General features: G+C 47.0%; 1 protein-coding gene across 1 annotated transcript; it reads right to left on the reverse strand.

The window, feature by feature from the left end:
• Positions 1-50,840: 50,840 nt before the first annotated feature.
• LOC147691810 (maestro heat-like repeat-containing protein family member 2A) lies at positions 50,841-121,668 on the reverse strand. Its single transcript, XM_086936686.1, has 8 exons — positions 121,642-121,668; positions 121,196-121,337; positions 119,435-119,487; positions 101,399-101,506; positions 81,456-81,575; positions 80,332-80,430; positions 52,842-52,925; positions 50,841-50,906 (listed from the first exon to the last, which is right to left on the reverse strand). The coding sequence occupies exons 1-8, from the start codon at positions 121,666-121,668 to the stop codon at positions 50,841-50,843; spliced, it is 699 nt and encodes a 232-aa protein (XP_086792812.1).
• Between the last annotated feature and the right edge of the window lie 228 nt (positions 121,669-121,896).

A 121,896-nucleotide genomic window follows, 5' to 3' on the forward strand; every position in this document is an offset into this window, starting at 1 on the left:
TGGGAATAGTCCAGCCCCGAACTGCCAAGCCATGTCTTCCCTGGACGGAATCAAGCATCCTAGGACCGTTTTTGGCTATCAGCCGTCTTCAGCCAGGATAGCTTGATTCCAGTGGCGCAGTGAGCACGGGACCCACGTCTGGGCATACCCTTCCCAAATAGAGTGAACAACAAAACAAACAAGATGATGGACGGATGGTTGCACAATGGCAAAACATTCACCCCCAGTCACAGATCTGGGTTCAATCCATTGGTATTTTGCTCACCAAGCCACCCCAGTTCAGACATGGCCATATGCAAATCAGTCTTGACCCTGTGCTTCATGGGAACAGTCCAGCCGGAACTGCCAAGCCATGTCTTCCCTGGACCGGAATCAAGCATCCTAGGACCGGTTTCTGAATATCAGCCGTCTTCAGCCAGGATAGCTTGACTCCTGTGGCGCAGTGAGCACGGGACCCACGTTTGGGCATACCCTTCCCACATAGGGTGAACAACAAAACAAACAAGATGATGGATGGAAAGTTGCACAATGGCAAAACATTCACCCCCAGTCACAGATCTGGGTTCAATCCATTGTTATTTTGCTCACCAAGCCACCCCAGTTCAGACATGGCCATATGCAAATCAGTCTTGACCCTGTGCTTCATGGGAACAGTCCAGCCGGAACTGCCAAGTCATGTCTTCCCTGGACCGGAATCAAGCATCCTAGGACCGGTTTCTGGCTATCAGCCCTCTTCAGCCAGGATAGCTTGACTCCAGTGGCGCAGTAAGCACGGGACCCACGTCTGGGCATACCCTACCGACATAGGGTGAACAACAAAACAAACAAAATGATGGACGGAATGTTGCAAAATGGCAAAACATTCACCCCAAGTCACAGATCTGGGTTTAATCTATTGTTATTTTGCTCACCAAGCCACTCCAGTTTAGACATGGCCATATGCAAATCAGTCTTGACCCTGTGCCTCATGGGAACAGTCCAGCCCGAACTGCCAAGCCATGTCTACCCTGGACCGGAATAAAGCATCCTAGGACGGGTTTCTGGCTATCAGCCGTCTTCAGCCAGGATAGCTTGACTCCTGTGGCGCAGTGAGCACGGGACCCACGTCAGGGCATACCCTTCCCACATAGGGTGAACAACAAAACAAACAAGATGATGGATGGAAAGTTGCACAATGGCAAAACATTCACCCCCAGTCACAGATCTGGGTTTAATCCATTGGTATTTTGCTCACCAAGTGTAGGAAGGTGGATATCTGACTATGGTTACCCCCAAACTTTTTGCCTGGTGTTTAGCTGGTTTTTGACTTAGTTGGCCTGGGATCCTGCTATTCAGGGCCCCAGGCTGATTGCTCTCTCCTTAAAATGGACTCCATGTACCCTAGGTGCATAACATAATTGGAACTGGTTCACCTTATAGGCCCCTGTAACAGTGTACCCTAGGTACCCAGGGCATAGGTGCATCCAAGGCCTACCAGGGGCTGCAGCACGTCTTGTGCCACCCCTGGCCTGGCCTCCAGATTTGACACAACTGGCTGATCACTCAGCTGGGGTAAGTTGGTGTAATCACCTCTTACTTAGATATAGTATCCCTATATCTAACCTTAAACTGGACACATGTTAACCTGTAAGCCATTCCTATGGAAGGCCCCTGCAATCCTGGGGGCAGAGTGCATGGTTACATGTGAGATGGTGCTCTAGCATGAGCTGAGCCTGTCTGCAGCTGTCGGGAACCAATCCCTAAGCTGTTCTGGGATATTGCCATACCATATACTCTTAAGTGCATTATAATCCTCGCGGTTATATGCTATCTTTGGTTTGGCTTTATCAAAACATGTCGAGTAAGGTGTCATACGAATTGGAATACTATCCCCTCGCCAGTTCTGGCGATGGGGATAGCATTCCACCCTTCTAGAGGGACACGACATGTGTGTAGCCTTAACCCCGGTTAAAGTTAACCAGAGCCTCAGCATCACAAAATGGATGCTGCCACCACAGACACATGTCTGACCTCCTGCTGCTGGGAGTCCTTCCAGCGAGGAGGGCCTGGACAAAGGGTTTCCTGCCTGGGGAGGTGCGAGCACCACCCCAGACAGGGTTTTGTGTATTGGGTAGGACAGGGCTGAATAGATTGAGACATGCCTGGGGCACACAAGGTGTCCCTGTGCATAAGCCAGCCCAAACCGGTTCTGGGGCTTTCCAGCCCCAGTCCTGGCAAGGAGCTGGACAAAGGAGAGGGGGTGTAACCACCCCCCTTCCTGGTCCCACCCATAGGGGAGGGACCTAGCAGGAGATCCACCCCTCAGATGGGAATAAGAGAGGGAGCAGTGCCATTGCACAGCAGATCATCCTGAAATCAACTTTAAACAAGAAGAAGACTGGACTTCGACATTCTGCTGCACAGAAGACTGAAGAGAATCTCCCTTGTGGCCTAGGAGGGGCCACCCTGTGAACACAGGCATCACCCAGCACCTCGACGTCTGCTTTGCCGCCGCCTCCCGCCGGAGCCCGAGTGCAGAGCCTGACAAGACACAGCTTCCCAGACTTCTCCCAGCCCGATCCACAGTCCCTGCAAAGAAGGAACCCGTGGAGGCATCGAGAGACGTGGGAGCGGCCATCTTGAAAGACCCCCGAGACGCTGACTGCGCAGCACCCGAGGCACCCTCGACTCTGTGCTTTGGGGTTTGAGAAGCCCCACAACCGAGCAGCATATGCACCAAAGATCAGCCCTCCAGCATCTCCACGATCTGCGTGGGGCCCTTTTGCTTTTTGCCACTCGACTCGCCATCCCGGCCGCTTGTCACGTGGTCAGCGGCCATCTTGGCGACGAAACCTACAATTTACACTGTGGGTCTGGTTGCTCCAGACCTGCCCTCGCTCCTGTAGAAAGGAGTACCCGCTCTGACCTTGCTGGTCCGAGTAATAAGCCTTTTTCACTTTCCCCGTGGCTTGCGTTAGCCAAGGCTTGTTTGCTTCAATCGAGTTGCCGACACCGCCATCAGCTAGAGCCTTCGAGGGACAGCTCGTGATCGACTCCTGGACGTCCTTGACCTCTTCGTGTCCACGTGGCTGCAGAGAGAAGCAACCCCTGATCACCTGTTTGCACCCGACTTTGCCTGGTTCCAATCTGGTTCCACGGTGGTCACTGGTCAGTGACTTTGAACATTGTACCCTCTGCTTTCAGGTCTTCACCACTTCAGATCCACCCTTGGATCCACCGGACACTTCTCCTTCACATCGCCTGCAGCATCTTCAGCTTCAAGCGCCAAGAACCTGCGTGTCAGAACCCGACGCCACTTCGACCCTGTGCACCCACTTCCTGTGGGTGAGGTAACATTGCAAAGCCGGTGTCCCTACACTGGTACACACCTCTAGGGTCTGTGTCTTAAGTTTTGTTCCTCTAGGTTCAGCGGAAGTGCCCTTAAACTAACTTTGTGTACTTTTTACGCACCATAGACTTTACATTGGAAAGTGCGTGCACTTTGAACACTGCACCCGAGTCCCGTGGGCCTTTCCCGACTTAATCACTGCTAGTCTCGAATAGCTCCAGCGATTCCCAAGGCCCTAGGCCTCTTCACTTTCCCATTGGTATCTCTTATACCACTTTCTTAGTATATGGTTTAGGTGGCCCCTAGGGCTCATCCATATTGTGCAACTTTTGTGTATTTTAAACTGTCTTGTGATTTAACGCTTGTGCTTCTGTGCTCATAAAGAGTCCAGGGGATTTTAATAGTTAATAAATCAATATATATTTTCAATATATATCTGTGTGGTGTCCCTTTCATTTGGTATTCAAGGGGGTTGTGTATGGTATAACAGCTGGCTTCACATGCCTTTCAGAGTTTAGCCTAAGACTGCTTTGTCCACGTTACCACTAGGATAACTGGTCTACAAGGTTGAATTACAACCATCATCATAAGGGTTGCTTGGCATGGTACAAAGTGATCACTAGAACTAGTGAGCATTATATACCAGGCCAACTTCTCACATTGGTGAGCAGCGGATTGGGATCTGAGCTTGCTGTTGTTTTACCATTACAATCTTTGAGATTATCATTTGAAAGATCATACAGGTACCTGCTAGGTACATATAAAACAAGACTAGTATACTTAAGTTCTACTGAACTTAGTTGTTGTAGAGCAAAGGGAGTAGCACACCCTAGCTACAACTACTAGATAGGTTTAGTAGGTAAACACCAGTGTAGGTAGATTGCAACACATCCACCCACACTAGAGCAATGTCTGGAACAGAGGGGTCCAGTGGACTTACTCCTGTTGAGAGTGACCCTCCAAGGGCACCATCCAAATTTGCTATTTTTTCCTTTAAGGAATTAAGACAGCTTTGTGTCTTAAGGGGTCTGAAGACAGGGCCTTCCCCTACTACAGACCACCTAAGAGAGCTCTTAGACCAGTCTGAGACTCTAAAGCCCTCTAAGGCAAACCCCACAGGGGAAGCTGAAGGAGGCCATCCTTCAGAGGATGACACTGTAGACACCCCTGCCCCTATCATCCTGGTAGATGAGGAGGCCTCCACCACTGGAGCTCCTCAGGTAGATGTAGAGGAAGAAGAAGAGGAGGAGGAGGTGGAAAGCAGTGAGTCAGATGATGACAGAGATAGTCAGGTGCTGGTCAGTAGACTGAACCAGGCTAACTTAAGCTTGCTTGGGAATGAATCAGGTAACAACCCATTCAGACCCCCAGGTGGACTTAACCAGAAGCCTAGGAGGAGAAGGACTCACTCAGGTGACTCTGACAACTCCCATGCTTCTAGAGGTTCTCATGGTCACTCCAGAAAGGAGATGACTAGCCCTCAGAGAAGGGAACATGAGGCCAAGATGAGAGAGGCTGAGCTTAGGATCCAGAGGCAAGAGTTAGAGGTTGCCCTGGCCAAGGAGAAACTTGCTAGAGCAAGACAGCCTAGAGAGAGTGGATTAGGATCCACTGGTGGCAGCAATATCCAGAAGGATAAAGACAGGTCCTTTGATACAAGAAACCTGAGTAAGATTGTGCCCCCCTACAAAGCTGGGGATGATATCCATAAATGGATTACTGCAATGGAGAGAGCCTGCAGAGTACAGCAGATCCCTCAGGAGCAGTGGGCAGCAATCCTGTGGCTCTCCTTTGAAGGTAGAGGCAGAGACAGACTCCTCACAGTTAGTGATGGGGATTCTAGAAACTACATGGTCCTGAAGAGTGCTCTGATTGATGGGTTAGGCTTAACCACTGAACAGTACAGGTTAATGTTCAGAGATACCCAGAAGACACAGACTCAGGACTGGTCTGAATTTGTTGAATGTGCCACTAAGGCTCTAGAGGGCTGGTTGCTGGGAAGTAAGGTTACTGACTATACAGGATTGTATAATTTAATTATGAGAGAGCAAATCTTAAGTAATTGTCAAAATCAGCTTCTACATCAGCATCTGGTTGACTCTGATCTGACCTCCCCACAAGAATTGGGTAGGAGGGCAGACAAATGGGTCAGAACCAGGATCAGGCCTAAGAACCAGGGTGGTGACCAAAAGAAAGAGACTACCAAGCCTCAAGAGAAGGGTGGGGATAAAAGTAAGGAAAAGACTTCCCCAGGGCCCCAAAACTCCAAGAATGGGGGTGGGTCCCAAGACACTTCTACATCCCAGAAAAAGCCGTATTGTCATACCTGTAAACAGGTGGGGCATTACAAAACAGATAGCTGTTGTCCCAAGAATGGCAATAAGGAGAACATACCTCCAGGTAAGGCTCCAACACCTCCTGTCACTGTTAGCAGTGGTCCCCCAGGTGGTGGGAGCACCCCCAAGAATTTGGGTGGGTTTACTTTTGGAGGACAGGTGGACTCTGGCCTATCCAGGTCCCCTAACTCAGATACTCTTGTCTATGAGACTGGCATGGGGTTTGCCAATTTCACAGCTTGCCCAAACACTTTGAGCAAGTATAGACAGGAGCCCCTCATCAATGGCTTGAAAGTTGAGGCCTTCAGAGACACAGGGGCTAGCATCACCATGGTGGCTGAATGTCTAGTCCCCTCAAGGCAACTTTTACCTGATGCCAAGTATCAGGTGACAAACATTGATGGCATAGAAACCAATCATCCCATGGCAGTAGTCAATCTTAGCTGGGGAGGTGTCACTGGCCCAAAGAGAGTGGCAGTGTCAGCAAACTTGCCTGTAGATTGCCTACTGGGTAATGATTTGGAAATCTCAGCCTGGGCTGAGGTTGAACAGCAAACCCATTCTAGAATGGTAAATCTCCATGGAAAGGTTAGTGGGGCTGTGGTGGCCACAGCCCCAATCCAAGATGTCCTTCCTGAAAAGGTTGGGAGGGCTGAGCAAACCTCAGCCCCATATTTAGATAACTTCCCTCCTGAAGAGAGTAGCAGGGCTGTACTGGTAACAGCCCATACCCAAACTGAGTCTCCTCCTGAAAAGGTTGGAGGGGCTGTGATGGCCACAGCCCAAACTCAAACAGATACATGGGTAGTGAAGCCTGAAATGATGGATCACTCAACCCAAACAGAGAGCATTGAGGAGGAAGAGAAATCTCCCTCCCCCCAGACATTAGGAAAGGATCAGCCTCCTCAGGGAACTGATCTTACCCCTGATGAAGGAACTGCCCCAGAGGTTGTTAGGCCTGGCCTGACAGAGCCTCTGATGGCAGTGGACCCTTCTCAGGTGGGACCCAGTCTGGAGCAGGTAACCTGCCCCTCTCTACCTTGCCTTACTCAGCCCAAGGCTGCAGAGGACAAGAAGGACAGTGAACCCCAAAGGGCCCCCTGTCAAATAAAGCACCCCCATCAACAGATTAGGGGCACCGAAACTAGTAGCCCTAGTGAGGTGAAAACTTTAAAAACTCCTGAGGGATCCCCCTTAAAAGTAGTTAGGGACCTCCCCCAGATGGATATTGTTGGGCACAGCCAAACCTGGGACCAAAAGGCCCCAAACCTGACCTGTCCCTCCAGTAAGCCAAACAGAGGGACCCAGCCTCCAGCTTTAGGTAGCCAGAGGTTGACCCTGAGAGCACAGTGCAACTCAGTCAGAGAAAGAAAGGCACACATGGTGGAGAGTGATTGGAGGAAGCTGAGCCCTACAGAGGAAACTCACTTCAGTACTCCATCTCAACACCAGCCTTTGACTTTGCAAAGACACACCACAGGTAGAGATTCCCTATGGTGGAGACCCTCAGATACCCTTAGGGTGAGGGATTGCTTAGTGGACCATGAAACAGGGGGTTACCAAGCCAGAGCTGGTACTTCCTTATATGGCCACTTAGGCAATATAGGCTTACCTGGTCAAGGATAGCCTTATCTCCTTTCGTTTGGGGGGGGGTTATGTAGGAAGGTGGATATCTGACTATGGTTACCCCCAAACTTTTTGCCTGGTGTTTAGCTGGTTTTTGACTTAGTTGGCCTGGGATCCTGCTATTCAGGGCCCCAGGCTGATTGCTCTCTCCTTAAAATGGACTCCATGTACCCTAGGTGCATAACATAATTGGAACTGGTTCACCTTATAGGCCCCTGTAACAGTGTACCCTAGGTACCCAGGGCATAGGTGCATCCAAGGCCTACCAGGGGCTGCAGCACGTCTTGTGCCACCCCTGGCCTGGCCTCCAGATTTGACACAACTGGCTGATCACTCAGCTGGGGTAAGTTGGTGTAATCACCTCTTACTTAGATATAGTATCCCTATATCTAACCTTAAACTGGACACATGTTAACCTGTAAGCCATTCCTATGGAAGGCCCCTGCAATCCTGGGGGCAGAGTGCATGGTTACATGTGAGATGGTGCTCTAGCATGAGCTGAGCCTGTCTGCAGCTGTCGGGAACCAATCCCTAAGCTGTTCTGGGATATTGCCATACCATATACTCTTAAGTGCATTATAATCCTCGCGGTTATATGCTATCTTTGGTTTGGCTTTATCAAAACATGTCGAGTAAGGTGTCATACGAATTGGAATACTATCCCCTCGCCAGTTCTGGCGATGGGGATAGCATTCCACCCTTCTAGAGGGACACGACATGTGTGTAGCCTTAACCCCGGTTAAAGTTAACCAGAGCCTCAGCATCACAAAATGGATGCTGCCACCACAGACACATGTCTGACCTCCTGCTGCTGGGAGTCCTTCCAGCGAGGAGGGCCTGGACAAAGGGTTTCCTGCCTGGGGAGGTGCGAGCACCACCCCAGACAGGGTTTTGTGTATTGGGTAGGACAGGGCTGAATAGATTGAGACATGCCTGGGGCACACAAGGTGTCCCTGTGCATAAGCCAGCCCAAACCGGTTCTGGGGCTTTCCAGCCCCAGTCCTGGCAAGGAGCTGGACAAAGGAGAGGGGGTGTAACCACCCCCCTTCCTGGTCCCACCCATAGGGGAGGGACCTAGCAGGAGATCCACCCCTCAGATGGGAATAAGAGAGGGAGCAGTGCCATTGCACAGCAGATCATCCTGAAATCAACTTTAAACAAGAAGAAGACTGGACTTCGACATTCTGCTGCACAGAAGACTGAAGAGAATCTCCCTTGTGGCCTAGGAGGGGCCACCCTGTGAACACAGGCATCACCCAGCACCTCGACGTCTGCTTTGCCGCCGCCTCCCGCCGGAGCCCGAGTGCAGAGCCTGACAAGACACAGCTTCCCAGACTTCTCCCAGCCCGATCCACAGTCCCTGCAAAGAAGGAACCCGTGGAGGCATCGAGAGACGTGGGAGCGGCCATCTTGAAAGACCCCCGAGACGCTGACTGCGCAGCACCCGAGGCACCCTCGACTCTGTGCTTTGGGGTTTGAGAAGCCCCACAACCGAGCAGCATATGCACCAAAGATCAGCCCTCCAGCATCTCCACGATCTGCGTGGGGCCCTTTTGCTTTTTGCCACTCGACTCGCCATCCCGGCCGCTTGTCACGTGGTCAGCGGCCATCTTGGCGACGAAACCTACAATTTACACTGTGGGTCTGGTTGCTCCAGACCTGCCCTCGCTCCTGTAGAAAGGAGTACCCGCTCTGACCTTGCTGGTCCGAGTAATAAGCCTTTTTCACTTTCCCCGTGGCTTGCGTTAGCCAAGGCTTGTTTGCTTCAATCGAGTTGCCGACACCGCCATCAGCTAGAGCCTTCGAGGGACAGCTCGTGATCGACTCCTGGACGTCCTTGACCTCTTCGTGTCCACGTGGCTGCAGAGAGAAGCAACCCCTGATCACCTGTTTGCACCCGACTTTGCCTGGTTCCAATCTGGTTCCACGGTGGTCACTGGTCAGTGACTTTGAACATTGTACCCTCTGCTTTCAGGTCTTCACCACTTCAGATCCACCCTTGGATCCACCGGACACTTCTCCTTCACATCGCCTGCAGCATCTTCAGCTTCAAGCGCCAAGAACCTGCGTGTCAGAACCCGACGCCACTTCGACCCTGTGCACCCACTTCCTGTGGGTGAGGTAACATTGCAAAGCCGGTGTCCCTACACTGGTACACACCTCTAGGGTCTGTGTCTTAAGTTTTGTTCCTCTAGGTTCAGCGGAAGTGCCCTTAAACTAACTTTGTGTACTTTTTACGCACCATAGACTTTACATTGGAAAGTGCGTGCACTTTGAACACTGCACCCGAGTCCCGTGGGCCTTTCCCGACTTAATCACTGCTAGTCTCGAATAGCTCCAGCGATTCCCAAGGCCCTAGGCCTCTTCACTTTCCCATTGGTATCTCTTATACCACTTTCTTAGTATATGGTTTAGGTGGCCCCTAGGGCTCATCCATATTGTGCAACTTTTGTGTATTTTAAACTGTCTTGTGATTTAACGCTTGTGCTTCTGTGCTCATAAAGAGTCCAGGGGATTTTAATAGTTAATAAATCAATATATATTTTCAATATATATCTGTGTGGTGTCCCTTTCATTTGGTATTCAAGGGGGTTGTGTATGGTATAACAGCTGGCTTCACATGCCTTTCAGAGTTTAGCCTAAGACTGCTTTGTCCACGTTACCACTAGGATAACTGGTCTACAAGGTTGAATTACAACCATCATCATAAGGGTTGCTTGGCATGGTACAAAGTGATCACTAGAACTAGTGAGCATTATATACCAGGCCAACTTCTCACACCAAGCCACCCCAGTTCAGACATGGCCATATGCAAATCTGTCTTGACCCTGTGCCTAATGGGAATAGTCCAGCCCCGAACTGCCAAGCCATGTCTTCCCTGGACGGAATCAAGCATCCTAGGACCGTTTTTTGGCTATCAGCCGTCTTCAGCCAGGATAGCTTGATTCCAGTGGCGCAGTGAGCACGGGACCCACGTCTGGGCATACCCTTCCCAAATAGAGTGAACAACAAAACAAACAAGATGATGGACGGAATGTTGCACAATGGCAAAACATTCACCCCCAGTCACAGATTTGGGTTCAATCCATTGTTATTTTGCTCACCAAGCCACCCCAGTTCAGACATGGCCATATGCAAATCAGTCTTGACCCTGTGCTTCATGGGAACAGTCCAGCCGGAACTGCCAAGCCATGTCTTCCCTGGACCGGAATCAAGCATCCTAGGACCGGTTTCTGAATATCAGCCGTCTTCAGCCAGGATAGCTTGACTCCTGTGGCGCAGTGAGCACGGGACCCACGTCTGGGCATACCCTTCCCACATAGGGTGAACAACAAAACAAACAAGATGATGGATGGAAAGTTGCACAATGGCAAAACATTCACCCCCAGTCACAGATCTGGGTTCAATCCATTGTTATTTTGCTCACCAAGCCACCCCAGTTCAGACATGGCCATATGCAAATCAGTCTTGACCCTGTGCTTCATGGGAACAGTCCAGCCGGAACTGCCAAGTCATGTCTTCCCTGGACCGGAATCAAGCATCCTAGGACCGGTTTCTGGCTATCAGCCCTCTTCAGCCAGGATAGCTTGACTCCTCTGGCGCAGTGAGCACGGGACCCACGTCTGGGCATACCCTTCCAACATAGGGTGAACAACAAAACAAACAAGATGATGGACGGAATGTTGCAGAATGGCAAAACATTTACCCCCAGTCACAGATCTGGGTTTAATCCATCGTTATTTTGCTCACCAAGCCACCTCAGTTCAGACATGGCCATATGCAAATCAGTCTTGACCCTGTGCCTCATGGGAACAGTCCAGCCTGAACTGCCAAGCCATGTCTACCCTGGACCGGAATAAAGCATCCTTGGACCGGTTTCTGTCTATCAGCCGTCTTCAGCCAGGATAGCTTGACTGCTCTGGCTCAGTGAGCACGGGACCCACGTCTGGGCATACCCTTCCCAAATAGGGTGAACAACAAAAGAAACAAGATGATGGACGGAATGTTGCACAATGGCAAAACATTCACCCCCAGTCACAGATCTGGGTTCAATCCATCGTTATTTTGCTCACCAAGCCACCCCAGTTCAGACATGGCCATATGCAAATCAGTCTTGACCCTGTGCTTCATGGGAACAGTCCAGCCGGAACTGCCAAGCCATTTCTTCCCTGGACCGGAATCAAGCATCCAAGGATCAGTTTCTGGCTATCAGCCGTCTTCAGCCAGGATAGCTTGACTCCAGTGGCGCAGTGAGCACGGGACCCACGTCTGGGCATACACTTCCCACATAGGGTGAACAACAAAACAAACAAGATGATGGAGGGAATGTTGCACAATGGCAAAACATTCACCCCCAGTCACAAATCTGGGTTTACTCCATCGTTATTTTGCTCACCAAGGCACCCCAGTTCAGACATGGCCATATGAAAATCAGTCTTGACCCTGTGCCTCAGGGGAACAGTCCAACCCGAACTGGCAAGCCATGTCTTCCCTGGACCAGAATCAAGCATCCTAGGACCAGTTTCTGGCTATCAGCCGTCTTCAGTCAGGATAGATTGACTCCTGTGGCGCAGTGAGCACGGGATCCATGTCTGGGCATACCGTTCCCACATAGGGTGAACAACAAAACAAACAAGATGATGGACGGAATGTTGCACAAATGCAAAACATTCACCCCCAGTCACTGATCTGGGTTTAATCTATTGTTATTTTGCTCACCAAGCCACCCCAGTTCAGACATGGCCATATGCAAATCAGTCTTGACTCTGTGCCTCATGGGAACAGTCCAGCCCGAACTGCCAAGCCATGTCTTCCCTGGACCAGAATCAAGCATCCTAGGACTGGTTTCTGGCTATCAGCCGTCTTCAGCCGGGATAGCTTGACTCCAGTGGCGCAGTGAGCATGGGACCCACGTCTGGGGATACCCTTCCCACATAGGGTGAACAACAAAACAAACAAGATGATGTACGGAATGTTGCAGAATGGCAAAACATTTACCCCCAGTCACAGATCTGGGTTTAATCCATCGTTATTTTGCTCACCAAGCCACCTCAGTTCAGACATGCCCATATGCAAATCAGTCTTGACCCTGTGCCACATGGGAACAGTCCAGCCCAAACTGCCAAGCCATGTCTTCCCTGGACCGGAATCAAGCATCCTAGGACCAGTTTCTGGCTATCAGCTGTCTTCAGCCAGGATAGCTTGACTCCAGTGGTGCAGTGAGCATGGGACCCACGTATGGGCATACCCTTACCACATAGGGTGAAGAACAAAACAAACAAGATGATGGACGGAATGTTGCACAATGGCAAAACATTCACCCCCAGGCACAGATCTGGGTTTAATCCATCGTTATTTTGCTCACTAAGCCACCCCAGTTCAGACATGGCCATATGCAAATCAGTCTTGCCCCTGTGCCTCATGGGAACTGTCCTGCCCGAACTGCCAAGCCATGTCTTCCCTGGACCAGAATCAAGAATCCTAGGACCGGTTTCTATCTATCAGCCGTCTTCAGCCAGGATAGCTTGATTCCAGTGGCGCAGTGAGCACACGACCCACGTCTGGGCATACACTTCCCACATAGGGTGAACAACAAAACAAACAAGATGATGGAGGGAATGTTGCACAATGGCAAAACATTCACCCCCAGTCACAAATCTGGGTTTACTCCATCGTTATTTTGCTCACCAAGCCACCCCAGTTCAGACATGGCCATATGCAAATCAGTCTTGACCCTGTGCCTCCTGGGAACAGTCCAGCCGGTACTGCCGAGCCATGTCTTCCCTGGACGGGAATCAAGCATCCTAGAACCAGTTTCTGGCTATCAGCCGTCTTCAGCCAGGATAGCTTGACTCCAGTGGCGCAGTAAGCACGGGACCCACGTCTGGGCATACCCCACCGACATAGGGTGAACAACAAAACAAACAAAATGATGGACGGAATGTTGCAAAATGGCAAAACATTCACCCCAAGTCACAGATCTGGGTTTAATCTATTGTTATTTTGCTCACCAAGCCTCTCCAGTTTAGACATGGCCATATGCAAATCAGTCTTGACCCTGTGCCTCATGGGAACAGTCCAGCCCGAACTGCCAAGCCATGTCTACCCTGGACCGGAATAAAGCATCCTAGGACGGGTTTCTGGCTATCAGCCGTCTTCAGCCAGGATAGCTTGACTCCTGTGGCGCAGTGAGCACGGGACCCACGTCTGGGCATACCCTTCCCACATAGGGTGAACAACAAAACAAACAAGATGATGGATGGAATGTTGCACAATGGCAAAACATTCACCCCCAGTCACAGATCTGGGTTTAATCCATTGTTATTTTGCTCACCAAGCCACCCCAGTTCAGACATGGCCATATGCAAATCTGTCTTGACCCTGTGCCTAATGGGAATAGTCCAGCCCCGAACTGCCAAGCCATGTCTTCCCTGGACCGGAATCAAGCATCCTAGGACCTGTTTCTGGCTATCAGCCATCTTCAGTCAGGATAGCTTGACTCCTGTGGCGCAGTGAGCACGGGACCCACGTCTGGGCATACCCTTCCCACATAGGGTGAACAACAAAACAAACAAGATGATGGACGGAATGTTGCACAAATGCAAAACATTCACCCCCAGTCACTGATCTGGGTTTAATCTATCGTTATTTTGCTCACCAAGCCACCCCAGTTCAGACATGGCCATATGCAAATCAGTCTTGACTCTGTGCCTCATGGGAACAGTCCATCCCGAACTGCCAAGCCATGTCTTCCCTGGACCGGAATCAAGCATCCTAGGACGGGTTTCTGGCTATCAGCCGTCTTAAGCCAGTATAGCTTGGCTCCAGTGGCGCAGTGAGCACGGGACCCACGTCTGGGGATACCCTTCCCACATAGGGTGAACAACAAAACAAACAAGATGATGGACGGAATGTTGCACAATGGCAAAACATTCACCTCCAGTCACAGATCTGGGTTTAATCCATTGTTATTTTGCTCACCAAGCCACCTCAGTTCAGACATGGCCATATGCAAATCAGTCTTGACCCTGTGCCTCAGGGGAACAGTCCAACCCGAAGTGGCAAGCCATGTCTTCCCTGGACAAGAATCAAGCATCCTAGGACCGGTTTCTGGCTATCAGCCGTCTTCAGTCAGGATAGATTGACTCCTGTGGCGCAGTGAGCACGGGACCCCCGTCTGGGCATACCCTTCCCACATAGGGTGAACAACAAAACAAACAAGATGATGGACGGAATGTTGCACAAATGCAAAACATTCACCCATAGTCACTGATCTGGGTTTAATCCATCGTTATTTTGCTCACCAAGCCACTCCAGTTAAGACACAGCCATATGCAAATCAGTCTTGACCCTGTGCCTCATGGGAATAGTCCAGCCCGAACTGCCAAGCCATGTCTTCCCTGGAATGGAATCAAGCATCCTAGTATCGGTTTCTGGCTATCAGCAGTCTTCAGCCAGTATAGCTTGACTCCAGTGGTGCAGTGAGCACGGGACCCATGTCTGGGCATACCCTTCCCACATAGGGTGAACAACAAAACAAACAAGATGATGGACGGAATGTTGCACAATGGCAAAGCATTCACCCCCAGTCACAGATCTGGGTTTAATCCATCATTATTTTGCTCACCAAGCCACCCCAGTTCAGACATGGCCATATGCAAATCAGTCTTCACCCTGTACCTCATGGAAACAGTCCAGCCCGAACTCCCAAGCCATGTCTTCCCTGGACCGAAATCAAGCATCCTAGGACCGGTTTCTGGATATCAGGCGTCTTCAGCCAGGATAGCTTGACTCCTGTGGCGCAGGGAGCACGGGACCCACGTCTGGGCATACCTTTCCCACATAGGGTGAACAATAAAACAAACAAAATGCTGGACGGAATGTTGCAAAATGGCAAAACATTCACCCCCTGTCACAGATCTGGGTTTAATCCATTGTTATTTTGCTCACCAAGCCACTCCAGTTCAGACATGGCCATATGCAAATCAGTCTTGACCCTGTGCCTCATGGGAACAGTCCAGCCCGAACTGCCAAGCCATGTCTACCCTGGTCCGGAATAAAGCATCCTAGGACCAGTTTCTGGCTATCAGCAGTCTTCAGCCAGGATAGCTTGACTCCAGTGGCGCAGTGAGCACGGGATCCACGTCTGGGCATACCGTTCCCACATAGGGTGAACAACAAAACAAACAAGATGATGGACGGAATGTTGCACAAATGCAAAACATTCACCCCCAGTCACTGATCTGGGTTGAATCTATCGTTATTTTGCTCACCAAGCCACCCCAGTTCAGACATGGCCATATGCAAATCAGTCTTGACTCTGTGCCTCATGGGAACAGTCCAGCCCGAACTGCCAAGCCATGTCTTCCCTGGACCAGAATCAAGCATCCTAGGACTGGTTTCTGGCTATCAGCCGTCTTCAGCCAGGATAGCTTGACTCCAGTGGCACAGTGAGCATGGGACCCACGTCTGGGGATACCCTTCCCACATAGGGTGAACAACAAAACAAACAAGATGATGTACGGAATGTTGCAGAATGGCAAAACATTTACCCCCAGTCACAGATCTGGGTTTAATCCATCGTTATTTTGCTCACCAGGCCACCTCAGTTCAGACATGCCCATTTGCAAATCAGTCTTGACCCTGTGCCACATGGGAACAGTCCAGCCCAAACTGCCAAGCCATGTCTTCCCTGGACTGGAATCAAGCATCCTAGGACCAGTTTCTGGCTATCAGCTGTCTTCAGCCAGGATAGCTTGACTCCAGTGGTGCAGTGAGCACGGGACCCACGTATGGGCATACCCTTACCACATAGGGTGAAGAACAAAACAAACAAGATGATGGACGGAATGTTGCACAATGGCAAAACATTCACCCCAGGCACAGATCTGGGTTTAATCCATCGTTATTTTGCTCACCAAGCCACCCCAGTTCAGACATGCCCATATGCAAATCAGTCTTGCCCCTGTGCCTCATGGGAACTGTCCTGCCCGAACAGCCAAGCCATGTCTTCCCTGGACCAGAATCAAGAATCCTAGGACCGGTTTCTATCTATCAGCCGTCTTCAGCCAGGATAGCTTGATTCCAGTGGCGCAGTGAGCACACGACCCACGTCTGGGCATACACTTCCCACATAGGGTGAACAACAAAACAAACAAGATGATGGAGGGAATGTTGCACAATGGCAAAACATTCACCCCCAGTTACAAATCTGGGTTTACTCCATCGTTATTTTGCTCACCAAGCCACCCCAGTTCAGACATGGCCATATGCAAATCAGTCTTGCCCCTGTGCCTCATGGGAACTGTCCTGCCCGAACTGCCAAGCCATGTCTTCCCTGGACCAGAATCAAGAATCCTAGGACCGGTTTCTATCTATCAGCCGTCTTCAGCCAGGATAGCTTGACTCCAGTGGCGCAGTGAGCACGGGATCCACGTCTGGGCATACCGTTCCCACATAGGGTGAACAACAAAACAAACAAGATGATGGACGGAATGTTGCACAAATGCAAAACATTCACCCCCAGTCACTGATCTGGGTTTAATCTATCGTTATTTTGCTCACCAAGCCACCCCAGTTCAGACATGGCCATATGCAAATCAGTCTTGACTCTGTGCCTCATGGGAACAGTCCAGCCCGAACTGCCAAGCCATGTCTTCCCTGGACCAGAATCAAGCATCCTAGGACTGGTTTCTGGCTATCAGCCGTCTTCAGCCAGGATAGCTTGACTCCAGTGGCGCAGTGAGCATGGGACCCACGTCTGGGGATACCCTTCCCACATAGGGTGAACAACAAAACAAACAAGATGATGTACGGAATGTTGCAGAATGGCAAAACATTTACCCCCAGTCACAGATCTGGGTTTAATCCATCGTTATTTTGCTCACCAGGCCACCTCAGTTCAGACATGCCCATATGCAAATCAGTCTTGACCCTGTGCCACATGGGAACAGTCCAGCCCAAACTGCCAAGCCATGTCTTCCCTGGACCGGAATCAAGCATCCTAGGACCAGTTTCTGGCTATCAGCTGTCTTCAGCCAGGATAGCTTGACTCCAGTGGTGCAGTGAGCACGGGACCCACGTATGGGCATACCCTTACCACATAGGGTGAAGAACAAAACAAACAAGATGATGGACGGAATGTTGCACAATGGCAAAACATTCACCCCAGGCACAGATCTGGGTTTAATCCATCGTTATTTTGCTCACCAAGCCACCCCAGTTCAGACATGGCCATATGCAAATCAGTCTTGCCCCTGTGCCTCATGGGAACTGTCCTGCCCGAACTGCCAAGCCATGTCTTCCCTGGACCAGAATCAAGAATCCTAGGACCGGTTTCTATCTATCAGCCGTCTTCAGCCAGGATAGCTTGATTCCAGTGGCGCAGTGAGCACACGACCCACGTCTGGGCATACACTTCCCACATAGGGTGAACAACAAAACAAACAAGATGATGGAGGGAATGTTGCACAATGGCAAAACATTCACCCCCAGTTACAAATCTGGGTTTACTCCATCGTTATTTTGCTCACCAAGCCACTCCAGTTTAGACATGGCCATATGCAAATCAGTTTTGACCCTGTGCCTCATGGGAACAGTCTAGCCCGAACTGCCAAGCCATGTCTACCCTGGACCGGAATAAAGCATCCTAGGACCGGTTTCTGAATATCAGCCGTCTTCAGCCAGGATAGCTTGACTCCTGTGGCGCAGTGAGCACGGGACCCACGTCTGGGCATACCCTTCCCACATAGGGTGAACAACAAAACAAACAAGATGATGGATGGAACGTTGCACAATGGCAAAACATTCACCCCCAGTCACAGATCTGGGTTTAATCCATTGGTATTTTGCTCACCAAGCCACCCCAGTTCAGACATGGCCAAATGCAAATCTATCTTGACCCTGTGCCTAATGGGAATAGTCCAGCCCCGAACTGCCAAGCCATGTCTTCCCTGGACGGAATCAAGCATCCTAGGACCGTTTTTTGGCTATCAGCCGTCTTCAGCCAGGATAGCTTGATTCCAGTGGCGCAGTGAGCACGGGACCCACGTCTGGGCATACCCTTCCCACATAGGGTGAACAACAAAACAAACAAGATGATGGACGGAATGTTGCACAATGGCAAAACATTCACCCCCAGTCACAGATCTGGGTTTAATCCATCGTTATTTTGCTCACCAATCCACCTCAGTTCAGACATGGCCATATGCAAATCAGTCTTGACCCTGTGCCTCATGGGAACAGTCCAACCCGAACTGGCAAGCCATGTCTTCCCTTGACCAGAATCAAGCATCCTAGGACCGGTTTCTATCTATCAGCCGTCTTCAGCCAGGATAGCTTGATTCCAGTGGCGCAGTGAGCACACGACCCACGTCTGGGCATACACTTCCCACATAGGGTGAACAACAAAACAAACAAGATGATGGAGGGAATGTTGCACAATGGCAAAACATTCACCCCCAGTCACAAATCTGGGTTTACTCCATCGTTATTTTGCTCACCAAGCCACCCCAGTTCAGACATGGCCATATGCAAATCAGTCTTGACCCTGTGCCTCCTGGGAACAGTCCAGCCGGAACTGCCAAGCCATGTCTTCCCTGGACTTGAATCAAGCATCCTAGAACCAGTTTCTGGCTATCAGCCGTCTTCAGCCAGGATAGCTTGACTCCAGTGGCGCAGTGAGCACGGGACCCACGTCTGGGCATACCCTACCGACATAGGGTGAACAACAAAACAAACAAGATGATGGACGGAATGTTGCAGAATGGCAAAACATCTACCCCCAGTCACAGATCTGGGTTTAATCCATCGTTATTTTGCTCACCAAGCCACCTCAGTTCAGACATGGCCACATGCAAATCAGTCTTGACCCTGTGCCACATGGAAATAGTCCAGCCCGAACTGCCAAGCCATATCTTCCCTGGACCGGAATCAAGCATCCTAGGACCAGTTTCTGGCTATCAGCTGTCTTCAGCCAGGATAGCTTGACTCCAGTGGTGCAGTGAGCACGGGACCCACGTCTGGGCATACCCTTCCGACATAGGGTGAACATAAAAAACAAACAAGATGATGGACGGAATGTTGCACAATGCAAAGCATTCACCCCCAGTCACAGATCTGGGTTCAATCCATCGTTATTTTGCTCACCAAGCCACCCCAGTTCAGACATGGCCATATGCAAATCAGTCTTGACCCTGTGCCTCATGGGAACAGTCCAGCCCGAACTTCCAAGCCATGTCTTCCCTGGACCGGAATCAAGTATCCTAGGACCGGTTTCTGGCTGTCAGCCGTCTTCAGCCAGGATAGCTTGATTCCAGTGGCGCAGTGAGCACGGGACGCACGTATGGGCATACCCTTCCAACATAGGGTGAAGAACAAAACAAACAAGATGATGGACAGAATGTTGCACAATGGCAAAACATTCACCCCCAGGCACAGATCTGGGTTTAATCCATCGTTATTTTGCTCACCAAGCCACCCCAGTTCAGACATGGCCATATGCAAATCAGTCTTGACCCTGTGCCTCATGGGAACAGTCCAGCCCGAACTGCCAAGCCATGTCTACCCTGGACCGGAATAAAGCATCCTAGGACGGGTTTCTGGCTATCAGCCGTCTTCAGCCAGGATAGCTTGACTCCTGTGGCGCAGTGAGCACGGGACCCACGTCTGGGCATACCCTTCCCACATAGGGTGAACAACAAAACAAACAAGATGATGGATGGAATGTTGCACAATGGCAAAACATTCACCCCCAGTCACAGATCTGGGTTTAATCCATTGTTATTTTGCTCACCAAGCCACCCCAGTTCAGACATGGCCATATGCAAATCTGTCTTGACCCTGTGCCTAATGGGAATAGTCCAGCCCTGAACTGCCAAGCCATGTCTTCCCTGGACCGGAATCAAGCATCCTAGGACCTGTTTCTGGCTATCAGCCATCTTCAGTCAGGATAGCTTGACTCCTGTGGCGCAGTGAGCACGGGACCCACGTCTGGGCATACCCTTCCCACATAGGGTGAACAACAAAACAAACAAGATGATGGACGGAATGTTGCACAAATGCAAAACATTCACCCCCAGTCACTGATCTGGGTTTAATCTATCGTTATTTTGCTCACCAAGCCACCCCAGTTCAGACATGGCCATATGCAAATCAGTCTTGACTCTGTGCCTCATGGGAACAGTCCATCCCGAACTGCCAAGCCATGTCTTCCCTGGACCGGAATCAAGCATCCTAGGACGGGTTTCTGGCTATCAGCCGTCTTAAGCCAGTATAGCTTGGCTCCAGTGGCGCAGTGAGCACGGGACCCACGTCTGGGGATACCCTTCCCACATAGGGTGAACAACAAAACAAACAAGATGATGGACGGAATGTTGCACAATGGCAAAACATTCACCCCCAGTCACAGATCTGGGTTTAATCCATAGTTATTTTGCTCACCAAGCCACCTCAGTTCAGACATGGCCATATGCAAATCAGTCTTGACCCTGTGCCTCAGGGGAACAGTCCAACCCGAAGTGGCAAGCCATGTCTTCCCTGGACAAGAATCAAGCATCCTAGGACCGGTTTCTGGCTATCAGCCGTCTTCAGTCAGGATAGATTGACTCCTGTGGCGCAGTGAGCACGGGACCCCCGTCTGGGCATACCCTTCCCACATAGGGTGAACAACAAAACAAACAAGATGATGGACGGAATGTTGCACAAATGCAAAACATTCACCCATAGTCACTGATCTGGGTTTAATCCATCGTTATTTTGCTCACCAAGCCACTCCAGTTAAGACACAGCCATATGCAAATCAGTCTTGACCCTGTGCCTCATGGGAATAGTCCAGCCCGAACTGCCAAGCCATGTCTTCCCTGGAATGGAATCAAGCATCCTAGTATCGGTTTCTGGCTATCAGCAGTCTTCAGCCAGTATAGCTTGACTCCAGTGGTGCAGTGAGCACGGGACCCATGTCTGGGCATACCCTTCCCACATAGGGTGAACAACAAAACAAACAAGATGATGGACGGAATGTTGCACAATGGCAAAGCATTCACCCCCAGTCACAGATCTGGGTTTAATCCATCATTATTTTGCTCACCAAGCCACCCCAGTTCAGACATGGCCATATGCAAATCAGTCTTCACCCTGTACCTCATGGAAACAGTCCAGCCCGAACTCCCAAGCCATGTCTTCCCTGGACCGAAATCAAGCATCCTAGGACCGGTTTCTGGATATCAGGCGTCTTCAGCCAGGATAGCTTGACTCCTGTGGCGCAGGGAGCACGGGACCCACGTCTGGGCATACCTTTCCCACATAGGGTGAACAATAAAACAAACAAAATGCTGGACGGAATGTTGCAAAATGGCAAAACATTCACCCCCTGTCACAGATCTGGGTTTAATCCATTGTTATTTTGCTCACCAAGCCACTCCAGTTCAGACATGGCCATATGCAAATCAGTCTTGACCCTGTGCCTCATGGGAACAGTCCAGCCCGAACTGCCAAGCCATGTCTTCCCTGGACCAGAATCAAGCATCCTAGGACTGGTTTCTGGCTATCAGCCGTCTTCAGCCAGGATAGCTTGACTCCAGTGGCGCAGTGAGCATGGGACCCACGTCTGGGGATACCCTTCCCACATAGGGTGAACAACAAAACAAACAAGATGATGTACGGAATGTTGCAGAATGGCAAAACATTTACCCCCAGTCACAGATCTGGGTTTAATCCATCGTTATTTTGCTCACCAGGCCACCTCAGTTCAGACATGCCCATTTGCAAATCAGTCTTGACCCTGTGCCACATGGGAACAGTCCAGCCCAAACTGCCAAGCCATGTCTTCCCTGGACTGGAATCAAGCATCCTAGGACCAGTTTCTGGCTATCAGCTGTCTTCAGCCAGGATAGCTTGACTCCAGTGGTGCAGTGAGCACGGGACCCACGTATGGGCATACCCTTACCACATAGGGTGAAGAACAAAACAAACAAGATGATGGACGGAATGTTGCACAATGGCAAAACATTCACCCCAGGCACAGATCTGGGTTTAATCCATCGTTATTTTGCTCACCAAGCCACCCCAGTTCAGACATGCCCATATGCAAATCAGTCTTGCCCCTGTGCCTCATGGGAACTGTCCTGCCCGAACAGCCAAGCCATGTCTTCCCTGGACCAGAATCAAGAATCCTAGGACCGGTTTCTATCTATCAGCCGTCTTCAGCCAGGATAGCTTGATTCCAGTGGCGCAGTGAGCACACGACCCACGTCTGGGCATACACTTCCCACATAGGGTGAACAACAAAACAAACAAGATGATGGAGGGAATGTTGCACAATGGCAAAACATTCACCCCCAGTTACAAATCTGGGTTTACTCCATCGTTATTTTGCTCACCAAGCCACCCCAGTTCAGACATGGCCATATGCAAATCAGTCTTGCCCCTGTGCCTCATGGGAACTGTCCTGCCCGAACTGCCAAGCCATGTCTTCCCTGGACCAGAATCAAGAATCCTAGGACCGGTTTCTATCTATCAGCCGTCTTCAGCCAGGATAGCTTGACTCCAGTGGCGCAGTGAGCACGGGATCCACGTCTGGGCATACCTTTCCCACATAGGGTGAACAACAAAACAAACAAGATGATGGACGGAATGTTGCACAAATGCAAAACATTCACCCCCAGTCACTGATCTGGGTTTAATCTATCGTTATTTTGCTCACCAAGCCACCCCAGTTCAGACATGGCCATATGCAAATCAGTCTTGACTCTGTGCCTCATGGGAACAGTCCAGCCCGAACTGCCAAGCCATGTCTTCCCTGGACCAGAATCAAGCATCCTAGGACTGGTTTCTGGCTATCAGCCGTCTTCAGCCAGGATAGCTTGACTCCAGTGGCGCAGTGAGCATGGGACCCACGTCTGGGGATACCCTTCCCACATAGGGTGAACAACAAAACAAACAAGATGATGTACGGAATGTTGCAGAATGGCAAAACATTTACCCCCAGTCACAGATCTGGGTTTAATCCATCGTTATTTTGCTCACCAGGCCACCTCAGTTCAGACATGCCCATATGCAAATCAGTCTTGACCCTGTGCCACATGGGAACAGTCCAGCCCAAACTGCCAAGCCATGTCTTCCCTGGACCGGAATCAAGCATCCTAGGACCAGTTTCTGGCTATCAGCTGTCTTCAGCCAGGATAGCTTGACTCCAGTGGTGCAGTGAGCACGGGACCCACGTATGGGCATACCCTTACCACATAGGGTGAAGAACAAAACAAACAAGATGATGGACGGAATGTTGCACAATGGCAAAACATTCACCCCAGGCACAGATCTGGGTTTAATCCATCGTTATTTTGCTCACCAAGCCAACCCAGTTCAGACATGGCCATATGCAAATCAGTCTTGCCCCTGTGCCTCATGGGAACTGTCCTGCCCGAACTGCCAAGCCATGTCTTCCCTGGACCAGAATCAAGAATCCTAGGACCGGTTTCTATCTATCAGCCGTCTTCAGCCAGGATAGCTTGATTCCAGTGGCGCAGTGAGCACACGACCCACGTCTGGGCATACACTTCCCACATAGGGTGAACAACAAAACAAACAAGATGATGGAGGGAATGTTGCACAATGGCAAAACATTCACCCCCAGTTACAAATCTGGGTTTACTCCATCGTTATTTTGCTCACCAAGCCACTCCAGTTTAGACATGGCCATATGCAAATCAGTTTTGACCCTGTGCCTCATGGGAACAGTCTAGCCCGAACTGCCAAGCCATGTCTACCCTGGACCGGAATAAAGCATCCTAGGACCGGTTTCTGAATATCAGCCGTCTTCAGCCAGGATAGCTTGACTCCTGTGGCGCAGTGAGCACGGGACCCACGTCTGGGCATACCCTTCCCACATAGGGTGAACAACAAAACAAACAAGATGATGGATGGAACGTTGCACAATGGCAAAACATTCACCCCCAGTCACAGATCTGGGTTTAATCCATTGGTATTTTGCTCACCAAGCCACCCCAGTTCAGACATGGCCATATGCAAATCTATCTTGACCCTGTGCCTAATGGGAATAGTCCAGCCCCGAACTGCCAAGCCATGTCTTCCCTGGACGGAATCAAGCATCCTAGGACCGTTTTCTGGCTATCAGCCGTCTTCAGCCAGGATAGCTTGATTCCAGTGGCGCAGTGAGCACGGGACCCACGTCTGGGCATACCCTTCCCACATAGGGTGAACAACAAAACAAACAAGATGATGGACGGAATGTTGCACAATGGCAAAACATTCACCCCCAGTCACAGATCTGGGTTTAATCCATCGTTATTTTGCTCACCAATCCACCTCAGTTCAGACATGGCCATATGCAAATCAGTCTTGACCCTGTGCCTCATGGGAACAGTCCAACCCGAACTGGCAAGCCATGTCTTCCCTTGACCAGAATCAAGCATCCTAGGACCGGTTTCTATCTATCAGCCGTCTTCAGCCAGGATAGCTTGATTCCAGTGGCGCAGTGAGCACACGACCCACGTCTGGGCATACACTTCCCACATAGGGTGAACAACAAAACAAACAAGATGATGGAGGGAATGTTGCACAATGGCAAAACATTCACCCCCAGTCACAAATCTGGGTTTACTCCATCGTTATTTTGCTCACCAAGCCACCCCAGTTCAGACATGGCCATATGCAAATCAGTCTTGACCCTGTGCCTCCTGGGAACAGTCCAGCCGGAACTGCCAAGCCATGTCTTCCCTGGACTTGAATCAAGCATCCTAGAACCAGTTTCTGGCTATCAGCCGTCTTCAGCCAGGATAGCTTGACTCCAGTGGCGCAGTGAGCACGGGACCCACGTCTGGGCATACCCTACCGACATAGGGTGAACAACTAAACAAACAAGATGATGGACGGAATGTTGCAGAATGGCAAAACATCTACCCCCAGTCACAGATCTGGGTTTAATCCATCGTTATTTTGCTCACCAAGCCACCTCAGTTCAGACATGGCCACATGCAAATCAGTCTTGACCCTGTGCCACATGGAAATAGTCCAGCCCGAACTGCCAAGCCATATCTTCCCTGGACCGGAATCAAGCATCCTAGGACCAGTTTCTGGCTATCAGCTGTCTTCAGCCAGGATAGCTTGACTCCAGTGGTGCAGTGAGCACGGGACCCACGTCTGGGCATACCCTTCCGACATAGGGTGAACATAAAAAACAAACAAGATGATGGACGGAATGTTGCACAATGCAAAGCATTCACCCCCAGTCACAGATCTAGGTTCAATCCATCGTTATTTTGCTCACCAAGCCACCCCAGTTCAGACATGGCCATATGCAAATCAGTCTTGACCCTGTGCCTCATGGGAACAGTCCAGCCCGAACTTCCAAGCCATGTCTTCCCTGGACCGGAATCAAGTATCCTAGGACCGGTTTCTGGCTGTCAGCCGTCTTCAGCCAGGATAGCTTGATTCCAGTGGCGCAGTGAGCACGGGACGCACGTATGGGCATACCCTTCCAACATAGGGTGAAGAACAAAACAAACAAGATGATGGACGGAATGTTGCACAATGGCAAAACATTCACCCCCAGGCACAGATCTGGGTTTAATCCATCGTTATTTTGCTCACCAAGCCACCCCAGTTCAGACATGGCCATATGCAAATCAGTCTTGACCCTGTGCCTCATGGGAACAGTCCTGCCCGAACTGCCAAGACATGTCTTCCCTGGACCAGAATCAAGAATCCTAGGACCGGTTTCTATCTATCAGCCATCTTCAGCCAGGATAGCTTGATTCCAGTGGCGCAGTGAGCACATGACCCACGTCTGGGCATACCCTTCCCACATAGGGTGAACAACAAAACAAACAAGATGATGGACGGAATGTTGCAAAATAGCAAAACATTCACACCCAGTAACAAATCTGGGTTCAATCCATCGTTATTTTGTTCACCAAGCACCCCAGTTCAGACATGGCCATATGCAAATCAGTCTTGACCCTCTGCCTCATGGGAACAGTCCAGCCCAAACTGATAAGCCATGTCTTCCCTGGACCAGAATCAAGCATCCCAGGACCGGTTTCTGGCTATCAGCCGAATTCAGCTAGGATAGCTTGACTCCTCTGGCGCAGTGAGCACGGGACCCACGTCTGGGCATACCCTTCCAACATAGGGTGAGCAACAAAACAAACAAAATGATGGACGGAATGTTGCAAATTGGCAAAACATTCACCCCCAGTCACAGATCTGGGTTTAATCCATTGTTATTTTGCTCACCAAGCCACTCCAGCTCAGACATGGCCATATGCAAATCAGTCTTGACCCTGTGCCTCATGGGAACAGTCCAGCTCGAACTGCCAAGCAATGTCTTCCCTGGACCGGAATCAAGCATCCTAGGACCGGTTTCTGGCTATCAGCCGTCTTCAGCCAGTATAGCTTGACTCCAGTGGCGCAGTGAGCACGGGACCCACGTCTGGGCATACCCTACCCACATAGGGTGAACAACAAAACAAACAAGAAGATGGACGGAATGTTGCAGAATGGCAAAACATTTACCCCCAGTCACAGATCTGGGTTTAGTCCATCGTTACTTTGCTCACCAAGCCACCTCAGTTCAGACATGGCCATATGCAAATCAGTCTTGACCCTGTGCCTCATGGGAACAGTCCAGCGGAACTGCCAAGCCATGTCTTCCCTGGACCGGAATCAAGCATCCTAGGACCAGTTTCTGGCTATCAGCCGTCTTCAGCCAGGATAGCTTGACTCCAGTGGCGTAGTGAGCACGGGACCCACGTCTGGGCATAACCTTCCGACATAGGGTGAACAACAAAACAAACAAAATGATGGATGGAATGTTGCAAAATGGCAAAACATTCACCCCCAGTCACAGATCTGGGTTTAATCCATTGTTATTTTGCTCACCAAGCCACTCCAGTTCAGACATGGCCATATGCAAATCAATCTTGACCCTGTGCCTCATGGGAACAGTCCAGCCCGAACTGCCAAGCCATGTCTACCCTGGACCGGAATAAAGCATCCTAGGACCGGTTTCTGGCTATCAGCCGTCTTCGGCCAGGATAGCTTGACTCCTGTCGCGCAGTGAGCACGGGACCCACGTCTGGGCATACCCTTCCCACATAGAGTGAACAAAAAAACAAACAAGATGATGGATGGAATGTTGCACAATAGCAAAACATTCACCCTCAGTCACAGATCTGGGTTTAATCCATTGTTATTTTGCTCACCAAGCTACCCCAGTTCAGACATGTCCATAGGCAAATCTGTCTTGACCCTGTGCCTAATGGGAATAGTCAAGCCCTGAACTGCCAAGCCATGTCTTCCCTGGACCGGAATCAAGCATCCTAGGACCGGTTATTGGCTATCAGCCGTCTTCAGCCAGGATAGCTTGATTCCAGTTGCGCAGTGAGCACAGGACCCACGTCTGGGCATACCCTTCCCACATAGGGTAAACAACAAAACAATCAAGATGATGGACGGAATGTTGCAAAATGGCAAAACATTCACCCCCAGTCACAGATCTGGGTTTAATCCATCGTTATTTTGCTCACCAAGCCACTCCAGTTAAGACATGGCCATATGCAAATCAGTCTTGACCCTGTGACTCATGGGAACAGTCCAGCCCGAACTGCCAAGCCATGTCTTCCCTGGACTGGAATCACGCATCCTAGGACCGGTTTCTGGCCATCAGCCGTCTTCAGCCAGTATAGCTTGCCTCCAGTGGTGCAGTGAGCACGGGACCCACGTCTGGGCATACCCTTCCGACATAGGGTGAACATAAAAAACAAACAAGATGATGGACGGAATGTTGCACAATGGCAAAACATTCACCCCCAGTCACAGATCTGGGTTTAATCCATCGTTATTTTGCTCACCAAGCCACTCCAGTTAAGACACGGCCATATGCAAATCAGTCGTGACCCTGTGCCTCATGGGAATAGTCCAGCCCGAACTGCCAAGCCATGTCTTCCCTGGAATGGAATCAAGCATCCTAGTATCGGTTTCTGGCTATCAGCAGTCTTCAGCCAGTATAGCTTGACTCCAGTGGTGCAGTGAGCACGGGACCCATGTCTGGGCATACCCTTCCCACATAGGGTGAACAACAAAACAAACAAGATGATGGACGGAATGTTGCACAATGGCAAAGCATTCACCCCCAGTCACAGATCTGAGTTTAATCCATCATTATTTTGCTCACCAAGCCACCCCAGTTCAGACATGGCCATATGCAAATCAGTCTTGACCCTGTACCTCATGGGAACAGTCCAGCCCGAACTCCCAAGCCATGTCTTCCCTGGACCGAAATCAAGCATCCTAGGACCGGTTTCTGGATATCAGCCGTCTTCAGCCAGGATAGCTTGACTCCTGTGGCGCAGTGAGCACGGGACCCACGTCTGGGCATACCCTTCCCACATAGGGTGAACAATAAAACAAACAAAATGATGGACGGAATGTTGCAAAATGGCAAAACATTCACCCCCAGTCACAGATCTGGGTTTAATCCATTGTTATTTTGCTCACCAAGCCACTCCAGTTCAGACATGGCCATATGCAAATCAGTCTTGACCCTGTGCCTCATGGGAACAGTTCAGCCCGAACTGCCAAGCCATGTCTACCCTGGTCCGGAATAAAGCATCCTAGGACCGGTTTCTGGCTATCAGCCATCTTCAGCCAGGATAGCTTGACTCCTCTGGCGCAGTGAGCACGGGACCCACGTCTGGGCATACCCTTCCCACATAGGGTGAACACCAAAACAAACAAGATGATGGACAGAATGTTGCACAATGGCAAAACATTCACCACCAGTCACAGATCTGCGTTCAATCCATCGTTATTTTGCTCACCAAGCCACCCCAGTTCAGACATGGCCATATGCAAATCAGTCTTGAACCTGTGCTCCATGGGAACAGTCCAGCCCGAACTGCCAAGCCATGTCTTACCTGGACCGGAATCAAGCATCCTAGGACCAGTTTCTGGCTATCAGCCGTCTTCAGCCAGGATAGCTTGACTCCTGTGGCGCAGTGAGCACGGGACCCACGTCTGGGCATACCCTTCCGACATGGGGTGAACAACAAAACAAAAAAAATGATGGACGGAATGTTGCAAAATGGCAAAACATTCACCCCCAGTCACAGATCTGGGTTTAATCCATTGTTATTTTGCTCACCAAGCCACTCCAGTTCAGACATGGCCATATGCAAATCAGTCTTGACCCTGTGCCTCATGGGAACAGTCCAGCCCGAACTGCCAAGCCATGTCTTCTCTGGACTGGAATCAAGCATCCTAGGACGGGTTTCTGGCTATCAGCCATCTTAAGCCAGTATAGCTTGGCTCCAGTGGCGCAGTGAGCACGGGACTCATGTCTGGGCATAACCTTCCCACTTAGGGTGAACAACAAAACAAACAAGATGATGGACGGAATGTTGCACAATGGCAAAACATTCACCCCCAGTCACAGTTCAGGGTTTAATCCATCGTTATTTTGCTCACCAAGCCACCCCAGTTCAGACATTGCCATATGCAAATCAGTCTTGACCCTGTGCCTCAGGGGAACAGTCCAACCCGAAGTGGCAAGCCATGTCTTCCCTGGACAAGAATCAAGCATCCTAGGACCGGTTTCTGGCTATCAGCCGTCTTCAGTCTGGATAGATTGACTCCTGTGGCGCAGTGAGCACGGGACCCACGTCTGGGCATACCCTTCCCAAATAGGGTGAACAACAAAACAAACAAGATGATGGACGGAATGTTGCACAAATGCAAAACATTCACCCACAGTCACTGATCTGGGTTTAATCCATCGTTATTTTGCTCACCAAGCCACTCCAGTTAAGACACGGCCATATGCAAATCAGTCTTGACCCTGTGCCTCATGGGAAAAGTCCAGCCCGAACTGCCAAGCCATGTCTTCCCTGGAATGGAATCAAGCATCCTAGTATCGGTTTCTGGCTATCAGCAGTCTTCAGCCAGTATAGCTTGACTCCAGTGGTTCAGTGAGCACGGGACCCATGTCTGGGCATACCCTTCCCACATAGGGTGAACAACAAAACAAACAAGATGATGGACGGAATGTTGCACAATGGCAAAGCATTCACCCCCAGTCACAGATCTGGGTTTAATCCATCATTATTTTGCTCAGCAAGCCACCCCAGTTCAGACATGGCCATATGCAAATCAGTCTTGACCCTGTACCTCATGGAAACAGTCCAGCCCGAACTCCCAAGCCATGTCTTCCCTGGACCGAAATCAAGCATCCTAGGACCGGTTTCTGGATATCAGGCGTCTTCAGCCAGGATAGCTTGACTCCTGTGGCGCAGGGAGCACGGGGCCCACGTCTGGGCATACCCTTCCCACATAGGGTGAACAATATAACAAACAAAATGCTGGACGAAATGTTGCAAAATGGCAAAACATTCACCCCCTGTCACAGATCTGGGTTTAATCCATTGTTATTTTGCTCACCAAGCCACTCCAGTTCAGACATGGCCATATGCAAATCAGTCTTGACCCTGTGCCTCATGGGAACAGTCCAGCCCGAACTGCCAAGCCATGTCTACCCTGGTCCGGAATAAAGCATCCTAGGACCAGTTTGTGGCTATCAGCCGTCTTCAGCCAGGATAGCTTGACTCCAGTGGCGCAGTGAGCACGGGACCCACGTCTGGGCATACCCTTCCGACATAGGGTGAACAACAAAACAAACAAAATGATGGACGGAATGTTGCAAAATGGCAAAACATTCACCCCCAGTCACAGATCTGGGTTTAATCCATTGTTATTTTGCTCACCAAGCCACTCCAGTTCAGACATGGCCATATGCAAATCAGTCTTGACCCTGTGCCTCAGGGGAACAGTCCAACCCGAACTGGCAAGCCATGTCTTCCCTGGACCAGAATCAAGCATCCTAGGACCAGTTTCTGGCTATCAGCCGTCTTCAGTCAGGATAGATTGACTCCTGTGGCGCAGTGAGCACGGGATCCACTTCTGGGCATACCGTTCCCACATAGGGTGAACAGCAAAACAAACAAGATGATGGACGGAATGTTGCACAAATGCAAAACATTCACCCCCAGTCACTGATCTGGGTTTAATCTATTGTTATTTTGCTCACCAAGCCACCCCAGTTCAGACATGGCCATATGCAAATCAGTCTTGACTCTGTGCCTCATGGGAACAGTCCAGCCCGAACTGCCAAGCCATGTCTTCCCTGGACCAGAATCAAGCATCCTAGGACTGGTTTCTGGCTATCAGCCGTCTTCAGCCAGGATAGCTTGACTCCAGTGGCGCAGTGAGCATGGGACCCAAGTCTGGGGATACCCTTCCCACATAGGGTGAACAACAAAACAAACAAGATGATGTACGGAATGTTGCAGAATGGCAAAACATTTACCCCCAGTCACAGATCTGGGTTTAATCCATCGTTATTTTGCTCACCAAGTCACCTCAGTTCAGACATGCCCATATGCAAATCAGTCTTGACCCTGTGCCACATGGGAACAGTCCAGCCCAAACTGCCAAGCCATGTCTTCCCTGGACCGGAATCAAGCATCCTAGGACCAGTTTCTGGCTATCAGCTGTCTTCAGCCAGGATAGCTTGACTCCAGTGGTGCAGTGAGCACGGGACCCACGTATGGGCATACCCTTACCACATAGGGTGAAGAACAAAACAAACAAGATGATGGACGGAATGTTGCACAATGGCAAAACATTCACACCCAGGCACAGATCTGGGTTTATTCCATCGTTATTTTGCTCACCAAGCCACCCCAGTTCAGACATGGCCATATGCAAATCCGTCTTGCCCCTGTGCCTCATGGGAACTGTCCTGCCCGAACTGCCAAGCCATGTCTTCCCTGGACCAGAATCAAGAATCCTAGGACCGGTTTCTATCTATCAGCCGTCTTCAGCCAGGATAGCTTGATTCCAGTGGCACAGTGAGCACACGACCCACGTCTGGGCATACACTTCCCACATAGGGTGAACAACAAAACAAACAAGATGATGGAGGGAATGTTGCACAATGGCAAAACATTCACCCCCAGTTACAAATCTGGGTTTACTCCATCGTTATTTTGCTCACCAAGCCACCCCAGTTCAGACATGGCCATATGCAAATCAGTCTTGACCCTGTGCCTCATGGGAACAGTCCAGCCGGAACTGCCAAGCCATGTCTTCCCTGGACGGGAATCAAGCATCCTAGAACCAGTTTCTGGCTATCAGCCGTCTTCAGCCAGGATAGCTTGACTTCGGTGGCGCAGTGAGCACGGGTTCCATGTCTGGGCATACCCTTCCGACATAGGGTGAACAACAAAACAAACAAAATGATGGACGGAATGTTGCAAAATGGCAAAACATTCACCCCCGGTCACACATCTGGTTTTAATCCATTGTTATTTTGCTCACGAAGCCACTCCAGTTTAGACATGGCCATATGCAAATCAGTTTTGACCCTGTGCCTCATGGGAACAGTCTAGCCCGAACTGCCAAGCCATGTCTACCCTGGACCGGAATAAAGCATCCTAGGACCGGTTTCTGAATATCAGCCGTCTTCAGCCAGGATAGCTTGACTCCTGTGGCGCAGTGAGCACGGGACCCACGTCTGGGCATACCCTTCCCACATAGGGTGAACAACAAAACAAACAAGATGATGGATGGAACGTTGCACAATGGCAAAACATTCACCCCCAGTCACAGATCTGGGTTTAATCCATTGGTATTTTGCTCACCAAGCCACCCCAGTTCAGACATGGCCATATGCAAATCTGTCTTGACCCTGTGCCTAATGGGAATAGTCCAGCCCCGAACTGCCAAGCCATGTCTTCCCTGGACGGAATCAAGCATCCTAGGACCGTTTTTTGGCTATCAGCCGTCTTCAGCCAGGATAGCTTGATTCCAGTGGCGCAGTGAGCACGGGACCCACGTCTGGGCATACCCTTCCCTTATAGGGTGAAGAACAAAACAAACAAGATGATGGACGGAATGTTGCACAATGGCAAAACATTCACCCCCAGTCACAGATCTGGGTTTAATCCATCGTAATTTTGCTCACCAATCCACCTCAGTTCAGACATGGCCATATGCAAATCAGTCTTGACCCTGTGCCTCATGGGAACAGTCCAACCCGAACTGGCAAGCCATGTCTTCCCTTGACCAGAATCAAGCATCCTAGGACGGGTTTCTATCTATCAGCCGTCTTCAGCCAGGATAGCTTGATTCCAGTGGCGCAGTGAGCACACGACCCACGTCTGGGCATACACTTCCCACATAGGGTGAACATAAAAAACAAACAAGATGATGGACGGAATGTTGCACAATGCAAAGCATTCACCCCCAGTCACAGATCTGGGTTCAATCCATCGTTATTTTGCTCACCAAGCCACCCCAGTTCAGACATGGCCATATGCAAATCAGTCTTGACCCTGTGCCTCATGGGAACAGTCCAGCCCGAACTTCCAAGCCATGTCTTCCCTGGACCGGAATCAAGTATCCTAGGACCGGTTTCTGGCTGTCAGCCGTCTTCAGCCAGGATAGCTTGATTCCAGTGGCGCAGTGAGCACGGGACGCACGTATGGGCATACCCTTCCCACATAGGGTGAAGAACAAAACAAACAAGATGATGGACGGAATGTTGCACAATGGCAAAACATTCACCCCCAGGCACAGATCTGGGTTTAATCCATCGTTATTTTGCTCACCAAGCCACCCCAGTTCAGACATGGCCATATGCAAATCAGTCTTGACCCTGTGCCTCATGGGAACAGTCCTGCCCGAACTGCCAAGACATGTCTTCCCTGGACCAGAATCAAGAATCCTAGGACCGGTTTCTATCTATCAGCCATCTTCAGCCAGGATAGCTTGATTCCAGTGGCGCAGTGAGCACATGACCCACGTCTGGGCATACCCTTCCCACATAGGGTGAACAACAAAACAAACAAGATGATGGACGGAATGTTGCACAATAGCAAAACATTCACACCCAGTAACAAATCTGGGTTCAATCCATCGTTATTTTGTTCACCAAGCACCCCAGTTCAGACATGGCCATATGCAAATCAGTCTTGACCCTCTGCCTCATGGGAACAGTCCAGCCCAAACTGATAAGCCATGTCTTCCCTGGACCAGAATCAAGCATCCCAGGACCGGTTTCTGGCTATCAGCCGTATTCAGCTAGGATAGCTTGACTCCTCTGGCGCAGTGAGCACGGGACCCACGTCTGGGCATACCCTTCCAACATAGGGTGAGCAACAAAACAAACAAAATGATGGACGGAATGTTGCAAATTGGCAAAACATTCACCCCCAGTCACAGATCTGGGTTTAATCCATTGTTATTTTGCTCACCAAGCCACTCCAGCTCAGACATGGCCATATGCAAATCAGTCTTGACCCTGTGCCTCATGGGAACAGTCCAGCTCGAACTGCCAAGCAATGTCTTCCCTGGACCGGAATCAAGCATCCTAGGACAGGTTTTTGGCTATCAGCCGTCTTCAGCCAGTATAGCTTGACTCCAGTGGCGCAGTGAGCACGGGACCCACGTCTGGGCATACCCTACCCACATAGGGTGAACAACAAAACAAACAAGAAGATGGACGGAATGTTGCAGAATGGCAAAACATTTACCCCCAGTCACAGATCTGGGTTTAGTCCATCGTTACTTTGCTCACCAAGCCACCTCAGTTCAGACATGGCCATATGCAAATCAGTCTTGACCCTGTGCCTCATGGGAACAGTCCAGCGGAACTGCCAAGCCATGTCTTCCCTGGACCGGAATTAAGCATCCTAGGACCAGTTTCTGGCTATCAGCCGTCTTCAGCCAGGATAGCTTGACTCCAGTGGCGCAGTGAGCACGGGACCCACGTCTGGGCATAACCTTCCGACATAGGGTGAACAACAAAACAAACAAAATGATGGATGGAATGTTGCAAAATGGCAAAACATTCACCCCCAGTCACAGATCTGGGTTTAATCCATTGTTATTTTGCTCACCAAGCCACTCCAGTTCAGACATGGCCATATGCAAATCAATCTTGACCCTGTGCCTCATGGGAACAGTCAAGCCCGAACTGCCAAGCCATGTCTACCCTGGACCGGAATAAAGCATCCTAGTACCGGTTTCTGGCTATCAACCGTCTTCGGCCAGGATAGCTTGACTCCTGTCGCGCAGTGAGCACGGGACCCACGTCTGGGCATACCCTTCCCACATAGAGTGAACAACAAAACAAACAAGATGATGGATGGAATGTTGCACAATAGCAAAAACATTCACCCTCAGTCACAGATCTGGGTTTAATCCATTGTTATTTTGCTCACCAAGCCACCGCAGTTCAGACATGTCCATAGGCAAATCTGTCTTGACCCTGTGCCTAATGGGAACAGTCAAGCCCTGAACTGCCAAGCCATGTCTTCCCTGGACCGGAATCAAGCATTCTAGGACCGGTTTTTGGCTATCAGCCGTCTTCAGCCAGGATAGCTTGATTCCAGTTGCGCAGTGAGCACGGGACCCACGTCTGGGCATACCCTTCCCACATAGGGTAAACAACAAAACAATCAAGATGATGGACGGAATGTTGCAAAATGGCAAAACATTCACCCCATGTCACAGATCTGGGTTTAATCCATCGTTATTTTGCTCACCAAGCCACTCCAGTTAAGACATGGCCATATGCAAATCAGTCTTGACCCTGTGCCTTATGGGAACAGTCCAGCCCGAACTGCCAAGCCATGTCTTCCCTGGACTGGAATCACGCATCCTAGGACCGGTTTCTGGCCATCAGCCGTCTTCAGCCAGTATAGCTTGCCTCCAGTGGTGCAGTGAGCACGGGACCCACGTCTGGGCATACCCTTCTGACATAGGGTGAACATAAAAAAGAAACAAGATGATGGACGGAATGTTGCACAATGGCAAAGCATTCACCCCCAGTCAAAGATCTGGGTTTAATCCATCATTATTTTGCTCACCAAGCCACCCCAGTTCAGACATGGCCATATGCAAATCAGTCTTGACCCTGTACCTCATGGGAACAGTCCAGCCCGAACTCCCAAGCCATGTCTTCCCTGGACCGAAATCAAGCATCCTAGGACCGGTTTCTGGATATCAGCCGTCTTCAGCCAGGATAGCTTGACTCCTGTGGCGCAGTGAGCACGGGACCCACGTCTGGGCATACCCTTCCCACATAGGGTGAACAATAAAACAAACAAAATGATGGACGGAATGTTGCAAAATGGCAAAACATTCACCCCCAGTCACAGATCTGGGTTTAATCCATTGTTATTTTGCTCACCAAGCCACTCCAGTTCAGACATGGCCATATGCAAATCAGTCTTGACCCTGTGCCTCATGGGAACAGTTCAGCCCGAACTGCCAAGCCATGTCTACCCTGGTCCGGAATAAAGCATCCTAGGACCGGTTTCTGGCTATCAGCCATCTTCAGCCAGGATAGCTTGACTCCTCTGGCGCAGTGAGCACGGGACCCACGTCTGGGCATACCCTTCCCACATAGGGTGAACACCAAAACAAACAAGATGATGGACGGAATGTTGCACAATGGCAAAACATTCACCACCAGTCACAGATCTGCGTTCAATCCATCGTTATTTTGCTCACCAAGCCCCCCCAGTTCAGACATGGCCATATGCAAACCAGTCTTGAACCTGTGCTCCATGGGAACAGTCCAGCCGGAACTGCCAAGCCATGTCTTACCTGGACCGGAATCAAGCATCCTAGGACCAGTTTCTGGCTATCAGCCGTCTTCAGCCAGGATAGCTTGACTCCAGTGGCGCAGTGAGCACGGGACCCACGTCTGGGCATACCCTTCCGACATGGGGTGAACAACAAAACAAACAAAATGATGGACGGAATGTTGCAAAATGGCAAAACATTCACCCCCAGTCACAGATCTGGGTTTAATCCATTGTTATTTTGCTCACCAAGCCACTCCAGTTCAGACATGGCCATATGCAAATCAGTCTTGACCCTGTGCCTCATGGGAACAGTCCAGCCCGAACTGCCAAGCCATGTCTTCTCTGGACTGGAATCAAGCATCCTAGGATGGGTTTCTGGCTATCAGCCGTCTTAAGCCAGTATAGCTTGGCTCCAGTGGCGCAGTGAGCACGGGACTCACGTCTGGGCATACCCTTCCCACTTAGGGTGAACAACAAAACAAACAAGATGATGGACGGAATGTTGCACAATGGCAAAACATTCACCCCCAGTCACAGTTCTGGGTTTAATCCATCGTTATTTTGCTCACCAAGCCACTCCAGTTCAGACATGGCCATCTGCAAATCAGTCTTGACCCTGTGCCTCAGGGGAACAGTCCAACCCGAAGTGGCAAGCCATGTCTTCCCTGGACAAGAATCAAGCATCCTAGGACCGGTTTCTGGCTATCAGCCGTCTTCAGTCAGGATAGATTGACTCCTGTGGCGCAGTGAGCACGGGACCCACGTCTGGGCATACCCTTCCCACATAGGGTGAACAACAAAACAAACAAGATGATGGACGGAATGTTGCACAAATGCAAAACATTCACCCACAGTCACTGATCTGGGTTTAATCCATCGTTATTTTGCTCACCAAGCCACTCCAGTTAAGTCACGGCCATATGCAAATCAGTCTTGACCCTGTGCCTCATGGGAATAGTCCAGCCCGAACTGCCAAGCCATGTCTTCCCTGGAATGGAATCAAGCATCCTAGTATCGGTTTCTGGCTATCAGCAGTCTTCAGCCAGTATAGCTTGACTCCAGTGGTGCAGTGAGCACGGGACCCATGTCTGGGCATACCCTTCCCACATAGGGTGAACAACAAAACAAACAAGATGATGGACGGAATGTTGCACAATGGCAAAGCATTCACCCCCAGTCACAGATCTGGGTTTAATCCATCATTATTTTGCTCACCAAGCCACCCCAGTTCAGACATGGCCATATGCAAATCAGTCTTGACCCTGTACCTCATGGGAACAGTCCAGCCCGAATTCCCAAGCCATGTCTTCCCTGGACCGAAATCAAGCATCCTAGGACCGGTTTCTGGATATCAGCCGTCTTCAGCCAGGATAGCTTGACTCCTGTGGCGCAGTGAGCACGGGACCCACGTCTGGGCATACCCTTCCCACATAGGGTGAACAATAAAACAAACAAAATGATGGACGGAATGTTGCAAAATGGCAAAACATTCACCCCCAGTCACAGATCTGGGTTTAATCCATTGTTATTTTGCTCACCAACCCACTCCAGTTCAGACATGGCCATATGCAAATCAGTCTTGACCCTGTGCCTCATGGGAACAGTCCAGCCCGAACTGCCAAGCCATGTCTACCCTGGTCCGGAATAAAGCATCCTAGGACCAGTTTCTGGCTATCAGCCGTCTTCAGCCAGGATAGCTTGACTCCAGTGGCGCAGTGAGCACGGGACCCACGTCTGGGCATACTCTTCCGACATAGGGTGAACAACAAAACAAACAAAATGATGGACCGAATGTTGCAAAATGGCAAAACATTCACCCCCAGTCACAGATCTGGGTTTAATCCATTGTTATTTTGCTCACCAAGCCACTCCAGTTCAGACATGGCCATATGCAAATCAGTCTTGACCCTGTGCCTCATGGGAACAGTCCAGCCCGAACTGCCAAGCCATGTCTTCCCTGGACTGGAATCAAGCATCCTAGGACGGGTTTCTGGCTATCAGCCGTCTTAAGCCAGTATAGCTTGGCTCCAGTGGCGCAGTGAGCACGGGACTCACGTCTGGGCATACCCTACCACTTAGGGTGAACAACAAAACAAACAAAATGATGGACGGAATGTTGCACAATGGCAAAACATTCACCCCCAGTCACAGTTCTGGGTTTAATCCATCGTTATTTTGCTCACCAAGCCACCCCAGTTCAGACATGGCCAAATGCAAATCAGTCTTGACCCTGTGCCTCAGGGGAACAGTCCAACCCGAAGTGGCAAGCCATGTCTTCCCTGGACAAGAATCAAGCATCCTAGGACCGGTTTCTGGCTATCAGCCGTCTTCAGTCAGGATAGATTGACTCCTGTGGCGCAGTGAGCACGGGACCCACGTCTGGGCATACCCTTCCCACATAGGGTGAACAACAAAACAAACAAGATGATGGACGGAATGTTGCACAAATGCAAAACATTCACCCACAGTCACTGATCTGGGTTTAATCTATCGTTATTTTGCTCACCAAGCCACCCCAGTTCAGACATGGCCATATGCAAATCAGTCTTGACTCTGTGCCTCATGGGAACAGTCCAGCCCGAACTGCCAATCCATGCCTTCCCTGGACCGGAATCAAGCATCCTAGGACCGGTTTCTGGCTATCAGCCGTCTTCAGCCAGGATAGCTTGACTCCAGTGGCGCAATGAGCACGGGACCCACGTCTTGGGATACCCTTCCCACATAGGGTGAACAACAAAACAAACAAGATGATGGACGGAATGTTGCAGAATGGCAAAACATTTACCCCCAGTCAGAGATCTGGGTTTAATCGATCGTTATTTTGCTCACCAAGCCACCTCAGTTCAGACATGGCCATATGCAAATCAGTCTTGACCCTGTGCCACATGGGAACAGTCCAGCCCGAACTGCCAAGCCATGTCTTCCCTGGACCGGAATCAAGCATCCTAGGACCAGTTTCCGGCTATCAGCCGTCTTCAGCCAGGATAGCTTGACTCCAGTGGTGCAGTGAGCACGGGACCCACGTCTGGGCATACCCTTCCGACATAGGGTGAACATAAAAAACAAACAAGATGATGGACGGAATGTTGCAAAATGGCAAAACATTCACCCCCAGTCACAGATCTGGGTTTAATCCATCGTTATTTTGCTCACCAAGCCACTCCAGCTAAGACATGGCCATATGCAAATCAGTCTTGACCCTGTGCCTCATGGGAACAGTCCAGCCCGAACTGCCAAGCCATGTCTTCCCTGGACTGGAATCAAGCATCCTAGTACCGGTTTCTGGCTATCAGCCGTCTTCAGCCAGGATAGCTTGACTCCAGTGGCGCAGTGAGCACGGGACCCACGTCTGGGCATACCCTTCCGACATGGGGTGAACAACAAAACAAACAAAATGATGGACGGAATGTTGCAAAATGGCAAAACATTCACCCCCAGTCACAGATCTGGGTTTAATCCATTGTTATTTTGCTCACCAAGCCACTCCAGTTCAGACATGGCCATATGCAAATCAGTCTTGACCCTGTGCCTCATGGGAACAGTCCAGCCCGAACTGCCAAGCCATGTCTTCTCTGGACTGGAATCAAGCATCCTAGGATGGGTTTCTGGCTATACCCTTCCCACTTAGGGTGAACAACAAAACAAACAAGATGATGGACGGAATGTTGCACAATGGCAAAACATTCACCCCCAGTCACAGTTCTGGGTTTAATCCATCGTTATTTTGCTCACCAAGCCACTCCAGTTCAGACATGGCCATCTGCAAATCAGTCTTGACCCTGTGCCTCAGGGGAACAGTCCAACCCGAAGTGGCAAGCCATGTCTTCCCTGGACAAGAATCAAGCATCCTAGGACCGGTTTCTGGCTATCAGCCGTCTTCAGTCAGGATAGATTGACTCCTGTGGCGCAGTGAGCACGGGACCCACGTCTGGGCATACCCTTCCCACATAGGGTGAACAACAAAACAAACAAGATGATGGACGGAATGTTGCACAAATGCAAAACATTCACCCACAGTCACTGATCTGGGTTTAATCCATCGTTATTTTGCTCACCAAGCCACTCCAGTTAAGTCACGGCCATATGCAAATCAGTCTTGACCCTGTGCCTCATGGGAATAGTCCAGCCCGAACTGCCAAGCCATGTCTTCCCTGGAATGGAATCAAGCATCCTAGTATCGGTTTCTGGCTATCAGCAGTCTTCAGCCAGTATAGCTTGACTCCAGTGGTGCAGTGAGCACGGGACCCATGTCTGGGCATACCCTTCCCACATAGGGTGAACAACAAAACAAACAAGATGATGGACGGAATGTTGCACAATGGCAAAGCATTCACCCCCAGTCACAGATCTGGGTTTAATCCATCATTATTTTGCTCACCAAGCCACCCCAGTTCAGACATGGCCATATGCAAATCAGTCTTGACCCTGTACCTCATGGGAACAGTCCAGCCCGAATTCCCAAGCCATGTCTTCCCTGGACCGAAATCAAGCATCCTAGGACCGGTTTCTGGATATCAGCCGTCTTCAGCCAGGATAGCTTGACTCCTGTGGCGCAGTGAGCACGGGACCCACGTCTGGGCATACCCTTCCCACATAGGGTGAACAATAAAACAAACAAAATGATGGACGGAATGTTGCAAAATGGCAAAACATTCACCCCCAGTCACAGATCTGGGTTTAATCCATTGTTATTTTGCTCACCAACCCACTCCAGTTCAGACATGGCCATATGCAAATCAGTCTTGACCCTGTGCCTCATGGGAACAGTCCAGCCCGAACTGCCAAGCCATGTCTACCCTGGTCCGGAATAAAGCATCCTAGGACCAGTTTCTGCTATCAGCCGTCTTCAGCCAGGATAGCTTGACTCCAGTGGCGCAGTGAGCACGGGACCCACGTCTGGGCATACTCTTCCGACATAGGGTGAACAACAAAACAAACAAAATGATGGACCGAATGTTGCAAAATGGCAAAACATTCACCCCCAGTCACAGATCTGGGTTTAATCCATTGTTATTTTGCTCACCAAGCCACTCCAGTTCAGACATGGCCATATGCAAATCAGTCTTGACCCTGTGCCTCATGGGAACAGTCCAGCCCGAACTGCCAAGCCATGTCTTCCCTGGACTGGAATCAAGCATCCTAGGACGGGTTTCTGGCTATCAGCCGTCTTAAGCCAGTATAGCTTGGCTCCAGTGGCGCAGTGAGCACGGGACTCACGTCTGGGCATACCCTACCACTTAGGGTGAACAACAAAACAAACAAAATGATGGACGGAATGTTGCACAATGGCAAAACATTCACCCCCAGTCACAGTTCTGGGTTTAATCCATCGTTATTTTGCTCACCAAGCCACCCCAGTTCAGACATGGCCAAATGCAAATCAGTCTTGACCCTGTGCCTCAGGGGAACAGTCCAACCCGAAGTGGCAAGCCATGTCTTCCCTGGACAAGAATCAAGCATCCTAGGACCGGTTTCTGGCTATCAGCCGTCTTCAGTCAGGATAGATTGACTCCTGTGGCGCAGTGAGCACGGGACCCACGTCTGGGCATACCCTTCCCACATAGGGTGAACAACAAAACAAACAAGATGATGGACGGAATGTTGCACAAATGCAAAACATTCACCCACAGTCACTGATCTGGGTTTAATCTATCGTTATTTTGCTCACCAAGCCACCCCAGTTCAGACATGGCCATATGCAAATCAGTCTTGACTCTGTGCCTCATGGGAACAGTCCAGCCCGAACTGCCAATCCATGCCTTCCCTGGACCGGAATCAAGCATCCTAGGACCGGTTTCTGGCTATCAGCCGTCTTCAGCCAGGATAGCTTGACTCCAGTGGCGCAATGAGCACGGGACCCACGTCTTGGGATACCCTTCCCACATAGGGTGAACAACAAAACAAACAAGATGATGGACGGAATGTTGCAGAATGGCAAAACATTTACCCCCAGTCAGAGATCTGGGTTTAATCCATCGTTATTTTGCTCACCAAGCCACTCCAGCTAAGACATGGCCATATGCAAATCAGTCTTGACCCTGTGCCTCATGGGAACAGTCCAGCCCGAACTGCCAAGCCATGTCTTCCCTGGACTGGAATCAAGCATCCTAGTACCGGTTTCTGGCTATCAGCCTTCTTCAGCCAGTATAGCTTGACTCCAGTGGCGCAGTGAGCACGGGACCCACGTCTGGGCTTACCCTTCCCACATAGGGTGAACAACAAAATAAATAAGATGATGGACGGAATGTTGCACAATGGTAAAGCATTCACCCCCAGTCACAGATCTGGGTTTAATCCATCGTTATTTTGCTCACCAAGCCACCCCAGTACAGACATGGCTATATGCAAATCAGTCTTGACCCTCTGCCTTATGGGAACAGTCCAGCCCGAACTGCCAAGCCATGTCTTCCCTGGACTAGAATCAAGCATCCTAGGACCGGTTTCTGGCTATCAGCCGTCTTCAGCCACGATAGCTTGACTCCTGTGGCTAGTGAGCACTGGACCCACGTCTGGGCATACCCTTCCCACATAGGGTGAACAACTAAACAAACATGATGATGGATGGAATGTTGCACAATGTCAAAACATTCACCCCTAGTCACAGATCTGGGTTCAATCCATCGTTATTTTGCTCACCAAGCCACCCCAGTTCAGACATGGCCATATGAAAATCAGTCTTGACCCTGTGCCTCATGGGAACAGTCCAGTCCGAACTTCCAAGCCATGTCTTCCCTGGACCGGAATCAAGTATCCTAGGATCGGTTTCTGGCTTTCAGCCGTCTTCAGCCAGGATAGCTTGACTCCTGTGGCGCAGTGAGCACGGGACCCACATCTGGGCATACCCTCCCCACATAGGGTGAACAATAAAACAAACAAGATGATGGACGGAATCTTGCACAATGGCAAAACATTCACCCCCAGTCACAGATCTGGGTTTATCCCACAAACCTATGCCCGCACAACATCTTCAACCTTGAAAACCAAAGGTTATGCCAGGAACTCGCCACCCTACTCACTACCTCTATCACCTCTGCAACATTTCCTGATACCTGGAAAAATGCTGAGTCAACTCATGACAAACCTGGAGTAGAACTAGCTACTCAAAGCCTCCCAATCTGGCTTCCATAGCAATCACAACACCGAAACTGCTCTGATCTCAGCCGCCGATGACATACAAATCCTCCGCAACTGAGGAGAAACAGCAGCTTTGATCCTCCTTGACCTCTCGGCAGCCTGTACCCCACACACTGATTGAAAGACTCCACTATATCGGCATCCAAGGGGACACACTCAGATGAATCAGCTCCTTCCTCACAGGAAGAACCCAGAGGTTCGATCTCCCACCTTCACCTCTGAACGCAAGGAGGTCGACTGCAGTGTCCCCCAGGGCGTAACCCTCAACCCCACACTCTTCAACACATATATGACCTCAGTGGCGAACATTGTCAGATCAATCGTTCTCAACATAATTTTCTATGCAGAGGACACCCAACTCATCCTCTCACTCACCAACAACCCCACCACCACCAGAACCAATTTCCACAGATGCATGCCAAATGTTACCGACTGGATGAAAAACAGCTGCTTGCAGCTGAATACATACAAAATGGAAGTACTGATTTTGGCAACAGCAGCAACACATGGAATTATTCCTGGTGGCCATCAGACCTCACTCGCTCTAACCATGCCTGAAACCTCATCATAATATTAAATGACAACAAGTTCACCATCAGATCAACGCCTTCTCCTCTGCCTGCTTTCGTCACTCTGCTCATGCCATGTAAGATCCTCAAGTTGATCCCCTCACACAAGAGGTGTACCGTGACACAATCCATACTCACCAGCAGACTGGACTATAGCAATGCCCTCTATGTAGGAATCGCCACACATTTCCTACAGACACTTCAGAAAATACAGAACGCTACAGCCAGACTCATCATTGGCCTTCACCGATGAACCTATATCACACCCCACCCCAGGAAACTCCACTGGCTCCCCGTACAGAAAACATGCCAATTTAAGCTGCTGATCCATGCACACAAGGCTCTACACAACCAAGGACCTGCCTACATTAACCACCGCCTGAACTTCCACCAACCGTCAAGAAGACTACGTTCTGCCCCCTTTTCACTTGCCCGTACTCCCTGCATCTACAGAAGTAGAGGACTCTACTTCTCCCACAGCACAGCAGGGACCTGGAATAGCGTCTCCACGTACCTCCGGACAATCACCTCACTTTCAGAATTTCAAATGGCTCTCAAGACCTGGCTGTTCGAATAAGCCTGTGGGGCCTGCAGGCTAGGGATGAGCGGAAAATCCGTTCCGCTCGCGGATTTTGCGGATTTTTGGTAAATCCGCGATCCGCGACCCCTGCGAATTTACTGAAAATCCGCGAGATCCGCGAGCAGTGGATTTGGAGGGGAAAAGTTCAAGCCTGTTGAACTTTTAACTATTTTAGGATGGCGCCGGCAAGCTGCCAGCGCCATCCTAAAATAGTTACTAAGTTAGCTTCAACAGGAAGCACTAATAGATAAAATAAAGCAGGTGCTCAAGCACCTGCTTTATTTTATCTATTAGTGCCCTGATGAAGCTAATTTAGTAACTATTTTAGGATGGCGCTGGCAGCTTGCCGGCACCATCCTAAAATAGTATGTGTGAGTGTTTACGGTTTTGTCGAGGCTGGGTATGTGGGCGTTCTCCCCATATCTATCGTTGCAAATTAGCTTTGATGCTTGATGGAGGCCTTTGCATAATTGACTTTCACGAGCTCAATCCCTGTGCAGTTCCTGTGACCACGAGCTTCTCGGATCCGTGCCTGTCCTTTTATACACACAAGAGGCATGTGAACTCGCATATAAGCCCCGTCCTAACCCACACTAGTGGTGTGTGCACCGTCTTCGCGCCCTTTACCCACTTGATGGACAGGTCACTCGAGGGACCCCGGCGCTCTTTGGTGTGATGGCAAAGTTAATCAGCACCCCCAAAAATGTGTGTTTTGTCGAGGCTGGGTAGGTGTGCGCTCTCCCCATATCTATCCTCGCAAATTAGCTTTCATGCTTGATGGAGGCCTTTGCATAATTGACTTTCACGAGCTCAATCCCTGTGCAGTTCCTGTGACCACGAGCTTCTCTGATCCGTGCCTGTCTTTTTATACACCCAAGAGGCATGTGAACTCGCATATAAGCCCTGTCCGTTTGGCCCCTCCCCACACACTAGTGGTGTGTGCACCGTCTTCGCGCCCTTTACCCACTTGATGGACAGGTCACTCGAGGGACCCCGGCGCTCTTTGGTGTGATGGCAAAGTTAATCAGCACCCCCAAAAATGTGTGTTTTGTCGAGGCTGGGTAGGTGTGCGCTCTCCCCATATCTATCGTCGCAAATTAGCTTTGATGCTTGATGGAGGCCTTTGCATAATTGACTTTCACAAGCTCAATCCCTGTGCAGTTCCTGTGACCACGAGCTTCTCTGATCCGTGCCTGTCCTTTTATACACCCAAGAGGCATGTGAACTCGCATATAAGCCCCGTCCGTTTGGCCCCTCCCCACACACTAGTGGTGTGTGCACCGTCTTCGCGCCCTTTACCCACTTGATGGACAGGTCACTCGAGGGACCCCGGCGCTCTTTGGTGTGATGGCAAAGTTAATCAGCACCCCCAAAAATGTGTGTTTTGTCGAGACTGGGTAGGTGTGCGCTCTCCCCATATCTATCGTCGCAAATTAGCTTTGATGCTTGATGGAGGCCTTTGCATAATTGACTTTCACAAGCTCAATCCCTGTGCAGTTCCTGTGACCACGAGCTTATCTGATCCGTGCCTGTCCTTTTATACACCCAAGAGGCATGTGAACTCGCATTTAAGCCCCGTCCGTTTGGCCCCTCCCCACACACTAGTGGTGTGTGCACCGTCTTCGCGCCCTTTACCCACTTGATGGACAGGTCACTCGAGGGACCCCGGCGCTCTTTGGTGTGATGGCAAAGTTAATCAGCACCCCCAAAAGTGTGTGTTTTGTCGAGGCTGGGTAGGTGTGCGCTCTCCCCATATCTATTGTCGCAAATTAGCTTTGATGCTTGATGGAGGCCTTTGCATAATTGACTTTCACGAGCTCAATCCCTGTGCAGTTCCTGTGACCTCGAGCTTCTCTGATCCGTGCCTGTCCTTTTATACACCCAAGAGGCATGTGAACTCACATATAAGCCCCGTCCGTTTGGCCCCTCCCCACACACTAGTGGTGTGTGCACCGTCTTCGCGCCCTTTACCCACTTGATGGACAGATCACTCGAGGGACCCCGGCGCTCTTTGGTGTGATGGCAAAGTTAATCAGCACCCCCAAAAATGTGTGTTTTGTCGAGGCTGGGTAGGTGTGCGCTCTCCCCATATCTATCGTCGCAAATTAGCTTTGATGCTTGATGGAGGCCTAGGCATAATTGACTTTCACAAGCTCAATCCCTGTGCAGTTCCTGTGACCACAAGCTTCTCTGATCCGTGCCTGTCCTTTTATACACCCAAGAGGCATGTGAACTTGCATATAAGCCCCGTCCATTTGGCCCCTCCCCACACACTAGTGATGTGTGCACCGTCTTCGCGCCCTTTACCCACTTGGACAGGTCACTCGAGGGACCCCGGCGCTCTTTGGTGTGATGGCAAAGTTAATCAGCACCCCCAAAAATGTGTGTTTTGTCGAGGCTGGGTAGGTGTGCGCTCTCCTCATATCTATCGTCGCAAATTAGCTTTGGTGCTTGATGCACGCCTTTGCATAATTGACTTTCACTAGCTCAATCCCTGTGCAGTTCCTGTGACCACGAGCTTCTCTGATCCGTGCCTGTCCTTTTATGCACACAAGAGGCATGTGAACTCGCATATAAGCCTCGCCCGTTTGGCCCTGCCCCTCACGCTAGCGATTTGCACTGTTTTCCCGCCCGGCCATTACCCACTAAATCCGCAAAATCTGCGAATCTGCAAATTCGCGGATTTTGCGGATTGCGAATTCGCAAATTCGCAAAATTCGCGAATTGCGAATTCGCAAAATTCGCCCATGCCCCCATGAATACCCTATCAGGTGATTAGCCATGCTTTTTAAATCCTGATTGATTGTTCGATTTACCTTTTCCCTGACAAGCCTTGGTCTGCTCAACTTTTCTACCCTGAGGGCCTAGTGTTAAAAGGGTATACTTGTTGCTCAATTTTTGGTTCATCTGTAAGCTTAGCCACAGGACGCCATTGGTAAAAGGCTCTCACTGTTATAAATTAAGATTAGTAACCATTTTCTGTCTTGGGCCACCTAAAACTGATACAACATGTCTTAATGGCTACCTAAGAGACATCTCATTTTGCCCTGTAACAGTTATAGTCAGTGGATTAATCGGGATAGGAGTAACAAGTAAAGTGGGCCTGCTGCAGTCTCAGTTCATGTAATACATATTGTCTCAGCTGTCAGTAAACGTGTATAACCTCTTGTAGTATGTTTTTGCCGACCACTAATTACTGTTGGTCTCTTGGAAGGTGAGAGGTGTATTCTACTAATACTGGCCACTGCTGACAGGTAACATTAATGGACTCGCCCACCCTGGCTCTTTGACATGTGGTAACCCTCCTTGATATCACGTAATGTGTTCTGAATGTGTTAAGAGAAGCTCTTTGCATTGGTAATGAGGATTTTGGGCAGGTATAATAGCAAGTCATTTTTTTTCATCATGTGTTATCTTCGGTTGCAGCTACAGCTACCCATTAAAAATAGATTTAACAAGTGATCATGTCCCTGGAATGAATGTGACTTCTTCTGTCAGCAGGAACTCTATTCCCTGCCAAGTAGGCTGTAACCACAGGATGCACTTTCTGTGGAATATTTACTTCATCAGCCACGATTTAGTAACATTGAGGTTTCTTTTGTATCTGTTACACTTAACAAGCCCTGATGGATAAGGGCGACAAATGCAAAAACAACAGTTGACCGAGAGAATGCAGAACAATGTCATACATTCACCCCAGTACAGAGACTGGGCCTAAATCCATCGTTTTCCGCTCACCATGCCATTCCAGTTTGAACCCAGCTATATGCAAATCAGTTTTGACCCTGTGCCCCATGGGAACAGTCCAGCCCAAACTGCCAAGCCAGGTACTCCCTGGACTGGAAACACTGAGCTACTCTACAAAATTCAAGACTCTGTGAAGTCCCTAAACAGGCAGTAGGTGTTTTGTAATCAGATGGATTATTTTTAACAATGTGATCCCAACCTGATAAATGCCAGTCTTAAACTCAAGAGGGCAGATACCAATGCTTACTCATGTCCTCCCTTGCATCTGAACCAGATTTTCAGAATTATTATGCTCCTCTTTTGAAATCACAAAGCATCCATACTGGGATTACAGCCATGCTCTTGGTGGCTGTACTTTCAGATGATACATCTATGAATTCATAAAAACAAAGGGCCTGATTCACAAAAGTAAAGGTCCACTGTCTTTCTTTTCTAAAAGGTTTTGCACCCAATATTTCCCAACATAGATGTATTTCTTTGATGACAACTGCTTTAGACAACCCTACCCCAGAATCACTCCTCCTCCAGCACCAATGGGATGTGATCCCTCAGTCTCTCCATGTTCATTGTTGGTTACATATTTCTCTAGACTTGAAAACCTATGAAATGAAATGAAATTTGATTTGTAGAGCGCATGGCTGCCCGAAAGCGTCCCAGCGCTTGCTTAGGGAACCCGTCCTGGTATTCCCCTGCGAGATAACCCATTACTGGGCATCCCCAAGGTGAAAGCCAGGCATCCCGCTGCAAGGGGCCGTTGTGGAGATTAAGCAAGCTATTGCCCAGAGTTACAGAGTGGGACTCCATGATTGAAATAGGCACCGAGGCGAGAATTGTCAGGTCCGGGGAAATTTGAGCCCAAGACCCGCTGAGGCGGGGAATTGAACCCTGGTCCGGGCCAGACCTCTGCATCATGGTCTGCCGCTCCAACCACTTGAGCCACACTTCTCCACTCCACTTGAGCCACACTTCTCCACTTCTCACTTCTATGTATTTCATTCCTTTTCAACACACCCAATTGTAATGTAATTTAAAACATTAATCAAAGGCCTTCTGCCAGAAGTGCCTCTGGAATTATGAGACTATGAAGGGCCAATTGTACTCTTGAACGTCTCGTACAAGAATATTGTTGCACACTAATGCCATGGACAAAATATCGAAGGACAAAATATTGAATGGTATATGCAAAGAGGGGCAGATATATTTACCATACTTAACTCCACATAAATGGAGATATATGTATATATATTTTTGGTACACATATGTGGAATTCGGTACAGAAAATCTGTTAATTTTTACTTTTTGATATTTTGGCTCGCTTTTGTGGCAGTTATATTAGTGTATGGCAATATCAATGTTCAGGAGGCACATTTGGAAGGCTATATCATGGGACACAGTGAAAATTATGCAGCATAATTTATTACATTCTGGGAGAACACTATTCTGCTATTTTATCACCCATTAATGCTGTTCTCCCAAAAAGCTTTGCCTCTCTTATACCAGTATAGCACGTGGGTGAGGTAATCTGGTGAGTAGTTAATGTTTGCCGTGGCGCAGCACCATGTGTTATTTTTGATTATTCTAAACTATCAATACATTTATTTGTGGAAATCTGTACTCTATGTAGCATAGGGTGGAATATTTGGTAAGTACAGCAAACCCAAAATTGTATAGTAGAAGCGCCTGGCTAAACTCATGGGTGACAAGCAGCACTGTACAAATCCACCTTGCATTTACATTACATTTCAGTGACCCCATTGATTAGTGATGGTTTGTTGTGTTATCCTTTCAATCCGATAGTACTCACACTGTCACTGACATTGACAGAAAACAAAAGCATCAAAATATTACCTCACCCTACTTAGAAAGTATGTAGTCGCACAACTTGAGAGTGTTTTTCATAACTTTGATCATGTTCTCGAGCTGGTAGATAGAGAGAATGGAAATGATAAGGCTATTTAGATATGACAACATGCATAACAGATGACTTATTTTTCTAAAAAATGGTAAACTGTGGGCATTTTCAGTAACAGGTTGATCCCAGGGAATAGGAGATTGTTTTCTCTGTTGCTCATTGTCAATGCAGCCGAATCCTTTGCCTGGTTTAGAAGTGAGATAGAAAAAGCTAAATTTGCTCCTAAGGTGAAAGGGAATTTTTGATTCCATAGTTCCTTGCTCGTCCACAAATACGATCAAACTCTGTGTACTTTGTTCTCTTCTCTCACAGAAGAGTTTAGTCTTGTAGTTAGAAGGGTAATTGTTTTAATTAATTCCTGTTTCCAGCAAGAGATAGCTTCCACCTCTGTCCATTTACACTGTGCACTAAAAACAAGCGTTGAAGTTACGAAATCGGTTCTAGCTCTCTAAGGGTACCACTGGATGAGAGACTGAGGGCCAGATGTAGGACGGCTATTACCGGTCGGCAACGGCTGGCCAATTTACAGATTCGGTAAATACCGAATCGGTATTTACGGATTCGGTATTTACCAAATCATCATTTACCGATTCGGTATTTACCGAATCAGTAAATTACATGTAGGAAGCACTTTGAAGAGTGCTTCTGTGCTTTAAGGATTCGTTATTTACCACCAACTATTAGTTGGTGGTAAATAACGTATACCTCTGTAAATGCAAATCTGTGCATTTACACCAGTGCCATGTGGCAGACATACATGCCCTTAGGGCATGTATGTGTGCCACATGTGCACGCAAGCACTATTCAGGGGTTCAACAGGGTGTCAATGTGACACCCTGCCACCCTTGACTCTTTCTCTATTTTACCGAATCGGTAATTACAGATGCGGTAATTGACATTCATTCCTATGAGCCTCCAGGCCCATAGGAATGAATGGCAATTACTGAATTGGTAAATACCGATTCCGTAAATACCAAGGGCCCGATGTAGGTAATCCCAGATTACCGATTCTTAAATACCGAATCATACCGATTTGGTATTTAAGAACTGGCAATAGGGATGTAGGTAATTTTACCGAATTAATTACCGAATCGGTATGATTCGGTAATTAATGAATCGGTATTTACTGGCTCTGTAATTGCCATTGATTCCTATAGGCCTTGAGGCCCATAGGAATCAATGTCAATTACTTAATCGGTAAATACTGATTCGGTAAAATTACCGAATTTGCAAGGGGGACAGGGTGTCACTTTGACACCCTGTTGCACCCCTGATTCTGGCTTGTGTGCCATGTGGCACACATACATGCCCTTAGGGCATGTATGTGTGCCACATGGTGCACAGGTGTACATGCACAAATGTGCATGTACACAGGAATTTGTTATTTACCATGACATAGTATGTCATGGTAAATAACGAATTCTTAAGGGCCGGTGGCGCTGTTTTCAGTGCCACCTACATCACAAATTTGAGATTCGGTAAATTTACCGATTCTGTAAATATACCGAATTGGTAAATTTAAGGCCCCCTACATCTCAATCACCAAATACCGGTCGGTAACGGCCGAAATCGGCTGTTACCGACTGGTATTTGGTGACCTACATCTGGCCCCAAATCTTAACGATTCGGTAATTTTTACCAAATTTTTAGCTACATAGCATTTTCCGATTCGAAAATACCGAATCGGTAAAAATTCGGTATTTTCGAATCGGTAAATACTATTTACCTACATTTAGTCCCGAGTGAGTTACTACACTATTCGCTCCTTGGTAATATTGTAATGAATTCCTTTTGTTTCTGAGAATAGAGTACAGTTTCCATGGGCAGTTATTCCTCTGGTATCTTTTGGATTTACTTTGTTTTGTGTAGATGGAATGGAAGCGACAGAGTTTGAGAGAGAGGGCACATGAACTTGATGGTATAGAACTTTAAAAAAGACTCACATATTTCTCAGCTGCAATGGTGGGCATGTCGAAGGCATCCCTGTGTTCCGGTGGTGTTACTTCTTCAAGCAGAATAGATGGATCCTGAAAATATAATTAAAATATCAGCATTACCAAGACCGTTGTCAACACATCTAGACTCTCATGAGTCTCACAGAGACGGAAGTCACAAAAGGCTGCACACCTCAAGAAACTAAAAAACTGTGAAAAACATTTGTACAAGAAATAGCATACTATGTTCACTTCCTAATTGGGCATTTAACGGCCTTAGCACCTTGTGTTCATCCCCTTTAAAAGCAGAACTATTACTTTTGCGAGTAATGGATCAAAGATGCAGAAACAGTGAATAATGGTAAGCTGACAGTGTACAAGTGTGCTGTTACCAGAAGTGGTCACTCTGCTCTTGACCCAAGAAATTGTGTATTTCTCTTTCTAAACAATACAGTATCTACTTTATCTGATGAATACCATCCTGGCTCCCAAAGTTCTCGCCTACTATTGACAAATCACTCACCTCCACTACATTGTAAAGAGCATCAAGAAAGAAATTACTGGGAGGAGTTGCCAAGTAGTGTAAGATGGAGGCTACATTTTACTTGAGCTCCGAGCCAGTTCCGAGAATCCTGCTGAATCCGACCCTTAGGCTACCTTTTTTTTAGCCGTAAGCACCGGTGTGGTAGCCTGTATATTAACCTCCTTTGGCCCACAGAAGCCCATCCAGGGAGCCCGGGATGAGAGACAATTTTGGCGATCGACAGCCTGGGTGTTAGTACGACCTGCCTGGAGACGTGCCTGCCGGTGACAAACATCACCTGAAGCTGTGAACTCACAATGGTGAACCCCCCTGTGCATCGACTCCTGGGTCGCGCAAGGGAGAGAAGACAGCCAAGTGGCCAGGGTGTGGCACAAAGCCGCTTTCACTTCCAAGCGGTGGCTGGAAACAGAAGAACAGGGACCTTAGAGTGGAGGAGCGTGACTGGGTGCCACACGTGGGCAGGGCTGCTACTGCAAACTGGGCGAGCCGACTATGGGGAAACCTTTTCTCCGATGCAAACATCCATGTTGCGGCCCCTACTCTTGTAACCTTTGTCCTACCCAAGCCCATGCAGGGAGCCAGGGATGAGAGAAAAGCATTAGGCAAAAAACGCCTGCTGCCAACGTACCCATCCTGGAGCTTCAATCCCACAGCGGTGATCCATCTTTACCTCCGTATTGACTCTTGGGGCACAGAGGAAACAGCCACATCGGAGGGGACTGGTAGGGACCGCTTTTCACGTTTAGGCAGCCACATCAGACTGTGACTGCCGAGCCGAATTGGTGGGCCACATTAGAGGAGATTGGATAGGCAGCATGAGCATCCACGACTAAGATTACAGCCCAGGTGGGCCGGGACCCACACAAGATGTCTCGCCCCAAAGGTAGGAGACTGGGTACATGGCTTCAACCTCAGGAGGTGACCCCCCTCTGGGAGCCCAGAAGTCCTGGGAGACTGCCAAGGCCAATGGGGGGGCAGTGACGGTCGCACACGCCCAGCCTTACTCCACCCCTGATCACCATGGTGTCTCAGGAGGACATCTGGAGAGAGGAGGGGAGAGAGGGGGGCCCCAGCATTGGGCCAGTAAGACATGGTCTCACAGAGACAAGTGTGGGCAGATGTCCCTTGCATTGTGTGTAGGGAGGGCTATTCTGTTCCCTCCCAGCTGGTAGACCTGCCAGACGGCGTGGGGGACCAGCACCCAGAGAAATTCCTCACAGAATAGTTCAGAACCAGGGTCCCGGATTGTGAGCTATCCCCCTACTTTGTTCTGGAAAGGGCACACAGAGCGCTGGCCCCATGCCCTCCGCCGGTGACACAGCCTAGAGCCATTATCATTAGGGTACTGAACTTTGTAGGCAGAGACTCTATCCTGCGGCAGGCACACCAACATCCAGACGTCCTTTGCACTGACTCCAAGTTGATACTCTTCCTCAATTACACAGTTAAGTGCAGCTCCTTCGTAAATGTTAGAGGTTAAGTGGAAAGTCAGGGCTATGTACATTGAATGTGCTGATGTACCCTGCCAAACTAAAAGTTATGTATCAGTAGGGAAACATTTTTATTTTAAAGCCCGGAAGAGACCTGGATCTGAGCGGCAGAGATGAAACAACTGCCTATATCAACAAAGGAGCCAATGACATCTCGGGAGACTGAAGGCTGAAATGCAGCAGACTGATAGGAGGCCAAATCTTGTTATAACAGGAGGATGAACATAGGGCATCTTCCTCATAGAGCTCTGGTGAGTACCAGGAAGGGGACCCTACTAGTGGATGATGAGATATTATTCAGCGGTATAGAGGAGGGGTTTAGTCCCCTTCCTTTATTTCCTCCATGTAGAGCTACAAGTGTTTTCTCATTCATGGAGGGAGAAGAGACACATTGCCTCTTGGGAGAGGGGCTGGCCCAAGGCAAAGCACTCCCCACTACACAAGATTATTGTGGTTACTTTATTTTGATTAAGTATTACATTGTATTGTATTTTGTTTCTATTGGGGTTGCTTGTTTTAGAGGCGAAAAATGCTTCCACTTTAGAGGCATTGAGTAGAGGGTTGTTGGAGGGACAGTTGGGTACTTTAGGGTTGATTTTGGTCACAACACTAAGTCTCATGCAAGACAGATTGCGGACCCCAGTAAAATGGGTGGAATGACAAGCCATGACCTCTGACAACAACACCATCCATTACAAGCAATTGTCTTGGAATTTCAGTGGGTTGTTGGATAAAATAAAATGCACAACAATCCTTCGACAGGCCCACAGGCCCACAGGTCCTAGTGGTTCCATTATTGCAAGAGACACATTTTCTTGGGAATAGGGGTGCTTTTTTGAACACTAGGTCTTTAATCATGCAGGGTTCACTAGTGGTTCCAGAGGAGTTACTTTTCCCCTGATGGTCGTGGACACTATCTGATATGCCATAGATAGATATGTGATGGTTACGGGCTTCCTGTTTGGCATTCCATTGGCAGTAGTGTCTGTGTATATTCCACCGACCCTGCAGGCGACTACGATGAAAAATCTGATGACAGTTATCACCTTGGGCCTGGATGAGGAGCTTATCGTAGGGGGGATTTCAATGATGTCATGTACCTACAACTTGATGTGAAAAGAGGGGCTAAACCATTGCATCATGGGCAGAGTCCCTGCGACTCTGCAATCCATGGAGAGCAAAGAACAAGTCGGCATGCAAGTTCACATATTATTCCCACTCCCATAGGTCACATTCAAGACTAGACTACTTCTTCCTCCCAGCTGCTGGACTCTGATAGTTGTCAGGAGCTACAATTCATGCAGGGGTACTGCTGGGCTAACCACCAATGTAATTAACTATGGGGCTGGGGAGTTGTAGGTCTAACATGCACTGGAACCTTTAGGTGGGATGGCTGAAGGATGTTAGGTTTTAAGAACACATGAAGAAAAAGATAGAACTCTACTTAAGAGCAAGCTCCACAACAGAAGTCTCCCTAATCACATTGTGGGAGGCAATGAAAGCAGTTCTTTGGGGGTTAATAATAGCATACCCTGTGGTAGGAGAAAGAAAAGTACCGCCTTAACCAAATGAGAGATCGTGACACATTTTGTAATCTAGAGGCTACTAAGGAGGCCCTTAAACAGAAACTGATGACTCATGCCAGGGCACCAGTGTCTGATTTTTAAAAACCGAGAGTACAAATTTGAGGCAAGACAGAAAAATTGCTAAACAGGCTTGCAGCCAACTGTGGAAGACAGGTTTGTCCCATAGACATGGGGCCCGACAGTGAGGTGACCCATTACAAATCACACATTACTATGAGGCACTTTACCAATCGAAGCCGCCGGGCGGGTTGGACCAACAAAACCTCTCACCTGCAAACCTGGTCATGCCGAGGCTCTCCAGCAGTGGGAGGGTGAATTTGGATGCTCACCTGTCAAAGGAGGAGTTATTAGCAGCCTTGTAGAAGATGCAATCTGAGAAGGTGCCTGGTTCAAATGGATTCCATATGCAATTCTTGGAAAGCTTTGCATCAACACTACTCTCTCACTTCCTCACGAAGGTTGAAGCTGCAGAGACAGCTTTGCTAGTTCCCTATGATATCTGGAGTGCCTTAGTGGTAGCCCTCCCCAAACCATATAGCCACCTACAGACTGCGCGTCTTACAGACGGATCTCCCTAATAAATATTTAAGTCAAAATAGTTGCAAAGGCCTCAGCAACCAGGCTACTGAAACAGGTGAGACCACCTAGTGCATTGCAATCAAAATGGCTTCATGCCAGTCAGAAGCACAAGGCCTTGTCTTAGGAGGCTAAATATGTGCTTGGACCATACACACCCTGTATCTGACCACACAGCCATGATGCAACTTGACTTTGAGAAGGCCTTTGGCCCATTTGAATGGTTTTTCCTCCACAATATATTGAAAAATATTAATTTTGGTCCTAGATTCCTTTAGTATGTGAGGCTGTTATATATGATGCTATGACTAGTGTCAGAGTGAACAGGATTTACTTAGAGCTGTTCCAGATAGGCAGAGGCCTGCTGTCTATTCTCCTGCTCACTCTCGCAACTGAACCACATGCCAAATAGATTGGCAGGACGTGCAGGTGTAGAGCTTGAGGTATGGTGGAAAATTAGAGGGCTGCATCTCTTTGTATGCAGACAATGTCCTCCTTTATATCCAGTGCTTAAACCAATCCATCATAAAGCTAATTAATATTCTAAAAATCTGCAAAGAAGTGTCAGGCCTGAGGGTGAACTGGGGGGAATCAGTCATAAACCCTATAGTGGGTTCTCCTCCAGATTTACTTCCAGACTCCCCGGTGAGTGGGAGTATTTAAATACTTGGTGTTAGACTCATCAGTCTTATGGTAATCTTAGCTCAATCTTTTTGGCTGCACATTTTGCTGAATCTTTTGTTGTCCTTAGGACTTTGAGCACTTTACCACTGCTAATTAGTGCTAAAGGGCATGTGCTTCTTCCCTAAACATGTGTGCAGTTGGTGCATACTTAATTGACCTATTAAATGTACTTGTAAGTCCCTTGTAAGGTGGTATACCATATACCCAGCCTCTGTAAATTTACTGCCACTAGTGTGCTGCAGCCATGATTGTTCCACCAACAGAAGAAGACTGTCTAACCCATCTCGGCCTGCCACTGCAGTGCCTTTGTGGGCAGTTTACTGCCACTTCGACTTGGCATTTAAAACTACTTTCCAAGCCTTAAACTTCCATTTTATTGCATATAAGTCACCCCTAAGGTCGGCTTAGGGCAGGGTGGTAAGTAAGCAAAAGGTAGAGCATTTATGTTATAGTTTGCATGTCCTAGTAGTGACAAACAGCATATTTCATTTTTCACTACTGTGAGGCCTACTCCTTTCATAGATTAGCTTCAGGAATTCCTTAATACACTTTTTAAGCTATAATTCCTGATCAGAGAGGAGTAGCTGTTTCCTGTTTCATATGTTTGGAATGGTAGTGATAAACCCTACTTACTGGTAACGTTGAATTTAACATTACTATTTTAGAAATGCCACTTTTAGAAAGTGGACATTTCTCTGCACTTACTGCTTTGTGTGCCTAACAGCCCGTCTCCAATGCATGTCTGGGGTGGCGGACAGCTATTCTTTGTGCATTCCCTCTAGACAGCCACAACACAGGAAGGATAGGTGGGTTTGAGTACCCATCTACATACATCTGCATTCTTATGGCCTTGCCTGGGCTGGATGGAATGGAGAGATTAACACTTCACTTGAATAGGTAGTATCCTGTCCCCACACAAAGGACCGATTACCCCCCACAGATAGCCTGGCAGACAGGTCTGGCCTGTAAGGGGAACATGTGCATTTAAGAGAGCCATGTCTGAACTGGGGTGGCTGAGTGAGCTAAAGAATGGTGATGGATTAAACCCAGATCAGTTGACTGGGGGTGAGTGTTTGATTTGCTCAAACGCTCCGTCCATCATCCCCTTTTGTATCGCTTTGTTCGCCCTGGGTTGGCAGATTATGCTCAGACGTGAGTCCATTGCTCACTTGGCCACTGGATTCAAGATAGCCTGGCTGATGACGATTATGAATCCGAAACCGGTCCCAGGATGCTTGTTTCCGGACCAGGGAAGACATGGCTTGGCAGTTCGGGCTGGACTGTTCCCATGAGGCACAGGGTCAGACTGATTTGCATATGGCCAATTTCTGAACTGGGGTGGCTGAGTGAGCTAAAGAATGGTGATGGATTAAACCCAGATCAGTTGAATAGGGGTGAGTGTTTGATTTGCTCAAATGCTCTGTCCATCATCCCCTTTTGTATCGCTTTGTTCGCCCTAAGTTGGCAGGGTATGCTCAGACGTTAGTCCCATTGTCACTTGGCACTGGATTCAAGATAGCCTGGCTGATGAGGATTATGAATCCGAAACCGGTCTCAGGATGCTTGTTTCCGGTCCAGGGAAGACATGGCTTGGCAGTTTGGGCTGGACTGTTCCCATGAGGCACAGGGTCAGACTGATTTGCATATGGCCATGTCTGAACTGGGGTGGCTGAGTGAGCTAAAGAATGGTGATGGAATAAACCCAGTTCAGTTGACTGGGGGCGAGTGTTTGATTTGCTCAAACGCTCCGTCCATCATCCCCTTTTGAATTGCTCCATTTAAGAGAGCTGCCTTGAAGTCACCCCTGTCCACAACAAAGGCACTTTTGGGTATAAGTACTGGGTTTCTGACCATCCCCCCCAAAAACAAATTAGGCACTTCTGGATCTTGAACTTGAATTTTTGTTACAAGGACTGTTGTGCTGCTTAAATAACTAATCTTTGGACTGCAGGCTTGGAAGGTTTGCTTTTCTCTTGTGTTCCCTGCTGTCTGCTGCTCTTTGACTGCTGGAGGAGAGCTGGACTCTACCTTCCCTCCAAGTGATCTCCAAGGGCTTGTTGGCTTGCCTCCTCTTGCTTGAGACTCAGGGATATCAAAGTTTCTACCCCTACTCCTACTCCTGAACTCACTGGATGTAGCCCAGATACTTGCTGTGCGGAATTTGACGCATCTTCTGTCTGTGTATATCACAACGGGTGCATCGATCCGGTTGCGCAAGTAAAATGAGCACATCACATTGGAACCAGCACTTTGCCTTCAGAGATCGATGCATCAGACAGAGTACACCGCCACTGTTGCTTGGTGAGATTGATGCATCCCCATGACTGCGTGGTAGAATTCAATGCGACAAATTGTTCGACACCTCTTGACTCCAGTACCCATTTTCGGAGCTGACCCATCACCTTCACTAGATGGCGCAGATCGACTCATCTCACTGTTTGCGATCAGGAAAGGTGCTTTGTTCACTAGGTTTTGCGTGGATTCTTAGCTGGCCTGCACTTCCATGAGGTCAGCCTGATATTTGACTTTGACCTGGTCCAGCATGACTTAAAGTAACCTTTTTAACACTGCTTGTTTCTAAGCACTTTACTGCATTTATGGTTTTAAAATTCAATATCTCAAAGTGTGTATATTGGATTTTTGTCATTTTTTCTTATTTTGTTAATAATATGATAAACTGCTTTTTTCTCAACCTGTTTGGAGTCTTTTTATGGTGTATTCATTGTGTTACTGTGTGTGTGTGTTGCACAAATATTTTACACATTGCCTCTTTAGATAAGCCTCACCAGAGGGTGAGCACAGGTTATCTTTAAGTGTGGATCTAGCTTACCCTGACCAAGATTATAGCTTCTGCTTGAACAGGGTGCATACTTTTGCCAATCAGAAACCAATTGTCTAACATTAGAGCATGTGCATATCAAGAGACCCACAGGAACTCTGGGACAGGAAAATTATCCCTTTGACTTGCAAAGTTAAGGGATATATGGCAAGATGGAGTTCCCTCCCCGATCATTATGTAGCGTATAGCCCTCTTCAAAATAGTGGCCTTGCCAAAGCTGTTATAAGTTTTGCAACACTAGCCCCACAAAATCTGTACCCATTAATTTACAACCCTACTGGCCAACATCAATAGCTACAAGTAGGGAGGATCTGCACTGTGAATCTCCCATAAGAAGTGCATACAATCCCCTTATGATGGCAGACTAGGGGCAGTAGACATCAGACTGTATTACTAGTCGGTCCACCTGCTTGCAGTTAATGACTGGATCTATGGGGATCGGGGGGATCCAGCTACGAGATTCGAGCGGACTCTCTTAACCGGGCAGGGCCCAGGGTTTTGGCTGTATGGGGAGTCCCCCTTGCCCTCTCTCCCGGCTATTTCAGCCATTCCCGTGATTATCTGGCAAGAGGCACTGCAGTAGGTTGGATAGTAGAGGGTGCCCACTAGGAATAAGCCACTGTGGATTAGGTCATGGCTATCGGAAACGGTAGGGGTCCAGGGCACTGAGATAAGTTGGGGATCCCTAAATTGGGAGATGTCTGGCAGACACACCATATGATGTTCTATGATCCACTCAAAGCTGAATACCATTTACACATATCCCAGTTCTTTCTTTATCTTACAGCGCTGACATGCACCAGTTAGGCTTCTAGACACACACCAACTAGAATCAGCAAAGGAATACAAATACTTGGGTGTTCTACTAGATAACAAAGGCTCCTTCAACCCTCATATGGAAACACTGAAACAAAAAGGTAATACAATATTCTTTGCCAAGAAAACGTTTAAAAAAGTGATTTCCGGGCCCTCTCTGAGCCCTCTAATAGAGGTTATCCAAGTCAAACTCCTGTCAACGTTAACATACGGGAGCGAGGCAATGAGAGAAAGAGACACCACTACTGTGGAAAAATAATCACCAGGTCATTAAGAACAATCTTCAGCCTCCCAAAATACACCTCCCCTGCCCAAATAAGGATAGAGTTTGGGTTACAGAAGTATTTACTGGCCAGAAGGGGTGCATTTATAAAGAAATGCTGGCAAAATATCACAGGGGCAGAGCAAGATACACTGAACTGGCAACTTTGGGTTGAACTATCACTAAGAAAGAACTTACTGGTAGGAATGTATCTTAGAGATTCCCTTGGTCTGGAAAACCTATGGGCAATATCAGTGTCCCACACCAGCTTCAAGAAAGTGGTTAACAAGACCATCAAAGCACTGTCATTGGAAGAAGCTAAGCCTGCACTTGCGAAGAGAGTACATGCCTGGTATGTACTAAACAACTATGTAGCAGCCAAACTACCAAAATATTTTAGTTATGGATTCAATATCCATCTGAAAGAGAAAAGTTTACAATAGAGGATAGGTATAATGCCGATCTTACCACACCTTCCACCATTGAAGAGGAAACCCAGAGACAACATATGTCAACTATGTAGCCTTGGAACAGAAGATCTCGCGCACATAATTTGCAACTGAAAAAGCCTAGTACAAGAATAACATCTACTCTTGCTACCTCTTTTTAATCTATACGGGATCCGTTCCTGCAGACAGGCAGTGCTGATTTGTTTCATATCTGTCAACATGCAATTGACCTGTCGATTTACAAAATTTCTCAATATTGCAGAGAAGAGACTGAAGTTAGAACCATTCTAGCCCAGCACATTACACAACTCCAATAAGCATTGCAATACAGCCAACACACAACAAAGGATTGCTTAGCGGAAAGACCATCATAGGAGACACTTGGTCCCACGAATCTCATAAGACTAGTCTGCATTGCGGCACTTCGCACAAGACTTATTTATATGCAAATCTATGCAAGATTCCCTTTCAGGCAAAACAACATCGGCACATGAAAGGACAAATGGAGTACAGAGCAGCTTTCTTTCGATTTTAACCCAAAGAATCACTAAATGGACATAATTGGTCAAATAAGGCCCTTTTAACTTTCATATTAACCTTGCTATTTAACACTGTCAATCCTATTTAATCACTTATGCTATGTGTATGTAAAAGTTTTAATTAATGATGCATAATCAAAATTACCAATTGGCAGTCAGGCACAATGTACACAGCTCTCACAGAGTACAACCCATAAGAAATCTGACTCATGATGTCAGCTATTGGTAGGAAGGACAGATCTTGCTTATAAAGAACTCTGGTGATAAACATTCCAGACCTGCTAAACAAATTGCAGGAAAGAAAGGACTCAGACCTGAGGCCCTTGGATGATAACAAATGGATTGAGGCAAACAATGGTGTTAGACCTGTCTGGCTTCTTGACGTAGTCCCTCCTATTTTTTTTATTTATTTTGTCCCCTTTTTGCCCCTCATACCCTTGATAATTTTTGTCCACTGACTGTTTATAGGTGTTGGTTAAGGGGATAGGTGTTCTTTTTCCCCTCATAATCTTTTACCTCAGGCCCAGAGGCCTGTTCTGACAGGGAAAGTTGGAGCCACAAAATGGTGGCTACCAACTGCCCTAACTGCCAAGTCCAGAACTTACCCATAGACCAGCATAGGGTATTCCAGAACCTTCTGGTCCATTCTGGACCACTGAGAGGGCAGCCTATATAAGGCGGAATGCTGGACAGCCATTTTGTCTGTCAGTGAGGAGCAGCTAGAGTGAAGGTTGAGGTCTGGCAGGGGTAGGATCCTGAAGGGTGGTTTCCTCTACAAGAGTAGCCCTCTGTCTAGGTTTCTTTCCCTCCCATTTCCTGTTGTCCTAGCCAAGCTAGCCCATCCTGCTGATCCTGGGCGGATAGGTGAAGGGGTTAATTCTGATGGTTTTGGAAGCTAAGAAGAACCCTGCCCTGGGAGCTGAATTAAGAGTTCCCCTGAGCCCTAGTCTGTCCAGTAAGGAGGAATAGGGGGTTAGCGCTAAGAAAGTAGATTCTGGCTTTATCCTGAAGGAGCCCCCCTTCCTCTTCGTTTTAGTGTAGAAAGGAAATATCTTCTCTGAACAACTGTAGTATTTCCTCACCATTGACTGGTCCTGTGGCGTGTGGTAAGCCCCTCTGCCTGTGGGGTGGAAAGCGTGAAGTGATCTGGGAGTGGGACCTCTGAAACACCGGTCGCGCTCCGTGCCAGCACCCCTCCGGGATCCACTGAGCCTGAGAAGCCTAGCGAGGCTTCCCTTTGAGAGCGGGACCCCGGGGGCGCCATCCGCGCTTTAGTCGCAGTGTCTGAAGTGTCCCCAGTTGAAGGGAGAGTGTGAGCGCCTTCGCGCATGCCCCGTCAGTTGCGGATGTCCTCGGAAGGAGGGGCAACGAGGTGAGCAGGCCCGGAGCAGTGGCCGTCTTTGGAGAGAGCCGGGAGAGGCGGAAACGGCAGGAGCGCTACTGCGCATGCCCGCCGGAGGAGTGTCTCCCAAGCGCAGCGCTGAGGAGAGGCGCCGGAGGCTTCTGCAGCTGGCCGGGTAATCAGGTCGCTTCCTCCTGCTCGAGCACCGCGCTGAGGAGCCGGCCTGAGCAGGGAGGGAGAGTTGAAGAGGCCCGGCAGAGGTGAGGGGGTTTTGTGTCTGCCCTGAGTAATTTTTAGCGCGAGAGCAGCGCGGAAGAGCAGGCTCGAGCCGAGGAGTCTGGTGAGGCGTGGGAGCCTCTTTAGCCTTGTTTCCCCAGCCCCTCACGCCGGATAATCCTTGTCCTCTGGCGCAGAACTATCTAAACATCAGCCACAAGTAAGGAGGTAGCTACGTGGGGGATTGTCTTCCACAGGTTTAATTGGTTGTGAATTGAGACTCTGACTCTGGGAGTACAGCGTCTATGAGGAATCCCTGACAGGGTTTCATTTAAAGCTGACTTAAGTGGTGTTTAAACAATTCCTTCCTGAACAGGATTAGAAAGAGGACTGTAATGTTATCCCTGTAAAGGAAAATGTTGTTCTAATCTGTTTTGAGTGCTGATCTTGCCAAAATATAAAGTAATACTGTGATAAGAAATGATATACAGTAAACAGAGTACAGTAGATGCCTAACTGAGATAAAACAAGTGTCAGAGTTACCTACCAGTTTTGGTTAAGTGATCTATCTATTCTATAAATGCTGGTGGTTAATATTATTTAGAATTGAGAAGTATTCCTGCTATATTTCACACAAACTGAAGTGTAATTTAATTGTGAATCCTAAAAGTAAAAATACAAAGAAATTATTTTTATAAACCAGTACGTATTTTTACAACAATTTGGTGTAGCGTTTTCTTTTTGAGTGCTATTGCGTGGTTTTACTGTTGGGTGGTTTGCAACCTTTACACAGTGCCTCTGTTATGTTAGTCTTGCCCTAGGCCAGGCTACCCCAGTTCCAACAGATTGGTGCCTAGCGGTGGGATACTGACTTGGTTGCAGCTACTCAATAGTAATTCAACGTAATACACTAAACCTACACCAGGAGTTTTCTCCTTGCGGCCCTCCCAATTTGTCTTTTTGATTTTTCCAAATTTGTTCCTGGTGGTGGGTGGAGTTGGCTTTAGGTTGCCCTTGCAACTCTGAAATTTCTGGTGTGTATCTAGGTTTGCCTGACTCACAATGGAGTTTGCCGTGGAAAACCTAGAGGTCTATTCTGTGTCACAGTTGAAAATGTTCTGCCAGCAAATGGGGGTATTTTTCAAACATGGGGCCAGGAAGGGGGAGCTCCAGACCAGTCTTAGGGCTTGGGTGGAGGCACACCAAGAAAAGAAGGAGGAGGATGAAGAGGCCGACCAGGACATGGTGGGGGAGGTAGAAGGTTTATTCCGCACTGAAGGGGAAAACTTACTCCCAGGACCAGTGTCCTACTCCAGAAGGGGCAGTAGCATCTCTGGGGGAAGCTTAACGGAAGCCGAGCTCACCGATAGGAGGGAGAAAAGACAGTTGAGGTGGGAGTTGGCTAAGTTGGAGCAGGAGAAAGAGGAGAGGAGGATGGCCCACGAGTTCAGATTGAAGGAGCTGGAGCTCCAAAGTCTGCGACGGGGGTCCTCTCCTGATAGGAATGGTGGCAGCGAACCAAAGGAGACAGCCAGGGAGACCAAACCCTACTTACCAAAAGACCTGATAGCGAGCTTCAGTCAGGGGGACGATATAGCTAAGTGGCTGGCTGCTTATGAGGTTTCTCTGAGGGTTCATGGGGTGCAGGAGAAGCACTGGGGGGGTAGTTTGTATAAGTACATGCCTCCTGCTGGTCGGGACACCTTGCTGGCCCTGGAACCAGAGCAACAAACAAACTACCCCACCATGAAGCTGGCGTTGTTAAGGAAGTTCGGGCTTACCCCAGAAAGGTACCGACAGAAGTTCAGGGGGAGCCACAAATTGAGCACTCAGAACTGGGTGGACTTCCTTGACTACGCCAGAAAGGCCTTAGAGGGTTGGGTCAAGGGCAGTGAGGTAAAAGATTATGAGGGGCTGTACAATCTATTTTTGAGAGAACACCTCCTCGAGAAATGTTTTCCCGAGCTGCGCCGACACCTGGTGGACAGCAAGCTGACCAATCCCCGGAAGCTTGCAGAGGAGGCGGACATCTGGGCAAGTACCCGGGTGTCCTCCAAGGGGACTGGAGGGGAATCTCAAAAAGCCGGACAGGGCGCCCCCCAGAAGAAGGAGGGGGGAGAGAAAAAGAAAGAGTTCTCTAAAGGTCCCCAAAATAACTTCCAAGGGAAGGGAGCAGGTTTCATCCCTAGGGCCAACCCGCCCAGAAACCCTAATCCTGGCCAAAGCCAGCAGCCAAGGGTTCTCCACTGTTTTGAATGTGGTGGTGTTGGACATTATAAGGGGGATGTCAGATGCCCAAAGAGACCACCCCCTCCCACCGGAGGAAAGTCACCGGGAGTAGCTAGTAGTGTAGCGCTCGGGGAGGAGTTGCCCTTAGATAAGGGGGGTGAGTGGGCGGGTGTCACCTTAGTGTCCCTGGGAGAGCGGGAGATGGTGCCAAAGATCTAGGTGCCCCCAAATACTACAAAGTATGGGCAATGGGTTACCATCAATGGCCAGAGAGGGGAGGCTCTGAGGGATACAGGAGCCAGTATGACTATGGTGAGAAGTCAGCTGGTGTCTCCAGAGCAGGTGGTTCCTAATGTACTCCACCCCGCCGCGATGGCTGACGGCAGAATGGGTCACTATCCAGTGGCTGAGGTTCCCTTTGAGTGGGAGGGGGTTGCAGGTTCACTTCGAGTTGCCGTAAGCCCTGCCGTGCCAGTCGATTGTCTGTTGGGGAATGACATGGAACACAACACTTGGGAGAGGTGGAATACCGGACGCATTCTGCGATGCTGGGTACACCTGACTGGGCCTGTGTCAGCACACGGTCTGCGACTGCCCGGAGAGGGAGTTTGCCTGGGTTGGAGCCTGGAACAATGGCCCAACCCGCTGCTAAGAAGGGACAGACCCGGAGACAGGAAGAGCCTGCTCCGGCTTCCACACCCCATGAGACAGATCGGCCACCTGCGGTGGTGGACCAGGAGTCCGTGGAGGGGGAAGTAGACTCTCTGGAGGATTTACCCATCCCTGCTGAGTGGCATGTGGAGGGAGGTCCTACCAGAGAGGAATTCTGTAAGGGGCAGAGGGAGTGCCCCACCCTTGAGGGACTGAGGCGACAGGCTGAAGCCCAAGCAGCAGGTGATGTTGCAGGACACTACCATATTTACTGGGAGGATGGACTCCTCTACAGTGAACCCAAGGTACCCTTACCTGGTTCGTCAAGGGCCTTGGTAGTCCCGCAACAATTCCGAGCCTTTCTGCTGGAATTGGCTCATGCGATACCCCTGGCAGGACACTTAGGCCAGGACAAGACCTTTGCACGGCTTGTCCTCCACTTTTACTGGCCTCAGATGAAAGTGGCGTCCAACACTTACTGTCGGACATGTGTAACCTGCCAGGCCAGTGGGAAAACAGGGGTGAAGCTAAAGGCTCCCCTGGAACCACTTCCAGTCCTTAGCACACCCTTTGAAAGGGTAGGCATCGACATTGTAGGGCCTTTGGATCCACCAACAACAGCTGGTCACAGGTTTATCCTGGTTCTGGTGGATCATGCCACACGGTACCCAGAGGCAATACCTCTGAGGACAGTCACTGCACCTGTAGTGGCAAGAGCCCTAATGGGAATCTTTACCCGAGTGGGATTTCCCAAGGAAGTTGTGTCTGACAGGGGGACCAACTTCATGTCAGCTTACATGCGGGCAATGTGGAAGGAGTGTGGAGTGACCTACCGGTTCACCACTCCTTATCACCCCCAGTCGAATGGACTGGTTGAGAGGTTTAATAAGACCTTGAAGGGCATGATCAGAAGTCTGCCCGAAAGCCTGCGGAGGAAATGGGACGTCCTCCTACCCTGTTTACTCTTTTCCTACAGGGAAGTGCCCCAGAAGGGAGTGGGCTTCAGCCCCTTTGAACTTCTGTATGGGCACCCTGTACGCGGTCCTCTCGGCCTGGTGAAGGATGGTTGGGAGAAGTCTCCCAGGAAACCCCCCCAGGATGTGGTGAGCTACATGCTGGCCTTCAGGAGCCAAATGGCGAAGTTGTGGAAGCAAGCTTCTGACAACTTGGAGGCCAGCCAGGCAGTCATGAAGGAGTGGTATGACCACAATGCTCACCAGGTGGAATTGGAGCCTGGCCAGAAAGTGTGGGTGATGGAGCCCGGAGAGCTTAGTGCCCTCCAGGATCGCTGGACAGGCCCCTTTGAAGTGTTGGAGAAGAAGGGTAAGGCCACATACCTGGTGGACCTTAAGACCCCTCGACAGCCCCTAAGGGTGCTGCATGCCAACCGTCTCAAGCCCCACCATGAGAGGCCCGAAGTCATGTTGATGATGGTGACTGACGGGGAAGAGGAAGCGGAAGCGAACCTCTCCCAGATCTCTTTTCGTCTCAAGAGAAGGATGGGTCAGTGGAGGGAGTGATTCTCTCTCCTACTCTAACTCCTGAGCAACGGGAGGACTGCCGCCAGATCCTGGAGCAGTACTCTTCGTTGTTCTCCCTTGTCCCGGGAAGGACTCACCTGTGTACCCATGATGTGGACACAGGAGACAGCCCACCAGTGAAGTCGAAGACCTACCGGCTGTCTGACAGGGTGAAGGCTAGCATCCATGGAGAGGTTGCCAAGATGCTAGAGCTGGGAGTAATTGAACCTTCCAACAGCCCTTGGTCCAGTCCGGTGGTGCTCGTGCCAAAAGCCGCACCACCAGGCACCACACCTGAACTGAGGTTCTGTGTGGATTACCGAGGACTGAATTCAGTGACAAGGACTGATGCTCATCCGATCCCTAGGGCGGATGAATTGATTGACCGGCTAGGAGCTGCCCAATATCTGAGTACCTTTGACCTCACTTCAGGTTACTGGCAGATCTCCTTGACAGATGGAGCAAGGGAAAGGTCAGCCTTCTCCACGCCTGAGGGACACTACCAGTTCTGTGTGCTCCCCTCTGGGCTCAAGAACGCCCCTGCCACATTTCAGCGGCTGGTGAACCAGGTCCTCTCTGGAATGGAGAGTTTCTCTGCTGCTTACTTGGATGACATTGCTGTCTTCAGTAGCAGTTGGGAGGACCATCTGCAGCATTTGCAAGCAGTTCTCCAGGCCCTGAGACAAGCTGGATTGACCATCAAAGCCAGCAAATGCCAGATTGGGCAGGGGTCGGTTGTGTACCTTGGACACTTGGTGGGTAGGGGGACTGTGCAGCCCCTGCAGGCGAAGATTGAGGCAATCGTGGCCTGGGAACCCCCCAAGACACAGACTGAGGTCCGAGCTTTCCTGGGCCTCACAGGCTACTACCGTCGCTTTGTGAAGGGGTATGGCACTATTGTAGCGCCCCTCACAGAGCTCACCTCCAAGAAACAACCTCGACGGGTAGTTTGGACGGGAGCTTGTCAGCAAGCTTTCGAGAAATTGAAGAAGGCGATGTGTGCGGCACCGGTCCTGAAGGCCCCAGACTTCTCCAAGGAGTTCATTGTCCAAACAGATGCATCAGAACATGGCATTGGGGCAGTGTTATCGCAACTAAATGAAGAGGGCCTGGATCAACCTGTAGTCTTCTTATCCAGGAGACTGCCTCCCCGGGAACAGAAGTGGAGTGCCATTGAGAGGGAAGCTTTTGCGGTGGTGTGGGCTCTGAAGAAGCTGCGGCCATACCTCTTTGGCTCGCACTTCCTGGTTCAGACTGACCACCGACCACTTCGTTGGCTGATGCAAATGAAGGGGGAAAATCCCAAGTTGTTGAGGTGGTCCATCTCCCTACAGGGAATGGACTTCCGGGTGGAACATCGGCCTGGAGTGGACCACGACAATGCAGACGGTCTCTCCAGGTATTTCCGCCTTAGTGATGAGGACTCCCAAGGGGTTGGGTAGTTCTCCCCACTTTCAGCTGGGGGGGACGCGTGTTAGACCTGTCTGGCTTCTTGACGTAGTCCCTCCTATTTTTTTATTTATTTTGTCCCCTTTTTGCCCCTCATACCCTTGATAATTTTTGTCCACTGACTGTTTATAGGTGTTGGTTAAGGGGATAGGTGTTCTTTTTCCCCTCATAATCTTTTACCTCAGGCCCAGAGGCCTGTTCTGACAGGGAAAGTTGGAGCCACAAAATGGTGGCTACCAACTGCCCTAACTGCCAAGTCCAGAACTTACCCATAGACCAGCATAGGGTATTCCAGAACCTTCTGGTCCATTCTGGACCACTGAGAGGGCAGCCTATATAAGGCGGAATGCTGGACAGCCATTTTGTCTGTCAGTGAGGAGCAGCTAGAGTGAAGGTTGAGGTCTGGCAGGGGTAGGATCCTGAAGGGTGGTTTCCTCTACAAGAGTAGCCCTCTGTCTAGGTTTCTTTCCCTCCCATTTCCTGTTGTCCTAGCCAAGCTAGCCCATCCTGCTGATCCTGGGCGGATAGGTGAAGGGGTTAATTCTAATGGTTTTGGAAGCTAAGAAGAACCCTGCCCTGGGAGCTGAATTAAGAGTTCCCCTGAGCCCTAGTCTGTCCAGTAAGGAGGAATAGGGGGTTAGCGCTAAGAAAGTAGATTCTGGCTTTATCCTGAAGGAGCCCCCTTCCTCTTCGTTTTAGTGAAGAAAGGAAATATCTTCTCTGAACAACTGTAGTATTTCCTCACCATTGACTGGTCCTGTGGCGTGTGGTAAGCCCCTCTGCCTGTGGGTGGAAAGCGTGAAGTGATCTGGGAGTGGGACCTCTGAAACACCGGTCGCGCTCCGTGCCAGCACCCCTCCGGGATCCACTGAGCCTGAGAAGCCGAGCGAGGCTTCCCTTTGAGAGCGGGACCCCGGGGGCGCCATCCGCGCTTTAGTCGCGGTGTCTGAAGTGTCCCCAGTTGAAGGGAGAGTGTGAGCGCCTTCGCGCATGCCCCGTCAGTTGCGGATGTCCCCGGAAGGAGGGGCAACGAGGTGAGCAGGCCCGGAGCAGTGGCCGTCTTTGGAGAGAGCCGGGAGAGGCGGAAACGGCAGGAGCGCTACTGCGCATGCCCGCCGGAGGAGTGTCTCCCAAGCGCAGCGCTGAGGAGAGGCGCCGGAGGCTTCTGCAGCTGGCCGGGTAATCAGGTCGCTTCCTCCTGCTCGAGCGCCGCGCTGAGGAGCCGGCCTGAGCAGGGAGGGAGAGTTGAAGAGGCCCGGCAGAGGTGAGGGGGTTTTGTGTCTGCCCTGAGTAATTTTTAGCGCGAGAGCAGCGCGGAAGAGCAGGCTCGAGCCGAGGAGTCTGGTGAGGCGTGGGAGCCTCTTTAGCCTTGTTTCCCCAGCCCCTCACGCCGGATAATCCTTGTCCTCTGGCGCAGAACTATCTAAACATCAGCCACAAGTAAGGAGGTAGCTACGTGGGGGATTGTCTTCCACAGGTTTAATTAGTTGTGAATTGACACTCTGACTCTGGGAGTACAGCGTCTATGAGGAATCCCTGACAGGGTTTCATTTAAAGCTGACTTAAGTGGTGTTTAAACAATTCCTTCCTGAACAGGATTAGAAAGAGGACTGTAATGTTATCCCTGTAAAGGAAAATGTTGTTCTAATCTGTTTTGAGTGCTGATCTTGCCAAAATATAAAGTAATACTGTGATAAGAAATGATATACAGTAAACAGAGTACAGTAGATGCCTAACTGAGCTAAAACAAGTGTCAGAGTTACCTACCAGTTTTGGTTAAGTGATCTATCTATTCTATAAATGCTGGTGGTTAATATTATTTAGAATTGAGAAGTATTCCTGCTATATTTCACACAAACTGAAGTGTAATTTAATTGTGAATCCTAAAAGTAAAAATACAAAGAAATTATTTTTATAAACCAGTACGTATTTTTACAACAATTTGGTGTAGCGTTTTCTTTTTGAGTGCTATTGCGTGGTTTTACTGTTGGGTGGTTTGCAACCTTTACACAGTGCCTCTGTTATGTTAGTCTTGCCCTAGGCCAGGCTACCCCAGTTCCAACAAATGGCAACTGCAGAATTGGAAATATTGCCTTGCTTTAGATTAGACCAGGTTAAATACTTTCCTAGAATGTATTACACCCCTGACAGGCTGTGGAGGATGGGGAGTGACAGCAGCCCTGAATGTCTCAGTTGGGGACAGGCCAGAGGTTCTCTTATGCATGTGGTATAGGAATGCCGGTTGATTAAGGTGTATTTGAACCTGCTTTTCTCCAACCTAGAAATGGTATGTCGATTTCTGATAGCACGCAACCCCATATTGGGAATCATGGAATTATTCCACGGATGGGATGGGTAAGAGGGTAAAACATGATGGCTGGCATAGGTTGTGTTTTGGCTAAACGTCACATAGCGGGCCATTGGGGATCCATGGGGCCTCCCCAATCTCAAACCGGCTAAGAGGGATGGATTACTGTTCGTTTTGAGAGAGTTAGAGCTATTGACATTGTAAATGACAATCTCTTATACCTATGTGTCTTGGTTTGGAGTGTATTGGATGTATGTGGTGTTAAGATGTATTATGTGGTTTGTATTGGAATTGTTAGTTGTGGAATTGTGTGGGATGGAATTGTATGGTGTATTTATGTGCTGGAATTAAGTGGCATGGTGAATAGAAAGGGGTGAAAGCTGCACAGAATAGATAGAACGGGGGATACACAGGAATATGTAGTATGTGCACGAAGTGATGATTGAATTTGAGATGGAGGAGCAGAAAGAGTGTGTGAGAAAGAAGGGGAGAGCAAGCCACAGATGCATAAAGAGGGAGCACATGTGTACACAGAGTACACCCGAAGAAGAGGAGCAGAGCGTGGGTTTGAGGGATGGAAATTGTTTGAAAAGACCAGGAAAGAAACTGTGCTGGAAGACATGAATTGAACCATATGAGAGAGGCAAGAACAGAGTGTGAGAAAGCGAGAGAGAAGGGTGAGAGAAAGTAAGAGACAGAGCGAGATGGAGGTACGAGTAAAAAGGACCCATATGGGGGAGGCGAGAGTTGGACCAGTACAGAGAGTGAGGTGGTACAGGAAAATAGCCCCTTCACAACTGGGCAAGTTCCCCTGCTATGCTGGGGGGTGGGGGGGGGGGGGGGGGTAGGCGCACACAGCACCCTCGTGCTTATGATGAGCTCAGCTCGTCATGAGCCACGGTGGTCCTGTGCTCACCCGTTTCTTTAGAACGCTCGCACAGCAGGGGAATTTGCCCAGCATGCGAGCGTTCTAACGGTCATGACGAGTTCAGCTCATCATGAGCACACGAGCACCGTGGCTCATGACGAGCTGAGCTCGTCATGAGACTCGAAGTGATAGAGTGGGAGGGAGTACCGGGAGTGTGAGGGAGAGATTAGGGGGCAGTGGGTGTGTAGGGGAGAGGTGACAGGGCTGGTGATAGTGCAAGTGAGAGATGTGGTAGATTGGAATTCTTTGTTGCAGAATTGTGTGGCGTGGTGTGAAGTTGTGTAGTGGAGATATGTGGCATGGTATGCAGTGGAATTATGTGGACAAAATTGAAGAGCGACGATGGTGGCAGCAAATGGGAAGCTTATGGGCAGGCGTAAGCCCATATACTAGATGCAGTACATCTCAATTTGAGACAGCCAGAGACTTAAAAAACATGACTTCATCTAGCTGTGTAGTTTATCATCAGAGAGATGCTTGAATAGCGCTACAATGCTTTGCCTGTGCCAGCGCACATGTGTTCTCTTCCGTGTTCTCAGAGTGAGGCAGAGAGCAAGCTAGAGCGACCAAGGAGATATTGTCGTTTATGAATCGGTGGTAGCAGTATGCCCGACAAAGGGATGTATGATGTTACAACGTATACTTTTACAACGCCTACCTTTACAACGCAATTTTTACACCGCAACATCCATTACAACGCATACCATTACAACGCATGCCATTACAACGAATTCTTTGAAACTACCTTTACAACGCATTCCACTACAACGCATACTACATTTACAACGCATACCATTACAACGCATAACATTACATTGCATGTAAGGTAAGTATTGGATAGTGTAGGGGTAAAAATTACTATTCTAACTCCAGGGGGTGCAACAGTAGGCTAAGTGTTGGATAGTGTAGGGGTTAAAATTACTATTCTAACTCCAGGGGGTGCAACAGTAGGGTAAGTGTTGGATAGTGTAAGGGTAAAAATTACTATTCTAACTCCAGGGGGTCCAACAGTAGGGTAAGTGTTGGATAGTGTAAGGGTACTATGTGTTGTAATGCTATGCGTTGTAATAGTATGCGTTGTAATGACTGCGTTGTAATGGCATGCGTTGTAGTGGTGTGCGTTGTAGTGTCATGCATTGTAATGGTTGCGTTGTAAATGCATGCATTGTAATGGATGTTGCGTTGTAAAAGTTTCGTTGTAATGGTAGTGCGGTGTAAAAGTTGCGTTGTAAAGGTTGTTTGCCCTGACAAAGAAAATGGCTGCGTGTGCTTTGGCCACGATATAGGGGCAGTGAACAAAATTGTAAATGCAGAAATTATGAGTGCTAATACATGTGCAACATTTCATTATGCCCTTGGGACAATGCCCACAAAAGCAGCACACGTGTACAAAGGTAATCCTAGGAAAATCACCTGTACATGCAATTACAGTATAATCCCATTTAAGAAAAGAAACATATGTATTAGGTTTCTTCAGATCAGATAACGATTGTAAAATGACTTCCACTGTTGCCAGAATGCTTATAGTGTGGTTACATAGGGTTTGCCACTCATTTCCATACACATGCCAACCTTTTCACCCACATTTACTTTCTAAGAAAAATTGCTGATGTTCACATTTTATTGAACAGGCGGCACACGGAGTGAGAAGCTGCTTCAGTGTGTGCCACGATATGCACTGAAAGGCCCTACCTGCAGATTGCCCAGGTGGGCGGTGGTCAGGGACAATTGCTTGCACTTTCAGTTCCACTGCAGTGTGGGGGGTGCAAGGTCACAGGAGTTAGAATCAGAGAACAATTAACAAGATTAGCCACAAAATAATTGAAACAAAGCCCCCAGCAATTTGCAACAACCCCAGCTGCCAGGGTGCATTATGCAAATATCCAACACGATATCACTATGCTTCTCCCATCTTTGAATAATGCTGAATTACCACATGCAACAACATTTACCACAGTTGCCAGTTCATCATGCTCAGAAAGAAAAAAATGGAATGTAGCAAGTTACTGTTCAGAGCATGCTTTGTGAAATACACCCTGGCCTGCGACGAAGGGCCTATGTGGGATGAAACACTGGTGGGTCTCTCAAAGGAGCGTGGCAGATATAAATAAGCACGTGGCTTAAAACACATGAGCTAAAAATATGTGCTTTTGCATAGTGTGCCGCCCCAGTGAAATTTTGGTACTTCTGTCATTGCATCCATATATATACTACAGCAAGTAACATTGCATATACATCAAGCCAGGGCTGTCTGCTTTGTCAATGGTATGTATTTCTGTTGGTCTTTTCTCTCTCAAAGGGTGGATTTGCAAAGATTAGTTTAAATAGGCCCTCTCCTGTTTTTTCCTGTGTTTAAAGAGGGATATTCAAGTAAATTCCTTGCCTTTCCCTCATAACTATTTTTTCAGCGCAACTTCTTTTTAACAACATTGGCGTTTAACAAAATGCATGTTCCAATACCTCGATTATTATTATTAATATTTTGAATTTGTAAGGTGCACAGTGTGAGAAGTTGGCCTGGTATTTAATGCTCACTAATTCTTAGTGATCACTTTGTACCATGCCAAGCATCCCTTATGATGATGGTTGTAATTCAACCTTGTAGACCAGTTATCCTAGTGGTAACGTGGACAAAGCAGTCTTAGGCTAAACTCTGAAAGGCATGTGAAGCCAGCTGTTATACCATACACAACCCCCTTGAATACCAAATGAAAGGGACACCACACAGATATATATTGAAAATATATATTGATTTATTAACTATAAAATCCCCTGGACTCTTTATGAGCACAGAAGCACAAGCGTTAAATCACAAGACAGTTTAAAATACACAAAAGTTGCACAATATGGATGAGCCCTAGGGGCCACCTAAACCATATACTAAGAAAGTGGTATAAGAGATACCAATAGGAAAGTGAACAGGCCTAGGGCCTTGGGAATCGCTGGAGCTATTCGAGACTAGCAGTGACTAAGTCGGGAGAGGCCCACGGGACTCGGGTGCAGTGTTCAAAGTGCACGCACTTTCCAATGTAAAGTCTATGGTGCGTAAAAAGTACAAAGTTAGAAAGTTAGGAACCTTCCGAGTGACCTACGGAGCTGAAACTTAAGACACAGGCCCTTGAGATGTGTACCAGTGCAGGAGCACTGGCGGAGCTGAGTTACCTCACCCACAGGAAGCGGGTGCACAGGGTCGAAGTAGTGTCGGGTTTCGTCATGCCGGTCGATGGTGCTTGGAGCTGAAGATGCTGCAGGCGGCTCGATATGAAGAGTTCCGGTGGATCCAAGGGTGGATCTGAAGATGTGAAGACCTGAAAGCAGAGGGGACAGTGTTCAAAGTCACTAGCCAGTGACTACCGTGGAACCAGATTGGAACCAGGCGATGTTGGGTGCAAACAGGCGTTGTCGGGTAGCTTCTTTCTGCAGCCACGTGGATACCCGGGGTCGAGGACGTCCAGGAGTCGGTCACGAGCTGTCCCACGCAGGCTTCTCGCTGTTGGCAGTATCGGCAACTTGATCGGAGCAAACAGGCCTTGGCAAAGGCAAGCCAGGCAGAAATTGAAAGATGCTTAACACTCGGACCAGCAAGGTCAGAGCGGGTGCTCCTTTTTACAGGAGCTTGGGTAGGTCTGGAGCAACCAGACCTGCTGTGTAAATCGTCTGTTTCGTTGCCAAGATGGCCGCTGACCACGTGGCTAGTGGCGGGGATGGCGCGTCGAGTGGCACAATGCAAAAGGGCCCCACGCAGATCGTGGAGATGCTGGAGGGCTGATCTTCGGTGCAAGGGCTGCTCGGTGGTGGGGGTTCTCAGTCCCCACAGCACAATGTCGAGGATGCCTCAGAAGCTGCGCAGTCAGCTTTTCAAGTGTCTTCCAAGAGGTCCGGTCCCACGTCACTCGGTGCCTCCACGGGTCCCTTCTTTGCAGGGGCTGTGGATCGGGCTCTGAGAGGTCTGGGAGTCTGGTTCTTGTCGGGCTCTGGGCTCGGGCTCCGGCGGGAGGCGGCGGCAAAGCAGACGTCGAGTTGCTGGTTGGTACCTGTTTTCACAGGGTGGCTACTCCTAGGCCACAAGGGAGATTCTTCTTCAGTCTTCTGTGCAGCAGAATGTCGAAGTCCAGTCTTCTTCTTCGTGTAAAGTTGATTCAGGATGATCTGCTGTGCAATGGCACTGCTCCCACTCTTATTCCCAATCTGAGGGGTGGATCACCTACTAGGTCCCTCCTCTGGGAGGAACCAGGAAGGGGAGTGGTTACACCCCCTCTCCTTTGTCCAGCTCCTCGCCAGGACTGGGGCTGGAAAGCCCCAGAACCGGTTTGGACTGGCCTATGCACGGGGACACCTTGTGTGCCCCAGCATGTCTGATTCTTTTCAGTCCTGTCCTACCCAATACACAAAACCCTGTCTGGGGTGGTGCTCGCACCTCCCAAGGCAGGAAACCCTTTGTCCAGGCCACCATCTGCCGAGTTTCGGTCAGCAGGAGGAGGCCAGACTCGTGTCTGTGGTGGCAGCATCCATTTTGTGATGCTGAGGCTCTGTTTAACTTTAACCGGGGTTAAGGCTACACACATGTCGTGTCCCTCTAGAAGGGTGGAATGCTATCCCCGTCGCCAGAATTGGCGAGGGGATAGTATTCCAATTCGTATGACACCTTACTCGACATGTTTTGATAAGGCCAAACCAAAGATAGCAAATAACCGCAAGGATTATAATGCACTTAAGAGTATATGGTATGGCAATATCCCGGAACAGCTTAGGGAGTGGTTCCCGACAGCTGCAGACAGGCTCAGCTCATGCTAGAGCACCATCTCACATATTTCCAAGCACTCTGCCTCCAGGATTGATGAGGCCTTCCATAGGAGTGGCTGATAGGAACATGTGTGTCCAGTTTAGGGTTAGGCACAGACATACTGTACCTAAGTAAGAGGTGATTACACCAACTTACCCCAGCTGAGTGATCAGCCAGTTGTGTCAAATATGGAGGCCAGGCCAGGGGTGGCACAATACATGCTGCAGCCCCTGGTAGGCCTTGGATACACCTATGCCCTGGGCACCTATGGTGCACTACTACAGGGGCTCATAAGGTGAACCAGTTCCAATTCGTAATGCACCTAAAGTGCATTGGCAGTAATTTAGAGAGAGAACAGCAGGCTGTGGGTCTGATTAGCAGGCTCACAGCCACATTAAGTCAGAAACCAGTGAAGCAAAAAGCAAAAATTTGGGGTGACCATAGGATAGCAGACCCTACTCTCCTACACACAGCTACTCCAAGAGGTTTCCCGGTGTGATTACGCACTGAAAGAATTTCTTCTAGCAAAACAGTTGTTACGTAAAAACGTATTGTTTACATGTAAAGTGCTTAAGTGCCCCCGGACAAAGTTTGCTCTATATAAACTGACAGATTAAAAATCAGAGAACAGCATAACGTGGCCTTGGAGTGCCCTGGCTGGGGAATATGTCCTTTTGTGCAGCAACAGCATGTAAGAAGTTGCCTTGACTGTAAAAGTATACAAGCGTATGAAGGGTAGAAACCTTCTCTAGTAGAGGACAATGAAAGGTAATTGTATTTGTGGTGAACACTGTAATGATGTACTCTGCATTATATTAGAAAGTGCCTTTCTGATCTGCACAGTGTGCTGCACTGGGAAAAGAGCCACACTCCCCATCAGCAATGAACATTAGTTCTTCAAGCAGAGGGATCAGAGCAGGCATTCCAGGGAAAACAGGAGTCAGACAAAACTGAGGTTTCTGCCCGGAGGGTGTCAGCAAATAAAGAGCCCGATAGGGAGCCGTCCCCCCACATGCTTTTTAGAACAGCTGGTGCACCGGCAAGACCCAGCCCACTTAAAGCCCTGGGCCTACATGATATTTATTTGTGCCTGGGTTATTAATTTATTAAAAATAGTGTCTTCAAGACATGTGGCAACGCTATGAAACGACAAAAATACAGCTACAAGACCTATAAATGAAAACGTAATTTATTATTATTACGGTGTTCACGCTGTTAAACATGAACATGTGCACAAAGTCAAAGGAGGAGACCAGAAAGAAAGTACACAAGTAAACCGAGTGTTTCTGCGGGTGAGGAAAAAACCTGCAGAGAAGAATGCAGCCCTCTGCAGCTTATACCCCAACTTTTCCTGTCTTGCTTGCAGCCACTCTCAGTCCCATCTAAGATCTCATTGCCGGGTCTTATAGGCAGGCTTGCTTCCAATGAGATCTGACTGAGCGCTCCGATTTGATTTTAATAACTTGGAAGCAGTATTTTAGCCAACATAGCATTTGTATGCTATCAGAACTATGCTCTCAGCCCCTATAATGCAATCACACTGCAATACACTGCCATTTGTCAGGGTGGGTTGTTCATGTTGACCTTATGAAGGCCCCTCCACCTTGCCAAAAGAGAGGATTGGTAAACCTGTATCAAAACACACCAGGGTCAGTACCAGTTGCCTCCTGGCCAGGACCAGTCACTATATCAGCAGCAGTTTTGAACACAGTAAGCTGTGTGCTATGGAATATATCCTCATCCCTGTCCCATCCCTCAATGTTGCTGTATTCTGTATTCTGGGGATTCAGAGCCCAGCCTGACGTTTGCTCCTGAGCACCTCGCCACCCTTGAGTCCAGGGCCTGGACTAAGACCCGGTCTTGTATTGTACACCCACATTCCTAAATATGAGTTGTCTTGGAGAGCGGTCTTTCAGTCTGTGCTCAATCACTTCTGAAGTCATGAGTAATCCAAAGGAGGAAGTGAAGGTTGAATTACTTGTCATTAATGGTGAATTTAAGAGTTTGTTGCATTTGGTATCATAAGTGCCATCAAAATAAATTTTTTGAACAAATTTCAATATTTTTTCAACAAATGTTATGTACACATCAGGCACGGGAGGCTGCACTGGCCATCTATTTGATACATTTTTGTTTTCAGTATTGTAGACCACATAAGTCTTTAGACATATTTTTGTTTTTTTCCTTGTAAACTTTTATCTAATTTTAAAATACACTTATGCAAATGTGAACCGCTGCTGCTAGGAAAAGTTCAAAATATGACACAGAAAGAGATGCATGGTTCTTACCTGCTCAGTAGCTAAAAGGGAACCCTTGAACTCTTCAAGTACTTGACGGCATTCAAATTCATGAACTCTGGCACATGTTTGAAAGCCAATTACTATATCCTGCAAAGAATGAAAGACAACTCACAGCCTCAGGGACACATTAACCAAACACAAATATTTAGGACAAGAGATTCCATATTAGAAAGAATAGCTAAAGATGAGGTTCTTGATTGGACCTTCAGTGTTTACAATTGGCATTGGCGAATGATTCTCCACTACTAAAGCAAATATATTCAGTGCCCAGAAAGCATGATTTAAGGATACTCTTATACAACTATGCTGGAGTGTCCTTACCATGGGACTGAAGAAGCATCTTTGGACAAGAAGATAAGAGTTCAGTCATTATCTTTGCTCCGTCACTAGGTTCTTTCTTTAGTGTTTCACATAAAGGCACTGCAAGGAAAGTTCAGTTCACAAGCCTATTTTGTGACGAAGGAGTGAGATTTCTTTAGCATGAGGGCTTATCCTTTCTTCCTCAAGTCTACTGTGCAAGGATTACACCAGATTCGGCTTTGCCCTTCAATCCTTGAGAACTCCCCCCTGACAACAGGTAGAAACAGACAGCTCTGTTGTCTTTTTAGTAGGTCTCTCTGAGAGAATCATTTCAAAGCTTTTACATAGCTTTAGACCTTCCTCCGCTTTATCTGCTATATTGATTAAACTTGGCTAATCTTATTCAATCACTTGCATCTATCAGAAGAGATCACCTAAAGAGGCGCCTAACTATTCCTGATTAAATGCAGCAGTGACCACTGAACAAAGGAACTATTAGTCTAGTTTCTGCTAGTTTAGTCCTCATCTACTCTGTGGAGGGTTTTCAGTCTGATATGATTTGGCTATCCATGGAGTAGATATCACACTTATGGATGAGAGTAAGTGCTGAGTGAGGAAGGTTTCACCGGTCATCATTAATTTACCGTTAAGCTCCTGTAATGAAGTTACAAACCTGAACAATGTACACCCAGATGCTCCTCAGTCCCTTATGACTTCCTTCTCAACATGTGTCTGTTCTGGTCGTACAGGGGGACATTTTATCTCAGGGGAATAGATCTATGATTATTGTAAGAAATACACTTGGTACTTACTGAATGGTTAGGAGTTAAGATGAAGCGGGCAGATAAGAACATGCGTCGAAGGTTGTGTAAGATCAGCGCTGTATCATCACAGACGGCGAGGCACTTACCGATGCACCGGAAAATAAAACCCTAATATGGGAGTGAATTAAAGACAGTCCGAGTTCAGAATAAGCAGCAACTCTTGCCCACTCTATGAGAGTCTAACTTATAGAGGAGCATTCATCTTTGATTAAACTCTACACACGTTGTCTCTCACTTTGAAATTGCTTTTAATGAGTTGAGAGAAATGTTTATTATGTAATGTTATGTTATATCTTATGGACGTTGTAAAAATTTGTACATGGCCATGAATATGACTCAAAACAACAAAAAGGGGGAGGGGGTGGGAGCCAATAAAGGTCCTGTACCTAGGCTCAGAAAATGCTAATGCAAAAAGCAGTGGATGTACTTTTCTTCTAGAAAGTGAAGAAGAAAAAAATGTGGGCAAAGAAGCAGGAATCCTAAAAATTATTTCTTGGTACCCTCACACATCCATGAGGATGTAATGTATCTTCATTGAACTTGCTCCTCGTAGGGCTCCACAAAGGGTCGCTTTAGCAGAGAACTTTTACTTTTTTTGCCGTTGGATGAGAAGCGCTAGTGTGAGGGCGTTTTGAATGTATGGGGTGGAGAGAATGTGTATATTGAAATAAAGGGACACTAAAGCTGTTTAAGACACAACAAACTTAACTTTAATGTGATGGTTCTCCTGGCAGGATTAAAAAATCATAATTTGGTAGGGGCTACTACAGGGACATGATGTATCCTGTGAGTGTGGTCAGGTTGACATGTTAAACGACTGATGGCCCAAAATAGATCTCCGCTACTTCTTCAGGATCTAAAAGAAAAAGGGGATAAACCTACCCCTCACTTAAGACGTAAATTGCAGTGAAGGCATTCCCCTGGAGGAAAATACCTTGTTCAAAAAGTTTAAAATTGATCTTCCGACCTAGAAAATGAATGAGAAAATAGAGAAAACACACAGTAAACAAATGTTTTGAATATATGGTCCAATGCGTCAACAGACCAGGATCCCTTTTTCAGCACAGTGTCTCCTAAGGTAGATATGTTCATGCTATTGTTGGTGCTGATCCGTTACCACAACGTGAAAGAAGTGAAGCACACGCTGATGGTAAACAGTGTTTACCACAAATCTTTTTCCCAGCAGGGAATCATAATGCGGTTATTACAACAACCGCGTTGTGATTCCGCATACCATTACTCCGCAAGTTGGAACAACGACTTGCGGGGGGAAGGTGTTGGATTTAATATCCAACACCTTCCCTATTGTCCGCACAGACTGGAGTTGGAATAGAAAGTTATACTATTCAAACATCCAGCGCCCTTCCTCCGCAAGTCGCCATTCCAACTTGCTGAGTAATGGTATGCAGAATTACAACGCAGTTGTTGTGACAACTGCGTTGTGATTTCCGTGAAAAAGACAGCGGGATAATAACATACATTCCACACTGATACATCAAATATAACAGAACAGGCAAGTAGACATTGGTCTAACAGACAAAATAAAATCAATCTGTGTTGGTGTTACACAGTGTATCATAAGTGATTAGTTGTCCTCAGGTGTGAATGACGTGTCTTATCCTTTGGATCAATCTATAATGCCCCATAGGTCAAAAGCAGAGGGTAGAGCTTAGCTGCTAACTGTGGTAAGAGCAATGATACCCAACATAAAGAAACAGTAAATCAAGGGGACCCAATGTCCTTAGGGTGAAAAGAAAAGGAAAAGCTGATCGTTTTCTAGAGAAGCAACCATACGTATGTGATTTCTGCACAGAGAGTGCCAGAGACCTACCTTCCTCCGGTCACCTGGATAGAGACTCAGCAGAGGAGAAGACCTGCCTTTTAAGGTGCGGGTATTGAAGTGATTGATCTCAGGTGGGGTGCGTGCAGCTACAGGAAGGAGGGATAACAAAATGGCCAATGAGGACAGGAGAGGAGGGGCGATGTTGATCCAATAGGAGCAAGCCCCTCACATGCTGGTGTAACATAGGTATCATCCCTCAGTGGTGGCCATCTCGGAATGTGTAGTGGTCAAATGCAGCTTTCAAAAAAGAGAGTTTCCCAGAGAACCAGAAAGGATTGGGTATACACAGTATCAAAAAAGAATTTCCTTTCTGTGTTATTGACTTTTTGAGTGGCCTATGCGCCTACGCACAACTATCAACTTTTTGTGCTATATAGTGACACGGGTAATTATTTTTGCACGACACTGAGTATAAGTATAAAGTATTTTATTGTGATGATTATTTAAAATCTTACAACATTACACATCTAAAAGAAACTTTTAAAATAAATGTTACAGCATAAAATCACATAAAATTGTCATTGCGGGACCTTTACAGACAATTACGTTTTTGCAGTGATTACGTCTCAGAGTTTCCTTTCAACCAGCAGTAGGAACTTTACAAAGGATGCGTTTAGAGCAATATCGTTTGAGTCCATACACTTAATCACTGCCTGCCTGCATGTCCATATGCCGCGTGATTTTAGAGGAATCTTGAGCAATGATTTTCTCTCTTGCAGGAGTACAGGGCAGGTACACAGAAGATGTTGAATGTCTTCTTCACCCCTGTTACATAGTCTACATTTCGTTTGGGTTTCTTGAAATTCCCATAGGGGAAGATGACATAGCCCTGGCAAGGATCCAAGGGCCATATGTATCATCAAACTATTTTGCGTTTCCTAAATAGAGAATTTTAAGGAATCGCTATTTAGGAAATGCAAAATGGTATGTATGAACAAAATTGCTTTTTATTTGCGATTCCTTAAGCTTCCTTATTTGCGAATTCGCATTTTGCGAATTCGCAATTAAGGAATAATTTCCAATGCATTCCTATGGGCCAGGAGGCACATAGGAATGAATGCAAAATAATTCTCAAATTGCGAATTCGCAATTTGCTTATCGCAATTTGAGAATTATTGCAAGGGTGCAGGGGTGTCTCAAAGACACCCTGCTGCACCCCTGAAAAGAACATGTGTGTGCATATGGCGCACATACATGCCCTATGGGCATGTGTGTGCATCATATGCCACCTTTAAAAATGCCACTTTGTGCATTTCTGGAAGAATTCGCAAGTTACCATCAACTGAAAGTTGGTGGTAATTTGCGAATTCTTAAACAAAATTCGCAAGCTAAAATTGCTACATACATAGCATTTAAGGAATCGCAAATTTGCGATTCCCTAAATTCTATGGAAAATTAAGGAATAGCACAAGTTTGCAATTCCTTATTTTGGGAATGCTTCATACATTCCAAAACGTGCAAAACGGCCGTTTGTGAGTCGCAAAGGCCGACATTCTGCAAATTTCGGCCTTTGCGATTCAAAAACGGCTTGATACATATGGCCCCAAATCTTACTTTAATGAGCACCTGCTTATTTTTTTCCGTCCACAGGGTTTTCAGATATTGTTGTATCTCCTTCTTTTTATAGCCATTTAGCACCTTCCAGGGTAGCCTTATCCTTTAAAATGGATAGGTGGTCTGCAGTTTTATTAATGATTTTCTTAAATGAAGACCTGGTTATCTTAATTTCCCATATAGACATAACCCCAAATTCATTAATCGCATCTCTAAGGTAAAGAGCCGCACTAGAGTTAGTGTCCTTCTTTATTTCTCTCCATAGGAGCAATGATATCTCATTTTGATGGTCACTTTTTATTTGGTTCCAGACTTTAATAAAGTGGCCTTGCCTTGCAAAGTGTTGATTTGTTAGGCCAAACTCCATCCTTACTTGCGCCGGGGAAGCGTTCACTGGGAGATGGAAAAGCGCTCGGTATACTCTGGTTATAATTTTATTCAGAGTATCACTATCTTTACCCATTAAAGCTTCACTCCCACATGTAATAGTGGGTAAGAGTTTTGCACCAACAATGCTCAGGAGAGGACCATAGGTCAGGCTGGGAAGAGACTTCTGCATAGTTCTAAATGCAGCAGTTAATGTGTTTGCTTTCCTTTTAGCGTCAACTTTTTGTAGATGGTAATTGCCCTTTGCATCGAATAATACGCCTAGGTATTTATAGACCTCAACTTGTTCAAGCTCAATTTTATCCATGAACCATTTGCTTTTTTGTTTTATCTTTGCGTTTTTGGCAACTACCATAATCTTAGTTTTGGTCTCGTTTATAACCATTCCATTCTCTTTTGAGTAGGTATAGGTCCTTCTCATTAAGCGCTGAAGGCCCACTTTTGTGTGGCTCATAAGTATGACGTCGTCCGCATACATCAAACTTGTGAGCCATCTGTTTCCGCGGATGTGCGTTTTCTTTGTCCAATATTCCTGGTAGGTCAGCAAGAAACAAATTAAAAAGAAGGGGGACTAAAATGCAGCCCTGCTTCAAACCTTCATTTGCTGGTATCTCAGTAGATAGTGTGTGCCCGTCACCCATCCTCACCCTCACCCATGTCTCTGAGTATAGTAGGCGAATTAGCTTAAGAAGTGGAACCGGAATTCTCATTTTTTCTAGTTTTTTCCAGAGTAATTTTCGGTTGACGCAGTCGAATGCCGCATGGGCCATTACGGTAACTTGGACCCTGACACTTGATTGCTTTCCCCTTTGAGGCACCTCCGAGGCCTTTGCTGCCACGTGGCTCCCTCTTGACCATACCAACAGTAACACCACTCCGCAGTTTAGGCCTGCTTCACTAGCTACCGCGCCTACCGTATTCTGCCGGCCCTCCTGAGGTGGACTGAACCGACAAAGCTTCCCCCCCCCTATGTGGGGGGGGGCATACGATTTATCAGCCTCTTCCCGTCGGCCTAACGTGGAGTGAAGACGAGGATGCAGCTCAGCACGAGGCCTGAACCACATGCGGTCATTGCGTGGGACGTCGGTCCGCAATACAGTCGCTTCCCAAGTGCTGCACCTTACGCTGCTTACTTTTCCTTACGGGTCCTGGTAGCCTGGAACCCCCATTCATCCGGAGCCTATTGCGACAGCTGCTCTCTACCTATATCCAATCCTCCGGCCCAGCCTGAGACGGTCCCCCCCTCTTCTGTCTGAACCCTCCTACGATCTGGCGTCCACTTCTCCTATAGCACTTTCAATGGCGGGGCGCATCTTCCTGATCAAGATGGTGGTCCTTCCCAAGCTGCTATATCTCTTTACTAACATACCGTACAGCTCTGGATCCTACTTCATCCGTGCCCTCAATTCCCATTTATCTCGACTCATATGGGGTGGCAAACAGGCCAGAATTAGCCTGAAGACACTCATGTTACCTTATCATCAAGGCGGGTTTGATGTTCCAAACTTTCAACGCTATTACTTCGTTGTGTACTGGTTTCACCCTCCTCGCTTCATGGCCCACCTAGCGGTGGAGGACGGATATATGAGGCCCGTACAACCGTCGGGATATTTATACACTGCGTCGCGTGTCACAGACCGAGACCTGACCACGGTTGACTGCACAGTTCAGGCTTGGAAGCGCCTAGCAGACCACATGGAGGTCGAGTTTCTATATTCACTGTGTATGCCCCTGGCGCATGACCCAAGACTGCGCGTCTCCTGTGAAGAGATCGGCCGTAAACTTCTCACGAAATTGGCGATTCATACGTGGGGCGATCTATACCTCCAGGGACAATTTCGTACATCGGCCCAATTCTTTGGGGAGAACACCCCCTCAGTAATGGATACGTTCCTTTATGTTCGGCTTCATCAGAACGTTAAAGCGGTCACTCTCAACTTCCCTGATGAGCCTGACACCTTGGCGCCCCTACACACCCTCTTACAAACGGACACCCCAAGACATGTTGTGTCTATGCTATACAAACATGCACAGCCTGCCCTATCGCCCCCACCACTAAAAACACGCAGCGACTGGGACGGCGACCTTGACGCCCCGCTGTCGGGCGAACAATGGGAGGAAAGCTGCTCGCACACCAATGCTGTGACCTGTAATGCTCGTCTCAGACTGATTCATTTCAAATTCTTGCACCGACTTTACTACACCCCTTCCAAACTGTTCCGTTTCGGTCTTCGAGACAACGACAAATGCCTCAGATGCAAGGGCGAGGGTGCTGACTTCTTCCACCTGGCATGGACATGCCCTGCTGTAGCGGAATATTCGCACGAGATATTTAGGGCATTGTCCGACATGGTCAGGGTGGATATCGCTCCTTGTCCTAAGGTTTCCCTGCAGGGCCACATGGCCCCAGCGCTGAAATCACATAGGAAATTTTTCGCACTGGGCCTCCTATTAGCTAAACGCCATGTGGCATGTAGATGGGGTAGGGGCCGGGCGCCTAAATTTAAGAAGTGGTTGAACACTGTGTCTACTTGGCAAGATCACCTTCACAATTATGCCGAACTCTTACCACACAAGTCACATCCCAAGGACCTCTGGGGCCCCCTCATATCTCCTTCGAGAGCAGGGAAAGGATTCTTCGGAAACGTGAACTCACAGAGGAATACACTAAACTAACTCCTCTCCCTTACTCAAACCTGGCCCTGATACCCAGCCAGCCGTGTCTCTGTCCTCCCCCCCCCCCAGGTATCATCCTACATATAGGCTAGACTACATACTATGCCCTATGGCGAATCACCCAAGACATTGTCCTACCCTCTGAACTAGTTGAAGACTTGTCCATATATCTTACCAGCGTAAGTTACCCGGCGGTTGGCTAATGTGCAGCGCGTCCTCAATACCAGGCTGCTTACCCAATTCACTTGCATGTTATAAGTATCACTGCATCCAAGGCCTTTGCACGCTATTACCCTCACAGATTTGATTATGGAAGACCCCCTCCCTCCCCCCTCCCACTTCCCTCCCATGTCAGCCAGAAGTATTTAGCGGGTGCGGAGCAACACTAACCCCGACGAAGGTCGATTTTCTATCTAATAGGTACCACTCTATGGCTCCTCACCTCAAGGTCCTATAATCCACATACTGTGTATGGTGAGATATCATGGGAGGGAACAGTTTCTGTTGGTTTTTTGCAGTCTGTTATAAAATGATAAAAGAAACCTCAGATGTATACTGCTTGCATATACTATGCTTCCTTACTGCAGTTATAATGCACACAGGTTATGCCAACTTTACATCGCGGCCGGCCCAGCAGGGTTGTAGGCGGCATGCTGTGTCAAATTTCTATTGCTTAGCCTTTCTGAATATAATCTTACCCAGGACTCTTTCATTGTAGCTGCCGGCCTGCAGCCGCAGGTTGTAGGCGTGAAGCTGTGTACTCCCTTTTTTCTTGTCATCAATAAAGGTTTTTAAAAAAAAAAAAAAGAGCGCAAATGGAATTCCATTTGGTCCCGGAGCACCATTCTTCTGATGTTTTATAAGTTTAATTAGCTCTTCTTTTTCTATGGGGAATTGCAAATCCGTATCACTATCTCGGTAAGTAAAGTCATTCTCATTGTCAGATTTACGCCCCTGTTGCATATCCAGTGAAGAAGCGTGTATAGAGTCTTGATTCAAATGTCTCCTCAGGAACTTGACCCATTCCTGCTCAGTTAAGGGTGAGGAGACTGCTTGCTTGTTGGGTCTAGCAAGGCCATTGATAATGTACCAAAAGTCTCTTGAGTTCTTCTGTTTACTGGCATGGAATATTTTTGCCCAAATAGCTTGTTTCGCTTTGTTTTTCTCGCCCCATAATAATTTCTTCAAATTCTGGTTTAATAACTTTAGATTTCCTAGATTTTCTGTTTTTACATCCGGTTTTTTCCTTAGTCTGATAATCCTATTTCGTTCTTTCTTCAGTGATCTTATTGTATGCGGGAGGTTTAAATTTGCCTCATTTCCTTCTTCGGGTCATTCCCATATTTAAACTTTTTTGTTATTGTTTGTCCTTGTGTTGTAGTCTGATTTTCCCATTGTTCAATTGCTGTTTTTGTTGCAGTGTCTTTCAAGCATTTTTCCAAGATCTTTCCCACTCGCTCATTCATTACATCTTTATTACCTATGTTCCAGATCAGTTTTTTATAGTTAATAGTACCAGAATGCCCTTGGACCGTCTGGTAGGTCTTTTTCATAGTTATTCCAATATCCATTAGTATTGACTCTTGGGCATGATCACTCTCATTTACTTTCGTTAGTTGGTATGAGGTGATGTTATGGAACATATTCAGGGTTGTCATGGTGTAGTCAATCCTGGATTTTGTCTTGTGCCCAAAATAACTGTATCTTGGTGGAACATCCGTTTTTACTCTGCCATTAAGTGTTCGAAGACCCATAGCTTCCATATCCTTTACAAATTTCTGACCCATTTTATTTTTATTGGAGTTATTATCAATCCCTAGATCCTGCTCAGGTATTAGCCATTGATGATTTTGAAGTTGCCAGGCTTCATCTCTTAAGTGTGATGAAATTAAATTGAGGTTGAAATCCCCGGTAATCAGAAAATCTGCTATCGGGTCCTCCAGCATTCTATCAATAAGTACATTATTCAGCGTTCCACAGGTTTTCTCCCTACTCTTGTTAGTGGGCAGTATATGAACAGTAATCAAATATAGTGTTCTAGGGTTTTGATTGTTTATTTTGTAGGTAAGTTTAACCATCAGAATGTTCGAATCATCTATCTCCACTTGCTCATGGTCATTAGAAATGAATATTGCCTGCCCCCCACTGGCTCACCCGAACCTTTGCTCTTTTTTTTTGCGTTTTCATAGTAGCCAGCATAACCGTGTAGCATAAATGGGTTAGATTCCCATGTTTCCTGCAGCACTACGATGTCTGGGTTTCCCACTATTGAGTCTATATATGCGTTGTGAATTTTCCCCCTCAAACCATTAATGTTCCATGAACATAGACTTATTGTTTCTTTGTCTTTGCTATTAGCTCCTATGTGTAATGGACTACTGTATCATTGTGTCTGATTACTATGGAGTGCCAAGTTGATCCATTTTTCATTTATTTCTGTGTTTCTTTCTACCTCCTTTTGCAAGGTGGGACATTCATTTTTTTCTAGTGATCTGCCAAGGGCATTTTTTAAGACTGATTCAGTCTTTGTCCCTACCTTTTTTTGTTTCAGTGAAGTATCAACTCCTATAAAAGGGGTAGGGTAAACCTCTGGGATTTGTTTGGTGAGTATTATGCCCCAGGTTTTAAATATCTTTTGCTCCTTCATTATCTGTTCAGCTATGGATATTGTTGATAGTGAGATTTAGGTTGTGGTCTAACTACTCTGCTCATCCTCCATAAATTGAACAGATATAATGTCATTACTTACAATGTTATTAAGTGAAGGTATGAATTTAAAAAGTCGCAGTAAATTCCCTCGATTAAGAATGTCGTGTCTACCTCTAGAGCGGAATTCTGGTGTAACTTTTAGTTTCTCACTAATTTTATTACTGTGTCGATTTGCGGCCTCATTTTTCTCAATTTGTTTAGTTGTATAGCTTACTGTTTTATTCCCTTCCCTGCTTTTAATCTGCAAATAGTCTCGTTCGGGTGTTATATCAAGGCTACTTTCTGCCCTTCTCACTATCAGGACGCTGTCTTTTTTGTATCTTCCTTCATACCGTCCTTGAGATGGGGAATCATTGTTTCCGTCGCTTTGATAGAGATGATTCCATTCATTTTATCAGAGTTATAAGTAATTTGCTTTCTTTCTTCTTTATTTTGGTTTTCATCTTGGTTAGGTTCCATTTGCAGACTCTCTGGCGTACTGTTTATTACTTGTACTTCCACTACTCTATTTTCTTCCCATACCGGGATTTGTGATTCATTTATGTTGTCAGATTTTATTGAGCTTCGATCGTTTAGTGTTTTTTTTCCGAAAATAGGGAAGAAGTTGTTAGATCCTGAGCTAGGTAATTTGAGATCCTCGGCTGGGTTACTTGCAATATTCAGCTTCGCTTTCTCATTTTTTCTTGCTTTGCAGAGTTTTTTCTTTTGGCGTTTTGTCATCGTAGAGAAACCATCTGACTCAGAGTCATTAAGATTTTGGTCATTTTTGGAGACTTTACACATAGCTTCACACATGATTTCATTTTCCAAAGGATCTTTAGCCTGGGAAATTCGTAGGTTAGCTATATCATCAGGTTGTCTTATTAGTTGTTGTGGTTCTGTGGGATTAGAGTTGTCCACACCAACCCCAGGTGTAATTTTTTCCATTCCCATCATACTGGCGATGTTCGTTTTAGAATTATCCTTACTGTGATGGATGGTTCTTTTAGCGTCATCTATTATGCTTGTTAATACTGCAGGTAGGGCTGATAGCTTATCCATGATAGGCACATAAATGCAGTCAGAGGTTATTTTTTCATTATCTCTTTGTGCTCTGATTATCAGATCATTTAATTGGGCCAGTTTGTTGCCATTCCCAGCCACATTGTTTGCCATCATTTTTAGAAGGTCAATTAGTATGTCCATTTTATTTGATTGGTAGTGAAGAGCTTCTAACGTAAGGGTTGATGTTTGGTAGAAGATATCCCAGGGTTTGACTACATCCTGTTCTTTAACTCCTATTTCTATTGTTTCATACTTGGATTGCTCAGCTCCCCCATAGTCTATAGTTTGCTCCCTGGTATCGACAGTGTTGCCAGCGTTGTCAGCCGTTTCCTTGAGTGTGTTGTTCGTCTGAGTGCTCATTTGGGAGTCTATAGTTTGCTCCCTGGTATCGACAGTGTTGCCAGCTTTGCCAGTCGTTTCCTTGAGTGTGTTGTTCGTCTGAGTGCTCCTTTGGGGCTCCTGATGATGATCGGGGTGTATTTCAGTTCCCTCAGAGCTTGTGCCCAATATTTTAATTATCTCAACTTTGACTTCAAAAGGGATCCTTTGTGTTGTTTGCCCTGCTTGCTCAGTCCTACCTTGGCAGTCTTGTTGATTAGATTCCATAGATTGCGACAACAATTTGTTTGTGGTAGTGACATCCAGGTTAGTCGTTACAGACATATTAGTTTCTTTCGTCGTTGCTATATAGCAAATCCTCATATCTTTTGAGGGTTCTTCCTGAGTTATCCATGGCTGTTGGGCTCCAGTTTGTATTTCTAAGTCCACAGATTCGTTTTCCCTCCAGTTATATTCTATTTGGTCCAATTCTTTCATTTGTTTGTTGTTTTGTGACAGATTTAGGGCTTCAGTATTAGTATTAATAGGTTTCATGGGAGTTTGTAGTTTATCCTTATTTGTTTCCATTGTCATTGACATCATACCACCCGCGGGATCCTTCAAAAATTGAAATTTGTCTGGTATTTTACCAGATTTCTCGAACATCCACGCAATCGGGAATATAAGAGATTGGTTCTGACCTGGTGCGTTTATTTTTAATTTTTTTGCTACACTTGATTGCTGCATTTTTTTGTGTGCGTTTAGTTGCTGTTCCCACAGTCCTTACTTTTCCTGATCTCATGTCTCGGACTGTGCTTTTGGTTATAGTTTTGATTTGTTCCTTGTGAGTGCTATTTGGTACGTTAGAGCACTCCAGCACAGTCCTGCTACTCCCCTCTTATACACACGAGTCTCGAGCCTGAAATTGTCCGCACAACACCATGTGCGCTCCCAAGCCTGTCTACTCCCTTTAAGGCTCTGGTGCCCTACCGCGTGCTAATCCACACGACAGGTTAAGCAGAGCAAGGAGCAGCTGCCATCAGGGGGCAGCACTTCAATGAGGGCGGAGTAAGGGCGGATTAAAGTATATACGAACCCACAGAACCTGAGGGGTGTGTTGTCCAAAGCCCCAAAGTTCAAGTCTAATCCCAATTTAATCGTGAACTTTCCTGAGCTCTCCTGCCGGCTATGGGCTATGGGCTATGGGCTATGGGCTATGGGTGTGTAGTTTTCCGCCTTGCCCCACCGACCATCGACCCATTAACCCAATAACCCAGAAAGTACGAACTATATATGAACAAAACGAGCCCCCTACCTCTTTAGGTGTGGTTTGGTTGCTTGACTTTAAGTTTAGCGCGTCCTTTACCGGATTAGGATGTTTTGCTCGCATTTCCCCTTTTTAGAACGCGGGGAAATGGTGCCGCTGTTATAAACTTAGTAACCGGCACTTTATTTTAACGATATGATTAACAAAGACGCGATCTCATATTAAGAGGTTGCCGCGCCCTATAAGTTTGAATAAGCGTAAACAAACACGGGAACAATATTACGTCAATTTTCATCATGATGATGCCCAGTTTCCTAAGTTCATAAAATGTTGTGCATTGTCACAGATTTTAGAATAAAATTTTAGAAAAATATGAATTATGTTAAAAAGGGATTAATGATGAATATATACTAGAAAACAAACATCATTTAACTGCTGGACATAGGTGGGGCAGCGCGAAGGGGCAGGAATTATAGTTGAAAATGCCTCTGATGCTGAATAGCTGAAGTTTCTCCAAGGGTGGGGTTAATGAACAACTCGCCCAATATTTTAGCTAAAATATTAAATAGGATGAGACACCTAATAAGATTGCTTCATATTTTAGGTGACAACAGAAATATTTAGAGGCAGAAATCGATCCAATGAAGGGGAAATTAGAAAATACCTGTGGAGGATACTGAGATGCGAGGAACTCTAAGAACAACTTATTTCTTATCCGGAATCGCGAAAAAAAACCTTAACGGTACATATGTGCATGGAGTCTAGCTTAGACACAATAGGCGCACCACGAGACATAGATAAAAATAAATAATATGACCCCTTAAATTTTACAGGCATTAATTGAGCCCGTATTGACACAAGATTCTGGGCAGATTGAAAGTCGCAGTAAAGAAAATAGAAACAGAAAATATTAGTCTCCCCATTCAAGTAAGTGTTACTAAATGGAATTAATATTCTACTCTCTATAACTGATAAGATGGAGGGTTATTATTAAAAAATCTACCCTCATCATTATAGAAGACGTGGTGCATATAGATCAGTAGTGCCCACGAAGAGGACTACGAATATATAAATCGGAGAGGTCCAGAACCCCAAGTGAAAGATCTATGGCAAGATAACCTAAGTAAGAATGCTGTTTACATAAATATAAATGAACAAACTTGTGACACGGTATAAAAAATGTACATGACAAAGATAGAATGACATTTTTCTCTCAATCAGATAAATGATACTAATTGTATGTATTCATTTTTTTAAAATGAAGGAATATTGTTTTTAAGTAAAGCTTTGTCCTGAAGAAGGTGTTATAAGATTTAGAACAAAGCACCGAAACGCGTCGACAAAGGACTCTTTTTCTGATGGTTTTAATATTGTTTACTAGAATGTTATTTATAAAATTGTGATTTATGTTTATGCTGTATGAACTATTTACTCTGAGTTTGGAATTGTAAAAGGAATTGTCACAGGAAGTGTGAACTTGTACCAGAGTATATCATTGTAAAAATGTTATATGTGGATTAAAAAATGGTTTTCACATAAAAAAAATGTTAACAATAAAAACTGAGAGACAAAAGAAATTTCAGTGTCGTGCAAAAATAATTACCCGTGTCACTATATAGCACAAAAAGTTGATAGTTGTCTGTAGGCGCATAGGCCACTCAAAAAGTCAATAACACAGAAAGGAAAATCTTTTTTGATACTGTGGTCAAATGCAGGCCAGCCAAAAGTCAACAATGGTTTTTGAAAGGCAGCATCTTAGCAGTAAACTGAGACTGTTAAATGTTTTCTTAATGGAAAGTGACAGTAGTAGAAAACTATGGGGCACCTAATTGCTCTCAGATATATAGTGACAGAGAGAAAGCCCGATGCAGATAACCGCTAGCCATCCCTCATGGTGAAATCTAGGTATATTGACATCTACGTACATGTTGGATATATGGGCCTATTCATTAAAAAGTAACATGGGGCGGAGAAGTGGTCTATTCCCAATATATTAGGATGCTTGGATCGCACTATTGGGCCAATGGCTAATGAGGAGAAGAGAAGGGGTATTCTCAACCCAATAGGAGCGAACCCTTGCATGCTGGTGTAGTGAAATTATCATCCTTCAGTGGCAGCTATCTTGGAGTGTGTGGCAGTCAAATGCCCAAAGTCATCAATGTTATTAATACAGCAGTGTCTAAAACAGTAGACTAAGACAGTTTAACCCCTTTAGTGCTCCTGTCGGCCAACGGCCATCGCGAGCACTACCTCCGTAGTGCTGTGCAAGTCCGTTGGCTGACGCGGCCCCGCCCACTGATTAAAACCGCTGCACCGCGGCAGAATTCACACCGCGGTTAAGCAGTTAATGTTTTGATGGGGGGTACTGCCTCATTGGTATCAACAGAAACATTTGTGTTAATGATGAAGAGGCCCATGGCCATTCACAAAATGCTTACCATAAGCACGTCTTAGTGTGGTATGTGAGACTCCATAGCAGGCCGTCCCATATGTGACATGGTGTTAGTGGTGATATGTTAAATCAGATCCCATGTATGAAGCAAATATTAATGCTTCCATGGTAAGGGAGTATCTGATGTCGCAGGGGGCTGACTGGGGAATTACACCTCACCTCACACCAAAGGATTTCATCGTTGGTACCTTTGCTGTTGGAGTAGAGGCAGAAAATCCACCATTGCTCAAGGTTAACAGAGCTTCATGAGCTAGTTGCTTCTAAAAGCATCCACAGGAGGTCATCTGGAGAGTGGTTTGAGTCACAAAAGTTATTGCACATTCTTGTAGTGCTGTGCCTGCAGCAGATATTGCCCAGGTGCTCTAATATTCTTGCTTTGATAGCCCTCATGGTCATTCCTACGTAAAGAAGGCCCCACGCGCAGGTGATCAGGTCAACACAGTTTTTGTTGTATTGCAGTTATTGTGACCTTCCTGTATCCAGGTGAATTGGGGGCTCAATTTGACCTCTTTGGAATGTTTAGTGAGTGGGCATACCCAGCAGGTTCCACAGGGATATTGTCTTGTGACAGGTGGTAAGGCCCACACGGTTTTCTGCATGTGGGACTGTTGAACGTGGGTGGGGTCTCATGTATACCAGGTGGTCCTTCAGGTTGCTCTGGGTAAACTTAAAAGTGAATTGTGGCTGTGGAATCTAAAGGGACCCAGTGCATAAAATACCCCAATGTTACATAATGGTGCATTTGATCTGATCGGAGTTGGAGGTGAAGGTGGTCACACAAGTAAGGACAACTTCAGTGTACCTTGGAGCAAATATAGCACCTAACGGGCTCTTAGTTACTGCAGCACCACGCCTGTTTCTTGATGATATGGTGTTCAGGATGAGAATGGTCACAAATTGCATGGAATACACACATTACTGCCTCATTCTTATCATCAACTTGGCCAAATTCCTGTCTGATGCACTCATCCTCAAAATCAACATTACACGGAGTGCACTGAAAGCTGGGTTCAGTATCTCAGCATTCAATTCACAGCTCTCAGAGATCAATGCCCAGATGAATGAGCACAAGGATTACCCCCTGCAGCATAAGCTCTCTTCAGACTAAGGTTCTATCACATCTCCCAGGACACATCATTCTTCAAACAGCATTTTGAGTAAAGACAGTTGGGGCAGCAATGAGAATGACGGGTAAAGGGTTCCCCACCACCCATGTATGGATATCCAATACCCCCATTTTCAGCACACCGACAAATGTGGTACCCTGGATTCCAGATGTCCCCTCCAAACCACTGCAGCCCTTCTTCCAATACCCCTTTCCCCAACCTTTTTTGGGTGGGAGCAGAGTAAGAAGAAGAGGAACAAAACACAAGTGCACTGGAAACAGCAAGAAACAAAGATGCAGACCAGGAGTCAGTCAGCCAAGGAAGACTAGTCATTAACCTCTCAAAGAGGGCTCTGACCGAAGACGAGATTGCAGTACTACGCAAAGGTCTTGTATTCGTGCCCGCCTCTTTGGAAGATCAATTCTGTCTCATAAGCCAAAGTCAGCAGTTCTTCCGCAAGTTTGCCTTCAGGATTTTTTTTCAGGACAGGAAAACCCCTGACAGTTAGGACTCAGGACTACGGATTCTATCTGAGTTGACACCTACTTCAGCCATGACACCCAGTGAGGTCCTCATCTTTGAAAAAGCCATACTGAAGAAGACTGCACAGATAAGAGCTCCTAGGTTCTTCAACAATTTGTCATCCAGAACAACACCGATGAGTTAAAGCCTTGACTGAGGATCCTTTGATCGTGATCAAATCAGCAGAAAAGGGTAGAGCGATTGTTGTGATGGACATCACCGATTACAACCAAGAAGGCCCACACCAGCTAGCGAATGGGAGATACTACCGCTCAATAAGCTCAGATCCAACTGAGACCTTGATAAAACAAATTCAATCCATGGTCAATGTGGCGGAGGCACAAGATTGAATAGCTAAATATGAAGCAGTGTTCCTGGTGAATACATTACCAAGGACCCGGTACTTTTACGTATTGCCCACAAGATACAAGGAAAACAGCCCCCCTACAGGAAGGCCAATCGTCTACGGCATTGGATCTCTATTGGAACCTTTGAGAAAGTTCTGCGACCACTACCTTATACCACTGTTCTCTAGGACAAGGGACATGCTAAACCTGATTGATGACACCAATGATCAACAGGAAATCAACTTGCTTTTGACCTTAGATTTAGAGGCCTTGTACACCAACATCCCTCAAGACGCCACCATAGAGGTCATTGAGGCCTGCCGCAGAGCACAAATTTGGACAACAGCAGCGCTGATCGACTTTATTATCGAATGTGCCACGATAGCGTAGAATAATTACTTTTTTAATTCAATACCTGGATTTATCATCAGATACAAGGAACATCAATGGGCAGCACACTTGCCCCGAGCCTGGTCTGTCTATACATGGCCCATTTTGAAGAACATTGCATCTTTACTGACATGAATCCCTTCAATGCCAACATTCTAACGTGGCGAAGATACATAGATATTATTCTGGTCTTCTGGAAAGGTGATAACACCACATGCCAGGAATTTGGATGCTGGATCAGTACTCTTAACTCGTACCTGAGATTCACACAGTCTGCCTCAACAAGGCAGATACCATTCCTGGATTTACTAATCTCAATTAAGGTGGAGAAACTATGCACTAAGACATATAAAATATCACTGATAGCAACAGTCTTCTGTTATTTAAGAGTCACCATCCAAAAGCCTTATAGGAGAACTTGCCATATGGGCAGTTTCTCTGTGTCCGGAGAAATTGCAGCTTTTTGAAAGATTATAGCCCTCAAGCCAAAACACTTAGTAGGAATCTGTCCTCCTGGTACTACACATCCAGAGTTATCAAACGAGCTGAGAAAAGTACACGAAACAATTAATGGGAATCTCTTTTAAAGACCAACACAAGACCCACTGAAAATTTCCTTACTAGTGTCCTTATCTTCACCCACAACTCCAATCGGCTCAAACGCACCACAATGAAACATTGGAGAATTTTATGCACTGGGTCACTTGAGATTCCACGGCCATGATTTACTTTTAAGTGTACCCAGAAACTGAAGGACCTCTTGGTACACACCAGGCCCCGCATTCAACAGTCTTTCATATAGAACACCTTGTGGGTCTTACCACCTGTCACAAGACACTATCCCGGTGAGTCCTACGGGGAATGTTCCCTCTTATAAACATTCCAAAGAGGTCAAGCTGGGTCCCCAGTTCACCTGGATACAGAAAAATTACACTAATTGCAATACAAAAAACGGCATCTACCTGATCACTTGCCCGTGTGGCCTTCATTACGTGGGAATGACCCCAAGCACCATCAAACCAAGAATAATGGAGCACTGGCGCAATATCCACTGCAGACACAGCACTACAAAAGTGTCCAATTACTTTTGCAACTTTAATTACTCTCCAGATGACCTCCGGTGGACAATTTTGAAGCAACTAACTCATGGGGCCTAGTTAACCTTTTCAGAAGAGAGCAACAGTGGATTTTCTGCCTCTCCACCAACAGTAAATGTCTGAAAAATTAAAACCTCTGGCTGGTGTGAGGTGTAATTCCCCAGTCAGTCCCCTGCAAAATCAGATACTCCCTTACCATGGATATACTGACATTCTCTTCATACATGCAATCTGATCTACCATATCACCACCGACACCATGTCACATATGAAATGCCCTGTTATAGAGTCTCTCACACCACACTAAGCAGTGCTTATGAAAAATATTTTACGACTTGGCATGGGTCTCTTCTTCATTAACATGAATGTTTCTGTTGATACCAATTAGGCAGTACCCTCCAATAAGAAAACATTTTACTGTGTGTCAACTTGTTTCGACGGCCCCTTACTAATACCATTGATGACTTTGGGCAATCTTCCATCTGACCGCTATATACTCCAGGATGGCTGCCACTGAGGGATGATACTTCTGTTACACCAGCACACGAGGGGCTTGCTCCTATTGGCTCTAGCGTACCAGCGTACCCCTTCTCTTCTCTCTTCTCCTCATTAGCCTTTTGCCAAATAGCGCTCTCCAAGCACTCTAATCTATTGGAAATAGACCACTTGTTCACCCATGTTACTTATTACATGAGGAGGACCATATTTCCAATATGAACACAGACACCAATAGGCCTAGATTCCACCATGAGGGATGGCTAGCAGTTATGTGCACCTGACTTGCTCTCTGTCACTATATATGCCAGTGCACCATGCTTTTCTCCTACCATCACTCTCCATTGAGAAAACATTCAACTGTCCTATTTTACTGCTTAGACGCCCCATTTAAAAAACCATGGTGTCTTTGGGCTGGCCAGCATTTGACCACTACACACTCTGAGACGGCCGTCACTGAGGGATGATACGTCTGTTGCACTAGCATACGAGGGGGCTCGCTCCTATTGGCTCAGGCTTGCCCCTCTTCTCCTCATTGGCCATTTGGTCATCCCTCCTTCCAGGGGCCGTACACACCACACCTGAGAACAATCACTCCAATTACACATTCCACGTATGTCCACTTGCCTGTTCTGCTATATTGTATGCACTAGCTTGTTTTTTTCACATCTTTCAGGTTGTGGCGACTGATCAGCGCCAACAATAGCATGTACATGTTTACCTTTGGAGACACTATGATACAGTGAGCTGGAAAAGACATTCTGGTGGCGTATTGGACCATACATATAAAACATTTGTTTACTGTGTGTTTCCTTTATTTTCATCATTTATTGTCTAGGTTGGAAAATCAATTTTAAACATTTTAATACAGGTATTTTCTTCTGAGGGAATACCTACATTGCATTTCACGTCTTAGGGGTAGGGAAGGGGTTTCCCTGTTTATTTGGGTCCTGAAGAAGTGTTGTGGATCTTTTTAGGCTGTTTGGGGCCAAAGATGTCAACCTGGCCACACTCACAGATTTAGGCTACTTGGGTACATCACACCACTGTAGTAGCCCCTATCAAATTATATTTTTTAAATCCTTCCAAGGGAACCATTACATTAAAGTCAAGTTTGGTATCTCTGAGACAGTTTTAGTCTCCCTTCACATCACTGCACACATTCACTCCACACTCACATTCAAAACGCCCACACATGCACTTTGTGGGGCCCATGGGGCATTGCATGCGCACTATGATTCATGACATCCTCATGGATGTGTGAGGGCACCAGGAAATAATCCTTAGGATTCCCCCTTCTTTGTTTGCCTGTCTTTCTTCTTTGCTTTTTGATAGGAACAATACCTAAACTGCTTTTTGCATGAATATGACCTCAGATCCACTGAATGGAGAGTGGCTCTAACATGAAGAGTACCTTTTAACTGAAGGAGATCCATTGGGGCAATGAGTATAACCCTGACATGTGGTGGCTCCTAATGAGCCAGGTGGAGAGTAACTACCTTATGGAGTTCATCTCCATCTGATTCTTAGTAGGTCGGCTTTTACAGGGAGTGGGAGAACCATACCTTATTTTTCCGGCTGGTCTATTCCAGTCCTGTGTACCCATAGTATAAAAATGAACTTTACCAATCACAGTGCAATTGGAATACACAGTTCTATCCTTCTCTGCTTTTGTGTTAAATTGACTATCCCAGTGGTTTAATGCTGACCCTTGACAGCACTAACCTCCTCATTCTCATGATGGACGAAACTGGGAATCTGAAAGTTGAACTCCTCCATTAATGAGACGTGCCATTCTCTGTATGGGACTTTTTTCAGGATAGTCCCCAGGAACTGCAAAGAAAACAGAAAGAAACTTTAAAGCAGTAATATATACTTAAATGCAGTGTCTACAGCTGACGTCTGGGTGCATTGACTTTGAGAAGATGAGCGAACAAACTACGGCTAACAACAACCTCAGTAATGATGAAATATTATGATGGCAGAAGAACCAGAGAACACATACAGCAACGCTTAACTAGTATGGGGTGAAATCAGGGGTCAGAAGAAACAAGGAGACCTTTCCAGTGTTCATGATTTATAAAGAAACACACGAAACAAAAGCATGCTTCCAGCAAAATACTGTGAAAAGAGCAACAGTGCAGCAATCCAGACAGAAAGCAGACGGGGACTGTGCAACAATATCACATACATAGGAGCAGAATGCAAACATATAGACTCTTCGATCACCAGCGTGGGGGCCAAATGTAAATTTAATGTTAACAAGGGTGAAGACTGAACACAAGGAAAATAAATTTGCATCTCTGGAGAGTGAGAAGTTGTCCTGACATATGTTGTCCACTAGTTATAGTGGGCACCTTGCACCAGTTCAAACACCCCTTATTGATGATAGGTTAACACAACCTTTATTGAAAGCTATCCTAATGGTAGCTATGGAGAGCAGCCTTTAGGCTAAGTCTTTAAGGAGTTTAAAGCAGCTTGGTTTACCAGCTCATAACCTCTTGAATGTCTAAATGAAAGGAGAACCACACAAGGTATGTATATATATATAATTTATGAGATTACAGAGCCAGGTACACAACATAAACACGATAGAACTCAAGTAAATAGCACAATATACAATGGGCCCCACGGGGAGACCAAACCATATATTAAGAAAGTGGTATAAGAACCACGACACAAGGTCTAGAGCCTGTAGAATCGCCGGGACCCTCCTATGGGGAAAGTCATGGTTGAAATGTTAAAGTTTAAGGACACTTAGGAGAGGACTTTGAGCAAACCCCTTTAGACTTAAGGGGTTATAGGGCCAACACTCATAGGAGCACCGGAGAACTCAAGTTACCTCACCTAGGGAAGCCGGGTGCAGAGGTGTCAAATGGTGTTGGGAATTGTAATTTTCAATGGCGACCTGCTGCAAAGTGCTGCTGTCGTGAAGAAGGAAAGTGTCTGGTGTGATCCTAGCCTGGATCAAAGATGTGAAGGACCTGAATGCAGAGGGGACAGAGTCTGGGTCACTTGCCAGTGAACAGGGGCATGATAGACGAGGCCCACCTATGTCAGGTGATTCAGGTGCGAAGAGGTGAAGCTTGACTCTGCAGCAACGAGGACCAGGAGGCATCGATAATGACCAAGAGCTAGATTTGAGCTGTCCTACAAAGGATGTCGAGTGCTGCGGCATCGGTGCTCAGATTGAACACAAGTCTTAGCAACAGCAACCCATGCAGAAGGAGAAAAGATGCTTCGGTGTGGACCAGCAGGGTCCCGGGGACTCACCAAGTGATGTAGAGTCAGGGCACGTCTGAAGCAACTAGGGAAGCCCAAGGAAAGTTAAAGTTGCCTTCTCAGGGACCCACAGGTTGACGAACCAGGGAATGCAAAGGTACCTCGAGAGAAAACACAAAGGGTCGGCTCACGGAACACTCATGGATTGTAGGCCAACAATCTTTGGTGGAAATGCTGCACGGGGTCTGGGCTACAAGTAACCCAGAGCACAGCCTCAAGGATAACCAAGAAGCATATGCACTTGCAAATGTGCACGGTGTCCAGGGGTTCCTGTTCCACAGTCCCCACAAGGTCTACGGGTCTCAGCCTTGCTGAGACCTCGGGTTCACTTCTGGAAAGTCTGGGAACACACCTCCTGTGTTGAAAATTCTTTGGAGTACGGTGGGAGCTTCAGACATGCAAACCGGTCAGATGCGTCTTTGGTGCCTGCCACGCAGGGGAGTAACTCCCTTACTCCAAGGGAGATTCTTCAGTCATCTAGCGTTGTGTAGATTGTCGACCTTTCAGGATTCAGTATCGGAGTTTCATCCAGGTAAATCTAAAGTCCTGTAGTCAGGAGTTCCTACTTTATACCCAAGGAAGGGGTGGGACAAACTCAGGAGACCCACCTATGGGAGAGTTTGGAAAGAGGGGTGGCTACACCCATTTCCTTTGTCCAGTTTCATGCCAGAGCAGGGGCTGGTATCCTCTGCAACTGGTTTGAACTGGGCTATGAACAGGGACACCTGCCTCAGTACACTAAAGCCTGTCTAGGAGGTAGTTACACCTCCCTGTGACTGGAAACCTATTGCCCATGCCTCCCCTACCGGAGTTTCGTCCAGCAGCAGAAGGCCAGACTCATGTCTGTGGCTGCAGCATCCATTTTGTGATGCCAGAGTTAAGAAAAGCTGGTAAAGGGTAGCCTGGTGCCCCACACTAGTGGTTCTGCCATGGAGGAATCATACCTCCCACACCAGTTAATGGTGTGGAGGTATGATTCCAAGGTGTTTGACATCAAGCACAACATGGTTCTGTGCAGCCCTTTTAAAGTTAGCATTTACCACAAGTTTATACTGCACTTAAGAGTATATGGTCTAGGCTGCATCACTAACAACCCCGGAAGATAGATTCTGAAGGCTGCAGAGGGGCTCTGCTCATGCATGGGCACCCTCTCACACAAAACCCAGCACCCTGCCTTCAGGATTGATAATGCCTGCCATAGGGGTGACTGATAGGTTTATATGTGTAGCGATTAGGTAGATATAGGAAACCTATATCTGAGTAAGGGGTGAATACACCACCTTACACATGCTGCTGTAGCAGACCTGTTGTGTCATTTTGGAAGGCTTCCCAGGGGTAACATAATACATGCTGCAGCCCCTGGGAGGCCTCTGGGGTATCTATGGCCTGGGTACATAGTATACCATATACAAGGGACTTATAAGGGTACCCCAAAATCCAATTTGGAGTGTATCTAAAGTACATGGAACCATTTTATAAGAGAACGCAGATAGGCTGGAGACCTGATTAGCAGGTTCCCAGCCAAACAAAGTCAAAAACCATCAAAAGACCAGGTAAAAAGTGGGGGCAACGATGTAGTCAGATTCCACCTTCTTACATACCCCCCCAAATGAAAGAAGATAAGCTAACCTTACCCAGTTGAGCCTTTATTTACTAAGTGGCGTTATTAGGAAGTACCTGCACTAGCATGGTTACCCCCTGTCTTATGGTCCACTAAGCAATCCCTCACCCTAAGGGTATGAGAGGGTCTCCACCATGGGGAATTACTACCTGTGGTGTGTTTTGGTAAAGTAAAAGGCTGGTGAGGTATCTGAGTATGGAAGTGAGGCCCTAATAAAGTTGGTCTCAGCTTCCTCAGATCACTGGTCACCATGGATGCCTTTCTTTCCACACCTGAGTTGCACTTCACTCTAGGGGTTAACTTTTGGCTGCCTATAGCTGGGGGTTGAGTCCCTTTGGGTGGAACACTGGAGGGACAAGGCAGGTTTGGAACCTTTTGGTCCCAGGTTTACCCTTGCCCAACAGAGTATATATGGGGGTGGTCCCTATTCACTGTCAAAAGGTATCCCTCAGGGGGTTGAGGAATTTTCACCTGGCTAGGGCTACTAGACTGGGTGCCACTAATCTGCTGATGGGGGGTTCCTCTGGACAGTGGGCCCTGTGGGATCCACTGACCTTTCTGATCTCTGCAGCCCTCGGCTAACTGAGGGAGGGTAGAGAGGGGCAGATTACCTGCTCTGGGCCGGGTTGGAAGGGTCCCCTGCCATCAGGGGTGCTGCCAGGCCAGGCCTGACTACCTCTGTGGCAGTTCCTTCATAAAGGCTAGGCTCAGTTCCCTGAGGAAGCTGACCCTTACCTATAGTCTGATTATCCATTATCTATGGGAACTATACCCAGAAGATCTTTGAAAAAACTGAGTTTGGATTACCTCATGGATAAAAAAAGAAGAGCAGAGGCCAGTAAAAAGACAGTTGCTTGGCATAATCAGATACTGACTGGAGTAAAACTACAGCCCTATTTGACCCTGTTGATGTCAAACTCTGATCAATTTATTTTAACCCGCTTTAGATTGAATCTTGTTTTTAGACTTTTGTCCTTCCCAAAGATGAATTTATGGTCACAGACTTTACCTACCTGCCCCTGTGATGATTCCTCGTCCCAATCCGACATCCACATTTTATTTATCTGTAAATTTTATTCTATTCCCCGTCGAAAATTTTTAATTCCCCTTCTCAAAGATATGAATTTAAAAAGATGTCGCTTAGCATTCCTTGAATGTCAGAGAATGGATACTGTTTCTCCTGTTGTGGTTCTTTTAAACTACTTTAAACATGTCTTGAAATTAAGGAAAACTATTAGTATAAGTGAAATATAATTAGTATGTCTACTTTTAAGTCAGTTTTTTTATGTAGTATGTTGTTTATGTTGTTGTTACTTTCATGGTTAATGATTTTAGCCGAATAAAGTACTTTCTGATTCTGAGTAGGAGGAAATATATTTGTAAGGCCCTTTAAAAACCGTAAAACAATAGGAGATTTAAATAAGGACGGCTGATCCGGCAGACAGAGAAATGCCGACAAGGCCGAAAGATAACCTTTGACCATAGCTACAGCAAACCCTTGCTGAGCCAAAGAAAGAGCAAACTGAAGTATGTCAGACAATCGAGCCTTCAAAGGGTCAATGGACTTCTCCCCACACCAAGAGACAAACTTAGACCATCTATAAGAGTAGGTAGACTTGGTGGAATCACGCCTGGCCGATAAAATGACATCCGCCACGTCATGTGGGAGAGAAGAAGAATCCAGGTTGCCCCGTTCAATCTTCAGGCATGAAGGTGTAAGGTCTGGAGGTGGGAGTGTAGAACCTGCCCCTCCATCTGAGAGAGGAAATCTGCCCTCAGAGGGAGACGGAGTGGCGGGCACGAGGAGAGGTGGAGAAGATCTGTGTACCACATCCTTCTTGGCCAATCCGGGGCGATCAATATGACTTGGGCCCGGTCTTGAAGTATCTTCCTCAGAGCCCGAGGAATCAAGGGTATGGGAGGAAACGCGTAAAGGAGTCTTCAGTCCCAACTCAACTGAAACGCGTCCCCCAAAGCTCCCTGCATCGGATACTGGAGGCTGCAAAATGACGGGCGGTGAGCATTCTCGGGAGTGGCAAACAGGTCCACCCGAGGAGTTCCCCACGTCCGTCGAAAGAACTACCTCCGGATGAAGCCTCCACTCGTGATCGGCCGTGAACTACCGACTGAGACTGTCTGCAGGTACGTTCAGAACTCCGGCCAGATGATTTGCCATCAGACAAATCTGATGGTCCTGAACCCAGGACCAAAGACGCAGAGCCTCTCTGCAGAGACACTGCGATCCCACTCCTCCCTGCTTGTTAACATACCACATCGCGGTCGTGTTGTCCGTCAGGACCTGAACCGACTGACCGCAAAGGAAGGGAGGAAGGCCTTGAGCGCCAAACGAATTGTCCGCAATTCCAGAAGACTGATGTAGAGTAACCTTTCCTCTCGAGACCAAAGACCCTTGATCTCCAGATCCCCCAGATGAGCACCCCACCCTAGGGTGGATGCATCCATTATCACTGTGGCCACCAACGGAGGCAGTTGAAAAGGCTTTCCTTGAGACAGATTGCCTTCCATGCCCCACCAAGTCAGATCCGCTGCAGCTTCTCTTGAGATCCTCACAGACTTCCTGAGATCTCTGTTGTGTTGATACCACTGCCTGCGGAGGCACCACTGGAGTGCCCTCATGTGCCAGCGTGCATGGTTGACCAGCAGAATGCAGGAAGCCATCAGACCGAGCAGACAAAGAACCTTCAGGACTGGAGCGACCGCTCCACTGCAAAATAAAGGAATCATTTCCTGTATGTCATGAATCCTTTGAGGAGGAGGGAATGCCCGACACACAGTTGTAAACAGTACAGCAACTATGAACAGGTTGCGCTGGGAGGGCACCAGGTGAGATTTGGGTACATTTATCGAAAATCCCAATCTGTACAACAACTGAGTTGTGACTTGCAGATGATGGAGCACTTTCTATGGAGATTCTGCTTTGATCAGCCAATCGTCCAGATAAGGGAATACTAGTATCCCTGACCTTCTGAGATGTGCTGCCACCACAGCCATCAGCTTGGTGAAGACTCGAGGTGCAGTAGTAAGACCGCAAACTGGTAATGCTGTGAACCCACCGTGAAACGGAGATACTTCCTGTGTGACTTTAGGATGGGGATGTGAAAATATGCATCCTGCAAGTCGATCAACACCATCCAGTCTTCTTCCAGCAGCGCTTGAAGAACCTGAGCATCTTGAACTTCTCCTGCTTCAGAAAGAGGTTCAAGATCCTGAGGTCCAGGATCGAACGAAGTCTGCCATCCTTCTTGGGTATCAGGAAATACCGGGAGTAGCATCCCTGACCCCTTTCCTGCTCCGGAACCACCTCTATCACACCTTTTCTTGGTACCGCCAGGACTTCCTCCTGCAGAAGTAGCAGGTGGTCCTCTGAGCAAAACTCCTAACAAGGAGGGTAACTTGGAGGGAATTCCCGAAAGGGAAGAGCATACCCATTCTCCACAAGATTGAGAACCCAAAGGTCCAATGCGACCGATTCCCAATCTTGTAGAAAATAGGTAAGCCGACCCCCCACAGGACCCGCATGATCCGGAATGGCGGATATAGGGCTGCTTTGCTGAGGTTGGAGGGGGGTGGGAAGAGAAGAGGAGGAGGAGGAGGAGGAAGCTTGACGTCCTCGAGGACGAGTTCTTTGTCTGCCCCTGTACGATTTGTACAGCAGATTTTGCTGTTGCTGCTGCTGTTGCGGCTGGTTGTAGGCTCGAAAGGAGGACCTTCCAAATCCCCTATACCTTCTACTCACAGTTCCTCTGGACTGTAGACCCAAAGACCTGGCTGTTGCTCTGCTATCTTTGAATCTTTCCAACGCAGCATCAGCCTTTTTCCCAGAAAGGCCCTAGCCATCAAATGGCAGATCCACTAAGGCAGCCTGGACATCAGCAGAGAATTCGGAAGTCTTCAGCCAAGCTGCTCTTCTGGTGGCAATAGAAGACCCCATGTCTCTCGCCACAGAGTCAGCTGTGTCCAAACCACTCTGGATGACTTGTCGAGCAGAAGCTTATGTATCAACAAGCACCTCATTAAAGTTCTGCCTGTCCTCCTCTGGAATTTTAGGGGCCAACTGTTTAACAGAATCCATCAGAGCATGGATGTAAACCCTAAGAGGCATGTGGCGTTTGTTGCTTTGAGAGCCATGCTCACTGAAGAAAAAACTTTCTTTGTGGATTGGTCTAGTTTTTTAGAGTCTTTGTCTCCAGGCACCTGAGGGAAAACACCTGAAGATTTTTTGGAGCAGGCTGCCTGTACCACCAAGCTCTCTGGTAAAGGATGAGAAGATAAAAAGTCTGGGTCTCCAGGAGCCACCCTATATCTTCTTGCGACAGCTTTCGAAACTGCTGGAGCCATAAGAGGCCTACCCCACACTTCCAAGATTGGCTCTGTCAATGCTTTATTAAAAGGAAGCATAGGCTCTACCACTGAAGATGGAGAGAGGAGTACTTCTGTTAATATATTTGACTTGTACTCCGCAGTAGGCAGATTTAAATTCAACAGTTCTGCTTTTTTCTTGATGACCACATGATATGGCGCCACATCTTTTGAAGGGGCATCTGGGACAGAGGATAACTACCAATATGGAGACAGTTCCAATCCACTAGCATACCTTAGGTCATCAAAGAAATCTTCCGATTCCTGCAGCTCACCTTCTTCTATCTCCACTTCTCTGTACCTCTGTTCCTCTAGAAGTCGCTGACCCTCAAGTCTCGACCTCTCCTTCGGGAACGGCGTCGGCGGATCTGCAATCGACTCAGATGGAGCCGGAGCCGGGGTCGGGTTCGGAGCCGAAGGACCAAGTCGCTGTGCTCGAGGTCGAACAGGAACTGGCGCCGGTGACGATGGAATCGGTGTCGAAGACGTCGGCGGCGCCGAGAGATGCAAAGGTGGTGCCGGCGCCAACATAAATAGCATGAACGGCGCCAGAGCATACGTCTGGGGGACTCCCAGATTAAAGGCCATCAGACCGATGGGACCAACCGGTGCTCCAGAGGGGTACATGGCTCTCGTGAAGACACCATACATAGCATTTAAATACTGTGTAGGGTTTTGTCCCAGGCCTGGAAATTGAGGGTATGAACCCACAGGCTGCTCCCGAGGAGGCACGGGATTCTTGTCGACTTGCTCCTCGGGTTGGTGAGCCAGAGTCATCCAAACCTCAGGCAAGGGAGCCTCTTCCTCCTCTCGAGTTGGTGTTCGAGACGGCGCCGGAGAGGGATTCGACTCAGGAGCCTGTGATTGCTCCGGCGACTCCATGGGCGAAGCCTTACCTTCCGGATCCAGAACAACCGGAGAAGGAGATACATCATCCTTACGATGTCTTCTAACTGGCGACTTCGGCCTCGAATCCGAATCCTTCCCAGAATGGTGTCAAGATCCTTGCTTCCTCTTCTTATGCTTCTTTTTTGTCAACCTGGAAGCATGCCCAGATGACGAACTCGAAGGCGACCTCGAACGGGACCTTGACCGCCTCGAACACAACTGCGAGCTCTTCCTGTCCTTTTTACCCTTCATCTTGGCAATCAGAAGCTTCGCCTTTCTTTCACGAAGGGCCTTGGGGTTCATCTTTGTGCAGTATGGACACCCTTGGACATCATGGTCTGAGGACAGGCACCATACGGAATCTCCCTGCGGGTCCATGATCGACATCATTCTCCCGCATTCTCCGCATGGCTTGAATCCGGTCTTCTTCGAGGACATCTCGACAGGAGACAAAGAAACAAGAAAACACTGAAAGTAACAAACAGTAACAGAGTTACTCAATAGCTACAGAGGATCCCTCTAAAACCGTTAGTGTCAACGACGTGGAAAAAAGGGAACTGATGTCATCACACCGACAGAGTCCTATTATGGAGTCAGTGACGTCAGCGGAGCCGAGCTCGCGAAGCCGTACGTTCTGTGCTTAATAACGGTGATGGATCAAGCCCTGATATTTTGACTGGGTAAGAGTGGTCTGCTTAATTCAGACACTCTGTTCATCACTACCCCCTTTTCTGAATCGTTTTTGGCCACTATAGGTGTGGCAGGGCATACTCAGACATGAGTCCCTTGCTCACTGCACCATCAGGATTCAAGCAAGCCGGGCCGACGACGGCTGAAATGCCAGAAACCGGTCCCCGGAAGCCTGTCTCCTTTCTGGTGAAGAATTGGCTTGGTAGTTTAGGCTGCCCTGTTCCCATGATGCACTGGGCCAGGGACAGACTGATTTGCATATAGCCAGGTTCTGAGCTGGGATGGTGCAGTGAGCTAAATAACGGTGATGGATCAAGCCCTGATCTTTTGACTGGGTAAGAGTGGTCTGCTTAATTCAGACACTCTGTTCATCACCACCCCCTTTTCTGAATCGTTTTTGGCCACTATAGTTGTGGCAGGGCATACTCAGACATGAGTCCCTTGCTCACTGTACCATCTGGATTCAAGCAAGCCGGGCCGACGACGGCTGAAATGCCAGAAACCGGTCCCCGGAAGCTTGTCTCCTTTCTGGTGAAGAATTGGCTTGGTAGTTTAGTCTGCCCTGTTCCCGTGATGCACTGGGCCAGGGACAGACTGATTTGCATATAGCCAGGTTCTGACTTCTGAGCTGGGATGGTGCACTGAGCTAAATAACGGTGATGGATCAAGCCCTGATCTTTTGACTGGGTAAGAGTGGTCTGCTTGATTCATACACTCTGTTCATCACCACCCCCTTTTCTGAATCGTTTTTGGCCACTATAGGTGTGGCAGGGCATACTCAGACATGAGTCCCTTGCTCACTGCACCATCAGGATTCAAGCAAGCCGGGCCGACGACGGCTGAAATGCCAGAAACCGGTCCCCGGAAGCTTGTCTCCTTTCTGGTGAAGAATTGGCTTGGTAGTTTAGTCTGCCCTGTTCCCATGATGCACTGGGCGAGGGACAGACTGATTTGCATATAGCCAGGTTCTGAGCTGGGATGGTGCAGTGAGCTAAATAACGGTGATGGATCAAGCCCTGATCTTTTGACTGGGTAAGAGTGGTCTGCTTAATTCAGACACTCTGTTCATCACCACCCCCTTTTCTGAATCGTACGTTCTGTGACGACGTCCACGTCGGCGTGAAGAGATACAAGAGAATTTCTGAATGTTGCTGTCACAAGGGGATATTCACAAGGTGAGGAATCTACTGGCAGATGTATCCATCAGAATTATATGTACCTATGTACCTATAGTGGTTTTCAGTTAGTCACTCAATTAGATTATCTGGTAAAGCAATAGCAAGCTTGAATCCAACCACTGCACACCAATGTGAGAAGTTGGTCTGGCATATGCTGGCCACTAGTTATAGTGGGCACCTTGCACCAGTCCAAACAACCCATCTTGATGATAGCTTAAGACAACCTTTATTGAAAGCTATCCTAGTGGTAGCTATGGAGAGCAGCCTTAAGGCTAAGTCTTGAAGGAGTGTAAAGCAGCTCGGCTTACCAGATCATAACCTCCTGAATGTCTAAATGAAAGGAGAACCACACAAGATAGGTATATATATATATATATATATATATATATATATATATATATATATATATATATATATATATACATATATGTATATATATATATATATATATACATATATATATATATATACATATATATATATATATATATATATATATATATATATATATATATATTTATTTATTTTTTTTTGGGCTCATACTCCATTTCTTTCGCTGTGAAACAAAGTTCAGCACTCCCAGGGTACAGGCAAATATTTCTTTATTTCGCCATTAGCCGTAGACAGATGCGTTTCGGACGTGAGTCCTTCATCAGTGTTTAGTCAGAATGCCGTCAAGCGGCTACTTAAATACATCATTGCGACACGCCTCTCAGCACTGCAAAATCGGTATCGAAATCGCATGTGCGCCTATGCGAATGGTGCGGCCATCTTAGAAAGCATAAATCATGCAATTCCACTGCAGTATATTACTACTGTAATATATATATATATATATATATTCACTGAAAAAACCATAGGTTATAGACCATATATAGTTAGGAATTCGCATTTACAAAACCTTATTTTACTCACACAAAACCATTGAAATTCCATATATAGTTAGTTGCACTAACTATATATCGCGCACCCGCAATCCACTGCTGATGATGTCACATATTACATCATTCATGACATGGTCAGTGACATCACTGATGACATCACTGATGACATCTCAAATGACATCACTGATGACATCTCAAATGACATCACTGATGACATCACTGATGACATCTCATTTGACATTACTGATCACATCACTGATGATATCATTCATGTGATAATACGATGAACCTCTTCAGACTCTAATATAACCTTAGATACAATCAGTGTAAACAGACACTCACAGACTGTCACTCATCCATGGAGTTACTCACACACCTAGTCAGTCATGCAAAGAATCAATCACACCTCCATTTCCTCAACTATACAGTTATACAAACTTTACTTATTCAAACATATACTAACACATATTTACTCTCTTATACAATCCCTGATACAAGTTCACAATGATCCATACAGCCACTCACACATTCACTGGCTCTTATGCACAGTTATTTATATATGTCAACTCTCACATGTACTGTGTTTTACATATGTACTTACTTTGACATGTAGCACTGAGATATCCATTCACTCACCAATACACTCATGCACACAGTCAACCGCCCATACAGCTGTTTCCACATGCACTTTTGAAACCATACATCTAGTGAATCAACTGCTCACACATCTATGCACAGAGTCATACACCTCCCAGCCACCCACACACACACTCAGTCTCCCATACAAATACTTGGGCAACCAATCAATAACCCATATAGTTACTCATATAGCTACTTATCAACACATGCAACAGTTTACAGAACAACAGACATCATGATGCACAAATTAAGACAGTTTAGTCACTAACCCATGCACTCAGTGAGACACATTTAATCACTCACTCATACAGTCAGTCATGCACCTACTAAATCCTTCATCCAGACACTTATACATCCACTCATTCTTCAATATGTAAGACATATTTTAACTTTACAGAAACATACAGTCACTGGATGTTGTCATCAGTGATGTCATCAGTGATGTCATTTGAGATGTCATCAGTGATGTCATCAGTGATGTCACTGACCATGTCATGAATGATGTAATATGTGACATCATCAGCAGTGGATTGCGGGTGCGCGATATATAGTTAGTGCAACTAACTGTATATGGAATTTCAATGGTTTTGTGTGAGTAAAATAAGGTTTTGTAAATGCGAATTCCTAACTATATATGGTCTATAACCTATGGTTTTTTCAGTGAATTTTCAAGGTTTTGTAAATGCTAATTCCTAACTATATATGGTCTATAACCTATGGTTTTTTCAGTGAATTTTCAAGGTTTTGTAAATGCTAATTCCTAACTATATATGGTCTATAACCTATGGTTTTTTCAGTGAATATATATATATACATACATATATAAACATATATCATCTGTATATCTATATAAATACAAACATAAATGCATGCATACATATACTTATATGCATACAGATGCATGTTATTTACATGAAAGTTGAAAAAACACTAATAAAAGCAAAGCTAAAAAGCCACCTCATTACAAACAGAATGGCTTTAACTTAAAACGAGGGCGAGATCTATTGCATTTTCAATGCTTGTTTACTTTGGTTCCATCAAGAAGGCATTCAGATGTGTCACACATTTGCCATAAATTCTGAATGTTAGCACTCTAGTTGCACATTAGATCACTGTAGTAAAGCTACTGCTCACCAGGGACGTCTGCTGCTGGTATTCAAAGTGCATGTTTCAGTCTGCATGTCAGAATTTTTTTAATGAAATAGAAGAGGATTTGAGAAGTCACTCAAAATGATCCCTAATTTTTCTTTCTGAAGCACTAATCATACTTTCTATGGCAAAATTAACCCCCTCAAGTTGTTCCTTTTTAAATTGAGTGTTTTCAGACTTACCACTTCATTCCAATCAAGATGGCTTCTGGTGTGCCATACTTTTGTCATAAGTAAGACTGTTAGCGCTCTAGTTGTTCTTTAGAACACTCTGGGACATTCTGTAATTGGGCTATACTTGGGGTACATCTGGGTGATATTTGGGCTACATTTAGGCTCTTTTGTCTCTGGTGGCCATCTTGGGAGACTGTATGTCAGAATGTTTTAATGAAATTGAAGAGGGTTTGAGAAGTCACTCAAAATGTGCCCTAATTTTTCTTTCTGCAGCACTAATCATAATTCATATGGCAAAATATACCCACTCATTTTGTACCTTTTTAAATTAAATGTTTTAAGAGTTACCACTTTATTCCAATCAAGATGGCTTCAGGTGTGCCATACCTTTGTAATAAGTAGGACTGTTAGCGCTCTAGTTGTTCTTTAGAACACTCTGGGACATTCTGTCATTGGGCTATACTTGGGCTACATCTGGGTGATATTTGGGATACATTTGGGCTCTTTTGTCTCTGGTGGCCATTTTGGGAGACTGCATGTCAGAATTTTTTAATGAAATAGAAGAGGATTTGAAAAGTCACTCAAAATGTGCCCTAATTTTTCTTTCTGCAGCACTAATAATACCTTCTATTGCATAATATACCCCCTCATTTTGTTCCTTTTTAAATTAAATGTTTTAAGAGTTACCACTTTATTCCCATCACGATGGCTCCAGGTGTGCTATACCTTTGTAATAAGTAGGACTGTTAGCGCTCTAGTTGTTCTTTAGAACACTCTGGGACATTCTGTCATTGGGCTATACTTGGGCTACATCTGGGTGATATTTGGGCTACATTTGGGCTCTTTTGTCTCTGGTGGCCATTTTGGGAGACTGCATGTCAGAATGTTTTAATGAAATAGAAAAGGATTTGAGAAGTCACTCAAAATGTGCCCTAATTTTTCATTCTGAAGCACTAATCATACTTTCTATGGCAAAATATACCCCCTCATGTTGTTTCTTTTTAAATTAAATGTTTTAAGAGATCCCACTTTATTCCAATCAAGATGGCTTCAGGTGTGCCATACCTTTGTAATAAGTAGGACTGTTAGCGCTCTAGTTGTTCTTTAGAACACTCTGGGACATTCTGTCATTGGGCTATACTTGGGCTACATCTGGGTGATATTTGGGATACATTTGGGCTCTTTTGTCTCTGGTGGCCATTTTGGGAGACTGCATGTCAGAATGTTTTAATGAAATAGAAAAGGATTTGAGAAGTCACTCAAAATGTGCCCTAATTTTTCATTCTGCAGCACTAATCATACTTTCTATGGCAAAATATACCCCCTCATGTTGTTTCTTTTTAAATTAAATGTTTTAAGAGTTACCACTTTATTCCAATCAAGATGGCTTCAGGTGTGCCATACCTTTGTAATAAGTAGGACTGTTAGCGCTCTAGTTGTTCTTTAGAACACTCTAGGAGGCTGCAGTAGAACACAAAGGAATCAACTGACAGTCTCTGTCCTTGTTGGATGTACATGTTTTACTGAGAATGTCAGACTTCATTTTCACATGACTGAGAAAGATAATGTGAATTTACAGAAAATATGCTTTCAGTTTAGCTTATAGATCCCCTTCCAAACCACTGTGGGAAAATCATGAGATATTAGTTTTCTTTCAAACAATATTCATGATATCACAGCAGAAGGTTTTTTCACATGGTAAAATCACCTTAGAACCCACCACAATTCCTAAAACGAGTATGGTACCATCAACAAATGATTTATAATGTAACTAAAGTCCTAAAACCCTCTATTAACTACAATGCTTTTTAATGAGGTGCTATCATGTATATTGGTCCCAAGATGGCTGCCAACACTTCTTGGATGAAGTGCTGACAGCCAATCAGATCAGATGTGTGGTTAGGCTCCGCCCAGATATATATCTTTTTTTGAACCTAAATTACTCAAAATCCACTGGAGCACATATATTGAGACCTAGCAAAGGCACATCGGGCTACAATTTTGCCAAGTTTCGTGCAAATCCATTCAGCCGTTCGAGCTAAAAGTGAGGCCAACCGCCCTATGGAAATTAACATGGGTAAATGCGTTTTGGGACCCCCCTTTTTTCTCGGCCCCCCCTTAGTGAAACCCCCCCAAATTGTCAGGGGCTGCTCAGAAACAAAATGTTCCATTTTCCTGAAAATTTCAGTCAATTCCGTCCACAAACGCCAAAGTTATTAGACATAGAATTTTCAAAAATCCCATAGAGAAAAAATCCTAACTATATATACCTACTGGCGACCGCCAGTAGGTAATATATATATATATATATATATATATATATATATATATATATATATATATATATATATATATATATATATATATATATCCACAACAAAGCTTCCATTCCGAAGAAAGAAGAGCGCAGACCTGGACTTTCGGAAAAGGCACTTTAATATGCAATGCACAGCTTGCTTGATATCTCCACAGCTTGCTAGTTCCTTACGCATTTCAGCTATCGTCGTAGCCTTGATCACAGGTGAGCAAGTTGCATCTGGGTTAGCTGTATCACGACGTCATTTGTGCGCCGCGTTAGACTCAGTGTATTTATACAGTCTTAACTTCCTACAACTCCCATAAAACACCTTGAATTGTTGGTGATCGACGCTTCTTGGTGGCAGCCCCGAAGCTCTGGAATACTCTACCACTAAACATCAGGCAGAGCCCCTCCCTCCTTCACTTCCGTAAGCTCCTGAAAACATGGCTGTTTGATCAATGATTGCCCTTTCCCTACTCTCCTCCTCACAAATAACTGGTTTTTATCAGCGCCAAGACACCCGAGGGTATTTGCTGCGCTTTAGAAATATCAAAAATAAATAAATAAATTCTTTGTAGTCTGGCGGTAGCTTCGGAGATGCAAACCGGTCAGATGCGTCTTTGGTGCCTGCCACGCAGGGGAGTAACTCCTTTACTCCAAGAGAGATTCTTCAGTCATCTATTGTCAGGTAGATCGTCAAAGTTCCAGGATTCAGTATCAGAGTTTTGTCCAGGTAAATCTAAAGTCCTGTAGTCAGGGGTTCCTACTTTATACCCAAGGAAAGGGTGGGACAAACTCTAGGTACCCACCTACGGGAGGGGTTGGGAAGAGGGATGGCTAAACCCATTTCCTTTGTCCAGTTTCGGGCCAGAGCAGGGGCTGGTAGCTGGTATGCAACTGGTATGAACTGGGCTAAGCACAGGGATGCCAAATATGCTCCCAGTGCAGACTTCAAAGCACTCCTGGAGTGCACCTGCATAGCCCCAATACACTAAAGCCTGCCTGTGACAGGAAACCTATAGTCCAGGCCTCCCCTACCGGAGTTTCATCCAGTAGCAGGTGGCCAGACTCATGTCTGTGGCTGCAGCATCCATTTTGTGATGCCAGGGTTAAGGAAACCTAGTACCAGGTAGCCCGGTGCCCCATACTAGTGGGTCTACCATGGAGGAATCATACCTCCCACACCAGTTACTGGTGTGGAGGTATGATTCCAAGGTGTTTTTACCCAAAAACTACATGGTCCTGTGAAGCCGCGAGGTTATACCGCACTTAAGAGTATATGGTCTAGGCTGTATCACTAACAACCCCGGAAGATAGAGGGGCTCTGCTCATGTATGGGCACCCTCTCACACAAATCCCAGCACCCTGCCTTCAGGATTGATAAGGCCTGGCATAGGGGTGACTGATGGGTTCATATGTGTAGTGAATAGATACCTATATGAAACCTATATATGAGTAAGGGCTGCATGCACCACCTTACACAGGTTGGTGTAGAAGACCTGTTGTGTCATTTTGGAAGGCTTCCCAGGGGTGGTATAATACATGCTGCCGCCCCTGGGAGGCCTCTGGGGTACCTATGCCCTGGGTACTAGGGATTTATAAGGATACCCTAGAATACAATCTGCAGTGTATCTAAAGTACATGGAATCAATTTATAAGAGAAAGCAGACAGGCTGGGGACCTGACTAGCAGGTTCCCAGCCAAACTAAGTCAAAAACCATCAAAACACCAGGAAAAAAGTGGGGGCAACCATGTTTTCAGATTCCACCTTCCAACAAGGAGCATAATAATAGCACAGTGGAGTGTAATGACCTCGTCAAAATACAGTTAATATGACTGTCTGGGAATTAAAAAGGAACCAAGTAGTAGTGGACTAACCAAGGGATGAATAGAGAAAGCTATTATATGGCCATCACAAGGTTGAACTGGAACGGTGAAAGAGTGATAATTCAGATGAAGATAGGGAGCACTGATCATGTGACAAGCCGACTGCATAATATCAACATACTGATAATTCAAAAAGCAGTGGGCAGGAAGAGAAATATTGTGACAATCCATGGAGAAAAATAACTTTTCGCTACTGTCACTATCCTGGGACAAAAAAGACAGAGTACCCGATTACCAGTGTGTGGCTACATTTTTAGCCCTGTGCAACAGCAGTCAAATTTATGAGTAATGGATTAATCACAGCAGAGCCTGTAATTTACCTGAGTAAAACATGGGATACACTCTTATGCATGCAGGACTAGGTGCAGTAAGTACATAATTTTCAATTTTCTGAGTGTCAACTTGGGCCAAAGAGGTTATTAATGCTGCTGGTAGATATTACAGCCTAGGAAAATGTTGTGTACCCAGTACAGCTTCTCCCCCTCTGTGCCCAATCATAATCAAGGTCATAGAAACGATCATAATTCAGAAAAACAATAGAAATATGGTGAAAATATTGCAACCATGTAGCAGAACAACACTATGAAGGGGTGAATTAAATTTCTGCATATATTCACTCTGAATGAGCGGGTATGGAAGAAAACAAAGAGTCAAGAGTCATGTGTGACATTCATTAGCAAATAATCCTTACTGAAACAAGGATGCATTTCCACAGTGCCAAGTCAAAGGTTCTTTCCGTTGAAGCTGAAATAGCAGTTGGAAAAAAAGATATAGAGGTAAGTAAAGGTAAGTAAAGGTAAACATCAAGATGCATTTTAAAGGCCAAGGGCTTACATACCAAGCACTGGCAGAAGTAGAATCACACAATTCAAAGTGTGAAAAATGTGTCTGTTGGCTCAGCCTCACCTAGTAATTGATTTCAAGGCCCTCACTTATTCATGTGCACTCGATGTTACTCTTAACTCCTTAAATCAGTGTATTACAGAGCTTCTGCCCTTAAGCATTTCGGCTGTCAGGTGCAGCCATGATCACAAAGGGGATCATCATCATAGTTCAGAGTTAAAAGTGCATACTTGCTCTAAAATTACATACACATAGACAAATACTCTTTTACTATATCCAAGACCAAAATTATTTTAACACTTCACAATTCACCTAAATAAAATTATAATAAGTAATATCTATCTAAAAACCCATTAAAACCCTTCGGCATGATATCTGGTATACACAGGCTGAAATATGTCTTCTGTTTTAGAAAACAAGAGTGTGCAACCTAACAGTAATACATATCAATTCATTACTACCAATGTAATATCACCAACTCTTCTTAATGTCCCTCACTGTGCAAATTCTCACATAGTAGAATTCAGATATGCAACATTTAAAACATTTCTTTTAACTGCAACTAATGGTTGAACCAGTGTCCTAACATTTTCCTACATATTATTGGCAGTGAAATACTCTGTTCAGCCTTACTCTTCATACAAACAATGTTATGCCCAAGTAGGCTAATCTACCCTCCCATGTACCCTGACTAATACCTGCTTCTAATATAAAAGTAGAGACAACGTTTGGTGTTAATAAATGTGTTTTATATTGAAGCCACCTGTGGTCTTTTTTCAAGCTCAATAATTTCGAAGAAGTGGGGATACTGCATTGTTAAAATAAGTCACAATTGAAATATAAGACCTGTTCCGGATCTGAGAAGTGTAATAATCATGATGGCCTTGGATATATTGAAGAAGTATTTTTTCTATGTTCATGGAATCTTTGAGCAAATGTGCACTTTAAAACATGGACTCAAGATACCGCTTCTTTATGTGATCAAGCCTGCGTCTGACAGCTGAAGCACTTCATTGCAGAAGCTTTGTCACTAACTGATTTTCAGCAAACCAATGCTGTCAACATGAGGAAGGAACCCAGAACTTGTATGAAGCTTCTGTCGATGCGGTTTGGAGTATGGCAGCAACCGGCCACAAAAAATGACTGTGTGTATTTCTTTCTTTTTTTTTGTTGCTTACTTATACAGACCTCCTCATTCGTTGATCTATTGTGTCATATCAAACACATTCTCTTCTGTCCTCCACAGCATTCACAATGGGCCAATCAGCCCTAGGCTAAATTCACAGAGTGATGACATTCTACTTTTACACAAGGAGTGTATTCACACACAGAGTATTTTTATTTAGTTACAGGAACTACTATGGGAATGTGGACTTTTCAAGACCAAAACAATATTTTATGCTTTAGACAATATGTTTTTTATCTTGGTGAGTTCCTGATGTCTCCTCCCACAAAAAAGTTTTACAAAAACTGTTAAAAAATACAAGCGTGAACAAAGCCTAAAAGCTAGCAGCGAACCCCAGAATTATTGTCTTTGTCAATGCTTGTTTAAATGCCATTAATGCTTGTTTAATTTGTGTGCTCACTGGCTCATGCGTTGGTGTCTTACCTTCTAAATATGCTATCAGGGGGGGAATCTTCATTTTTACGAGTCCCACTAGAAATGGGTAATTTGCAGGAATCAGGTGCTCGAGAAGAGCCAACACAGAGGTTCCCCTTTCGACATCCCATTGGGGATAAGAAGATATTACCTGAAAATCCACAACAAAGTATTCAAAACATGATCATTTCATCAGGTCTTACTCTCTGGGCTTTAAAGTATATTGTAAAATGCTATCTTGTTTTCTATACAATCCACATGTTGGCTGTTTCTGTACAATGTAAGCAGTATGTTGTACTGATAACCAATAGACTGGAAATAAAACCATCAAATTCATAAGGATAAAAGCTGAGTTGAATTTAAGATCTCCATGGGCAAGCTGTATAGAAATGCCAGCAAAGAACTTGGGAAAAGGGGTCTGGTGGGATATGGTGGAAGTGGTATGTGATACTCACTAGTAGTCTGATGAACAGGCTGCGCATTGGAAGGCCTTTAGCTGTTTAAATACAAAAGATAGAAGCTGTGTCATACTCAGTTCATATAATACTGAGTAACACTTGCTAAAGAAAGATATATGGCTGATACACAGACTTATGACACATAGTTGTACCTGCAAAGAAGAGGGTGTGGTGATGGGTGACATTTCATTGATGCTCTAGAGGTCATGAGGATACTTTGAGATCACTGCAGATACTGGCAAAGGTCCCATA

Source organism: Lissotriton vulgaris, chromosome 9 (assembly GCF_964263255.1).
Source record: "Lissotriton vulgaris chromosome 9, aLisVul1.2, whole genome shotgun sequence".
NCBI classification, from domain to species: Eukaryota; Metazoa; Chordata; class Amphibia; order Caudata; family Salamandridae; genus Lissotriton; species Lissotriton vulgaris.

Coding starts and splice junctions, on each gene's coding strand:
- LOC147691810 (XM_086936686.1), bottom strand. CDS start 121,668: ATGCGCAGCCTGTTCATCAGACTACTA. Junction 119,488..121,195: donor CCTGATAGCATATTTAGAAG/GTAAGACACCAA, acceptor CTGCTATTTCAG/CTTCAACGGAAAGAACCTTT. Junction 50,907..52,841: donor CCATTGCAGCTGAGAAATAT/GTGAGTCTTTTT, acceptor TCTATCTACCAG/CTCGAGAACATGATCAAAGT.